Source organism: Eleutherodactylus coqui, chromosome 4 (assembly GCF_035609145.1).
Source record: "Eleutherodactylus coqui strain aEleCoq1 chromosome 4, aEleCoq1.hap1, whole genome shotgun sequence".
Taxonomy (NCBI): Eukaryota; Metazoa; Chordata; class Amphibia; order Anura; family Eleutherodactylidae; genus Eleutherodactylus; species Eleutherodactylus coqui.
Genome location: NC_089840.1, coordinates 99,170,855 through 99,315,033, shown reverse-complemented (window position 1 = coordinate 99,315,033; position 144,179 = coordinate 99,170,855).

Sequence of the window (144,179 nt, the reverse complement as noted above, 5' to 3'; positions counted from 1 at the left end):
TAGTATATGTTCTCAATGGGGTCGGCGCTGCTGCCGCCGGCCCCATTGAGCGCATATAATAGAACACAAGGAATCGCAGATAGGCGCGATCTGCGATTCCTCATGTCCTATAATTTATTGGACATCCGCATAAAAAGCGGCCATGTGTCCGATGCCATTGCGAAGCAATGGTTCTATTTATGTGCAGATCGCATGCGCAAATCGCACGAAAAAACACCGTCTGACCGAGGCCTGAAAAGAAAGGGAGGGGGATCCCATCCTATTTAAATGGGAGCAAAAAGACATGGCTTCATTAAGGTCATGTGAGGAGAATGAACAATCTGTAGATACATTACAATAGTTTTTGTAAAATCCTTTCATCAAAGTCACCAACATGAGGTGATAAACAAATGATCTCAATGACAGAAAAATACTTATCTCCAACTGCTTTGTTTCTGGAATTCTCCACATTATCCACATGCTCTAAAATACTTGTTCTAAATTTACATGCAGTTTTGTCAATATAGTCTAGCAGGCAGGTACACTGGCAAAGATTCAGCAAGCCACTCTGACAGTTACAAAAATATATGATAAAGATCTGACCTAAAACGGAAGTCGTAACTAATTTCGATGTTTTTTTGAACCTATATGCCTTGAAGTTATTAAGTTTGATCGTTGTTCTATGGAACAAGCAATTGCATAAGCTATTTCGTCTCTTAAATGCAACGGAGGGTTTTTTTGGTCAATATCGCAATGATATCCTTATCAGCACATGGAGCAGATGTCCCAATAATGGCCAAGGTTATCATGTATTTGAAAGACCATATTGTCATAAATACCTATTAACCCCTTGAGTGGCAGGTTTCTTACCACCCTGTTGTGTCCACCAGGGCAGGTTTTTTTAAATGGTCTAATCATTTAATTTCAACAAATTTTGCAGTCGCGTTCCAAGAGCCACAAAAAACAAGCCCTCATGCAGCGACGTCGATGAATAAATAAAGGAGTTATGATTTTTTAAACAGGGTGGGGGAGGAAAAAGAAAAAAAAGAGACCGTGTAATTAAGGGGTAAAATAATGTACTAACTTCCTTCTCTGGGTCATTATGATGCAGGGATACCACATGTGTAATTTTGTTTTTAATTTTTTACAAAGTAAAGGAAGACAAGTGTTATTTATTTTTTCACTTTTTTTTTGTCCCTTTAGGGGACTTCCACGGAGACCCATCAGGTCCCCCTGATCACATTCTGTGGGTCTGATGGTGACAGCCCTTTACATGCTGCAGTCGCATAGACCGCAGCATTTAAAGGGTTAAGGGCGCCCACCCACTGGCGTTTGCGATTTTCGTGCGTGAAAAACGCCGCGTTTTCGCGGCGTTTTTTGCCGCGTTTTCGCGGCTTTTCCATTAATTTCCATTGACTTTCATGGGTGCATTAGGAGAAAAATAAGGACACATATGCAACTGACAGTTCCTATGTTAAAAAACGCAACGCAACGCAAAACGCCAGTGGACAGGAGTACATTCAATTCTAATTGCTCTGCAGGAAAAACGCAAAACGCAAAGAAAAAAAAATCGCCAGTGGGTGGGCGCCCTAACACAGCAGAGATCGGAGGTTTTCTCCATTCTCTGCTATGTAAGAGCTGGTGCCCAGCTATCCTCTGACAGAGGAGGCCCCCTCTCTCTGTCAGCTCTTTACATGCTGTGGTAGTATAGGCCACGGCATGTAAAGAGTTAACACAGCAGAGACCGGAGGTTTTCTCCATTATCTGCTGTGTAGAGCTGGTGCCTAGCTATCCTTTGACAGCAAGCACCAGCTCACCCTGCCACAGAGACCATTGGCTGGCTTCTGACAAGCCGATGGTCTCTATGGCAACCTGTAAACAAAGCAGTTCAGGACTTTGAAAATAGAAGCGGGAGATTGCCGGCAAATCGGCAATATCTTGCTGCCTCTGATTTTCAAAATCCTGTACTACTCTGTGTGGGGGACTGTGCAGGCATAGCACACTGCCACAGCTTATGGCAGTGTGCTTTGCAGCTCCCATAGTGAAACATAGCCCGGGCAGTGGAGCTCGTCTCGGAAAATTTCCAGGCGTGCCACTCAAGGGGTTATTCTAATTGTGGGGTAATAGACACATTCAATTCTAGGAGAAAGTAAAGACTTTTGTTCTTGGGACTTCATAAAATAAATACTTTTGAAAGAACTGTTTGAGGATAGGCTATGGCATGAAAATCTCTCTGAAGTACACATGACTGATGAGAAAATTCATCAGCAGTTGAACAACTTCATTTTTCTAAGATATTGGCAAATTGGTATACCACACCTTAGGCCTCGGTCACACGGGCAATTTTCCGTGCGATCTGCGCATGAGCATGCGATGTGCAATTTTATAAAACCATTGCTTTGCAATGGTATCGGACACATGAGCGCTTTTTATGCGCTCGTCCGATAAATTATAGAACAGAAATCGCAGATTGCACCTATCTGCGATCTGTGATTCCTGTTCTCTTCTCTATATGCGCTCAATGGGGTCGGCGGCAGCAGCGCCGACCCCATTGAGAACATATACTAGACAAATCATTTTCCTCTGCCACAGCTGTAACAGCTGTGACAGAGAAGAATGATGTTTGCCCATTGAATTCAATGGAGCCGGCAATACAGCCAGCTCCATTGAAAGCAATGGGCTGCCGGCGATCGCACGATGAATTGTTGGGAAGGGCTTAAAAATATAAGCCCTTCCCTGAAATTCATCCAGAAATGTGTAAAAAGTAAAAAAAAAAATATACTCACCTTGTCCCGGCAGACGGAGTTCAGCCGCGGGCGGCCGGCAGTTCTCCTGAACTGCTATGAGTAGTATTCAGCAGCCGGAGATTTAAAATCCCCGCCTGCTGAATGAGCTGCCTCTGATTGGTCACAGCCTCACCAATCAGAGGCAGCTCTCACTCACCCATTCATGAATGGGTGAGTGAGTGCTGCCCCTGATTGGTCCCTGGATGAATTTCAGGGAAGGGCTTATATTTTTAAGCCCTTCCTGAAAATTCATCGTGAGATCGCCCGCAGCCCATTGCTTTCCATGGAGCCGGCTGTATTGCCGACTCCATTGAATTCAATGCGCTGGACAACGCTGCACTGCTCTGGCCCGTTTCTAATGAAACGTGGCTAGGAGCAGATTTTTCGGGCGATTTTTCGGCCCCGGTCACGTGATTTGCGGATGCGCATCCGTCATGCGATCCGCAAATCGTGGGAAAAAAACGCGTGTGACCGAGGCCTTAGAGTTAGAGGTTGATGGCTATTCCAAAGTAATATATTAGTGGCTGTAGGTTTCTAAGTGTACTGGATATCGCAATATCTTTATTTTTATATAATACCAGATTCACAGCATAGGTCTGTGGTGCATGTCAATATTCCCCGCAGGGAGTCCCCTTTTCACTCAACACTGACAGCACTGTAACTGTTCAGTGACAAGGGTTTCCCGCGGGGAGTAAAGAATCCCCTGCCACAGCTGTAGCAGAGGATCGTGAAGCTCCCTGATTGATTGAAAGCAATAAGATGCCAGAACGCCGGCAGTGAATTAGGGAAGGACTTTAAATATGTCCTTCACTGAAAATCAATCATAGTTGTAGTAAAAAAAAAACTCTCCGCCGCTGCTGTGGCTCAGGTGCGTCTAGCCATTTGGGTCCTTTCACTGTAATGAAGTTCTTTAAGCAGGCGGGGATTTAAAAATTTCCACCTACTGAAAGGGCTGCATTTGACTGGCTGTGCGCTCAGCCAATCACAGGCAGCACTTGACCATTAAATTAATTCAATGAAAGGCTAAGCGCTGCTTGTGATTGGCTGAGCGCTTTATTATGTAGTATGTTGGAATTCCCCCGTGTCTGTAGGTGTGTAGATGCCTGGAGAGCGTTATGTCCTTGGGAAGAATCATGAGAGTCTCGAAAGCTCGCAACAACATCATGTGTTTTTTTTAGCCATTAAAAAGTATCATACTTACAAGATTACTTGGTTTCTCTTGCTGGGAACAATCACATTTTGCTTTACTGGCTAACACAGTACCAAACTTTTTTTATGTCTTTACTGGGACGATTGCCGCGCTTGTAGGCAGGGTTCCTTTTTCTGTGGTTTAGTTATCTTATTAGTGTAGGGAATCAAAAGATAATAAGGACAGGCAGCGCTTGGCCATTAAATTAATTCAATGAAAGGCTAAGCACTGCTTGTGATTGGCTGAGCGCTGTAACCAATCACAAGAAGCGCTTATCTGTCATTCAATGAATGGCTGCGTGCTGCCTGTGATTGGCTGAGCACTCAGCAAATCAGACACAGCCCTTTCACCAGGCAGGAATTTTTAAATCCCCACCTGCTGGAAGAACTTCAATATAGTGACTTGACCCAAGCGGCTAGACGTGCTTGAGCTCCGACAGTGGCGGAGAGTTGAGTATATTTATTTTTTACTACAGCTAGGGATGATTTTCAGGGAAGGGCTTATATTTAAAACCCCTCCCTGAAAATGCCTGCAGGGGTTGCCGGCAGATTATTGCTTTCAATGGGGCTGCCGGCAGCGGCCGTGGCCCCATTAAAAAAAAATGCTGCTCGGACCTGCATTCATGCGTGTCTGTGCACGTACATGGGCGCGCCGGTTTTGTGCGCAGCTATGTATGCACCAGCAGACGTCTGAATGCACCCTGGGGGTGCGTTCAGACGAGCGTGTTTTGGTGCGTGCATACGCACGCACAAAAACACGCTTGTATTTACAACACTGCATTCCCTATGGTGTGTGCACATGTCCGTACTTTGCAGGTGCGTGCCTGCAAAGATAGGACATGCGTGCACCATAGGGAATGCACGCATTGTTTTCAATGGAGCCGCGGCTGCTGCTGGCGGCTCCATTGAAAACAATGACCTGCTGGATCCTTACATTCCTTTTCAGGGAAGGACTATAAATATAAGCCCTTCCCTGAAAAAGAAAGGTTTTAGTGTAAAAAAAAAAAAATGCAGGCATTCTCTTCAATGGAGCCGCTTCTGCTGCCGGCGGCTCCATTGAAGACAAGGGTCTGTGGCACACCTGAATTGTTTTTCAGGCAGGGGCTTTACATATAAGCCCTTCCCTGGAAATCAATTAAAAGTGATTTAAAAAACAAAAAAAATAGATACTCACCTCCCTTCAGCTGCCGGGGCACAGCCGCGCTTTCTCCTGCTGTCCCCTGCACTGTGGTGCTGATCTATCAGCAGGCGGGGATTTGAACTCCCCGCCTGCTGAAACAGCTGAATGTGATTGCCTGAGGTGCTCAGCCAATCACAGGCAGCTCTCCCCGAATGAATGACAGGTGAGAGCTGCCTGTGATTGGCTGACCTCAGCCAATTACATACAGCTCTTTCAGCAGGCGGGGATTTTAAATCCCCGCCTGCTGATAGATCAGTAGTTCAGCACCACAGTGCAGGGGACAGCAGGAGAAGACGCGGCTGTGCCCCAGCAGCTGAAGGGAGGTGAGTACCTATTTTTTTTTATTTTTTTACTATTTTAAAAGGCTTTTCAGGGAAGGGCTTATGAAGCCCTTCCCTGCAAAGCCACTGACAGCTGCTGGGGCTCAGCGGAGACTTCTGCCGCTGTCCCCAGCTCTGTAGCGCTGCTGAGCTATCAGCAGCCGGAGATTTAAAATCCCCTCCTGCTGGTAGCTCTGATTGTGATTGGCTGAAGCAATTCAGCCAACCACAATCAGAGCTACCAGCAGGCGGGGATTTTAAATCCCCGGCTGCTGATAGCTCAGAACTACAGAGCCGGGGACAGAGCTAGAAGTCGCAGCGGAGCTGCGGCAGCTGAAGGGAGGTGAGAATTGTTTTTTTTTATTTTTTGCACTATTTTAAATGGCTTTTCAGGGAAGGGCTTATGAAGCCCTTCCCTGAAAAGCCATTGACAGGATGCCGGCAGCAGGATTGTCTACCGCAGCTGTCATGTGGGACAGCTGCGGTTGAGAATTGAAGAATTCCTTTTGCTGCATCTGCCACAGATGTGGCAGATGTAGCAGCAGGGAATACTCTTAACTAGCGGGGGTAAAGCATACATCGGCCGCATGCGGCAGATGTGTTCTTCATGCCCGCGGGGGTCACAGTAGCGGCAGACAGGTAAGTTTTTTTTTATTCTGTTTTTGTTTTGCACTAAAATGTTTCTTTTTCAGGGAAGGGCTTATATGTAAAACCCTTCCCTGGAAAAGAATGCAGGGGACCGGCAGAGCATTGTTTTCAATGGAGCCGCCAGCAGCAGCTGCGGCTCCATTGACAACAAGCACGCAGCTTTGTTCACGCGTGCTTTTGCTCGTACCCAGGTGCGGAGGTATGTACGCACCTAAGTACGCACCAAAACACGCTCGTCTGAACGCACCCTGAGGGCTTAGTCAGACGGGCATTTTTTCGCGCGATTTGCGCATGCGCATGCGTCCGGCGATTTTATAAAATCATTGCTTTGCCATGGTATCGGACACATGAGCGCTTTTTATGCGCTCGTCTGATAAATTATAGAACAGAAAACGCAGATCGCACCTATCTGCGATCTGCGATTCCTGTTCTCTTCTCTATATGCGCTCAATGGGGCCAGCTGCAGCAGCGCCGACCCCATTGAGAACATATAGTAGACAAATCATTCTCCTCTGCCACAGCTGTAACAGCTGTGGCAGAGAAGAATGATGTTTGCCCATTGAATTCAATGGAGCCGGCAATACAACAGTCTCCATTGAAAGCAATGGGCTGCCGGCGAGCGCGGTATGAATAAAAATATAAGCCCTTCCCTGAAATTCATCCAGAAATGTGTAAAAAGTAAAAAAAAAAAAATACTCACTTTGTCCCGGCAGACGGAGTTCAGCGCGGCCGGCAGTTCTCCTAAACTGCTCTCTGTAGTATTCAGCAGCCGGGGATTTAAAATCCCCACCTGCTGAATGAACTGCCTCTGATTGGTCACAGCCTGACCAATCAGAGGCAGCTCTCACTCACACCCATTCATGAATTCATGAATGGGTGAGTTAGTGCTGCCTCTGATTGGCTCAGCGCAGGGACCAATCAGGGGCAGCTTTCACTCACACCCATTCATGAATTCATGAATGGGTGTGAGTGAGAGCTGCCTCTGATTGGTCAGGCTGTGACCAATCAGAGGCAGTTCATTCAGCAGGCGGGGATTTTAAATCCCCGGCTGCTGATTACTACAAAGAGCAGTTCAGGAGACCTGCTGGCCGCGCTGAACTCCATCTGCTGGGACAAGGTGAGTATATATATTTTTTTTATTTTTACACATTTCTGGATGAATTGCAGGGAAGGGCTTATATATTTAAGCCCTTCCCGACAATTCATCATGAGATCGCCCGCAGCGCATTGCTTTCAATGGAGCCGGCTGTATTGCCGGCTCCATTGAATTCAATGCGCTGGACAGCTCCTGCCCATTTCTATTGAAATGCGGCTAGGAGCATTTTTTTCGGACGATTTTTCGGCCCCGGTCACGCGATTTGCGGATGCGCATCCGTCACCCGTGTGACTAAGGTCTTACAGTGTAAAATTACATATATTTATCCCCTGATGACCTTGTATTCCCAGCAAAATATTTCAAGTCAGGACAGTATTGACTATAGTTAAAGGGTTTTTTTTTTACACATCATAGACATTATTGTATTTATTATCCAATGTTCTCCACTCAACACCTTATCTTTTGGTTCCAAAGACCGAGTTAAAATATGCTTGTCTGAAAGTGAACAGTTATGTGACAGATTTTCCTTCACCCTGATCTAAGAAAAGATTGCAATGGCATATCTTTGGGCCATCCATGAGGCAAATATGAAATCAGTTATAATTTAAACCAGCTTTGGGCACAAATACCAAACTTGAAGGGTCGTGAGTTGCTATGAATCCTTAATGCTAAGACCTACTGACATTTTTTTTAAAAAAAGGTGGTGGGCCCACATGGAATAGCAAAAGTCACCAATATGTGTAATTTTTATATGCCTCAAACATTTAAAAAAATGTGCCGCTTTGTGATTTTGACTTTCCATCATTAGTTTTTTCTGCCCCAGAATCCACATCACAGACTAAATATTAGGGTTTATTTATACATCTGTAAGCAAGTTATACCAGAGATTCTTGGGCACAACTTGCATCGGAAAGAACATCTGTATGCTGTCTCTTCCATGATACAAACTAACAATAACTCTTACCAGGCTTATATCTATATAAATCAATGCTACATGCACAATACCAATTGAAGACACCTAAAAAAGATATGCATGTAGAGCCTCATCATATCCAAAAAAATCCTGTTTTGTTGACAATTTACAAATATAGCCATTAAAAAATATTAAAATAATGGAACAGTCATGCAAAGCGGTTGCCAATCTTTACATACAACATGATACACATCACTCTATCTAGTTATTAGCCATATATCTTACATATCAAAACATATCAAAGAGCATATACAAACCACTTAAATATAAGGTAACCTGTCCTTGATTCCTGACATCTAAAAAGTATGCATGTGGAACCACATAATATAAAAAAAATCTTATGTTTGTCAGTTTACATTAAAATATTGGATTGAGGACAGGTTGTCTTGCATAAAAGTTATTTGTATATGCTCTTTAATGTTATGTTTTTATATGTAGGATCTATGGATAATGAGTAGATATAATGATGTATATGAAGCTGTATGTAGAAAATGGCAACTGCTATACATTTCCAGTTCCATCATTTTACTGTTTTTTAATGGCTATATTTATGAATTGTCAATAAAGATTACAATTTTTGGAAATCATGTGGATCTACATGAATATTTATTTAGATTTCTACAAAAACGCGAAATGCTGCAAAGTTTTTGTGCAGACTGGGAGTCTGTGAAAAAATGCATGCCTGAAAAGGCCCACTGAAATCAATTTGTCCATGTGCAGCTTATTGCAAATGCAGAATGCACATGTACAAAAAAAATTAGATGTGTAAATGAGCTTTAAGATATGCAGACGTTGTTGCAGTTTTGTTAGTGGCAACCATATTAGAATCCAACGTAACTTAGTTAATGTGCTTTATCTAATCATGAACCATGGAATTATGTTGGAAACAACTGTATACATATAAAGGATGCAATTATGTTTGCAGTTTCCCTGGCAGCATTCTAGCCAAAGCCAAACATGGACTCAAAAAGAAGGGTACGTTCACACAAGCGTGTTTTTGTGTGTACATACGCACACACAAAAACACACTTCTATTTGCAAAACTGCATTCCCTATGGTGTGTGCACATGTCCGTACTTTGCAGGTGCGTGCCTGCAAAAATAGGACATGCGTGTACCATAGGGAATGCACGCATTGTTCTCAATGGAGCCGTGGCTGCTGCCGGCGGCTCCATTGAAAACAATGGTCTGCCGGCACCCCTGCATTTTTTTTCAGGGAAGGGCTTTACCTATAAGCTCTTTCCTAAAAAAAAATTTAGTGTAAAAAAAAAATGCAGGCATTCTCTTCAATGGAGCCGCTGCTACTGCCGGCGGCTCCATTGAAGACAACAGTCTGGTGGCACGCCTGAATTGTTTTTCAGGGAAGAGCTTTACATATAAGCTCTTCCCTGAAAAAGAAAAATGTTGGTGTAAAAAAAAAAAATGCAGGCATTCTCTTCAATGGAGCCGCTGCTGCTGCGGCAGATGTTTCCTTCATCCCCACTAGTTAAAAGTATTCCCTGCTGCTACTTCTGCCACATCTGTGGCAGATGCAGCAGGGGAATTCTTTAATTCTTTACCGCAGCTGTCACACATGTCAGCTGCGGTAGAGGATTCTGCTGCTGGCAATTGATTTCAGGGAAGGGCTTTCAATATAAGTCCTTCTCTGAAAATCAAGTAAAAGTAATTTAAAAAACAAAAAAAATAGATACTTACCTCCCTTCAGCTGCCGAATGAATGACGGGCGAGAGCTGCCTGTGATTGGCTGAGCACCTCAGCCAATCACATTCAGCTGTTTCAGCAGGCAGACATTTTAAATCCCCGTCTGCTGATAGATCAGTACCACAGTGCAGGGGACAGCAGGAGAAGACACAGCTTTTTTTGTTTTTTAAACCACTTTAACTTGATTTTCAGGGAAGGGCTTATATTCAAAGCCCTTTCCTGAAATCAATTGCCGGCAGCAGAATCCTCTACCGCAGCTGATATGTGTGACAGCTGCGGTAGAGAATTAAAGAATTCCTCTGCTGCATCTGCGACAGATGTGGCAGATGTAGCAGCAGGGAATTCTTCTAACTAGGGGGATGAAGGAAACATCTGCCGCATGCAGATGTATTCTTCATCCCCACGGGGGGGGGGGGGGGGGCAGCAGCGGCTGACAGGTAAGTTTTTTTATTTTTAATTCGCTTATGAAGCCCTTCCCTGGAAAGCCATTGACAGCTGCCTGGGCTCAGCGGCGACTTCTGCCGCTGTCCCGGCTCTGTGGCGCTGAGCCAATCACAATTAGAGCTACCAGCAGTCGGGGATTTTAAATCCCCAGCTGCTGATAGCTGAGAGCTACAGAGTCGGGGACAGCGGCAGAAATCGACGCTGAGGAGGACTTACAGCATAGCACCGATGATCGCTGTGATAAGGTATTGCAGGGCTTCTCTCCAGTTGACAAAGGCTACTATAGCCGAAACGCGTTCAGCGCAAACCTGTGAGCTGTATGCTTTTTTTTATTCAATAAAGAATGAAATTTTTTTAATGGTAGCAGCTCCCCTCGACTTCTATTTTTTGTTTATATGGAATTTGGCCGTTTGCCGTCGGCTGCTTGAGGACGGAGCTCCTGTTGAATTTCAGATCTCCCTGCAACACTGAAAGATACTGCTGGTGAGGTGAGCCCATATTTCTTTTTTGGCTCCTTCTCTCCAGTCATTCGTTCACTGACGAATGACTGGCTACTTACTATGAATGGAGGTGTAGCCCCACTCTGCCCCCATTCACTAGCAATGATTGTTCCGTTGTAAAGGCACAGACTATTATCGTTGGTACAACCCATCTGGCATCTGTGCCTGACTAGTTGCAGCCTAGTAACATGACTGCTGCAAAGCTTTCTCTATAGATCAGGAACTATCTGCCTGTTATAAGCCTCAGTGTGAAAATGTAGGATTTTAGGATTTAAGTAAAAAATATAGATTGTGACTTAAATAATAAAAAAAAAAGTCTTCCAAATATCTTTTATACAAAAATGTGATTTATAACCTCTTCTGTATTCACTTTAGTGTTTGGCTTAAAAAAGATCTGCATCAAAAATGGCATATGTGATTCCAAGGCATTCTTTAAACCAGTTTCACACAATCATGTTATGGGCACATTGATGTGCTTGTCTTATGGCTGAGTGTCCTGGCTTAACAGTGAGCCTAGTGACCATAACTCAGAGCAATATAGATCACTAAGTTGTAGCCAGTAGACCCCTGGTTCGGTTAGGACCTTCATCCATAATGCATGTACATAAATGCACCCAAAATATGCTTGTGTGAAAATGGTCTCACATACATTTATTTTGACAGATGTCATGAAATTTGTTTTTTGCACACATTTTTGGTGGCTTTTTTTTTTGTCCACACTTTTTTGATATGGATTTTTTATTTTCCTTTCTTCTAGAGAATCTTATCGGAAAATATCTGAAAAAAAACCACCAAACCTAGAGCATGTTACATTTGAAATAAAATAATAAAATACCATAGACCCAAAAAGTAAGTTAAAGTATCCAAAAAAATGCTGTTTGTGGTATATTTCATAATTCACTACTAACTAACAGCAAACATCTAGCAGCAGCATTTTTTTTAAAGTAACAGAAAAAGCCAGTTTTCTAGCTCACTCCACTTTAGCCACAAAGGGGACTGGTACCCTGGTTAAAAATATGCACAATATGTTTCTTTACGTTTATGATTTGAACCATATTATGATAGTTATCATTGAAAACTGGAATTTATTATTTCTTGGAGGAACATAGTGACATTTATGTGACATGAATTTGTGGTTCTAATTCATATGTAAAATTGTTTAGTAATGAGATCATCATCTGAAATGTTAAATATACTGTATAATACAGAAGTGTGAACTTCAAATTACACATCGCAGTTCATAGATATGAAATTGTAAACTGTTCAACCTACTTTAAATATCAAAAGGTATAAATATGAGAAAAGCTTTTATGCATCAGTTCTCAGAAGATTATATCCGTTCTTCTAGGGAATAATACGTAGGTGCTTAAGTAAATTCAAGAGCAATTCCATTTTCAATATTAAGACATTGCTTCTCTATAGCAGACATGAATAAGATTACCATCTTCACATCTATTATAGCCCAATCATACTGCTTTACAAATTGATAGAAAGTTTTAGGGTGGTTTCACACACAGCTTTTCTTTTTTTCAAGCCTGTTTTTGTGGCAACCATTGTTGCAGTTTTTAATGTCAAAACCAGAAGTGGATTTCCCTTTCCAGTTCTGGTTTGTTAGCTCTCCTATCTCAGCACTACGCTGTTCCCTTTGCGAAAAAAAAACTGTGTGAAACTGGCCTTAAAGCCAGAAGCATGGAGGTCGGAACAGTGAGTGGCAAGGAATACATTCCATAGTGACAGCATATGCAGCTGCTATCAGGCTCATGGAGAGAACAAGTCCAGCACTGTTTGTTCTGTCTGTTAATAGATGGTGAGAACTTGTAAGACTTCCCTCTCCAGAGAAACAGAATTGTTAGTAAAACGATGCAGAATTAGCCCAAAGATCATGAAAATGGGATGAAGAGAAAATAAACATTTCATACCAGTTCATCAGACCAACTCCTATATAGCTACAATTTTAAGCCTCTATCACATAAATCTTTAAGTATTCTGCATAAGTGATTGTCTCCCACAACTGCCCCACATGAGATCTCACCAACAAGGTGTTGCAATCAGTAACAATTCCACCATCAACAAAGTGAGGAGGAGAGGGACTTGCATAAAACGTGCCTCCATTCTAGTGTGCCACAACCTTAAATTTAAAGGGATTGTACAGCTCTGAAGATTGATAACCTATTCTCAAGATATATCATCAATAGCTGTTTGGAATCTGTTGCCTGGGAACCATGTGGATCGTGTGTGTCATGGGCCTCTGTGTCAGTGTACAGACCTGAAAACACTGCAGTGGCCTAGCATGGTATTGCAGACATAGCTCCCATTTAAGGGTAAGTCATCAATCTTTAGAGCTGGACAACCCCTTTAACATCTTAACACAATTTGACATAAGTTTACTTCCTGGCAGGGTGGTACTTAAGGCACCAGGACATAAACTTAAGTCATATGGATGTCAAAGGATCAGAAGAAAAATAGTTATCCCTACTGTTAACCGGCACATGCCGCATCATGCAGAGTGAGGTCACCTCTGCATACCATGACACAGAATTTTTTCAACAGTCTGACTTACAATTGGATATTACCTATATCCAGGCTGAACTTATCAATAACGCTTAATACTCCAAGTTTCTTCATATGCTTGACAAAGGGTATTGAGCCTGATACATTGCAAATTGTGTACTTTATGTGAACATCTGGACTGTTCCAATAAACCTTATGAGCAATTAAAAAAAAACCCTCAGTGTGTGCTATCCAACTTTTTACTTCTGATACCAATAGCCCAGAACAGACGGACTCTGGGACACTGCAAAATGGTGACCTGTATGAGGGAGTGCTACCAAACACAGTTCTAGCCTGTATGAGACTTGAACTTGTGAACCTATTATCACTATACTTTCATTCTGCAATTTAATATCACTATTGGCAATCATAGGCCATGCCAATGTATTAGCCTTCTATAGTTGCGTAACAGAGGGCTGATGACATCACAGAGGGAGTGCCCTTCCTTTGTGAACCATGTACATGTCGCAATCTAAATTGATTGTGGCATGCAAAGGATTAATATTTAGGATCAGTGTTCTCACTGTTGCAGTGGAAGACCCACTGTCAGTCACTGACTAATGCTGTGGATGGTGCAGGCTCAGCTTCTGAGCACGTGCCACCCACAGGACATAAACTTATGTCCATTTGCGGGGAACTGCTTGGCACCGAGGATGTAGCTTTGTGGCAGAAAGGTGTTAAAAGGAATCTGTCACCAGGTGTCACTGTGAGAGAAGAGGAGAGATGGGTCAACCCCGATCGATCCTGCCTCTATGACCAATTTGTCACGGATTGACTAATCTGAGCGCTCTCACTGCTGTCAACACTTGTCATGGCAGAGCCTTGATCAATCACTATAGCAGGATTGCAAGCATGGAGTCATTAGAATACAGGCGAATTTGTACCCAGCTTTCCCAGGCTTCTGTACGCATGCAGAACAAAAGTTCAAATCACCCCTTGATCCGGTCTAATGGCTCTAGCACACTACAATACCCACACACACATGCTGCTGCCACCAGATTTTGTTTCTCAGGTAAACTAGAACCTACACTTATGAATTATTAACAATCTTTGGAGTTATGGTTCATTTTAAAACTGACAAGGTTTGATTAATAAATTGCAGATTTATTTTAAAGACTAGCGCTGCTAAATATTTATATACAAAAGATAATAGGATGAAAAAGAGTGATCAGGTGCTCACAGGGTAAGGTGTGTCTAATAGAAAAGCACTTACACATATATGAGGTCTTGCTGTTCTTGCTTTGGAATAATAAACTTCTATATATTATACCAATTGGATCAATCCTCTTTCTGTTTCATGGGGAAATCTCTAGATGTGAGACCTCCTATACATGTAACTGCCTTTCTATTACCAACCTTACCCTGTGAGCCCCCGATTTTCATTCTATTATCTTTTCCCTGGTAGGCCTAATTTTTTTGCCTTCTGGTGTTTCTTTGATCTGGTGTAAGCGGGTAGAGAAGAAGGAAGGGGCTTATTCACTCTGGTTCAGGGTAAGATCAGACAATTGCCTTTCTAAATACTAATATTCAAAAGGCAGGGGGGACTGAGAAACGTATAACTGCATTCTAATTACTCAAGGCCTGAATGAGATATCACAAAGGCACACAAATGGAACTATGGGCAGCACAAACCTAGGACAGGTATGCAAGTTTTTTCCATGTATGTTTTATTCTAAAACACAGAGGTCTTTCAGAATAAACACACTTAGAAGTTTCAATGGGGAACAAAATAGAACCATTTAATTCTGTTTATTTGTTTCTCTACTCTCCAGAAGGAACAGATAAAAGAAAATACATAACTGAGGCTAATACCAGTGGGGATGAGCCCTAATATTATTTTGTCAACTTAGTTTTTACATACAAAGTCTCTATCTGATCAAGCAAAGTTGAGGGAGTCAAATAGCCAGACTAAAATATTTGTGATTTCCTGCTAGAATGTCACAATTCCAAGTTTTTGGACAGTGAAAGTCATGATTTTCTAAATGTCTTTAGTGGTATATGTTAAGGTGTTTCTGATTACATCCATTTATCAATAGTTATAATGCAAGAGTTGTTCTTTTTATCTAGCAATCTGTTTGGAATGTTCAGTTCACAGCTTTTACTATTTTTGTCCCTAATGTGTTTATTAATGTATTTCTGTGTTATAAAATATCAGAGCTATATGGAAATGTAACTGTCCAGCAGAGACATGCTACAGAATTAATCCATCTCAATGCATAATAATGAATCAGAAGCTGTTAAGGACATATTTCTTAGAGAAAATAAAAAAAGAAACGAATATGAAAAAATAACAAAAAAAAAGTAATAAACCACAGCACCTATGAATATAGCATGCAGACTGAAAAAAATATATAACCAACAGTTGTCTAATCCCACTTTATTGCAAAGTAATTACAATGACAAATTATTTCATTACTTGTTTTTATACATTTTTTTGTGACTGTATATATAAAATATTTGAAAATCTTTCAGTTTGCACATTGCCCGATAGAGGAAACAGAATAGGTTCCCTTCTTTCTGCAGCTCACTAATAAACTTTGCTATGAAAACTGGGATGATCAGTCAAGCATGAAAAATTGAATCCTTAGGCTAGATTTACACCAGCGAGTGCAATATCGAGCCGAGAAACTCTGCCCGATATCGCCCTTGACAACATGCATTTTTCGTTAAACACCTCCTGTCTAGAGATGAGCGAGCACCAAAATGCTCGAGTGCTCGTTACTCGAGTCGAACTTTCAGTGATGCTCGAGAGTTGGTTTCGAGTAACGAACCCCATTGAAGTCAATGGGCGACTCGAGCATTTTTGTATATGACTGGTGCTCCGCTAAGGTTTTCATTTGTGAAAATCTTAGCAAATCACCAAAGTCATGTAAAAAACACAGAAATGGATAGGGCAGGCGAGGAGCAACATGCAGGGCTGCATTTCGAGCTCCGAGGTCTCACTATTAAGCCACAATAGTGGCAAAAGTGAGACCCCCCCCCCCGCACTGTCAGCATAACGATCGTTCTCCTCTGCCACAGCTGTAACAGCTGTGGCAGAGAAGAATGATGTTAGCCCATTGAATTCAATGGAGCTGGCAATACTCTATTGAAAGCAATGGGCTGCCGGCGAGCGCGGGACGAATTTTTGGGAAGGGCTTAAAAATATAAGCCCTTACCTGAAAAAGAAAGATTTTAGTGTAAAAAAGAATAAAAATGCAGGCATTCTCTTCAATGGAGCCGCTGCTGCTGCCGGCGACTCCATTGAAGACAATGGTCCGCTGGCACACCTGAATTCTTTTTCAGGGAAGGGCTTTACATATAAGCCATTCCCTGGAAATGAATTAAAAGTGATTTAAAAAACAAAAAAAAATAGATACTCACCTCCCTTCAGCTGCCGGGGCACAGCCGCGTCTTCTCCTGCTGTCCCCTGCACTGTGGTGCTGAACTGCTGTCATTCAGCTGAGAGCTGCGCTGAGACAATCAGAGGCAGCATTCACTCACCCATTCATGAATTCATGAATGGGTGTGAGTGAGATCTGCCTCTGATTGGTCAGGCTGTGACCAATCAGAGGCAGCTCATTCAGCAAGTGGGGATTTTAAATCCCCGGCTGCTGAATACTACAGAGAGAAGTTCAGGAGAACTGCCAGCTGGCCGCAGCTGAACTCCGTCTGCAGCGGAAAGGTGAGTATATATATTTTTTTTATTTTTACACATTTCTGGATGAATTGCAGGGAAGGACTTATATATTTAAGCCCTTCCCGAAAATTCATTGTGCGATCGCCGGCAGCCCATTGCTTTCAATGGAGCCGGCTGTATTGCCGGCTCCATTGAATTCAATGGGCTAACATCGTTCTGCCGGGACAAGGTGAGTATTTTTTTTTTTTACTTTTTACACATTTTAGGATGATTTTCAGGTAAGGGCTTATATTTTTAAGCCCTTCCCGAAAATTCATCCCGCGCTAGCCAGCAGCCCATTGCTTTCAATGGAGCCGGCTGTATTGCCGGCTCCATTGAATTCAATGGTTAGTGCTCGTTTAATCGAGACGAGCACCACGTGGTGCTCGTCTCGAGTAAAGAGCATCTCGAGCACCCTAATACTCGAACGAGCATCAAGTTCAGACGAGTATGCTCGCTCATCTCTACTCCTGTCACTTCTGTGAAATGGTGATCCTCAGATGTCTGTTTCATGTACACTAGAGGATCACAAGTGTTCCCCAATGATTTCAATGGGAAAATCACATTGCATTTGTGTGCACATCACTCTTCATGAGAGCGCCATGCAAGGTTTTGAAAACAATGAGTACGGCACTCCATAGGCACACCAAAAGATAAAACATGTAGCAATGTCTAACTTCACAGCATCGCTGTGAGCATTGCTTGTGCGAGATTCTTGCTAGTGTCCATGTAGCCTTAGGGTACTATTACACGTATTATTCAAAAAAATCTATGGATCATTCGAATTTGAACAGTAATCGTTTGCTTCTTAATTGTTCAATTCAAGCACGCAAGAAAATCATTGTTAGCTCATTCACTAATCGTTGGGTTTAACCTGTTTAGGACCAGACGCTGTAAATTTATGGCATCTGGTCCCAGGCTTAAAGCCCAACTGTATGTAGAATTACGACGGGTATTTAAAGGGGTTGTCCCGCGCCGAAACGGGTTTTTTTTTTTTTCAACCCCCCCCCGTTCGGCGCGAGACAACCCCGATGCAGGGAAGTAAAGGAAGCTTACCGGAGCGCTTACCTTAATCCCCGCGCTCCGGTGACTTCAATACTTACCGCTGAAGATGGCCGCCGGGATCCTCTGTCTTCGTGGACCACAGCTCTTCTGTGCGGTCCACTGCCGATTCCAGCCTCCTGATTGGCTGGAATCGGCACGTGACGGGGCGGAGCTACACGGAGCCGCTCTCTGGCACGAGCGGCTCCATAGAAGACTACAGAAGACCCGGACTGCGCAAGCGCGGCTAATTTGGCCATCGGAGGGCGAAAATTAGTCGGCACCATGGGAACGAGGACGCCAGCAACGGAGCAGGTAAGTAAAAAACTTTTTATAACTTCTGTATGGCTCATAATTAATGCACAATGTATATTACAAAGTGCATTATTATGGCCATACAGAAGTGTATAGACCCACTTGCTGCCTCGGGACAACCCCTTTAAGCCTTGTGCTTCTGCAATCAGAGAGACAGGTCGAGTTGTCAGCTGTTAGTAACAGCTGATAACCCAGAGTAGAAGGCGAGAAAGGTTATAACCCTTTCTGTCTTCTCCTTCCCTGAGTACACAGCGCTCAATGAGCACTGTGTACTGAAAAGTGTAAGTGGAAGTATAACTTCCACTACGGGAGACTGGGGGTCACGTGACTGCGGGGGTTCCCTGCTACAGCAGAGCTACAGGGTCCCAGAAGACCCTGATTAGCTCTGCCAGTGATGAACGTCACTACAGGGGATGTTTTTTTCCTGTAACTGAGGATCCTATGGATGCCCCAGCTACAGTGGGAAAGTGTCAAATAAAAAAACAAAATGTGAATGTCCCCCAGGAGGTCTTATATGACGTTATGGGGGACATAGATAGTAAAAAACATAATTACATACATCAGTAAATAAAAATTACAGAATACATCGATATATACATAAGAAAGAAAATAATGCAAAACAGTCGCCGTGTGCAACGTGTAAACCAAAACCATACATATTTTATATCAAAACGTCCAAAACAAAATGAGGAACCCGTTCCCATACTTTATTTTAGCATAAATATATTTATTTTAAAAAAAAAAAGACTATAAATGTTAAATCCTTTTTTTAGCTTTTTACCCCAATAAAATTTAAAAAACAGGAAAAGTCAGTGGAAAAGTTATTAACAAAAATAGCCCTATATGTCATGGAAAGAAAATGCAGCACAAATAATTTTGGTAGCTAAAGGTAAAAAAATAAAGCAGTAAAACCGCCACATGGGTAAAAATCCCTGAAGTGTCTGGTACTTAAGGTACAAAACAGCCTGGTCCTTAAGGGGTTAAATACCAATTGTTAATTTGTTTTCATATACGCGGATACCACAATGCTGTTGGGCATGGGGCGACAGTTTAGCTCTACTAAGCGGTCTCCCCCTCTCTCCTCCGGCTGTTTGCAATGAGAGGGGATGGAATGGGGTGGAGCTAAGCTAGCACTGGGTGGGGGTGGGGTGGGACTTAGCTTTTCCATTGCAAACAGCCGGAGGAGAGAAGAGGGACGGAGTTTAGCAGTCACGCTGCTAAACTCTCTCCCCCCTCCCTTCTCCGGCCGCTGTCATTGGCTCCCATAGGACTCTGTACAGCAACCGATGTACCCTTGGCAGAAAGATAGTTCCAGGACTAGCTTTCCTTCCTGGCGTAAAAGCGCTCGGTGCTATACTAGCCAGCTGGGTGCTTTTACGCTACAGGAATACGTCTGGGTGATCTGATTTATTGAAATCCAATGCATCAGATCGTAGAACATATCGCCCGGCCTGAAAACAGCGGCTGAAATACCCTCGTTTAAATAAGCCCTTACCATCAGAATTGCACAATGTACTTACATCTGTAAGCGCATTTGCACACCTCCCATAGACTTCTATGGGGACTCTTGGTGGGCAAATGCAAATAAATAGAGCAGGTTCTAATTTTTTTTTTTTTCGTATTATGAAAAATGCACACGCAAAATCATGAAATAAGAACAAACCCATTGTATTCTGTGAATTTTATCATAGTTGCACCCTCCCCATTAAAATGCAGCCTGTCCCTATAGTTGAGCCTGTCCCTACAGTTGAGCCTGTAGCCGACTGCAAAGTCAGCCCAATTCACCAGGAACTCAAACCCCTCCTGCCTACACAAACTCTGGAGCCACTTGTTTTCCTCCCTAATCTCCTGCTGCCTTTCTTGTGTGGCTTGTGCTACAGGTAGTATTTCAGAGAAAACTACCTTGGATGTCCATGCCCTGAGCTTAGATCCTAGGTCCCTGAAATCAGTTTTGAGGGTCATCCATTGATCTTTAATGCCAGGAAGACAACACACTGTTTAACGGTTCCGGTCTTTGTGGCAGACTGCCCTGTCTACTCCCCTTATAATTGAATCCTCCACCACTAGGACCTGTCTAACCTGTCCTGTGCTCCCCTTCCTCTTACTAGTGCAGCCATCTCCCTGGTGTTCAGAGGGCATGTTGTGCTGCTGCAGTGCTAACCCTGTAATGGCAACCCCCTCATCTGCTAACTTTGCAAACTTGTTGGCATGTACTAGTTCAGGACTAGACTCCCTGGTTCTCTTCCCTCTACCCCTTCTGTCAACCAGCTAGCTGCCTGCTCATCCTCCTTTTCCAAACTGCCATCAACCCCCGCATCTACCCCAATGAGTGCCTGCTTAATAAGCAGTAAACTCCATCTTGCGCAACAGTATGTACCCTCATTTGTCTCATCAAAGACTGCATACATTGCACAAGTAGCACACTGGACAGCATTGTCAAGCATGGAGCGCATTCTAGCGGTCATCTACAAATTTACTTAGAGAAGTAACGAAAATCAACCAGTTCACACTCCTCGCATGCCTCCGCCCATTCGCGACTACTTCCATGCCTTCCCCTAGTCGCACCTTTAAAGTTTTCTTAAATATCTCATGGTCCGACCGCCAGCTCGCTCTCGGTCACAATGATTTGCCTCACTTTACACACTCACTTGCACCCACCTACACACACTCACTTACACCCACTCACTTACACACACAGAATATACTTATCTGTCCATTGTTAGTAGCGCTCCTTGCACTCTCTGGCTGCCTGCCACTCCTTGACCTGCTGCTCTTCTCCCAGCTGGATGGATACTCCAGCAGCTCTCCAGTGACTCTCCTTGTTATCCTAGCTGCTGGTGGCTCCGGTGGCACAATGCTGCCCTGCTACCGCTCTCTCCTCCACAGATTCCCACCTGATATCACTTCGGAGCATTACACTGTTGAAACGCAATCAAAGATGTATTAATTCAGATGAGCAATTATTAGCCATATAAAAAAATTGCGCCACCAAAATAGAACATCAGCGGCCATTTCCGGTTGCCGATTTTATATACTGCATCCAAAGACAGGTCTTGTCTTACCTTTAGTCGAGTTATGCTGGAAGCTCCCATAGACTCCTTTGGGAGCTGAAAAAAGGGAGGAGGAAGTTTAGCTTCCTCCAATGATGGGAAGACAGTTGGCTCTATTTAAGCATTAACTGTGGGGTTTTTTTTTTTTTTTTTTTACTTACATATGTTTTTTCCACTACTTTTTTACAATATTTATGTATCTGTATGGGATTTGAACCTGTGGATCTATGATCACTATACTTCCATATTGCAATGTATTATCACTATCATTAGCAATCATAGACCATGACGTCTGGTTGCCATAGCAATGTATTGGTCCTTGACAATTGCATAGCGGAGAGCTCATTACATCACAGAGGGCCCAACCTCTGTGAACCATTTTCATTCCATTATCAAAAGTTCTCACTGATTCTCCCCTGTTGTAGTGGCCAACTCCTGCTGTGTATGAAGCCTGTTCAGCTTCTGAGCCTGTGCCATCCACAGGACATAAATTTATGTACATTTACAGGAATTTCTTAGCATTAGGATGTACATTTGTGGCAGGAAGATAACAAAAAAAAAGGATCTGTTGCAAGGTGCATGTTGCTTAAACCATGGACAGCACGAACCCAGGACAGATATGAACAGTTGCCCCATGTATTTTTTTTTCCTGAAACAATGTGGTCTTTCAGAATAAAGATACTTAGAAGGTTGCCTATTTGACTCAGGAACGAAACTTTTGAGTCAGAGATGTGCCATGCCAACTTATAATAACCGCAGCATATTGACTGACAGGTCTCACCCTATACATAATGAGGGAGAGGAGCTGTCAGCTCTATACTCGGCTATCTCCAGCAGTCCCATTGACGCTGAATGGAGCTGCAGTGTGTTTGCTTGCTCTGTTCTCTGTTAATTGCCATGGGAGAATAAATCAGAAATTTTGAACACAGGAAATAGGACCACCATTCTTAGGATCAATGACGGTCACGGTGATTGGACACCTACTGATCTATTCATTTTTACCCATCCAGTGGATAGGTGAACATTTGAAATGTTGTCAGCTTTACAGGATATCCCATTTAAAGCTCAAAATAGGCCAGCCCTTAAAGAGTTAATTAAATCAGCATTCATCAGAATATTACTATTCTAGTCATCAATAACCCCTTGAGAATACCTTGAAGACAGGATATAGTGAGCCTGAAGGACACAAATTTTTTTATTTTTAAAAATGTCTTTTTTTTTGTTGGCATTGTTTTAACATCATTTTATGGTACATATATTGTATTGCAAAAGTTTTTCTCTTTTTTTGGGAGGGGTAAAAAAACAGACAGCAAATTGCCGTTTTTTTAGGTTTCATTTTTAGCAATTAATCTTATTCAGCGTATACGTAATCTGTATAATTATAGCAATACCCAAATTATAAATTTTATGTTTTACTGCTTTTTTTTACAAGAGAGTCAAGTGTTTTTTTAAATTCTAAGTATGGATGCATTTTAAGAGCCATAAGTTTTAGATTTTTCCATCAATGGAGACTCGTAAGGAATTGTTTTTTTGAGAAGAGCAATTGTGTGTACTTTTTTATTTAATTAAATTTTTTTTACATAATTAAGCATTTTGTAATAAGAAAATGTGTTTTTGTAGTTTTCATACTTTTTAACATTTTATTCAACCTTTTTTAATCCCGGAAAGGAAATTCACAATGTGATTACTTGATCAGTGAAATAATTTTGCCTTACAAAGTTGCAGCATATTGTAAGTATAACACAGGCTGGGTTTAGACAGTCGTTATTTGCTTCACCCCGCCTGCGATATGCACACACGTGGCACACAGCAAGTATGCAATGAACATCGTACGCTTGCTGTGGGCCGCCAATCACATAAACTATCTTGTGTAGTTTATCTTACATGTGTATTTCATACAATATTTGCGAATGGCACAATGTAAATTTTTGGCTGCTTGCTGCAGTGTGTTATATGCCTGAAATATATGCAGGTAATACACAATTGCGATAAGGTAATGTGAGAGCCCTAACATTGAAAATGTCAAAGACTGTTACCTTTTCTGTGGTTTGGACGAATTGTTGTCTTCGTCTTGCAAATATCTGTAGAAAGTACTGATCAACAGTAGGACAGGATAAAGATTTCTCTAATTTGTCAGATTTGCACATGATTCAGTAACACCCCCACATGTAAAAGGATTTCTGCAGCACTACCCTGTGGGAACATTATATCACATTGGGGAAGTGAACTAAAGGGTATTTCTATAGGTCTACCTTACTCTGCCAAGGTTTTACACATATGCATTACATATACACATACATATTCTTATAGGGAGAATACATGAAGCATTTACATTAGTGATAATTTGTATGCACCACAAGGACAAAGAAATATCTCTGCATATTTAATAGCATCTAACACTATTTGCTTGATGAGTTATTTTTATTTTGACTTGCAAATTTTGAACAAATATAGTTACTTATGATTGAATATTCAATTTATAAGATACATTTTATTTCCATGTCTGCTTGTAGTTCCCTATCATTTGTTAATCTACTCTTTTGGCCATTTGCCCAGACCAAAAATATTATTTAGAAAACTTTGCTGTACTTTGTTGATACCAGATTTTTCCAACTATGTCAGTATTATATTTAATATTGTCAAATAAATTGAATTTTTTTTCAAATGTTGCAAACATGGTATTTATTTTAGTACACTTCGATTTATAAAAATACCTTTTTGGAGATTTAGAAAATCTAAAAGATGGGAGTGTCTCACTTTTTATTGTAGTAGAATTTTACAAAATGTTATAACATAGCAGCTTCTGTTTAAATCTGCATTGCATCTACTAAAAGGGGTAAACAAATTGTAATGGTTAATTTTTTTTTTATAGTTTTCCAATAGGTTTTTTTGTGATTAGAACTATAGACTATTAAGCTGATAATGACTTTAATTAACATTCCAAATACATATAATTAATGAAAAAAAAATATTCTTATGGCCCTAAAGGCTTATTCCGACGTGCATAAATCGGCTGGGTTTTCATGCCCGGCCGATATGTGCTGTCTCTCTCTACAGGGGGAGGAGACAGGACAGTCTGGGAGCAATGCACTGAGCTCCCGCCCCCTCTCCACCCCTCGCCACTAGTTGCAATGGGAGGGGGCAGGATGGGGCGGAAGGTGGCTCCACCCCCCCCTCTCCTTTTCACCATTATTATTCACATCTTATCAAAACATATAATTTTACAATTTTAAATTATTCTATATACATGGCATCTAGTTTGCAAATTTTCTGGAGTAATTGAAGGATAAGGATGATTTTTTTTGTTTATACTCCACCAGAACAGATCTTTTCTTGTATGAGTATTATATTGATATGTTACCCTGAGGGCTTCTTCAGATGGACATATATTCACAGGGCATTGCATGCATGGCATTAGTACGCGCTGTACACAGAGAATATAACCCATTTATGTCAATGGGTTCTTTCTCATTAACCATTATTTTGCACGCATTTCATGCACTGGCAAACAAATAGATCTTGCTCTATCTTTTTGCGTATTTGCACACTAAAGGTCCCCATAGAAGTGTATGGGAGGTGTACAATTGCACAACACGCTGCACAATTACAAGAAAGAGCACATCATGACCTCTTTAGGCTATGTAGACTTTTAAATCAGGGTGGGGTGGTGTCGCACGCGCATATGAACATGCCTTGTATGCATAAAAAAGTAGAGTACAATGCGTTGATGCGCAGGTAAAATAACCTCGTTCCCTGCACAAATTCATATGTGTGCAAATGCTCATCTGAAATATCCCTTAGGCCTAATGTCCACAGGCAAATTTTATTTGCAGAATCTGCGCGGGCACCTGCAAATCCAGCCACTCATAGTTGCATGGGCATCAGCAAATGAAATAAAACATGCGGATTTGATTTGCGGATCTTTTCGTCTGGAAAACGAATTGCAGCATGCTCCATTCTTGTGTGGATCCCGCACTCACTGCTTCCATTGAAGTCAATGGAAGACGTCTGATCTGAGGCATCTCCACAGCTGACATGTGCCCCAGATCTGCAGGAGAGCAGGAGATTAAAAAATAAGAAAAACCTGTACAGCGCATCTCCAGAGAGCTGTGAGGATCCTGCACAGTACAGCGAACCCAGAGGGATCTATGCAAAGGCCACTGCTGGGGAATGCAGGTAAGCAGGGCTCACTGGCCATGGGCAGTGCTGGATTCCATGTGGGATTCCCTGCACGGAATCTGCTCGTCTCATGGACATGAGGCCTTGGGCTGCCTTTACATGGCACACATATTCTACGGGCTGTCCACAGTGGACAAATCACAGCACATATGCACCAAATCTCCAGTAGCCAAATCCACACCTAAATGGTGCAGAAATACTGCTGATTTTGACCCTTAATTAAGGCTCCTTCACACTAGTGAGGGCGATATTGGGCCATGAATCATGGCCCGATATCGCACATGCCACCATGTGAATGCCCTGTGGATGCAAGACGCTTTCATGTGAAAATAGTCTCATCTCACTGCAGGGATGAAGGAAATCCCCACTGTGGCTGTCACAGGCGGCTCTGCTGCCGCCGGCCCCTTTGAAAGCAATGGGCGATATTACAGAAAGATAGAACATGCTGCAATTTGCTTCCTGCATAGCATCATATCACAGTGCCATGCAGGAAAACATCAATAATGTGAATGAATGCATTCAAAGAGTGGGTTTCATATTTGTGAGAAATCTTGTGCGATTGTCTTGCCAGTGTAAAGGCGCCCTTATATTTTTATGGATTGAAATCAGTTGCATTAATAGACATATTGCAAATTTACAATCCGGAGCTTTTTTCTAAAATGCTGCAGATTAGTTGCAGAATTAGTTTGCACAACGGAAATTTCTGAAATCTCCTCCACATGGCTTGCACTGTAAATTCTGCAGATTGTCTGCTGCGATCCATGTAGGAGAAATTCCGCAACATTTCTGGCCCATGTGAATGCTGGACTTGCAGATACATTAAAACTTCAAAAGGGCTACAGTGTTCAAAAATAAGTTTTCACATATAACCGATTTTCTTACAGAAAAGCCCTTTTAGGATGTCCCTGCAGCCATACAGAGAAAGCATTTTTCCTCGGTTTTCCATTGTTGCAGAACTGGGTGACTTGTTTAGATATGTTCTGAGAATTTCACCTGCTTTTGTATTTTTGAGTTGTACCAGTGTTTTGCATCTTGAGATAAACTATCTGTACTTACATCTTTATGAAAATGTATCTTGATTGTAAACTTTGTTAGTATTTCTTAATAATAATAATCACCTTTTTTATTGCTCATGCATATTGCACGGCACTTTATATCACTAGATTTGTTTTGTTCTTTTTCAACTTTACCAATTTTTTAAAAAGGGCACACACATTCACCCTCCTGTGGTGGATGATTAGAACAGACCCAGGAGCTTCTGACACCCAGAGGCAATGGTCACAATCAGAGGTAACTCAGATCACAGCTGTTAACTTTTTAGATCCATGACTCAGAAAAACTGTCTTAGGCCGCCTGTGGAATTTCCGCCCTTGGAAGCTGCCATAGGATTGCGTTAGCAAACGCAATCCTAGGAAGACGGTCACGGTTTGTCCGCGGCAAACAAACCGCAGCATGCTCCATTTCTGTGCGGGGCTCGCAGAGCCCCGCACAGAAACATCACTGCCCGGCTGCCGGCTCTGGTCTGCGCATGCGCCGGCTGCCCGGTAAGCCGGCACATCAAACAGTTGGAGCCGCGTGCGCGGGTGAGTACGCGCCGCTTTCTGCAGGCGCTCGGGTCGGGTCCCGCGGCGAGAATTCTCGCAGCCTGATCCGACCCGCCCGTCTGCCGGCGGCCTAAGTGCATTCCTTTTTAATCTACTAAATTATAGATTTGGTTACTCAAAGTTTTTGCTATTTCTCTTCTTTGTGTTTTTAGCCAAAACAACTGAATTTGAGTGATAATCGTTACATATAAGCTTGGGCATCAGGCACTTTTCGTTTGAACAATGTTTTTAAGGTGAACTTAAAGTCCATCGTTCAGCTACTGGATATAAAGCAGTTTACCTTATCTGTCAGTAGACCGCATGCTTTTATCTCCACAGTGAGTTGGCGGTTAACATTGTATTCTGCCGCCACCTGCGACAAGAACGATGCAGCTGTGTGCACAGTTAGGTGTGTGATTAATCACATGCTGGGCTCTGCAAACAGCTTGCGGAGGCCCATATGCCTGCAAATGAAAATTATAAGGTGTTAATAGCCATCAGTGGCCATTAACACTTAATGCAAAAAAGAGCACTAAAGCTTTCAATCTTTCAATCGTTTGAAAGATTATCTTTGCATGTAAATGAACTTTAAGGATAGCCTCCTTCACTTACATTGACATCTCTTACACTACACTACATATTGAAATTTCTCATGAAAATCTTCCAAATGCAAATTCAACACTTGTAATCAACTCTAGACCTTTAGCCATGTTCATTTATTATGAAATAATGAGGTAACAGGCCGTACCGGAATATGAAACTGCTCATCAGTGTCACAACAGCGGACGTGGATCCACTGTGTCTTTAAATTGATTTTACTTAAGGCTCTTTTACACGGAATGATTATCATTCAAAAAATAATTTAAATAAGTGAAAATGAACTATATAGTTTAGTGTAAACAACCAATTAACAATCATTTGCTTACCGTTCACCATTCATTTCATGCAAGCATGAAAATATATTGGCTTGTTTGTTCATCATTCAATTTAAATACTGATTGTTCAGTCATTCTCATTTACTTTATACAGTGAATGTGAATGACTGACTGAACAATTTAGCGAGTGAATGAACAAACCCCTTATCTGTCTGTATAAACCGGCTGCAAGAATGAACAAGTTAACTCTGACTTTATTCTCTCATTCAAATTGTTTGGTGTAAAAGCACTATGAGAGCTAGATCTGAGGGCTGCATCTGTGGATTCACAGTTTTCACCCTGTAATATCACTAATCAGTATATGGTCTTTTTTGCCGAGAACCCAGACTGCTACCTCAGAAAGTCTCAGTTAAGAGGCAGCTGATGCAACTTGGTCAGGTATACTGTAATGTAATACTGGAGGTGTAGAAAGATGAAGTTGAGGAACAAAAAAAAGATCGGGGCAGGCAGATGTCCTGCAGAGTTGTGAAGTAGGCTAACTGTAAAGGCAGACACATCATACTCAAGATACAAGACAAGATTGAGAATCGAGAAGTCAGTAAAAGTTGGTTGAGACAGATACAGATCAAAACCAGGAAAACAGACAGAAAGCAGTCCAACACTAGTAAATTAATTGTTCAGGCATCTGCTTATAGAGGAGGATGCCTCAAGTAGCTATAGGCCTGTTTGGATTGCTACATGCTTGCCCTTTAAGAGGCAGACCAGACACAGCATTTGTAGTGATCTGAAGTTGTCACTGCATAATATAGTTTTGTAAGGGCTTCTATCCACTAGCTTTTTTTTTAAACGCTGCAATATTGCTGTGTTTTTTCAATGGGACTTCCTAATGTTACAATCGCATTGCACAAAAATCGCAAGTGGGTAGAAGCCCTAAGACTATTACTTAAAAAAAAGCTGAACATAACTATTTTACAATGACTAAAATGCAGTTGGTAACTGGAGAACCACCAAGCAAACCCCCACCATCCCCCCAGAGCTAAGAAGTATATGCACAATGACTCTGCATTCTTCAACATCTGTCTACCCCCTCAGCCTTATGCTGCTGGGAGGACTCAAAAGTTTATAAATATAACTGTTAAGTTTTAGAAAAGCCAGTCAGTTGTGATTTGTTTGTAAATGGAGAACATAAAGCGTGAAGTAAATTATGGAGTACTAGAGTAAGAAGCAAATAGAGTGAGTAGAAAGAATGTTAATTGTGTTCAGTGTTGGTGTGAAGTGTTAGTGAGTGAGTGAGTGTGTGTGTAGTGATTACTCAGTAAGAGTTTGTGCAGTGGCATAGGCAAAGTGTAGCTAGAAGAATAAGGAAATTAGAAGAGCAAATAAGCTGGATAAAGGACAGCCAGATGGAGTTTCATGTCTAAGTCTGATGAGGAAATATGCAAGATGCAATGCTTGTTGTTTCCCAGGACCCCCATGAGACACCCTAACAAGCAGTATGGGAATTTTTGTAGGAAAAAGCAGTATCTCCAGTCACCAAGCACTAGATTCGGATGTACCAAAAAAATGGACTGTATTGGACATTACCTTGTTTGTCTGGAACTGCAATAAAAGGGAATTTTTCTGTTTAACCCTTACCACAACTCCTGGAGCTCCTACCCACTAGGAAACATCTGCACTACGCAGCATACTATGCCACCCTTCATGAGCTGGAATCACAACCAGCATCATCTTTGTTTGTAGCATGAATGGTTGGGAGTGAAACCATTGAGCTGCTCCTCATACCAGCCTACTACAAACGTGCATCACAAACTATATCCACCATTACTTTCACTTGTAATATGCCCGGCTGGGAGTCAGGATATATAGCCACTGCGAACCTAAGCTTATCTCCAACTCCTGCTTGCTACACATGCAACCTATGGGGAGCAGGAAACACAGTAGATGCAGTGTCTGCCACAAGTCACATGATTCTGGCCACAACAAATGGCAGGTAGCCATCGGCCTTTGCCAGCAGACATAGCAATCAGTCAAGTGTCAAATCAGTCAATCAGTCAATCAGTCAAATTTTTTTTGAGCCTGCAAAAATAGAGGGACTGTGTAAAAATGACTGTAATTCCTAAACCGTTAATGCAATATTTTTGTTAAAGTCCTTGAAATAAGTTAAAAGTCTACACTTCAGTCACAACCTGAAGGCCTTATTTCAAATCCATTGTGGTGGTTGCTATAGTGGAACACTGGGAAGACGAGCAGCCTGTGATGAAATAATATCAGATAAATAAACTTAGGTTGAATATTGTGAGTTTGTTTGCTTTACAGTGTTTCTAGACACTATGCTTCAGTAAATAATTTTAATTCTAATATGTGTGCAACTCCCATTGAGCCGATACCTGGGTATGTTTCAGATAGATCCTTCAAATTAAAACAAAGGCAGTCCTTTTGAATTTTTAAGTTGAATACCCTCTTTCCAAATGTATTGCATAAAGAAATTGAAGCGGTGAATTTTATTACTTTTATTCCTTTTTTTTGTTGATACCTTTTATTTATTTGTCTGAATTTTGGATGGTTTATTTAATCCTTTTTGTGTGTTTAAAATTTCATTGTGTTCATTCATATTTATTATTTTTATTCATTTTTATTCCATTTATCTTCATCAATTTTTAATCACATCACTTCTACTCAATTGTTTTTATTAATTTAATCAATTTTATAGATTTTTTTTCTTTTCCAAAAAGGATATTTTTAATCAGGTTTTCATCTATTCATTTATCCATTAATTTTGATATCTGCTCATGGGATGACTAATGGTAACGCTCATGGTGTTTTATTTGCTGCTAATATTTTTTTATGTTTGATTATTTTATGCATTTTCATCTATCATACCATTTTGTGTTTTAATCATTTCAACTTGCGTATCTGTGTATTCATTTATGCCTACCAGTAGTTTAATAGTCCTTTTTAATAGTGTCTTATTGTTTCATATTTCATTTGCACATACTCTCCAAATTTAATACGAATTATATTTTAGCTAATAGTGTGGTTTTTTTTTCATATTGTTTTTACTCATTTTGGTCACTTACTTTCTACTTAGTTGTCTCCCTCTCACTGTTACCTAGGGATTGGTCAAGATCGCTGTTACATCAGATGCAGAGGTTTTCTCTTGTGACAGGCGTTAACATTTGTTATTTTATCATAGCCAACTAGTGGCCTGATGAAAGAGCTGATCCGGGTTAGAAACGTGTAGCCAAATAAAGGATTTTCTTTTCTTGCAAGCCCGGTTCTCCTTACAGCAGCACCAATTTCCCTGTTTTGAATGATTTCCACTCCTGAATAGTTTATCTCACTGTAGAATGATGGACTCCAAATAGTTTTGAAATGACTTTATAACCATTCTGTCATGTATTGTGCCAATCAAAGGGCTTACTTCATTATTTTGGTGCCAACCTTCTGCTTCTCTACAAAGTTTGCGCAATTTCATTGAGACTTCCTTGTGCACCTTGTTTTTAGCCAGGACAATACATCATCCTAAAAAAATGTATTGAAAGTATGCTATGGTCCACTGTGGCAATGTAATAGTCTATTCTCCCTGGTCTTTGGCCTCTGCCGCCACAGTGGTTTCTGATTAATTCATTACTTACCTAATTTATATCTTGGGACTTCAGTCATGCCTTGCCTGAGTATCAATGCATTTGATTCTAGTTCTTCTCCTGTAGACAGGTAAAGCATGCATTACACTATGTAACACACTTTTTGTCCTCGGCAAGTGAGTGTTATTTCCAGCTTTCTTATGTCTAAAAAGTTTAGAAAATTTCCATTATACCTTCCAAAGTTTGCTTCTGTGCTCAGGAGAATGAGTTTCATTTTTTTTGCATATCCCCATATGTGTAAATGGGTAACACATTTTTATTTTTATAAACAAACAACATCTAGATCAAAAGTAATGTTTATTTATACTTCAAAACGAAGACAATATTTAGAAATGTGTGGTTTTTCTAGATTTACAGTGGTACTGCATATCACTTTCCCATATTAGTTCCCATATGTTGTCTCCCATCATGCTCCCATTGTACTGTCCTTGGTATTGACGTTCAAAGGCCATAATGTCATATTCACCGTTCTCCTCTGAGTATTCTCCCATGTTCCACTTGAAGTGAGCTAAATGAGCATCAAGGATATGGAGTTTTAGAGACATCCTGCAACCCATCATGGTGTTTTCATTGGACCACAGGTAATGAAGCTCATCAAGTGCACTGAATTCCCAAAGAAGCTGACCAGAAAGGAAAATGCAGCTTGGAACAGCTTTGTGGCAGTAGTGAAAGTTTTCCTTGGAAATCACAAGGCCCACAACTATGTAAAGCTTGTTGAAACTCTGGTTAAAAATTATGGCAAGATGGGTTGCAGGATTTCTCTAAAACTCCATATCCTTGATGCTCACTTGGATCACTTCAAGTGGAACATGGAAGTATACTCAGAGCACGGCGAACGCTTCCACCAAGATATTATGGCCTTTGAACGTCGATACCAAGGACAGTACAATGAGAGAATGATGGGAGACTACATATGGGGACTAATTCGGGAAACTGGTGTGCAGTACAATCGTAAATCCAGAAAGACCACATATTTCTAAATATTGTCTTTGTTTTGAAGTATAAATAAACATTACTTTTAAACTAGATGTTGTCTGTTTATAAAAATTTGTTGCCCATTTACGTATATGAGAATATTCAAAATATAAAACTCATTCTCCTGAGCACAAAAGCAAACTTTGGAAGGTATAATGGCTATTTTATGTACTTTCTAGACATGGGGAAATAGGAAAACACAATTTATGACCAGAAAAAGTTAAAATTTGTTACATAGTGTTATCTAGTAGAGATGAGCGAGCATACTCGTCCGAGCTTGATGCTCGTTCGAGTATTAGGGTGCTCGAGATGCTCGTTACTCGAGACGAGCACCACGCGGTACTCGTCTCGATTAAACGAGCACTGACCATTGAATTCAATGGAGCCGGCAATACAGCCGGCTCCATTGAAAGCAATGGGCTGCCGGCGATCGCGGGATGAATTGTTAGGAAGGGCTTAAATATATAAGCCCTTCTCTGCAATTCATCCAGAAATGTGTAAAAATAAAAAAAATATATATATACTCACCTTGTCCCGGCAGACGGAGTTCAGCGCGGCTGGCCTGCAGTGGGTGTGAAGGGGGTGTGAGTCAGACATGCCCCTGATTGGCTCAGCGCTGAGCCAATCAGAGGCAGATCTCACTCACACCCATTCATGAATTCATGAATGGGTGAGTGAATGCTGCCTCTGATTGGCTCAGCGCAGCTCTCAGCTGAATGACAGCAGTTCAGCACCACAGTGCAGGGGACAGCAGGAGAAGACGCGGCTGAGCCCCGGCAGCTGAAGGGAGGTGAGTATCTATTTTTTTTGTTTTTTAAATCACTTTTAATTCATTTCCAGGGAATGGCTTATATGTAAAGTCCTTCCCTGGAAAAGAATTCAGATGTGCCAGCGGACCATTGTCTTCAATGGAGTCGCCGGCAGCAGCAGCGGCTCCATTGAAGAGAATGCCTGCATTTTTATTCTTTTTTACACTAAAATCTTTCTTTTTCAGGTAAGGGCTTATATTTTTAAGCCCTTCCCGAAAATTCATCCCGCGCTCACCGGCAGCCCATTGCTTTCAATGGAGACGGCTGTATTGCCGGCTCCATTGAATTCAATGGACTAACATCGTTCACTGCCACAGCTGTTACAGCTGTGGCAGAGGAGAACGATCGTTATGCTGACAGTGCGGGGGGGGGGGTCTCACTCTTACCACTATTGTGGCTTAATAGTGAGACCTCGGAGCCCGAAATGCAGCCCTGCATGTTGCTCCTCGCCTGCCCTATCCATTTCTTTGTTTTTTACATGACTTTGGTGATTTGCTAAGATTTTCACAAATGAAAACCTTAGCGGAGCACCAGTCATATACAAAAATGCTCGAGTCACCCATTGACTTCAATGGGGTTCGTTACTCGAAACGAACTCTCGAGCATCACTGAAAGTTTGACTCGAGTAACGAGCACCCGAGCATTTTGGTGCTCGCTCATCTCTATTATCTAGCCTTTTCAAACCCGTTGCCTGCCCAGCTCTGCTACCTGCTCAGCTCTGCTGCATTGTATTGTTACCTCTTAAGAGCCAGATTTTTTTTTTTTGTCTTCATACATAATAAAACCATATAATTCAAAGAGCGTGTACTGATTTTATTTCAAGACTGTACATATATAGCTACCATAAAAATCAATACTATGACTATACAGGGGTGAGATTCTAGCTCCACCTTGGCTACCATGATACTTTTTTCCAGTCATTGCTGCCCAGATATCTTTAGTTTTTTTTTTTCTTGCTAATTATAAATATGTATAACAACTTTTAAACCTGCTGCCTTCTTTAACATTGCCTTCCTGGAATAGTACTGCAAAAAATAGTACTGCACAGAGTGCCCCAAAAACAATAGGGGCAAACAAATAGTAAAACTTGGAGCTGATGGCTTCCTACCTCACCAAAGTATTTATCTGTATCTGCATCCTTGAAAAGCAGATATAGTTGACATTGTTGCTTCCCCAAAGATCCAAAGCAGCAGGTCAAAACTGCAGAGCTTCTGTCCTGGATACCCTTTGCTATTGAAGGTACAGGCTGTTACTATGGAACTGATTCAAATAATTCTAGTAACATATAAAAACCTGTCAGCAATTAGTAGAAACTGTTAAAATAAAACTAGTAGTAAAATCCTACATTAACAGTCTTAATAATAAATAGCTATGGTATTTCAGCCATACCTCATTTTATGCATCGTGGAAGGGACTTGCAATAAAATATAAGTACAGTTTCTCTACTGGATGAAACAAAGTAGAAAACTTGTTTGATTTTAGTAATAAGGTGACAGAAACAACTTCTTCTTACAACGTGAGACATCGTTTAATTATTAATGGGATTCCATGCAAATTCTAGACCTTTCATAAAATATTTCTAAAGTAATTAGATGTACCATCTTGTAAGTCAGCGTGGTGTGCATTTACATATTGCAGAGGCACAGAGCGCAACTAAAGAGATGGAACAAAATATTCCTGTGGACTTATAAGAAGAACAAATGCCTAAATATAATATGCAGTTATCAGAACTAGTTTTGTTCTTAATAATCAGCCAAGCAATTTTTAGCAAAAATCTACAGAAAATCAGTTGTTAGCACTGTTGCCTTTCAGTGCTGGGGTCCTTGGTTCAAATGCAATCAAGGGTAACATCAGCATGGACCTCTATCCAGATGTTCCCCTCTATCCAGATATGAACCTACAACTCCAGCACTGCAAACGGGGTGGGGGTGATAAGGAGGTACAGGATCAGAAGATGTACATGATAGGCAAAGTGTAAAGTGTGGGGAGCCATAGGTAATAGAGAGGGTCAGGGAGCATGTTGTAGGGAGAGGGGTTTTAGATCAGGAGATTTGATATGCTTCTTTGAAAGGTGCGTTTTTAAAGCGTTTCTGAAGTTCCATGTGTCGGGGTTTGTCCAGATGCTTTGCAGTAGTGCATTCCAGAGGATTATTGCAGCTCTAGAGAGGTCCTGGAGGTAAGCATGTGAGGTTCATATTAGAGGGGCGTTTAATCTAAATGTGTTAGCAGATCGAAGTGTGTGAGCTGAGTGATATACAGACAGGAGAGCACGATGTACAAATTTTCCTTTTTTGGTAAATCCTATACTTTTTACTACAAAACTAGATTTCCACCAGAGGGGGCGTGGTCTAGACGCTGAAGAGGGGAGACGCATGAGAAACAGCTCTCCTGCTGCCGACACAATCCAGCGCTATACAGGCAGCTGAAACTTCAGAAAAAGAGCTCACCAGACTCTGGAGTGCCTTCTGCAGCCATCGGAGAGGGACAGAAGGACACCACAGACCCATCTGAGACGCTGTGGGGACTTTGCAGCCTGAGACCTTGTAGGATGCTGAGGCGGGAACGCCATCTTGGATCAGGCAGCAGTGGCTGTGAGCCGAGAGCAGCAAGCAGGGAGACAGCAGCGATCTAAAGTTAAGCTGCAAACCTCCCCCACAGAGCTCTCCCCGTGCTCATAATCCAGCAGAAGCTTGATCTCCATACAGGGAGAGTTCAGCAAGGGAGAGCCCACTAGCCTGCACGATCAGAGTGCTGATAACAGAGAGAACAGCGCTACACCTCTCTTGGAGCCGACAGCTCTTATCTCTTAGTCTGTGAATCTCCTTCCATCGCAGCAAGCAGGGAGACAGCAGTGACATAAAATCAAGCTGCAAACCTCCCCCACAGAGCTCTCCCCGTGCTCATAATCCAGCAGAAGCTGAATCTCCCTACAGGGAGAGTTCAGCAAGGGAGAGCCCACTAGCCTGCACGATCAAAGCACTGATAACAGAGAGAATAGCACTACACCTCTCTTGGAGCCGACAGCTTTCCTCTCTAAGTCTGTGAATCTTCTTCCATCGCAGCAAGCAGGGAGACAGCAGTGTTATAAAATCAAGCTGCAAACCTCCCCCACAGAGCTCTCCCCGTGCTCATAATCCAGCAGAAGCTTGATCTCCATACAGGGAGAGTTCAGAAAGGGAGAGCCCACTAGCCTGTACGATCAGAGCGCTGATAACAGAGAGAATAGCACTACACCTCTTGGAGCTGACAGCTACACTCTCTGAGTCTGTGAATCTCCTTCCATTGGGGCTCACAGCCCTCACCAGAGACATAAGAATACAGATCTCTTAGTGAGCTGAACACTAACACACTTCCCAGTTCACAATATCACATGGACTCCATAAATCAGCCTTACAAAGGTGTTAATAAAAACTAAAGAGAACTGTGGGGGCGTGGTCTGGCGTGGTCTAGCCGCCGAGGAGTGAGGTCGCAAGAAGAAGAGCTCCCCGCCATCAAACACAATTCTGAGGAAATAGGATTGACAGCTACACCTTAGAAGGCTCACCGGTCCCGCTGAGTGCTACCCGCAGCAGTAGGAGAGGTTCCATGCCACAGCGAGACTTCATCCGAGCGCTCCACCGAGACACCGCTATCTGAGGCCGGGTAGGTCACAGAGCCGGAGACGCCATCTTGGGCACAAACCACCGAGGCTGAGCGCGGCGTGCAGTGCAGGTGGCAGAGCGGAGGTAGTGAGGCAGCGCACGTCCGCACATCTTTCCCTCGAGTTTTTCCTGGCTGGAGAGACACATAGCAGCCGACTCTCCCACGCAGAGGAGCCCAATATAGGAAGCCTGGCCGAACACATCTAGCGGCAAGCAGATACCAGGGAGAACAGCGCCGCAGCTCCCGGCGATTGCAGCTCAGAGACTGAAATTCTACCATATCAGAGCTTGCAGCCCTCACAAGGGATAGAAGGTTACTGTCCACTCAGTATTCAGTGCTCAATAATTAGTAATCAGTAACCAGTGAACTGTGCCCAGACATATTATAACACCTGCAACATCTTTGCCAGCACTATTATTGTACCGAAGAAAGGACTCACTTGAGACCCAAGCGGTCAATTCGCTGGCCCACTGCGCAATATAAAGAGACACCTGTCCCTGAAAGCGTCTGTCCACAACCCCCCCCCATCCCCCCGCTTCCCTCACTCAACCTGCGCCCTTCTTTTTTTTTTTTTTTTTTCAAACCACATTGAATCTTCCCCTCTGCTACAGTTACCTAGCAAAAGGGACCCAGGCTGTTGATATGCCCTAATTCTTAAGCAGACCTTGTGCCCTACGCAGCAAGCAACATAACATTCATAACGACATAATGGTTAAGACCGGCAAGGAAAGAACTAGCCAGACCCCCTGGCCACCCTTCCACATCCAAAAATCAGGCAGATCTTCAGCGTTACCTAAAAAAGAGAAGTGCCCATTCTCCTGCAGGAACCGCTAAAAAGACTCTAACTTACTCAAATGAGGGCGAAAACCCTACAGAATCTGAAGCTGAGAGTGAAAATGAAACGGAAAAGAGCACCTCACTGAAAACTAATATATCAAAGGAATTCCTGAAGAATGCACTTGCTCAAGCTATCCAACCAGTCCTCTCAGACCTTAGCGCTATTAGAACCGAAATCCTGCATATCGGTAATAGAGTGGAAGAACTTGAAAATTCGTACTCAGAAGTTATCACCAAAACAAACAAGCTTGCAGATCATATTACACAACAGAGGGACCAAATTGACAGAGCTCTAGTGCTAATAGAAGACCAGGAAAATAGGAGTCGGAGACACAATATTAGAATAAAAGGCCTGCCGGAGACCTATGTCCCAGACGATCTCAGAAACATAGCACTAGCCATCTTCTCTGACCTGCTGGGAAAAGAGAGAGCGAATGCAATTACAATCGAAAGGATCCACAGAGCAGTACGCCCAAAACCAAAACAAGGGGAACCACCATGTGACATAATCTGTGGCCTCCTCTCCTTCAACGATACACATGCAATCTTATCTGCCTCCAGAGAAAAGGGACAGTCTACCTATCGAGACACCCCGATCCAGCTCTACCAGGACTTAGCCCCGTCTACTTTAGCGAAAAGGAGACAGATGAGACCCTTGCTAGAAGTCCTCAGAAACAAAAATCTACAGTACTCTTGGCTGTTTCCCTTCGGCCTCCTGATCCATAAAGATGGAAAACGCGTTATCATCAATACCCCGGCTGACCTAGACAGAGCATGGTCTATTCTGGAGATTCCACCAATCCAAATCCCATCCTGGATGCCGCTAGGTGAAAAAGAAATATTGCCAAAAGCAGCTGCCCTTACTCCATGGAGCAAAGTCGCCCGATCCAAGTCCCCTAAAAATAGAAGATCATACAAGAGACTGGATTCTCCACAGAACCAACCAAAAGCGCAGGCAACACCACTCAAACCAAATTGAGCCATTACCCTAACTTGATGTTTGGGGCCCCGGCCGCGGCCCACATTTAGTTATGATCGTCCGGAGTCTGGATGGTCTACCAACACCAGGACAGTATGGAGATAAACTCTTCGAGTGCACCAGTTCTCGTTTTCTCTTTTCCATTTTAGTTATTTTTGTTGCACTAGGATCCTGGTGTGGAGCTGGCCCGGTGGCAATTCGGACGTCTAAATGGACCCTATAATGCCCCAACTTCAAGCCGTAAGACGTGAATGACTCTATGCCAGCCGCCCTCTGATAGGACAATTCCATCAACACTATAAGTACCCATTTATTTGCATATGTACATTGTCTTGCTTTGATTATTAGGTTAGAGGCTTATGTTTGATGTTGGATCCAGAGGCCTGGCCTTGGCGCCTCCTTCTCTGCCCGCGGGTATCCCCCGGGGCCTGGGCCGTCCGTCGGATCCCGCGGGGTTCATTGGTGGGCTTGGTCCCTGGGGGGGGGGGGGGGGACCGATGGGGTGATGGAGCGACGGAGGGGCTTTTTGCTGAAGGTCCTTTCATTGTTGGGTTGGGATCCCCGTGCCCGACCGTCAACTGACACTCCTAGAGTTCTAGTTGGATGGCGTGCTGGGGAGACTTTCCCAAACACTGAGGCACCCCTGAGCTCCCCTGAGGGCGGGGGCGCCCGGCTCGCAGCACCCGAAACTGATTGGTGGGTGCTTTGCGTCCTGGGGTCTGCCCCGTCCCCCTCGGGCCCTTGCTTGCTTGCTGTTTGACTCTTTTGTTCTAGCCATTGTGTTCACATTAATAAATCTATGCTTAGCTAGTCGCATACCTGCATTAGGTAGGTGCACAACAAGCTAATTTAAACTTAGTACTAGATACCTGTTAACTGTACCGTTTTATCCGCTACCTAACCCACTTCCCTGCGGACCTAATTATAATCTATTGGAGTTGCGGACGTCTGACGTCTAACTTCAATTCCTAAAGTTTAACTTCTAACTAGAGATGAGCGAACGTACTCGTCCGAGCTTGATACTCGTTCGAGTATTAGCGTGTTCGAGATGCTCGTTACTAGAGGCGAGTACCACGCGATGTTCGAGTTACTTTCACTTTCATCTCTGAGACGTTAGCGCGCTTTTCTGGCCAATAGAAAGACAGGGAAGGCATTACAACTTCCCCCTGCGACGTTCAAGCCCTATACCACCCCCCTGCAGTGAGTGGCTGGCGAGATCAGGTGTCACCCGAGTATATAAATCGGCCCCTCCCGCGGCTCGCCACAGATGCATTCTGACAGAGATCAGGGAAAGTGCTGCTGGTGCCGGAGCTGCTATAGGGAGAGCGTTAGGAGTTATTTTAGGCTTCAAGAACCCCAACGGTCCTTCTTAGGGCCACATCTGACCGTGTGCAGTATTGTTGAGGCTGCTTTTAGCAGTGTTGCACAATTTTTTTTTTTTGTATATCGGCCGTGCAGAGCATTGCGTCCGCAGTCTGCAGTCATTGTACAGAGTATAGGGCCTGTACTGGTGAGCCAGGGAAAGAAATATTCAGGCTATATAGGCAGTGAGCTTTTTCCAAAAAATTGATCGCCGTCATCCCGCCAGAGGGAAACAGTATACATAATATTATACGCTGCCTACAGTATCTATCTGCTGGGGTTAGTAGTCGTAATTAATACGCAGCTAAGCATTACAGCAGGCTTGCGCAAAATTGTTTCCTGGATCTGTTGTCTCTGTAACATGATCGCCGTCATCTCGCCAGAGGGAAAGAGTATACATAATATTATACGCTGCCTACAGTATCTGTCTGCAGGGGGTAGTAGCTGTAATTAATACGCAGCTAAGCGTTACAGCAGGCTTGCGCAAAATTGTTTCCTGGATCTGCTGTCTCTGTTACATGATCGCCATCATCCCGCCAGAAGGAAAGAGTATACATAATATTATACGCTGCCTACAGTATCTATCTGCTGGGGGTAGTAGTCGTAATTAATACGCAGCTAAGCGTTACAGCAGGCTTGCGCAAAATTGTTTCCTGGATCTGCTGTCTCTGTTACATGATCGCCGTCATCCCGCCAGAGGGAAACAGTATACATAATATTATACGCTGCCTATAGTATCTATCTGCTGGGGGTAGTAGTCGTAATTAATACGCAGCTAAGCGTTACAGCAGGCTTGCGCAAAATTGTTTTCTGGATCTGCTGTCTCTGTTACATGATCGCCGTCATCCCGCCAGAGGGAAACAGTATACATAATATTATACGCTGCCTACAGTATCTATCTGCTGGGGGTAGTAGTCGTAATTAATACGCAGCTAAGCGTTACAGCAGGCTTGCGCAAAATTGTTTCCTGGATCTGCTGTCTCTGTTACATGATCGCCGTCATCCCGCCAGAGGGAAACAGTATACATAATATTATACGCTGCCTACAGTATCTGTCTGCTGTATCAGCTCAGCATTTTAAAAAAATAGAAGCAAAATACTGAAGGCCTACTACTGGCCTTTGGCCACTTGACTGCTTCTGCGCTGTGAATTCCACTAGCTCAGTCATACGCACCTACGTCTTACTACAGGCGTGCGCAAAATTGTTTCCTGGCTCTGCTGTGCGTTTCGTAAGGGAAGTCAGCCTCCAACCACAGGCCAATAAGCGGCACATTTAATTACAGCGTTCTGTTTCTGCACTACTGGTAATACAGCATGCTGAGGGGTAGGGGTAGGCCTAGAGGACGTGGGCGAGGACGCGGAGGCCCAAGTCAGGGTGTGGGCACAGGCCGAGCTCCTGATCCAGGTGTATCGCAGCCGACTGCTGCGGGATTAGGAGAAAGGCACGTTTCTGGCGTCCCCACATCCATCTCACAATTAATGGGTCCACGTGGTAGACCTTTATTAGAAAATGAGCAGTGTGAGCAGGTCCTGTCGTGGATGGCAGAAAGTGCATCCAGCAATCTATCGACCACCCAGAGTTCTGCGCCGTCCACTGCTGCAACTCTGAATCCTCTGACTGCTGCTCTTCCTTCCTCCCAGCCTCCTCACTCCATTACAATGACACATTCTGAGGAGCAGGCAGACTCCCAGGAACTGTTCCCGGGCCCCTGCCCAGAATGGGCAGCAATGGTTCCTCTCCCACCGGAGGAGTTTGTCGTGACCGATGCCCAACCTTTGGAAAGTTTGAGGGAGGAGCGCACAGAGGATTCGGAGGAAGAGCAGCAGGACGATGAGGTGACTGACCCCACCTGGTTTGCTACGCCTACTGAGGACAGGTCTTCAGAGGGGGAGGCAAGTGCAGCAGCCGGGCAGGTTGGAAGAGGCAGTGCGGTGGCCAGGGGTAGAGGCAAGGCCAGACTGAATAATCCACCAACTGTTTCCCAAAGCGCCCCCTCACGCCATGCCACCCTGCAGAGGCCGAGGTGCTCAAAGGTCTGGCAGTTTTTCACTGAGAGTGCAGACGGCCGACGAACAGTGGTGTGCAACCTTTGTCGCGCCAAGATCAGCCGGGGAGCCACCACCACCAGCCTCACCACCACCAGCATGCGCAGACATATGATGGCCAAGCACCCCACAAGGTGGGACGAAGGCCGTTCACCGCCTCCGGTTTGCACTGCTGCCTCTCCCCCTGTGCCCCAACCTGCCACTGAGATCCAACCCCCCTCTCAGGACACAGGCACTACCGTCTCCAGGCCTGCACCCACACCCTCACCTCCGCTGTGCTCGGCCCCATCCACCAATGTCTCTCAGTGCACCGTCCAGCCGTCGCTAGCGCAAGTGTCCACCCGCACGCTCTAGCGTTAAACGTGCACATAGCCAAATTTATCAGCCTGGGAATGCTGCCGTATAGGCTTGTGGAAACGGAGGCTTTCAAAGGTATGATGGCGGCGGCGGCCCCGCGCTACTCAGTTCCCAGTCGCCACTACTTTTCCCGATGTGCCGTCCCAGCCCTGCACGACCACGTCTCCCGCAACATTGTACGCGCCCTCACCAACGCGGTTACTGGCAAGGTCCACTTAACAACGGACACGTGGACAAGCACAGGCGGGCAGGGCCACTATATCTCCCTGACGGCACATTGGGTGAATTTAGTGGAGGCTGGGACAGAGTCAGAGCCTGGGACCGCTCACGTCCTACCCACCCCCAGAATTGCGGGCCCCAGCTCGGTGGTGGTATCTGCGGCGGTGTATGCTTCCTCCACTAAACCACCCTCCTCCTCCTACGCAACCTCTGTCTCGCAATCAAGATGTGTCAGCAGCAGCACGTCGCCAGCAGTCAGTGTCGGCGGCGTGGCAGCACAGCGGTGGGCAAGCGTCAGCAGGCCGTGCTGAAACTACTCAGCTTAGGAGAGAAGAGGCACACGGCCCACGAACTGCTGCAGGGTCTGACAGAGCAGACCGACCGCTGGCTTGCGCCGCTGAGCCTCCAACCGGGCATGGTCATGTGTGACAACGGCCGTAACCTGGTGGCGGCTCTGCAGCTCGGCAGCCTCACACACGTGCCATGCCTGGCCCACGTCTTTAATTTGGTGGTTCAGCGCTTTCTGAAAAGCTACCCACGCTTGTCAGACCTGCTCGGAAAGGTGCGCCGGCTCTGCGCACATTTCCGCAAGTCACACACGGACGCTGCCACCCTGCGCACCCTGCAACATCGGTTTCATCTGCCAGTGCACCGACTGCTGTGCGACGTGCCCACACGGTGGAACTCTACGCTCCACATGTTGGCCAGGCTCTATGAGCAGCGTAGAGCTGTAGTGGAATACCAACTCCAACATGGGCGGCGCAGTGGGAGTCAGCCTCCTCAATTATTTTCAGAAGAGTGGGCCTGGTTGGCAGACATCTGCCAGGTCCTTGGAAACTTTGAGGAGTCTACCCAGATGGTGAGCGGCGATGCTGCAATCATTAGCGTCACCATTCCTCTGCTATGCCTCTTGAGAAGTTCCCTGCAAAGCATAAAGGCAGACGCTTTGCGCTCGGAAACAGAGGCGGGGGAAGTATGTCGCTGGATAGTCAGAGCACCCTCCTGTCTATATCTCAGCGTGTTGAGGAGGAGGAGGAGGAGCATGAGGAGGAGGGGGAAGAGACAGCTTGGCCCAATGCTGAGGGTACCCATGCTGCTTGCCTGTCATCCTTTCAGCGTGTATGGCCTGAGGAGAAGGAGGAGGATCCTGAAAGTGATCTTCCTAGTGCGGACAGCCATGTGTTGCGTACATGTACCCTGGCACACATGGCTGACTTCATGTTAGGATGCCTTTCTCGTGACCCTCGCGTTACACGCATTCTGGCCACTACGGATTACTGGGTGTACACACTGCTCCACCCACGGTATAAGGAGAACCTTTCCACTCTCATACCCGAAGAGGAAAGGGGTTCGAGAGTGATGCTATACCACAGGACCCTGGCGGACAAACTGATGGTAAAATTCCCATCCGACAGCGCTAGTGGCCGAAGGCGCAGTTCCGAGGGCCAGGTAGCAGGGGAGGCACAGAGATCAGGCAGCATGTACAGCACAGGCAGGCGAACACTCTCTAAGCCCTTTGACAGCTTTCTGGCTCCCCAGCAAGACTGTGTCACCGCTCCCCAGTCAAGGCTGAGTTGGCGGGAGCACTGTAAAAGGATGGTGAGGGAGTATGTAGCCGATCGCACGACCGTCCTCCGTGACGCCTCTGCCCCCTACAACTACTGGGTGTCGAAGCTGGACACGTGGCCTGAACTCGCGCTGTATGCCCTGGAGGTGCTTGCTTGTCCTGCGGCTAGCGTCTTGTCAGAGAGGGTGTTTAGTGCGGCTGGGGGAATAATCACAGATAAGCGTACCCGCCTGTCAACCGGGTACGGCTTACACTCATCAAGATGAACAAAGCCTGGATTTCCCCAGACTTCTCTTCTCCACCAGCGGACAGCAGCGATACCTAAACAATACGTAGGCTGCACCCGCGCATGGAAGCATTGTTCTCTATCACCATCAAAAACGTGGACCTTTTAGCTTCATCAATCTGTGTATAATATTCATCCTCCTCCTCCTGCTCCTCCTCCTGAAACCTCACGTAATCACGCCGAACGGGCAATTTTTCTTAGGCCCACAAGGCTCAGTCATATAATTTTTGTAAACAATTTTTATACGTTTCAATGCTCATTAAAGCGTTGAAACTTTCACCTGAACCAATTTTTATTTTAACTGGGCTGCCTCCAGGCCTAGTTACAAATTAAGCCACATTAACCAAAGCGATTAATGGGTTTCACCTGCCCTCTTGGTTGGGCATGGGCAATTTTTCTGACGTACATTAGTACTGTTGGTACACCAATTTTTTGGGGCCCTCGCCTACAGTGTAATCCAATTAATTTTTTGCCCACCTGCATTAAAGCTGACGTTACATCAGCTGTGCTGGGCACTGCAATGGGATATATTTATGTACCGCCGGTGGGTTCCAGGGAGCCACCCATGCTGTGGGTCCACAGGGAGTTGTAACTGCATGTGTCTACTTCTAAAGAACCCCAGTCTGACTGGGGCATGCAGTGTGGGCTGAAGCCCACCTGCATTTAATCGGACGTTACCTCAGCTGTGATGGGCACTGCAATGGGATATATTTATGTACCGCCGGTGGCTTCCTGGCACCCACCCATGCTGTCGGTCCACACGGAGTTGTAACTGCATGTGTCCACTTCTAAAGAACCCCAGTCTGACTGGGGCATGCAGTGTGGGCCGAAGCCCACCTGCATTTAACATGATATTACCTCAGCTGTGATGGGCAATGCAATGGGATATATTTATGTACCGCCAGTGGGTTCCAGGGAGCCACCCATGCTGTGGGTGCACACGGAATTCCCATTGCGGAGTTGTACCTGCCTGTGACTATTTATAAAAAACCGCGGTCTGACTGGGGCATGCAGGCACCTTGACAGAATGAATAGTGTGTGGCACATAGGTTCCCCATTGCTATGCCCACGTGTGCAGCTCCTGATGGTGGTGGCACAGGATTATATTTCTCATTGCTTCTATACAGCATTGTGGGCTATCGCCACGCCCCTTTTAAAGAGGGTCGCTGCCTAGCCGTGCCAACCCTCTGCAGTGTGTGTCTGCAGTTCCTCCTCATGGCAGACACGTATAAATAGACATGAGGGTGGTGTGGCATGAGGGCAGCTGAAGGCTGCGCAGGGACACTTTGGTGTGCGCTGTGGACACTGCGTCGTGCGGGGGGGGGGGGGGGGGTTGGCAGCATGTAACCCAGGAGAAGTGGCAGCGGAGTGTCATGCAGGCAGTGATTGTGCTTTGTTGGAGGTAGTGTGGTGCTTAGCTAAGGTATGCATTGCTAATGAGAGCTTTTCAGAAGTAAAAGTTGTTGGGAGGGGGGGGGGCACTCTTGCCGCTATTGTGGCTTAATAGTGGGACCTGGGAACTTGAGATGCAGCCCAGCATGTAGCCCCTCGCCTGCCCTATCCGTTGCTGTGTCGTTACCATCACTTTCTTGAATTGCCCAGATTTTCACAAATGGAAACCTTAGCGAGCTTCGGCGATATACAAAAATGCTCGAGTCGCCCAATTACTTCAATGGGGTTCGTTACTCGAAACGAACCCTCGAGCATCACGATAATTTCGTCACGAGAAACGAGCACCCGAGCATTTTGGTGCTCGTTCATCTCTACTTCTAACCTCTATTACTAACTCTAACCCAACCCTAACTGGTACCTTATTCCCTCCCCCCCTCCTCCCCTATAAGCAACAAGACTGAAAGACTTCTCATTCTAAATTTCCCAAAATCACAACCTACCATTTACACGCAAACAAGACTCGGTAACTAAAATGACAAACGAACTCGTCTTTACCTCTCTAAACACTAAAGGACTGAATACTCCTCAAAAGAGAAATAGAGTGATGTGGCTCTTGAGGAGACTAAAAACCTCTATTGCGTTTCTTCAAGAGACCCATTTCAAAGAACGGCTCCCCAGAGATTCCCCCAAAAAATGTTTGACAGATGGTTCTTCAGCAACCATCCTAAGAGTGCTTCAAAGGGGGTAGCAATTGCACTACATCCCTCAGTACCCTTTATCGAGATAGGGAGCCTCTCTGATCAAGAAGGCCGCTTGTTATTTTTAAAGGGCAAGATTCTGTCAGAAACTTTTACCCTTGCCAATCTCTACGTACCTAATAAGAACCAAGTGTCCTGGCTGATAGAAGCACTAAGAAAACTCTCAGTCTTTGCAGAAGGCAAAATAGTCATAGGAACAGACCTTAATTTGACACTAGACCCTCTTTTAGACGCATCTTCTGGGAGATCTGAGATCTCTCAGAGAGCGTGAAAAAGACTCCATAAGGCCCTGAGTTAAAAATCTCTGACACCTGGAGGACCTTAAACCCTACAGGCAAGGACTATACTTTTTATTCTGCCCCCCACAAATCTTTCCAAAGAATTGATTACATTCTCACTTCCACATCACTAATCCAACACCTAAAATATGCTAACATAGGAAACATAAAAGTCTCCGACCATGCCCCGGTCACAAGCTCTATCAGCTTGGCCCCTCCATCACACAAGGCCTGGAGCTGGAGACTAAATGAAACAATCCTAGAGAACCAAGAAGCTATGGAGAATATCTCCACCCATTTGAAAAACTATTTTAAGGAAAATCAATTAAACTCAGAAAAATATCCCTTAGTGTGGGAAGCCCACAAGGCATATATAAGAGGCATCTATCGGCTCCGCACAGAAAAAACAAAAACTCAAAAGAATAGAGGACATTCTAGCACAAATCTCCAAATTGGAACCTGTATCTAAACAAAACAAAGTAAAAGAATCCCAACCAGAACTAACAAGCTTAAGAGAACTCCTTAAAGATATACTAAATAGTAAATTCGCAAAATCTTTCCTATATTATAAACATCAACTTTTTGCCCACGGTAACAAGGGAGGCCGACTCATGTCCTCCTTAATAAAAAAAGCTAGAGGAAAAACACACATACATAAAATATCTGACGCAGAAGGAAAGACACACAGTGAAGCCCCAACGATAGCAAAAACTTTCCAAAAATTTTACTCACAACTATATAACCTGAACCTAGGAGAAGGCCAAACTAACGAAACAAAAAACAGGAAACTGAGCGAGCTGCTTGCCTCCCTGGACCTTCCCCACTTAAACCAAGCGGAAGCAGACTCCCTAACCGCGCCAGTCACATTAGAGGAAGCTACTTCTGTAATAAATTGCTTTTCTCTTCACAAAAGCTCAGGCCCCGACGGACTTCCCCTAATTTATTACAAAAAATTCCAAGACATACTCCTACCACAATTAACCCTATCTTTCAACGCACTATTAACGGGAGCACTACTGCCGAAACAGTCGCAAGAAGCCTATATCCCATTTATATACAAGGAAGGGAAAGATCCACTATCATGTGGAAGCTATAGGCCAATCTCTCTTTTAAATTTAGATATCAAACTATGGGCAAAAATCCTCTCCAAGCGAATAAACAGATTTATTCCCGCTTTCATAAATGAAGAACAGTTCGGTTTTGTCACAGGAAGGGAAGGCAAAGACAACTCGATTAGACTCCTTCACATAATCAGCTATGCCAAAAAACAAAAAATCCCCTTAGTCTTTCTAGGTATAGACACCGAAAAGGCGTTCGATAGGGTAGATTGGAATTTTATGCGAGCAGCCTTAATAAAATTTAATTCCCCATCCGCCTAATCGAAGCAATTTTTACTCTATATTCAAACCCCTATGCTAAAATTAAAGTAAATGATTCCTTTTCACCACCCTTTTCGATCTCCAACGGAACTCGTCAAGGCTGCCCTCTTTCCCCAATCCTCGTTATCCTTTCACTAGAAATCCTGCTTCAGCTGATACGTCAGAGTGAGGATATTCAGGGAATCCACCTAAAACACCTGTCACTTAAATCCGTAGCCTTTGCTGACATTATCCTGTTCGTTCTCAGCAACCGAGAACAAGCCCTCCCAATCTTAAAAAACATCCTCGACCTCTATGGATACATCTCCAACTTTAAAGTCAACGAAGCTAAGTCAACTATACTAAATGTATCTCTATCCCCTAAAATCGCTAAAAAACTAAAAAGAACCTCAGGTTTTACTTGGTCAGAGACCTCTATAGAATACTTAGGTGTCAGGATAACAAAAAATCTTGATCACCTATTCGACAGCAATTTTGCAATCTTTAAACAGATCAGATCAAAATTCTCCAAATTTATTTGGAAACATAGGAGACCCCATCTTACCCACAACTTACTGACACAGAAGAGAGAATTCGGGGGTATAAATTTGCCAGACATGTATCAATACTATAACGCAATTCAACTAACCATATGGCTAGAGCTAACTAACCCTTCAAAAAATAAAATAGTAAGAAATTTAGCGCAAGCCACCTATGGTAAATATTTCATAAGAGACATGTGGTTTCCCATACAAAAATCTTATAGGAAGTCCACCTTTGATCCACTCCTGAAAGGTGCATGCAAGATTTGGGATACTCTCCGAGCCGACCTAGCACCACACCCATCCCCGGCGGCCCCTCTATCCCTGATACCAGACTATTTGGGAGTACATTTAGACCCTCACACAGAGAAATAATGGTCCGCCTTTGGGACGCTATCTATTACCGACCTCTGGGTAGCTCGTATTCCCAAAAGTAAACAATATATAGAAAACTTACTCTCACAGACAACATTACCACCACTCAACGCCTTATCTTACCACCACATATACAAAATTCTAGAGAAATTTAACCAGGCCTATCCTTCTTCACGCTCATACACAGAACTGGAGCGAGTGATGACAACACGCAGCAACTCCAGCAGGAAACTTTCTCAAATCAAAAAGAATTTTATCACACCGCAAGTAACAAGCAGACCAGCTTACATTCTCTCCTGGGAGAAGGAGCTCAACATTAAGCTTTCGGATGAGGACCTGAGAGTAGTGTTGGGGAGCTCACATGGTCACTCCATGTGTGTTAGGCTTCAAGAAAATCATTTCAAGCTATTAACAAGATGGTACAGGACCCCAGAGTGCCTCTCGCCTATAAATTGGCTGACTCCAATCTTTGTTGGCGTGGTTGTGGCCAGGTGGGCTCCCTATTACACATCTGGTGGACCTGCCCAGTAATAAGGCCCTTCTGGGACCAAATAGAGTCTAGGATCCAAGAAATTATCGCTAGCACCTTCAAACTTCTCCCTGAATATATTATTTTAGCCAAACCTTCTTCAAGCTACAAACCTAGTAAGACTAATCTAATTACCCTCCTCATAACAGCTGCCAAGGCACTAGTTCCCACAAAATGGCTAACACCTGATATACCTACAATAAATCAATGGCTAGCCAAAGTAAATGAACTTTGCAGATTTGAGGAACTTACAAGTAAGACCTCCAGAACACATGACAACTTCCTACTAACCTGGAATCCATGGGTGACAAAAATGTCCCCCAACCACTAAAAAATCTAGGGACCCCATGTCCATTGAAGACCCCTAATAAAAAGTTCGGTAGCCCAGAGCCACACACAGTTACTGATGCTTACAAGTGAACATCCTCTTCTTAGAACAAGGAGCAAAATCCCTCCCCTTCCCATACCCTCCCCCTCCCCCTTACCCCCACTCAACCTACATCTTCTTCCCCTACTTATATTGCTTTTTATTATTCACTCCTTTAGGACTGTTCAACACTTTCACATCTAAATGCTATTGGATTGTTAAAATTTTTAAAAAAAGTGATTATTTGGACTTTGTTTGAAATGAACATGCATTATAACCATGCTGACTATCTTTTCAATGCCTATACCATGTATGTCATTTTCTTCTTCTTTAACGCTTTAATAAAGAAAGTATTTACAAAAAAATATATATATATATTTCCACCATATAGGACAAAGTCTGCTTGCACATAGACAACATTTCTGTTTGATTTTTGCACAGAAAAATGTGTCTGAAAATCAGACAGAAATAGTGCTCATTCATTTTAAAGCAAGTATGTACAGGGTCTTATTTTTTACTCGGACAGAAAATCCAACTTAAAAAAAATCACACCAAATGCTATTTTTGTCTAATCTTTGAAAATACCAGATGTACATGTGTACAAAGTACCATACATCATACAGCACACAGATAGGATGTCTGTGCTGTCCAATGCAAGTTGTGACCAAGAATATTGGTCACAACTAGAGATGAGCGAATGTACTCGGTAAGGCCGATTTCGCAATCGAGCACCGCGATTTTCGAGTACTTCACTACTCGGGTGAAAAGTACTCGGGGGCGCTGTGGGGCGTGGCGTGGGGGTAGCAGCGCGGAACAGGTGGGAGCTCTCTCTCTCCCTCTCCCCCCCACTCCCCTCTGCAACCCCCCGCTCACCCACAGCGCCCCCGAGTACTTTTCACCCGAGTAGTGAAATACTCGAAAATCGCGGTGCTCGATTGCGAAATCGGCCTTACCGAGTACGTTCGCTCATCTCAAGTCACAACTTTAAAATCATCCATGTACAAGAAGCCAAAGGAGGCAGAATTAAGGATCTCTGTTGTAGCTATCCCTATTTTATATGAACAAAGGCAGTTCTGTGGTATGAAATTTGATTTTTATTTGTCTACTAAGTACATTTTTCAGTTTAACTTGATCTCTAGTTCTAAGAGTGACATTTCCATAATCAAAATGATATCTTATTTAAAAGGTATTACGACAAATGGCCAAGTTACAAAACTCTAGTATGTATGTTCATGTGATTTATATAATCCCGTCTGTATAGTTTAGTTAAAATTAAACCCCAAAAATACATAATTGGGGTCCTTGACAAGTCTCATCAGCCAGCTAAACAGGCCTGTATAATTGTTTTATCATTGCCATTGAGTGTTTGAAAACTCCACAAATACTGTATATTAAGAAAATATTTAAAGGATAGTTAATAGAGATGAGCGAACGTACTCGGATAAGCACTACTCGTCCGAGTAATGTGCCTTATCCGAGTACCGCTGTACTCGTCTTGAATAGAGATGAGCGAACGTATTCGTCCGAGCTTGATATTCGTGCGAATATTAGGGTGTTTGGGATGTTCGTTATTCGTAACGAACACCATGCGGTGTTCCGGTTACTTTCACTTCCTTCCCTGAGACGTTAGCGCGCTTTTCTGGCCAATTGAAAGACAGGGAAGGCATTACAACTTCCCCCTGTGACGTTCAAGCCCTATACCACCCCCCTGCTGTGAGTGGCTGGGGCGATCAGATGTCACCCGAATATAAAAGTCGGCCCCTCCCGCGGCTCGCCTCAGATGCCTTGTGAGTTAGATGAGGGACAGTGCTGCTGGTACCGGAGCTGCTGTAGGGAGAGAAATAGCAGTTAGTGTAGGCTTCAAGAACCCCAAAGGTCCTTATTAGGGCCAGTAATACCTGTGTGTTGGCTGCTGTTAGCAGTGACTTTTTTTTTTTTTTTTTCTCAAAATCGCCTCTGCAGAGCGTTGCACCCGGCATTAGGGACAGAAGTGTTGGATAGGCAGGGAGAGTGTTAGGAGTGAGTGTAGCCTTCAAGAACCTCAACGGTCCTTTCTAGGGCCATATTTAACCGTGTGCAGTACTGTGCTGGCTGCTGTTAGCTGTGCTGCATTTTTTTTTCTTCTCAAAATCGCCTCTGCAGAGCATTGCACCCGGCATTAGGGACAGAAGTGTTGGATAGGCAGGGAGAGTGTTAGGAGTGAGTGTAGCCTTCAAGAACCTCAACGGTCCTTTCTAGGGCCATATTTAACCGTGTGCAGTACTGTGCTGGCTGCTGTTAGCTGTGCTGCATTTTTTTTTCCCCTCAAAATCGCCTCTGCAGAGCATTGCACCCTCCATTGATACTACAGGGAAAGAATTGTGTAGGCAGGGCCACAACACAGTTATTATTCATTGAATATACGCAGTGGGTCCTTTTGGTGTAAAAAAAGGGAAACGAAATCTATTTGTCCTGCCTCTGTCCGTCCTAAGGGCTGTGGACACGTGTGAGCTGCGTGTACAACGTTAAAAAATCAGACGCACCCAGCTACGGTTTACTGCTGGCTTCGCCATTTGCTTTCCTTAATTGGGAAAAAAATACCTGCTCTGCCAGAGTTAATAACTCTGCTACCCTCAAGTTCTGTGACACATTAGCATTGACACAGCACAGTTATTAAACTTCTCATGTTCATTGAATATACGCAGTGGGTCCTTTTGGTGTAAAAAAAAGGGAAACGAAATCTATTTGTCCTGCCTCTGTCCGTCCTAAGGGCTGTGGACACGTGTGAGCTGCGTGTACAACGTTAAAAAATCAGACGCACCCAGCTACGGTTTACTGCTGGCTTCGCCATTTGCTTTCCTTAATTGGGAAAAAAATACCTGCTCTGCCAGAGTTAATAACTCTGCTACCCTCAAGTTCTGTGACACATTAGCAGGGACACAGCACAGTTATTAAACTTAGATTATTCATTCACTAGAGGCAGTGGGGCCTTTCGTTTTCAAAAAAGGGAAAAAATTATATTTGGCCTGCAGTGTTGCGCCAATTTATTTCCTGCCTGTGAAATCAAATCACTGGTAATACAGCATGCTGAGGGGTAGGGGTAGGCCTAGAGGACGTGGACGCGGCCGAGGACGCGGAGGGCCAAGTCAGGGTGTGGGCACAGGCCGAGCTCCTGATCCAGGTGTGTCGCAGCCGACTGCTGCGCGATTAGGAGAGAGGCACGTTTCTGGCGTCCCCACATTCATCGCCCAATTAATGGGTCCACGCGGGAGACGGTTATTAGAAAATGAGCAGTGTGAGCAGGTCCTGTCCTGGATGGCAGAAAGTGCTTCGAGCAACCTATCGTCCACCCGCAGTTCTGCGCCTTCCACTGCTGCAAATCAGAATCCTCTGTCTGCTGCTCCTCCTTCCTCCCAGCCTCCTCACTCCACTCCAATGACACCTGCTCAGCTGCGTGAAGACTCCCAGGAACTGTTCTCTGGCCCCTGCTCAGATTGGGCAGCAGTGGTTCCTCTCCCACCAGAGGAGTTTATCGTCACTGATGCCCAACCATTGCAAAGTTCCCGGGGTCCGGGGGATGAGGCTGGGGAATTCCGCCAACTGTCTCAAGAACTTTCTGTGGGTGAGGAGGACGATGACGATGAGACACAGTTGTCTTGCAGTCAGGTAGTAGTGAGGGCAGTAAGTGCGAGGGAGGAGCGCACAGAGGATTCTGAGGAATAGCAGCAGGACGATGAGGTGACTGACCCCACCTGGTTTGCAACGCCTACTCAGGACAGGTCTTCAGAGGGGGAGGCAGGGGCAGCAGCAGGGCAGGTTGCAAGAGGCAGTGCGGTGGCCAGGGGTAGAGGCAGGGCCAGACCGAATAATCCACCAACTGTTTCCCAAAGCGCACCCTCGCGCCATGCCACCCTGCAGAGGCCGAGGTGCTCTAAGGTCTGGCAGTTTTTCACAGAGACGCCTGACGACCGACGAACAGTGGTGTGCAACCTTTGTCGCGCAAAGGTCAGCCGGGGAGCCAACACCAACAGCCTCACCACCACCAGCATGCGCAGACATATGATGGCCAAGCACCCCACAAGGTGGGACGAAGGCCGTTCACCGCCTCCGGTTTGCACCCCTGCCTCTCCCCCTGTGCCCCAACCTGCCACTGAGATCCAACCCCCCTCTCAGGACACGGGCACTACCGCCTCATGGCCTGCACCCACACCCTCACCTCCGCTGTCCTCGGCCCCATCCACCAGTGTAGTTCAGCGCACCGTCCAGCCGTCGCTTGCGCAACTGTTGGAGCGCAAGCGCAAGTACGCCGCCACGCACCCGCACGCTCAAACGTTAACCGTCCGCATAGCAAAATTCATCAGCCTTGAGATGCTGCCGTATAGGGTTGTGGAAACGGAGTCCTTCAAAAGTATCATGGAGGCGGCGGCCCCATGCTACTCAGTTCCCAGTCGCCACTACTTTTCCCGATGTGCCGTCCCAGCCCTGCACGACCACGTCTCCCGCAACATTGTACGCGCCCTCACCAACGCGGTTACTGCCACGGTCCACTTAACAACGGACACGTGGACAAGCACAAGCGGGCAGGGCCACTACATCTCCCTGACGGCACATTGGGTGAATTTAGTGGAGGCTGGGACAGAGTCAGAGCCTGGGACCGCTCACGTCCTACCCACCCCCAGAATTGCGGGCCCCAGCTCGGTGGTGGTGTCTGCGGAGGTGTATGCTTCCTCCACTAAAGCACACTCCTCCTCCTCCTCCGCAACCTCTGTCTCGCAATCAAGATGTGTTAGCAGCAGCACGTCGCCAGCAGTCGGTGTCGCGCGGTGTGGCAGCACAGCGGTGGGCAAGCGTCAGCAGGCCGTGCTGAAACTACTCAGCTTAGGAGATAAGAGGCACACGGCCCACGAACTGCTGCAGGGTCTGACACAGCAGACCGACCGCTGGCTTGCGCCGCTGAGCCTCCAACCGGGCATGGTCGTGTGTGACAACGGCCGTAACCTGGTGGCGGCTCTGCAGCTCGGCAGCCTCACGCACGTGCCATGCCTGGCCCACGTCTTTAATTTGGTGGTTCAGCGCTTTCTGAAAAGCTACCCACGCTTGTCAGACCTGCTCGTAAAGGCGCGCCGGCTCTGCGCACATTTCCGCAAGTCCCACACGGACGCTGCCACCCTGCGCACCCTGCAACATCGCTTTAAGCTGCCAGTGCACCGACTGCTGTGCGACGTGCCCACACGGTGGAACTCTACGCTCCACATGTTGGCCAGGCTCTATGAACAGCGTAGAGCTATAGTCGAATTCCAACTCCAACATGGGCGGCGCAGTGGGAGTCAGCCTCCTCAATTCTTTTCAGAAGAGTGGGCCTGGTTGGCAGACATCTGCCATGTCCTTGGTAATTTTGAGGAGTCTACCCAGGTGGTGAGCGGCGATGCTGCAATCATTAGCGTCACCATTCCTCTGCTATGCATCTTGAGAAATTCCCTGCAAAGCATAAAGGCAGCTGCTTTGCGCTCGGAAACGGGGGCGGTGGAAGACAGTATGCCGCTGGATAGTCAGGGCACCCTCCTGTCTATTTCTCAGCGCGTACAGGAGGAGGAGGAGGAGCATGAGGAGGATGAGGAGGAGAGGGAAGAGACAGCTTGGCCCGCTGCTGACGGTACACCGGCTGATTGCCTGTCATCCTTTCAGCGTGTATGGCCTGAGGAGGAGGAGGAGGAGGAGGATCCTGAAAGTGATCTTCCTAGTGAAGACAGCCATGTGTTGCGTACAGGTACCCTGGCACACATGGCTGACTTCATGTTAGGATGCCTTTCTCGTGACCCTCGCGTTGCACGCATTCTGGCCACAACGGATTACTGGGTGTACACACTGCTCGACCCACGCTATAAGGAGAACCTGCCCACTCTCATTCCCGAAGAGGAAAGGGGTTCGAGAGTGTTGCTATACCACAGGACCCTTGCGGACAAGCTGATGGTAAAATTCCCAGCCGACAGCGCTAGTGGCAGAAGGCGCAGTACCGAGGGCAAGGTAGCAGGGGAGGTGCGGAGATCGAGCAGCATGTACATCCCAGGCAGTGCAACAGTCTTTAAGGGCCTGGACAGCTTTATGGCTCCCCACCAAGACTGTGTCACCGCTCCCCAGTCAAGGCTGAGTCGGCGGGAGCACTGTAAAAGGATGGTGAGGGAGTACGTAGCCGATCGCACGACCGTCCTCTGTGACGCCTCTGCCACCTACAACTACTGGGTGTCGAAGCTGGACACGTGGCCTGAACTAGCGCTGTATGCCCTGGAGGTGCTTGCTTGTCCTGCGGCTAGCGTCTTGTCGGAGAGGGTGTTTAGTGCGGCTGGGGGAATCATCACAGATAAGCGTACCCGCTTGTCAACCGACAGTGCCGACAGGCTAACACTCATCAAGATGAACAAAGCCTGGATTTCGCCAGACTTCTCTTCTCCACCAGCGGACAGCAGCGATACGTAAGCAATACGTAGGCTGCACCCGCGGATGGAAGCTACGTTCTCTCTCACCATCCAAAACGGGGACATTTCTGCTTCATCAATCTGTGTCTAATATTCCTCCTCCTCCTCCTGCTCCTCCTCCTGAAACCTCACGTAATCACGCTGAACGGGCAATTTTTCTTAGGGCCACAAGGCTCACTCAAATAATTTTTCTGAACAATTTTTAAAAGTTTCAATGCGCTTTAAAGCGTTGGAACTTTAACTTGAACCAATTTTTCGTTAAACTGGGCTGCCTCCAGGCCTAGTTACCACTTAAGCCACATTAACCAAAGCGATTAATGGGTTTCACCTGCCCTCTTGGCTGGCCATGGCCAATTTTTTGGATGTACATTAGTACTGTTGATACAGCAATTTTTGTGGGCCCTCGCCTACAGTGTAATCAAATTAATTTTTAGCCCACCTGCATTACAGCTGACGTTACCTCAGCTGTGTTGGGCAATGCAATGGGATATTTCTATGTACCGCCGGTGGCTTCCTGGCACCCACCCATGCTGTGGGTCCACAGGGAATTATAAATGCATCTGTTTCCACTTGTAAAGAACCCCAGTCTGACTGGGGCATGCAGTGTGGGCCGAAGCCCACCTGTATTAGGCACGACATTACTACCTCAGCTGTGTTGGGCAATGCAATGGGATATTTTTGTGTACCGCCGGTGGGTTCCAGGGAGCCACCCATGCTGTGGGTCCACAGGGACTTCACAATAGGGAGTTGTACCTGCCTGTGTCTATGAATTGAAAACCGCGGTCTGACTGGGGCATGCAGACACCTTGACAGAATGAATAGTGTGTGGCACATAGGTTCCCCATTGCTATGCCCACGTGTGCAGCTCCTGATGGCGGTGGCACAGGATTCTATTTCTCATTGCTTCTGTACAGCATTGTGGGCTATCGCCCCGCCACTTTTAAATAGGGTCGCTGCCTAGCCGTGCCAACCTCTGCAGTGTGTGCCTGCGGTCCCTCGTCATGGCAGACGCACTTCTAAATAGACATGAGGGTGGTGTGGCATGAGGGCAGCTGAAGGCTGCGCAGGGACACTTTGGTGTGTGCTGTGGGGGGGAGGGGGGGCGGTTGGGCAGCATGTAACCCAGGAGAAGTGGCAGTGGAGTGTCATGCAGGCAGTGATTGTGCTTTGTTGGAGGTAGTGTGGTGCTTAGCAAAGGTATGCCATGCTAATGAGGGCTTTTCAGAAGTAAAAGTTGTTGGGAGGGGGGGGGGGCACTCTTGCCGGTATTGTGGCTTAATAGTGGGACCTGTGAACTTGAGATGCAGCCCAACATGTAGCCCCTCGCCTGCCCTATCCGTTGCTGTGTCGTTCCCATCACTTTCTTGAATTGCCCAGATTTTCACACATGAAAACCTTAGCGAGCATCGGCGAAATACAAAAATGCTCCGGTCGCCCATTGACTTCAATGGGGTTCGTTATTCAAAACGAACCCTCGAACATCGCGGGAAGTTTGTTTCGAATAACGAACACCCGAGCATTTTGGTGTTCACTCATCTCTAGTCTTGAAAGATTCAGGACGTGCTGCGGAGCGGGGAGCTGCAGGGGAGAGCGGGGAGGAACGGAGGGGAGATCTTTCTCTCCTTCTCTCCCGCCCGCTCTGCCCCGCTCCCCGCTGCGACTCACCTGTCAGCAGCGGAGCGCCCCGAATCTTTCAAGACGAGTACAGCGGTACTCGGATAAGGCACATTACTCGGACGAGTAGTGCTTATCCGAGTACGTTCGCTCATCTCTAATAGTTAAGTACTGAAGAGCAACAGACCTTCTCATCATAATAAACAATGGTGACAAAGGTTATTCAGAGGCTGTCAGTGTGAAGTTTGCCAAATGTATTAAGAGCTCATGACTCTTAAAATATCTGGCACATCTTTGGACAACATGTGTACCAAATATCTATGCCAACTGGTGTGGCAGAAATTTTTAGCTATAAATTACATCAGTTCCTAGCATAAATTATAGTAAATTTGGCATGCCATGAGCAGACTTTTTAAAGTGGTGCAAAACTTTGCCGATTTTCACATACAATATGCAGTCCATCAAAAGGATGTAGCTTTCTTATACTCAGTTTTCTGTTATAAAGTCTTAAGTAAATCTGCTCCTATATGTTTCATTACACTGCGGAATTTCTGAGAAAAACTATTTTTAGTTGGACACTGGAAAGTTGTCACAGTGTAGCTGACGGATGTTTGTTGGCCTGTGTTGGTATTCCAAGGTTACCCTTGGCCCACATGATGCACCATGTTGACAGATGTTCATTTTTGTCAGCAATGGTCAGCAAGGAGTTAAAGGGGTTTTCCAATGTCTGCTGTCAGTCAGGATATACCAGGTAAGAGCAAAAGCCACTGCTCAAACCCCTGTGTAGTGGTCGTTGCTCACCATTGCAGCTCTCATTAAAATCATCAGCTTTAACAATTGAGAGCTGCCTGGAAAACCCCTTTAACTGCTCTCTGATAAGTGGTTAATTAACTGGCTGAGGTAGTTGCCTGCTTGAATTCTTAAAGTAGCTCTTCTTAACAGGAAGTGCTGCCTATATTTTCTGTTTCGTGTCATGTGGCAAGGGGAAGGCTTAGATTGTGGAGTGACTGGTACCCAACTATCCAGGATTCTGCACGTCAACCAGACAAGCGACCATCACCTTCTTCCACAACTCTACAGCAATCCACCTACTCTGTGCCCAATGTAGCTGAGATTGCAAGCTTCAAGTTGTTAAAATACCAGTTGATTTGTACCCAGCTTACCAAGGCTTCTGCACGCATGCGAAGCAAAAGCTCAAATTATCTACCTGGCCATTCCAGCACACTCCAGAGCTCTAAAATTCTCACACAATACAATCAAATGCTGCCGCCACCATTGTTCATGGGCATTGGACCGAATGCAAATTACCCACAGGTATATCTTAATAAATATGGTTTCATATACACGGACGAGGCTCACTAATTTAAAGTTTCATTCTAAAAAGGAGCAGTGCCTATTTACAGAAAAATACAAAAATGTTACAAGATAATTGGCAAGAGACATACAAACCATATTACAGACAGTAAAATAAAAGGATCAAAGTAAGAGTATTACCATCCTTTGTGTGGAGCCACACAGAAAGGAAAATCCGGCCAGTCCACATACAGAGTGCCGACAATTTGGGGCCTCTGGGGTTGTAGATTATAAGAATCCCTCACACCTTCTCCCTGCCCCCTCTGAGGTCACACAGAAGGAAAGGTTGGGTTTGTAGGAACTCTGAAAAATCATAATTCCCTACTTTCAGTCATATCTTCACATATGGTTAACTGATCAGGAATATAGGCTGTGCATTGAGTCTACACACAAGTATCCTTAGGTATATCCTGTCCCACATATGCGGTTCTGGGTTTCTGAGCATCCCGCAAAGGTGGGAGTCCCTGTATCTTATTCGTGGTAATGCAACATTTCACAAATATCCTTGTCAGCAGGCTGCGATATACAGATCAGTCATTTCCAAATTACATTTGTTTAGAACGAACGTCCTTTGTTAACTTTTGGTTCCAAAACATGTTATCAGTAGAGATGAGCGAGCTTAATGCTCGTTCGAGTATTAGGGTGCTCGAGATGCTCGTTACTCGAGACGAGCACCACGCGGTACTCATCTCGATTAAACGAGCACTGACCATTGAATTCAATGGAGCCAGCAATACAGCCGGCTCCATTGAAAGCAATGGGCTGCCGGCGAGCGCCGGATGAATTTTCGGGAAGGGCTTAAAAATATAAGCCCTTACCTGAAAATCATCCTAAAATGTGTAAAAAAAAAAATAGAAACGGGCCGGAGCTGTCCAGCGCATTGAATTCAATGGAGCCGGCAATACAGCCGGCTCCATTGAAAGCAATGCGCTGCGGGCGATCTCACCATGAATTTTCGGGAAGGGCTTAAATATATAAGCCCTTCCCTGCAATTCATCCAGAATTGTGTAAAAATAAAAAATATATATATATTCACCTGGTCCCGGCAGACAGAGTTCAGCCGTGGCCGGCTTCAGTTCTCGGCTTTACGGAAGTCTACTTCAAAGCTCTTTTCAACACTCAGCATTTCTAGATGCTGAAAAGCATTTAACTCTTCCACCTACAAGCTAAACAGCAGTGTTGCCAAACCACATAGAACTAATGTCCTACCTCACAGAAGGTGTTTGTGGTCTTGTCTGTCTGCCTTTGTTCTATTTATTCATCTGAACTGTTTATATAAACCTTTTCCCTGCACCAGTGGCTGCATATATGTTAGTGTCACCTAATGTTTGCCACTATTCTCTGTCCACATCTAGGGAAAACCAAGGTTGCTTCAGGCTCCTGACATGTGGCGGACCTCATCAGGGCCATCACCCAGCCTATAGGTAGTTTTGTCTCACATTAGTAGGTTTATGGTTAGTTTCCCCATCTAACTTGCTTTTGCTTCTTATAAATTTAATGCTGGGTTCCCACGGGGCGTATTTGCCGCGGAACTTCCGTGCGGAATTTTGCCGTGGCAATTCCGCATTCAGCCGCTAATCCCAGGATTAGCCAGCCATGTGGACAAGATTTCTCAGAAATCTCATCCACACGGGACGGCAAATCCACTGCGGCTAAGCCGGCAGAAGCTGCCACTGCGGCGCGGATTTGCCGACCACAGCATGTCCATTTTTATTTTCTCCTCTATGGGAGCGCCGGCTGCAGCGGAAGAGCGAGCGGCTGGGCCGCTTCAAAGCCGCCACGGGTTTTGCAGCAGCGGTTCTCCCGGCGGAAATCTCACGGTTTTTCGCTGCGGCCAAACCGCAAGATTTCCGCCGAAAATCCGCCCTGTGAGAACCCAGCCTTAGTGTTATCTACATTTATTGTGCGTGTTTATAAAACATAACTATGCATCTTTGGTAAAACAAAATTGATTTGCATTCAGGTTGGACATAACAGATGTGTTATCTAGGGAGCTCCCATCATTAGTTTGAATTGAGAGGTTTCTACTAGAGATGAGCTCAGTAGGGTAAGTTACTCGAGTAACTGCCTTCTCCTCCAAGTGTGCTCGGGGGGTTCGGCAGGGGTGAGCATCGGGCGTCGGGGAGTAGCGGGGGGGTGGGGGGTGGTAAGAGAAATCTCTCAGTCTCGCCCCCGCGCCCCTCCGCTCTCCCCCGCCGCCCCCCGCGCACGCTCCAAGGAGAAGGCAGTTACTCGAGATGAGCGAGGCTCGCTCCAGTAACTGACCTTACCGTGCGTGCTTGCTCATCTCTAGATTCTACCTACATACGTTTAGGGAGTGACTTGCCATTCAAGCTGAGTGGGGAGAATCCTTACTACACATCTCCCCACGAACAGCTCTGTTTAAAACTATATTTTTCTGGAATTCCAGAGTTTCAGAGTTAAACATAATTCATTGCAATGAGGGAGCCTCATGCTATTTCACTTTGCTCACAACTAAGGCAACATAAATCTACAAACAGGTTACCTACCAAGTTAATGGCATTTTAAATATACCTAGAAATGCTGGAATACACATTTTATTAAATGAGTATTTCCATTTTGTAATGTTTATGAGCGCAGTAAATATATATCCATTTTATATCTTGTATCCATCTTATATGCTTCAGTCTGTTATATCATAAAACTTGTGATTTTCCATAACTAGAACATTCCAGACATATCTTAGCCTTGCTGAAGTGGTACAAGAAATCCAGACTGGCAACCTTGACGTAATCAGCACCAGCTTTCCAAGAGTATGTTCTGTTTTACTTCAGACCGCTCTCACACAGCCCACTGGCATTTCAAATGGGGTTTCTCAGACTAGCATTCTAAAATGGCATTATATTTCGGGCGTTGAAGCATTCACCCCCCCCCCCCCATTGAAATCAATTGGAAGTGTTTTCAACACTGCCAGGAACGTGGTAGCATGTTGCGTACATTTTACCACCTTTTTAAATGCAGCGTTCTATGCCACCAGGAGTTTAAATTAAAGTGGTGACGTCATCGGCTTGCTTTGCTTGTGGTGTTACTGCACTAAAAGCACAGTGACAATGCAGGCAAATGCTCACACTAAACACTGTACAAAACAGCTCTGCCCTAGTAAAACGCAGTTTATAAATGCAGCATTTTTACTATTGCCTGTGTGACAGGAGCCTAACACTATAAATTGAGATAAAGCTCTTATAAAGGGGAGAACTATCTCAATTACACCAAGCAGAGTGTAATGTGGCTAAGTTTCTGGGAAGTACTTCATCGCAGTCTTTTATAATTTGAAACACCAAAATATACTTGGAGTGTAGGTATTGCGCTAACATATTGTTGCGTATTGATAGTATATGAAATAAAATAATGAGTGGATTTCTCACCACTGAACTCCTCCATGACTACTTGAATAGCATTGTGTTGCAGTTCCCTGTAAGGGCTCCTACCTACTTGTGTTTTTTAACATTGCCATATCGCTGCAGTTTTTTAATGCACTTGTCAATTGGGCTTTCAAATGTTAAAAACGCATCGCACAAAAATCGCAAAGCATAAACTTGCAATGCATTAACATTAGAAAGTCCTGTTGAGAAGCGTTTTTAAAAAACGCAGCGATATCGCGACATTAAAAAAACGCAATCAGGTAGGAGCCCTAAAGCAAGTGGACTGGATTGCCATTTCAGAGGGGAAAAAAACCCCGTGAAGATATAGCACTTAAATATGGCTGTGATCCCTTCATTTTGAGCGTGTGCTAGCATTATGACATCACTTCATCTGATTGACATACCCATTAACCCATTCCCGACCACCAGCTGTACCTACACCACAGCTAGCAGTGTGCCAGTTTGCTGAGCTGTCATATTTATGGTACCTCTTCCAGCAGAAATTGTAGGTTTGCTGCTTTTTTTTAAAGCTCTTGCTATGGCTGTAATGAATAGCCTCTGGTCCTGGTGCTGACATTAGAAATTAGTTCAGGTCCTGATAATGGCTCCTGGATCAGAAGCTGTTAAGTACAGCCATCGTATGAGTTTTGAAGAAGTAGCAAGCCCGTGATCCTCTGGTCCCATCAGCACAGGTATAATCAGTTCCTGCAGTGAAGAGCCAGGGAATGGGTTCCCTCTGCATACAAGAGGGATTTGGAGGCATGCAGAGACTATGTGATGTACATCCCTTCTGTATGCCTGTGAATACACATCACTGTTAACAGTGATCTTAATGGGCTCTTGATATCAATGCTCTGTATGTGGGGACAGCGAGGAACGCATAGATAATGTTCCCTATTCAAACCTGTGACCCCATAGAGAAAATAATTAATAAAGATATACAGTAGAGATTAGCGAGCACACTCGTCCGAGCTTGATGCTTGTTTGAGTATTAGGCTACTCGAGATGCTCGGTACTTGAGTCGAGCACCACGGGATACTCGAGTCAATTTCATTTCCCTTCCCCACATATTTAGCGCCATTTTATAGCCAATAAACATGCGGGGAAGACATTAACACTTCCTGCTGAGACGTGCCAGCCCTTTGCACGTCTACAACAGTGACTGGCTGGCGGGATCAGGTGACCGCCAAGTACTTAAACTGGGGCCACCCGTGGCTCGCCTCAGAGGCATGCTGGCAGAGGTTAGGGAAAGAGCTGCTGCTGATATAGGGAAAGTGTTAGAGTAGGGAGGATCCTGTGTTCAAGAACCCAACAGTCCTTCTGAGGGCTACTCCTCATTGTGTGCATTAATTTTTTGGCTGGCTGGGAGCAGTAGTGCACCAATTTTTTTTTAAGCACATAGGCCTGTGCAGAGTATCTCACATCTACCATTCTCTGTGTGGGGTGAATTAGCCACAGTTATCAGCACTATCCACTGGGTTAATATTTCTGCTCCTGTGCAGAGCATCTCACATCTCCCATTTGCTGTGTGCGGTGAATTACCCAGAGTTCTCATCGCTAAACAATCCGCAAATTTTTTCTGGGGCTGTGTAGAGTATCTCACATATCCCATTCACTATGTGCAGTGAAGTAGCTGGAGTTCTCATTGCTAAACAGTCCGCTAATTTTTTCTGGGGCAGTGCAGAGTATCTGACATCTACTGTTCACTGTGTTGGGTGAAGTAGCCGCAGTAAGGCCTTAGTCACACGGGCGTTTTTTGCCGCGATTTGCGCATGCGTCGGCCGATTTTATAAAACCATTGCTTTGCAATAGTATTGGACACATGAGCGCTTTTTATGCGCTCGTCCGATAAATTATAAAACAGAAATCGCAGATCGCACCTAGCTGCGATCTGCGATTCCTGTTCTCTTCTGTATATGCGCTCAAGGGGGCCGGCGGCAGCAGCGCCGACCCCATTGAGAACATATAGTAGACAAATCATTCTCCTCTGCCACAGCTGTAACAGCTGTGGCAGAGAAGAACGATGTTTGCCCATTGAATTCAATGGAGCCGGCAATACAGCCGGCTCCATTGAAAGCAATGGGCTGCCGGCGATCGCGGGATGAATTGTCGGGAAGGGCTTAAATATATAAGCCCTTCCCTGCAATTCATCCAGAAATGTGTAAAAAAAAAAATATATATATATACTCACCTTGTCCCGGCAGACGGAGTTCAGCCGCGGCCGGTGGCAGTTCTCCTGAGCTGCTCCCTCTAGTATTCAGCAGCCGGGGATTTAAAATCCCCGCCTGCTGAATGAGCTGCCTCTGATTGGTCACAGCCTGACCAATCAGAGGCAGCTCTCACTCACACCCATTCATGAATTCATGAATGGGTGAGTGAGTGCTGCCTCTGATTGGCTCAGCGCAGGGACCAATCAGGGGCAGCTCTCACTCACACCCATTCATGAATGGGTGTGAGTGAGAGCTTCCTCTGATTGGTCAGGCTGTGATCAAGTCAAAGCCTGGGACCGCTCACGTGCTACCCACACCGAGGATAGCGGGTCCTACCTCTGTGATGGTTTCTGCGGCATATTATGCCACCTCCTCCAAAATCCCCCTCTCCTCCTCTTCCGCATCCTCCACCACCTCTCAATTAAATGTAAGCACGTCACCAGCAGGCGGTAGCGCGCGGCATTGCAGCACAGCGGTGGGGCAGCATCAGCAAGCCGTGCTGAAACTAATCAGCTTAGTTGATGAGGCACATGGCCCCCGAGCTGTTGCAGGGTTTGATGGAGCAGACCGATCTCTGGCTTTCGACACTGAGCCTCCAACCAGGCATGGTCGTGTGTGACAATGGATGTAACCTGGTGGTGGCTCTGCAGCTTGGCAGCCTCACACAAGTGCAATGCCTGGCCCACATGTTCAATCTGGTGGTTCAGCGGTTTTGGAAAAATTACCTCCACTTGTCTGACCTGCTCGACAAGGTGTGCCGCGTCTGCGCACATCTCCGCAAGTCCACCACAGATGCTGCCTCCCTTAGGACACTGCAACATCGGTTCCAGCTGTCAGAGCACCAACTGCTGTGCAACGTGCCCACGCGCTGGAATTCTACGCTGCACATGTTGGCCAGGCTTTACGAGCAGCGTCGAGCAATTGTAGAATACCAGTGGCAACATGGCCAGCAGAGTAGTAGTCAGCCTCCACAGTTCTTCACAGAGGAGTGGGCATGGATGGCAGACATATGCCAGGTCCTCAGAAACTTTGCGGAGTCTACTCAAATGGTGAGCGGTGATGCGGCCATAATTAGCGTTACCATCCCACTGCTTTGCCTGCTAAGAAGTTCGCTGCAAAGTATAAAGGCCGACGCTTTGCGGTTAGAACAGGAGATGGGGGATGACAGTATGTTTCTTAAAAGCCAGACCACCCTCACGTCTGTATCTCAGCGCGTTTTGGAGGGGGAGGGGAAGGAGGAGGAGGAGGGGGAAGAGACTGCTGCCCACACTGCAGAGGGTACCCATGCTGCTTCCTTCTCATCTGTTCAGCGACCCACAGTATAAGGAGAACCTTTCCACTCTCATTACCAAAGAGGAAAGGAGAACAAGAGTGATGCAATACCACAGTTATGCTAAAGTTCCCATCTGACAGCGCTAGCGGTAAAAGACGCAGTTCAGAGGTCCAACTAGCCAGGGAGGCACGGGGATCAGGCAGCATATCCAGCGCAGGCAGGGAAACACTCTCCAAGGCCTTTGACAGTTTTATGGCTCCCCAGCAAGACACTGTCACCACTCCCCAGTCTAGACTGAGTCGGAGGGAGCACTGTAAAAAAATGGTGAGGAAGTACACAGCCGATCGTACCACCGTTCTCCGTGATGCCTCTGCTCCATACAACTATTGGGTGTCAAAGCTGGGCACGTGGCACGAACTTCGCTGTACGCCCTGGTGCTGGCCTGCCGCTAGCATCTTGTCAGAGACGGTGTTTAGCGCAGCTGGGGGGATCATCACAGATAAGCGTACCTGCCTGTCAACTGACAGTGCCGACATGCTTACACTCATTAAGATGAAAAAATGCTGGATTTCCCAAGACTTCTCTTCTCCACCGGTGAAAAGCAGCGGATCATAAAGATTCTTTTTGCTGCAACTGGAGAAATATGCATTTTCTATCACCCGAAAAAAGGGGAGAAGTAGCTTTGTCTATTCCTCTCAGATATTACTCCTCCTCCTAAAACAGCATGTCATCACGTTGAACTGCCAATTTTTCTGCAGGCCAAAAGGCTCTGTTAAAACCAATTCTTTTGGAGGGCTGCCTCCAGGCTTTGTTACAAATTAAGCAACAACGAGCTGTATCTTTACAAAATGTTTATGGGTTTCAACTACTCTCTGGGTAAAGCAATTTTTCAGGGGTACACTTGTACTCTTGGTTCACCAATTTTTCAGGGCCTCGCCTATACTGTTAGCAAAATAATTTTTCAGGCCTTCGCCTATACTGTTGGTAAACAAATTTTTTGAGGTGTTCGTCTATACTCTTGGTACACCAATGTTTCAGGGGTTCCCCTATACTATTGCTACAGAAAGGCTTGAGGGGTTTTGCCTATACTCTTGCTACAGAAATGTTTCAGGGGTCCGCCTATTCTCTTGCTACAAAAATGTTTCAGGGGTTCGCCTATACTATTGCTACAGAAAGGTTTCAGGGGTCTGCCTATACTCTTGTTGCATAAAAATGTTTCAGGGGTCCGCCTATAATGGCTTTCCCATTGCATTGTTCAGCTATCTGACACATATACATAATGAGTTCAGCAGAAGTGTGGGCAGGGGCTGAGGTCCTGGGTGGGGTGAAACTCTGCCAAGTTTGGGCACTCTCATTTCTTCATGTTTAACACTGTCCTTGGGTTTCATGGGCTCGCCTATGCTGTGGGTGCACAAAGGTTTCCCAGCGCGGTGTCCAGCTGTCTGGCACAAAAACATTGTATGACTTGGGTAGGGTACAGAAGACTTTCCCATTGCGTTGTTCAGCTATCTGACACATACACAGAATAAATTTGTGTGGGGACACATGGGTTTCCCATAGCATACAGGAAAACAAGCAATGTATAGGCAGCAGCACTCACCGACAGATCCTACTCAGGAGGTTTTTTTTTCTTTTTTACTCAATGTGGAAAGCACATAGGCGCAGGCTTCTCCAAAGGACTTGACCAACGTTCTCAATAAATCCAGAGATGCAGTATATAAGAGAGCAGCACCAGGCGATGTTATATTGTAAAAATCACATGATACATCCAGCACAATCCATGTGTCTTCAGTAGAAAGAATCTTTATTCCCAAAACGACCAGATTACAGCAACGTTTCGACTCGCAAAGGTAGAGTCTTTCTCACAGCTTGAGAAAGGGAACATAGCTATGTAACTCACGGCACCTTGGGTCACACAAGGTGGAGGCTGGGACCGAGCCTGACCCTGGGCCTGCTCACGTGCTTCCCCCACAGAGGATTGTGGGTCGTTCCTCATTCACAGTTTCTCGGGCCACCCCCCCTCCTGCTTGGGGTCTGGGGATCAGCTAAACGCCGCCCCTTGTCCTCAGCCATCAATGGAAGAGGGCGGACTGGTGCTTAGCTCTATCCCCGTCCCGCCCCTCCTATTGCACAGAATGAGCCAGGAGGAATGAGAGGTGAGCCTGCGATGGGAAGGGAGGGGAGATGGACAATGGGCTCACCAGGCGCCAGGCTCACCAGGCCAATATTTTATTTGTCCGCCCGTTCACCAGATTTTTCTCTTCCGTGAAAACGGCGGCCGATATGCGCTTATGGGAATAAAGCCTGAAAGATACATTTATAGCTAAAATAAGGGTTTCTTTTTTCCCACTGTAGTGATAACAGATATTACATAGTATACACATATGCAATGTCATCAGACATAGAAGAACAAGAGGATTAATTTTTGTAGTAAATATTAATTTAAAAAATATTTTAAAATGGCACGGGAAATTAATATCCACACCAATTTTAAGTAAAAGCCTCGTGTCCCGAAAGAAGGAAACAAAACATTTTGGGGTAGATTGAAGGCCCATTTACATGGAGCAATGATAGCTTAAAGATTGCTCAAACAGTTTGAGTGACAGCTTTAGGCCTTAGTCACACGGGCGTGAATACGCGCGCATATACGCGCGCATATACGCGCGTAAAAAAACGCGTGACCATGTCCATTGCCACCAATATGTTCTATCTCTTGTAGGTGCGTTTTTACGCGCGTATATACGCGCGTAAAAACGCCTGTGGGTTTTTATGCGCGTATATACGCGCGTATTTACGCCCGTGTGACTAAGGCCTTAAGCGATCATTTTGCATAAACTATTAAGTAGCTACTCAGCTACATAATAGATTATTAGTATGCAAATGAAACCTTTAGCTGAATGCAGTTAATAGCTGGAGAGCTTTTATCTCCATTCAGCTACTTTGTTTTCCGACGGGTAACAATGCTGTCAGCACTACCCGCGGAGAACTCAGTGTGCGGTCCTGATAAGACCACATGATGCTTTTTAGGTTGCCCTGAATTTAACGATTAGCCAGCAGCGCACGAAAAGTGCATGATGGGTGCTCGTTTAGGGTGCATTCACACAAGCGTGTTTTTGTGCGTACATAAAAAAAATGCAGGCATTCTCTTCAATGGAGCCGCTGCTGCTGCCGGCGGCTCCATTGAAGACAGTGGTCTGCTAGCACACCTGAATTGTTTTTCAGGGAAGAGCTTTACATATAAGGTTTTCCCTGAAAAAAAAAAAAAGTGTAAAAAAAAATAATGCAGGCATTCTCTTCAATAGAGCCGCTGCTGCTGCCAGCGGCTGCATTAAAGACAACGGTCTGCTGGCACAGCTGAATTGTTTTTCAGGGAAGGGCTAAAGCGCTCAGCCAATCACAATTAGAGCTACCAGCAGGTGTGGATTTTAAATCCCCGGCTGCTGATAGTTCAGAACTTCTGCCGCTGTCCCCGACTCTATAGCGCTGCTGAGCTATCAGCAGCCAGGGATTTAAAATCCCCGCCTGCTGGTTGCTCTGCTTGTGATTGCTGAAGTGCTCAGCCAATCACAATCAGAGCTAGCAGCAGCCAGGGATTTTAAATCCCCGGCTGCTGATAGCTCAGTACTACAGAGCCAGGGACAGCCGCAGAAGTCGCCGCTGAGCCCCGGCAGGTAAGTATAGATTTTTTTTTGTCACACCATCTTAAAAGGCTTTTCAGGGAAGGGCTTATGAAGCCCTTCCCTGAAAAGCCATTGATGGCTGCCGGCGCATATGTGGCAGATGTATCAGCAGGGAATTCTTTTAACTAGCGGGGATGAAGGAAACATCTGCCGCATGCAGATGTATTCTTTATCCCCACGGGGGACACAGCAGCGGCCGACAGGTAAGTAATTTTTTCTTTTTATACTACTTTTAATTGGCTTTTCAGGGAAGAGCTTATGAAGCCCTTCCCTAAAAAGCCATTCACAGCTGCTGGGGCTCAGCGGCGACTTTTGCCACTGTCCCCGACTCTGTAGTACTGAGCTATCAGCAGTCATGAATTTAAAATTCCTGCCTGCTGGTAGCTCTGATTGTGATTGGCTGAGCAGTTCAGCCAATCACAATCAGAGCTACCAGCAGGCGGGGATTTAAAATCCCCAGCTGCTGATAGTTTAGAACTACAGAGTCGGGGACAGCTGCAGAAGCCGCGGCTGAGCCCCGGCAGGTGAGTATAATTTTTTTTTTGTACACTATTTAAAAAGGCTTTTCAGAGAAGGGCTTATGAAAAGCCATTGACAGCTTTTATGAAAAGCCATTGACAGCTGCCGGGGCTTAGCCAATCACAATCAGAGCTAGCAGCAAGCGGGGATTTTAACATTACAAGTCCCATAGACCGCTGCAGAAAAAAAAAAAAACGCTGCTAATTTCGCAGTGAAAAAAAAACTGTAGTGGGTAGTCACTCTTAAATAGAATGAAAAGTTGAAAGAAAAAAAGAAAACTTTTTTTTAATTCCAAAGTTTGATACACCCTGCTCCAAAGTGCCTGGCTTTCAACTTGTTTTACATTGAATATTTTACTACTTTTGTTCTGACTGTATTCACAGTTACTATGGCTTCATTTCCTATTTAACTAATGCCTTAGGGTTTACAGTTTTAATACTATGCTGCTGCAGTTTTAATCTTTCAGATTACAATTAAAGTGGACAGGTACATTATGTATAATACCCCATTGGCAAAAAGTGACCCATATTTAAATTGTCAAGCAAAATCCCAGAGAGATTAAAACAGAGTTTAAGGAAGTGGAAACATAAAATACGTGTATTAAGTTAATTTTTTTGTATTTGTATTAAAGATATCTGAGAAAACTAATTGTTTTATTGTCAGAATACACTGTTATCTGAATGCATGAGTTATTATTCAGATTTATATAGCAGGGATTAATTGTGTGCCTTTTGACCACATGTCTACTATTATCATTTGAATTAAGCCTGTGCCCTCTGATATTGTAAATGTTTTGAAATGCAAATCTTCTAAATTTTAATTTGTCAGATGTTTGCAATTGCACTCTTATCTATTGTTTGTGTTCTGTCTCTTGCTTTATTACTCAGTTGGTATGTTTGATAATCACAGCAGAATAAAGTGAGTAGTAAAATATGTTTTGTTACATACAAATAATTCTCAACTGATGTAAACAAAAGTCTTGCAAAAAGACAAGACTTTATATTTTTATTGTTCAATATTTTTATTGAATATCAAAGATTACAACACAGATAAAACAAGTTTTTTGATAACAGCTATCAACAGATTAGCCTGATACAAATAAACATCCATCCTATAGTAATGTTGTTAAACACAGCTTCTTCTGCCCCCAACTGGGGCTGTTTTATAGGATAAAAATATCGTAATAATGACTTTCATAATTTGTTATAGCTCTATGCAGATATCACTAGTGTGGAAATGCTTAATAACTTTTACAAACCTTATCTACTGGGGGACACTCTGCTCTCCATGTTTGAAGTACAAAATTCAAAATTCTAAGTAAGAGAAACATTTTACGTTGAAGTCTCTTCGAGACTAAAGGCCCTTTTAGACAGAACGCTTTTTCCTTAAAAATATGAAGTAATATCCCTCATTTTCCACACCCTCTCCAGCATCTCTCTGGGGTTGCTGGAAGAAAAGCCTGCAAATCTTGCTAGGTACCAGTACCGGTGTGTAATCACTTTGCAGTGTACCACCATGAGACTTGTGCAAAGGGATGTTTTGTTTGCCGATGTATGTGCACTTTTCCATTGCTGAAAAGAGAAAGAGCCCCCACCTCTCTCTCCCAATTTAGGATATGGGCTCTTCTGGGGACATTAGGGTTTGAGCTCACCTCTCCAAAAAAAATCTTGTAGATAAATTTTAGGGATAGTTTATATGGGAGGGGTTCTAAGAGAAACTTGTAGAGGAAAATGGGTAATGAAATCACCTGAGAAGGAATAGCCGATGAAACTTTTCCAATTTGAGAGTATCTTAAAAATTCTCCATCTGCTAATCCATACTGAAGTTTCCTTAAGGATTTCATCTGCCTTCCCTCTCCCAAATCTATTAAAGTGGCGATTCCTCTATCTTTCCATTTCTGTAAAGTCAGGTCCTCCATCCAGAATTACAGGACTTCTATGGGAAGTGGTATCTTTTACTTAGGGGTGTGATCTCTTGAGCTGTAGAGCAAGTGTTTCCATATGCCCAAGGCCGTTTCAATTGTCAGGATTAATGTAAGAGCTAAAGTGTATTCTAAACATTCTGCCAACAACAAATTGTGTAGCCTTTTGCTCCCCAGTGTATGCTGCTCTGTTTGGCCAGCTGATCCCTATTGTTGGTATGCACCAAGCTCTTAATAGTTTTATACTGTTTGCTTTGTAGTAGGCCTCCAGGTTAGGAACCTCCATTCCTCTGTTTCCTCTAGGACTATACATTATGGCGGCAGCTACCCTAGGTTTCATCTTTTTCGAGATAAATGACATGTTTTTGTAAATTCTTAAGCCAAGTCGTTGAACATTTAACTGGGATTTTATGAAATTTGCACAGAATCCTAGGAAGCATTATCATTTTACAGAACCCTATTCTCCTCAACCATGAGAATTCTATTTTGTTATAGGGATTAGATCCCCTTGTCAAGTTGGATTCCAAGTCACGCCTTCCAGCGGTGAGCATCCAAGATTCCACACTCGTCTGTCTGCCCTGCTGGTCTATTCCATCTACTGGTTGGGCGACACAGCGGATTGACATCAAATCCCTAACAGTGTGACACTAAAAGCAGCTCTGCAAGTCAATAAAAAGATATTAGGAACTAACAGTTCACAATGAACTAATACTAAAGTTACTTTTACACACAACAACTATTCAAATAGTCTATCAGAAACATTCTTAACGTGCACGAATGGTTTTTGTTTGATTTACATAGTCATGATTACACTGGCCTGCTAACACCTTTGTTTCTTTCACAAGAATATTTAATAGTGATTCTAGTAGTATTTCTCCTCTTGATTTCAAATGTTAGAATTTTTCCATCAGGCAGGGTTATTTTGAAATACACATTTCAAGTTTTATAAAATTAGTACTTATGTAAGTTAACATTATGTGAAATACAGTCTACCTATAAAGTTTGATATTGATAGGAATATTTTGCTTCTGCGATGTCTCTCTTCATGGTCCAGCAGTAGTCAGGCAGCATATTGGGACCCCACTTGACTTGGTACCTCTTTTCCAGAAATCTGCTGATGGAAATGCTCACCATGCTCATCACTGACAGTCCCATGGGTTTCTGAGAAGAAATCCAGGTGGGAGTCCAAGAAATGAAGTTTTAAGGACATATTGCATCTTACAGTTTGGTATGATTTAACAAGATCACTCACTATGTCACAATAGTTTTCTAATTTATGATTTCCAAGAAAAGAGACATTTCTGAGTGACAACCAGGCTACTTTTTGCAATAGATTTAACAGTGCCTGAAATTTTTCATCACCTATCCTGATTTTATTTGTCGCCCTTTAAAAATTCCTTCTTTCAGTTTTATATCACAAAATTTAGATTTTAAATGCAGAAATGCAGCAGCATTTCTATCAATTGCCTTTACAAATAATTTCATCAGCCCCAGTTTTATATGCAGCGGAGGCAAAAATACTTTTTCAGGATTCACTAAAGATTAGAGATGAGCGAACACCAAAATGTTCGGGTGTTCGTTATTCGGAACGAACTTCCCGCGATGTTCGAGGGTTCGTTTCGAACAACGAACCCCATTGAAGTCAATGGGCGACCCGAGCATTTTTGTATTTCGCCGATGCTCGCTAAGGTTTTCATGTGTGAAAATCTGGGCAATTCATGAAAGTGATGGGAACAACACAGCAACGGATAGGGCAGGCGAGGGGCTACATGTTGGGCTGCATCTCAAGTTCACAGGTCCCACTATTAAGCCACAATAGCGGCAAGAGTGCCCCCCCCCCCTCCCAACAACTTTTACTTCTAAAAAGCCCTCATTAGCATGGCATACCTTTGCTAAGCACCACACTAGCTACAACAAAGCACAATCACTGCCTGGATGACACTCCGCTGCCACTTCTCCTGGGTTACATGCTGCCCAACCGCCCCCCCTCCCCCCCACAGCGCACACCAAAGTGTCCCTGCGCAGCCTTCAGCTGCCCTCATGCCACGCCACACTCATGTCTATTTAGAAGTGCGTCTGCCATGAGGAGGAACCGCAGGCACACACTGCAGAGGGTTGGCACGGCTAGGCAGCGACCCTCTTTAAAAGGGGCGGGGCGATAGCCCACAATGCTGTACAGAAGCAATGAGAAATAGAATCCTGTGCCACCGCCATCAGGAGCTGCACACGTGGGCATAGCAATGGGGAACCTATGTGCCACACACTATTCATTCTGTCAAGGTGTCTGCATGCCCCAGTCAGACTGGTAATATGCACCTTAACAGTAACCGCGTTGGTGGTAATGTGGTGGTGACTGCGGACCTAGTAGCACGGTTGTATTTTGTTGGTTTTCGGAATGCGGCCAGGATTAAGTGGGCCGTGGCGGGGGGATGGTGTGGGGGCTCTCTTGTTGTGTCGGTAAAGGTGAAATTCTTGGACTGCCACCAGACGAACCAATGCAAAGGCATTTGCCAAGAATGTTTTCCCTGTTGGAGGAGGAGGGGGATGTTTTTGAGGCACTACGTGTCCTCTCCACGTGTCCGTGGTTATATGCACCTTAACAGTAACCGCATTGGTGGTAATGTGGTGGTGACTGCGGACCTAGTAGCACGGTTGTATTTTGTTGGTTTTCGGAATGCGGCCAGGATTAAGTGGGCCGTGGCGGGGGGATGGTGTGGGGGCTCTCTTGTTATGTCGGTAAAGGTGAAATTCTTGGACTGCCACCAGACGAACCAATGCAAAGGCATTTGCCAAGAATGTTTTCCCTGTTGGAGGAGGAGGGGGATGTTTTTGAGGCACTACGTGTCCTCTCCACGTGTCCGTGGTTATATGCACCTTAACAGTAACCGCGTTGGTGGTAATGTGGTGGTGACTGCGGACCTAGTAGCACGGTTGTATTTTGTTGGTTTTCGGAATGCAGCCAGGATTAAGTGGGCCGTGGCGGGGGGATGGTGTGGGGGCTCTCTTGTTATGTCGGTAAAGGTGAAATTCTTGGACTGCCACCAGACGAACCAATGCAAAGGCATTTGCCAAGAATGTTTTCCCTGTTGGAGGAGGAGGGGGATGTTTTTGAGGCACTACGTGTCCTCTCCACGTGTCCGTGGTTATATGCACCTTAACAGTAACCGCGTTGGTGGTAATGTGGTGGTGACTGCGGACCTAGTAGCACGGTTGTATTTTGTTGGTTTTCGGAATGCGGCCAGGATTAAGTGGGCCGTGGCAGGGGGATGGTGTGGGGGCTCTCTTGTTGTGTCGGTAAAGGTGAAATTCTTGGACTGCCACCAGACGAACCAATGCAAAGGCATTTGCCAAGAATGTTTTCCCTGTTGGAGGAGGAGGGGGATGTTTTTGAGGCACTACGTGTCCTCTCCACGTGTCCGTGGTTATATGCACCTTAACAGTAACCGCGTTGGTGGGAAATGGCCTCGCCGCCATCATGTCTTTGGGAAGCCTCTGTTTCCACACCCCAGAGACATACCATTAGCAGCGGTATAGGCAGAGCCCAGAATTCGTAACATTTCAGCCGTAGCATTAGGACAGGCCCCACTAACATATCAGTAGCAGCATTATAGGAGGAGCGCAGTCTTCGTTCCATGTCAGCAATAGTAGCACTCAAGACAGGCCCCAGTAACAATTCCGAAGCAGCAGTATAGCGGGAGCGCAGTCTTCGTTCCATGTCAGCAATAGTAGCACTCAAGACAGGCCCCAGTAACAATTCCGAAGCAGCAGTATAGCGGGAGCGCAGTCTTCGTTCCATGTCAGCAATAGTAGCACTCAAGACAGGCCCCAGTAACAATTCCGAAGCAGCAGTATAGCGGGAGCGCAGTCTTCGTTCCATGTCAGCAATAGTAGCACTCAAGACAGGCCCCAGTAACAATTCTGAAGCAGCAGTATAGTGGGAGCGCAGTCTTCGTTCCATGTCAGCAATAGTAGCACTCAAGACAGGCCCCAGTAACAATTCTGAAGCAGCAGTATAGTGGGAGCGCAGTCTTAGTTCCATTTCAGTAGCCTTAGTATAGCCAAGGCACAAGTTACATTTATGTAGCTAAAGTGTAGGCCAACCCCACACACCTTTCTGTACCATGAGTGCAGGCGAAGAACATAGAAATTACTATGATTACACTGTAGGTGAGGGCCCCAAAAAATTGGTGTACCAACAGTACTAATGTACCTCAGTAAAAATTGGCCATGCCCAACCAAGATGGCAGGTGAATCGCTTTGGTTAATGTGGCTTAAGTGGTAACTAGGCCTGGAGGCAGCCCAGTGTAACGAAAAATTGGTTCAAGTTAAAGTTCCAACGCTTTTAAGCGCATTGAAACCTATAAAAATTGTTCAGAAAAATTATTTGAGTGAGCCTTGTGGCCCTAAGAAAAATTGCCCGTTCAGCGTGATTACGTGAGGTTTCAGGAGGAGGAGCAGGAGGAGGAGGAGGAGGAATATTAGACACAGATTGATGAAGCAGAAATGTCCCCGTTTTGGATGGTGAGAGAGAACGTAGCTTCCATCCACGGGTGCAGCCTACGTATTGCTTACGTATCGCTGCTGTCCGCTGGTGGAGAACAGAAGTCTGGGGAAATCCAGCCTTTGTTCATCTTGATGAGTGTTAGCCTGTCGGCACTGTCGGTTGACAAGCGGCTACGCTTATCTGTGATGATTCCCCCAGCCGCACTAAACACCCTCTCCGACAAGACGCTAGCCGCAGGACAAGCAAGCACCTCCAGGGCATACAGCGCGAGTTCAGGCCACGTGTCCAGCTTCGACACCCAGTAGTTGTAGGGGGCAGAGGCGTCACCGAGGATGGTCGTGCGATCGGCTACGTACTCCCTCACCATCCTTTTACAGTGCTGCCGCCGACTCAGCCTTGACTGGGGAGCGGTGACACAGTCTTGCTGGGGAGCCATAAAGCTGGCCAGGCCCTTAAAGACTGTTGCACTGCCTGGGATGTACATGCTGCTCGATCTCCGCACCTCCCCTGCTACCTTGCCCTCGGTACTGCGCCTTCTGCCACTAGCGCTGTCGGATGGGAATTTTATCATCAGCTTGTCCGCAAGGGTCCTGTGGTATAGCAACACTCTCGAACCCCTTTCCTCTTCGGGAATGAGAGTGGGCAGGTTCTCCTTATAGCGTGGGTCGAGCAGTGTGTACACCCAGTAATCCGTTGTGGCCAGAATGCGTGCAACGCGAGGGTCACGAGAAAGGCATCCTAACATGAAGTCAGCCATGTGTGCCAGGGTACCAGTACGCAACACATGGCTGTCTTCACTAGGAAGATCACTTTCAGGATCCTCCTCCTCCTCCTCCTCCTCAGGCCATACACGCTGAAAGGATGACAGGCAATCAGCCGGTGTACCGTCAGCAGCGGGCCAAGCTGTCTCTTCCCCCTCCTCCTCATCCTCCTCATGCTCCTCCTCCTCCTCCTGTATGCGCTGAGAAATAGACAGGAGGGTGCCCTGACTATCCAGCGGCATACTGTCTTCCCCCGCCCCCGTTTCCGAGCGCAAAGCAGCTGCCTTTATGGTTTGCAGGGAATTTCTCAAGATGCATAGCAGAGGAATGGTGACGCTAATGATTGTAGCATCGCCGCTCACCACCTGGGTAGACTCCTCAAAATTACCAAGGACATGGCAGATGTCTGCCAACCAGGCCCACTCTTCTGAAAGGAATTGAGGAGGCTGACTCCCACTGCGCCGCACATGTTGGAGTTGGTATTCGACTATAGCTCTACGTTGTTCATAGAGCCTGGCCAACATGTGGAGCGTAGAGTTCCACCGTGTGGGCACGTCGCACAGCAGTCGGTGCACTGGCAGCTTAAAGTGATGTTGCAGGGTGCGCAGGGTGGCAGCGTCCGTGTGGGACTTGCGGAAATGTGCGCAGAGCCGGCGCGCCTTTACGAGCAGGTCTGACAAGCGTGGGTAGCTTTTCAGAAAGCGCTGAACCACCAAATTAAAGACGTGGGCCAGGCATGGCACGTGCGTGAGGCTGCCGAGCTGCAGAGCCGCCACCAGGTTACGGCCGTTGTCACACACGACCATGCCCGGTTGGAGGCTCAGCGGCGCAAGCCAGCGGTCGGTCTGCTGTGTCAGACCCTGCAGCAGTTCGTGGGCCGTGTGCCTCTTATCGCCTAAGCTGAGTAGTTTCAGCACGGCCTGCTGACGCTTGCCCACCGCTGTGCTGCCACACCGCGCGACACCGACTGCTGGCGACATGCTGCTGCTAACACATCTTGATTGCGAGACAGAGGAGGAGGAGGAGGAGGAGGGTGCTTTAGTGGAGGAAGCATACACCTCCGCAGATACCAGCACCGAGCTGGGGCCCGCAATTCTGGGGGTGGGTAGGACGTGAGCGGTCCCAGGCTCTGACTCTGTCCCAGCCTCCACTAAATTCACCCAATGTGCCGTCAGGGAGATGTAGTGGCCCTGCCCGCCTGTGCTTGTCCACGTGTCCGTTGTTAAGTGGACCGTGGCAGTAACCGCGTTGGTGAGGGCGCGTACAATGTTGCGGGAGACGTGGTCGTGCAGGGCTGGGACGGCACATCGGGAAAAGTAGTGGCGACTGGGAACTGAGTAGCGCGGGGCCGCCGCCTCCATGATACTTTTGAAGGACTCAGTTTCCACAACCCTATACGGCAGCATCTCAAGGCTGATGAATTTTGCTATGCGGACGGTTAACGTTTGAGCGTGCGGGTGCGTGGCGGCGTACTTACGCTTGCGCTCGAACACTTGCGCAAGCGACGGCTGGACGGTGCACTGAACTACACTGCTGGATGGGGCCGAGGACAGCGGAGATGAGGGTGTGGGTGCAGGCCATGAGGCGGTAGTGCCTGTGTCCTGAGAGGGGGGTTGCATCTCAGTGGCAGATTGGGGCACAGGGGGAGAGGCAGGGGTGCAAACCGGAGGCGCTGAACGGCCTTCGTCCCACCTTGTGGGGTGCTTGGCCATCATATGTCTGCGCATGGTGGTGGTGGTGAGGCTGTTGGTGTTGGCTCCCCGGCTGAGCTTTGCGCAACAAAGGTTGCACACCACTGTTCGTCGGTCGTCAGGCGTCTATGTGAAAAACTGCCAGACCTTAGAGCACCTCGGCCTCTGCAGGGTGGCATGGCGCGAGGGGGCGCTTTGGGAAACACTTGGTGGATTATTCGGTCTGGCCCTGCCTCTACCCCTGGCCACCGCACTGCCTCTTGCAACCTGCCCTGCTGATGCCCTTGACTCCCCCTCTGAAGACCTGTCCTCCTGAGTAAGCGTTGCACACCAGGTGGGGTCAGTCACCTCATCGTCCTGCTGCTCTTCCTCCGAATCCTCTGTGCGCTGCTCCCTCGGACTTACTGCCCTTACTACTACCTCACTGCAAGACAACGGTGTCTGATCGTCATCGTCCTCCTCACCCACAGAAAGTTGTTGAGACAGTTGGCGGAAGTCCCCAGCCTCATCCCCCGGACCCCGGGAACTTTCGAATGGTTGGGCATCAGTGACGATAAACTCCTCTGGTGGGAGAGGAACCGCTGCTGCCCAATCTAAGCAGGGGCCCGAGAACAGTTCCTGGGAGTGTTCCCGCTCCTGAGCAGGTGTCATTGTAGTGGAGTGAGGAGGCTGGGAGGAAGGAGGAGCAGCAGACTGAGGATTCGGATTTGCAGCAGTGGACGGCGCAGAACTGCGTGTTGACGATAGGTTGCTCGAAGCACTTTCTGCCATCCAGGACAGGACCTGCTCACACTGCTCATTTTCTAATAACCGTCTCCCGCGTGGACCCATTAATTGGGCGATGAATGTGGGGACGCCAGAAACGTGCCTCTCTCCTAATCGCGCAGCAGTCGGCTGCGACACACCTGGATCAGGAGCTCGGCCTGTGCCCACACCCTGACTTGGGCGTCCGCGTCCTCGCCCGCGTCCACGTCCTCTAGGCCTACCCCTACCCCTCAGCATGCTGTATTACCAGTGATTTGATTTCACAGGCAGGAAATAAATTGGCGCAAGACTGCAGGCCAAATATAATTTTTTCCCTTTTTGGAAAACGAAAGGCCCCACTGCCTCTAGTGAATGAATAATCTAAGTTTAATAACTGTGCTGTGTCCCTGCTAATGTGTCACAGAACGTGAGGGTAGCAGAGTTATTATAACTCTGGCAGAGCAGGTATTTTTTTCCCAATTAAGGAAAGCAAATGGCGAAGCCAGCAGTAAAGCGTAGCTGGGTGCGTCTGATTTTTTAACGTTGTACACGCAGCTCACACGTGTCCACAGCCCTTAGGACGGACAAAGGCTGGACAAATAGATTTGTTTTCAGTTTTTTTCAACCAAAAGGCAGCACTGCGTATATTCAATGAACATGAGAAGTTTAATAACTGTGCTGTGTCCCTGCTAATGTGTCACAGAACGTGAGGGTAGCAGAGTTATTATAACTCTGGCAGAGCAGGTATTTTTTTCCCAATTAAGGAAAGCAAATGGCGAAGCCAGCAGTAAAGCGTAGCTGGGTGCGTATGATTTAGCAATGTTGTTCACGCAGCTCACACGTGTCCACAGCCCTTAGGACGGACAGAGGCTGGACAAATAGATTTGTTTTCAGTTTTTTTCAACCAAAAGGCAGCACTGCGTATATTCAATGAACATGAGAAGTTTAATAACTGTGCTGTGTCCCTGCTAATGTGTCACAGAACGTGAGGGTAGCAGAGTTATTATAACTCTGGCAGAGCAGGTATTTTTTTCCCAATTAAGGAAAGCAAATGGCGAAGCCAGCAGTAAAGCGTAGCTGGGTGCGTCTGATTTTTTAACGTTGTACACGCAGCTCACACGTGTCCACCGCCCTTAGGACGGACAGAGGCTGGACAAATAGATTTGTTTTCAGTTTTTTTCCACCAAAAGGCAGCACTGCGTATATTCAATGAACATGAGAAGTTTAATAACTGTGCTGTGTCCCTGCTAATGTGTCACAGAACGTGAGGGTAGCAGAGTTATTATAACTCTGGCAGAGCAGGTACTTTTTTCCCAATTAAGGAAAGCAAATGGCGAAGCCAGCAGTAAAGCGTAGCTGGGTGCGTCTGATTTTTTAACGTTGTACACGCAGCTCACACGTGTCCACAGCCCTTAGGACGGACAAAGGCTGGACAAATAGATTTGTTTTCAGTTTTTTTCCACCAAAAGGCAGCACTGCGTATATTCAATGAACATGAGAAGTTTAATAACTGTGCTGTGTCCCTGCTAATGTGTCACAGAACGTGAGGGTAGCAGAGTTATTATAACTCTGGCAGAGCAGGTATTTTTTTCCCAATTAAGGAAAGCAAATGGCAAAGCCAGCAGTAAAGCGTAGCTGGGTGCGTCTGATTTTTTAACGTTGTACACGCAGCTCACACGTGTCCACAGCCCTTAGGACGGACAAAGGCTGGACAAATAGATTTGTTTTCAGTTTTTTTCCACCAAAAGGCAGCACTGCATATATTCAATGAATAATAACTGTGTTGTGGCCCTGCCTATACAATTCTTTCCCTGCAGTATCAATGGAGGGTGCAATGCTCTGCAGAGGCGATTTTGAGAAGAAAAAAAATATGCAGCACAGCTAACAGCAGCCAGCACAGTACTGCACACGGTTAAATATGGCCCTAGAAAGGACCGTTGAGGTTCTTGAAGGCTACACTCACTCCTAACACTCTCCCTGCCTATGCAACACTTCTGTCCCTAATGCCGGGTGCAACGCTCTGCAGAGGCGATTTTGAGAAGAAAAAAAATTGCCACTGCTAAAAGCAGCCAACACACAGCTATCAGTGGCCCTAATAAGGACCTTTGGGGGTCTTGAAGCCTACACTAACTACCAATTCTTTCCCTACAGCAGCTCCGGTACAAACAGCACTGTCCCTCATCTAACTCACCAGGCATCTGAGGCGAGCCGCGGGAGGGGCCGACTTTTATATTAGGCGGACACCTGATCTCGCCAGCCACTCACAGCAGGGGGGTGGTATAGGGCTTAAACGACGCAGGGGGAAGTTGTAATGCCTTCCCAGTCTTTCAATTGGCCAGAAAAGCGCGCAAACGTCTCAGGGAAGGAAGTGAAAGTAACCAGAACACCGCATGATGTTCGTTACGAATAACGAACATCCCGAACACCCTAATATTCGCACGAATATCAAGCTCGGACGAACGCGTTCGCTCATCTCTACTAAAGATATATTTGACACATTTTTTTGTCCAGGAATAAGATGAACATTTTATGTCATTGTTTTTGAATACAGTGAGACTTCCTATCCTCGCTGTCCCAGGGACATAAGAGAGCAGAATTTAGTGATCCAAGGTGCATTGAAAGCAATAAAGCAATGACCTTCAAATCCTTCAAAATGAGTACCCAGCTTGGTGGGGGGTAATAAATAAAAATTACCTGAAAGCGCTATACAAATAACAAGATTTAACATTTAGATAATTAAAATCTTGAAATATGTGAGGTTGTGATGAACAACATAAGACATTTTAATGTGACAATTATGGTTCAAAATTCTTTTAAACAAAGGAAAATGAGTGATAAACTTCCTGTTTAAATGCAAAAATAACTTTAGTGGTTACATCAGCGTTTGTGCAGTCACTTAGATGACTGTTGTCCTGTCTAAATAGGACATAACTTCAAATGTAGGATCACTTTTCAAATTGCCGTATGTTTTCAGTGTGAGTAAGGTCAGAATTGTTGCTTATAGTCATAAAATCTGGATACTTTGGTATAGGATACTCTTCTCAATATAAGATAGGCCTCATTGCAGATTGCAAATTGGGATGATTAACTGTATATTTTGTTTCAAATGTGATTCCTTGTTTAGCAAAGATAGAAATCTGTTTAATGGGCCGTCAGTCCCTCCAAATCATCGGAATGGCAAATAACACATGATGTGCTCCATATTTTCAAACTAGTAGGAAGTCTAACACGTAAAAGATCCCTGAGACATTCACATGTTCCATATCCGATGTTGTGTACCTGATCTGTGTAGTAAATGTTCTGTTGAAGGGGCTTTATGTTGGTGAAACAGGACAAAAACTGAAAGCGAGAATGAGGTCTCACTGCCACACAATTAAAGAAAGAAAGATATAGAATTACCTGTGGCCAAGAACTTTTCCACTCACACAACATACAACACATAAAAGTTAACAAATTAAAGGCAATTTCAAATCACAAAGCCGTAGAAGTATTTGGAAGTACAAATTCATACCAACTTTTGACTCAACAGAGGGCTACATTTTTCAAGAGGATTCATGTGTGACTGGGAAGTATGAAAAATCTATAGCACAGATAACACTCTGGTTTAGTGACCCCCAAACACTAATTCAGAGATCATAAAACTTTAACATCTTTATCAGTGGACTATTTAAGTATTTATTTCTTTACTCATCCTATTGTGGTATACTTTTAAGTGCAAATTAATCGCATCCATGTCTGTGCCCTGTCATAAGTGTGTGTGTGTATATATATATATATATATATATATATATATATATATATATATAATTTGAGATCTATTTCATTATTCTGAGGAAGAACCCGGAGTAGGTTAGAAAGTTTTCTATAACATGTATTTTTATTATCCATTAAAAGGTATCATATCTATAAGATTACTTCGTTTCTCTTGTGGAGAACAATCACATTTTGCTCTTCTAGTTCACACAGTAATTTTGTTTTGTTTTGTTTTTTGCTCTTTTGAGTGATAATGCAGCTGATAGTCATCCAATGTAAATGTACCTTTATATTATCTGCTTACACCAAGTGACACTGCTGCATACTTCACTAACTTTCCCATTTGTTTATGCTTCACCTACTGAAATGATGTTAATATGAGTACACTGATAGCTCTGTTAATGGGTGCACATGGTGCCATTTGTAATTGGGGGCATTCTGGTAGCCCTGTAAATGGAAACACAATGTTGGCACTGCTAATGTGGCATTATTAGTGTTGATTTTTTTTGGCACTTAAAATGTAAACCTTGGGGTATAAGTCTTGTGAAGGGACTGTAAATGGATGTAGTTAGGAAGCATTATTGTAGAAGAAACAAAAAAATGACAAGACAATAAAGTTGTAAGCATGGGCATTTTGTTTGTACAGTTGATTAACAATCAAATTCTTTAAAAAAAAAATATTTTTATTAAAGATTTTCAGAAGGTTTCTCATCCTTGTATTAAGTGTTTGCAGTACTGTCCATGTGTAAAGTTAGATATTATTAATAATTTAAAATAGGTTCCATTTCAACATTACATACTATGTCCATCCACTTCAGCTTATTTACCCCACAATGTTAATCCAGAAGAAGGCAAAAAAACCAATGAGGTAGAAGCCTATTTTCCCCACTTAAGGGAAAAAAATTCCTTCCAAGTCTAGCAATCAGAATAATCCCTGGATCAACAACAATTCTGAAGTAATGATCTTTATTTATATTGTGACAACATATTCCACAGCACTTTAAAAGTTAGAGGGAATATAAACAAAATGAAAGATTACACACGGTAATAAACAAAAGAGTTTAAGCAATATTTAAAAAAGCCTTTTTTAGAAAGTAATTTTCTGAATAAATTCTGAGTATAATTTTTATCTGCTTATGATTAGAGATGAGCGAGCACCAAAATGCTCGGGTGCTCGTTACTCGGGACGAAATTTTCGCGATGCTCGAGGGTTCGTTTCGAATAACGAACCCCATTGAAGTCAATGGGCGACCCGAGCATTTTTGTATATCGCCGATGCTCGCTAAGATTTCCATTTGTGAAAATCTGGGCAATTCAAGAAAGTGATGGGAACGACATAGAAACGGATAGGGCAGGCGAGGGGCTACATGTTGGGCTGCATCTCAAGTTCCCTGGTCCCACTATTAAGCCACAATAGCGGCAAGAGTGGCCCCCCCCCTCCCAACAATTTTTACTTCTGAAAAGCCCTCATTAGCAATGCATACCTTAGCTAAGCACCACACTACCTCCAACAAAGCACAATCACTGCCTGCATGACACTCCACTGCAACGTCCCCTGGGTTACATGCTGCCCAACCCCCCCCCCCCCCCCCTGCACGACCCAGTGTCCACAGCGCACACCAAATTGTCCCTGCGCAGCCTTCGGCTGCCCTCATGCCACACCACCCTCATGTCTATTTATAAGTGCGTCTGCCATGAGGAGCAACCGCAGGCACACACTGCAGAGGGTTGGCACGGCTAGGCAGCGACCCTCTTTAAAAGGGGCGGGGCGATAGCCCACAATGTTGTACAGAAGCAATGAGAAATCCAATCCTGTGCCACCTCCATCTGGAGCTGCACACGTGGGCATAGCAATGGGGAACCTATGTGCCACACACTATTCATTCTGTCAAGGTGTCTGCATGCCCCAGTCAGCCGCGCTTTTTTCTAAATACTCACAGGCAGGTACAACTCCGCAATGGGAATTCCGTGTGCACCCACAGCATGGGTGGCTCCCTGGAACCCACCGGCGGTACATAAATATATCCCATTGCAGTGCCCATCACAGCTGAGGTAATGTCATGTTAAATGCAGGTGGGCTTCGGCCCACACTGCATGCCCCAGTCAGACTGGGGTTCTTTAGAAGTGGACACATGCAGTTACAACTCCGTGTGGACCGACAGCATGGGTGGGTGCCAGGAAGCCACCAGCGGTACATAAATATATCCCATTGCATTGCCCATCACAGCTGAGGTAATGTCATGTTAAATGCAGGAGGGGTTCGGCCCACACTGCATTCCCCAGTCAGACTGGGGTTCTTTAGAAGTAGACACATGCAGTTACAACTCCGTGTGGACCCACAGCATAGGTGGCTCCCTGGAACCCACCGGCGGTACATAAATATATCCCATTGCAGTGCCCAGCACAGCTGATGTAACGTCAGCTTTAATGCAGGTGGGCAAAAAATTACTAGGATTACACTGTAGGCGAGGGCCCCAAAAAATTGGTGTACCAACAGTACTAATGTACCTCAGAAAAATTGCCCATGCCCAACCAAGAGGGCAGGTGAAACCCATTAATCGCTTTGGTTAATGCGGCTTAATTTGTAACTAGGCCTGGAGGCAGCCCAGTTAAAATAAAAATTGGTTCAGGTGAAAATTTCAACGCTTTAATGAGCACTGAAACGTATAAAAATTGTTTACAAAAATTATATGACTGAGCCTTGTGGGCCTAAGAAAAATTGCCCGTTCGGCGTGATTACGTGAGGTTTCAGGATGAGGAGCAGGAGGAGGAGGATGAATATAATACACAGATTGATGAAGCTAAAAGGTCCCCGTTTTTGATGGTGATAGAGAACGATGCTTCCATCCGCGGGTGCAGCCTACGTATTGTTTAGGTACCGCTGCTGTCCGCTGGTGCAGCCTACATATTGTTTAGGTATCGCTGCTGTCCGCTGGTGGAGAAGAAAAGTCTGGGGAAATCCAGGCTTTGTTCATCTTTATGAGTGTAAGCCTGTCGGCACTGTCGGTTGACAGGCAGGTACGCTTATCCGTGATGATTCCCCCAGCCGCACAAAACACCCTCTCTGACAAGACGCTAGCCGCAGGACAAGCAAGCATCTCCAGGGCATAGAGCGCGAGTTCAGGCCACGTGTCCAGCTTCGACACCCAGTAGTTGTAGGGGGCAGAGGCGCCACGGAGGACGGTTGTACTCCCTCACCATCCTTTTACAGTGCTCCCGCCGACTCAGCCTTGACTGGGGAGAGGTGACACAGTCTTGCTGGGGAGCCAGAAAGCTGTCAAAGGCCTTAGAGAGTGTTCCCCTGCCTGTGCTGTACATGCTGCCTGATCTCCGCGCCTCCCCTGCTACCTGGCCCTCGGAACTGCGCCTTCTGCCACTAGCGCTGTCGGATGGGAATTTTACCATCAGCTTGACCGCCAGGGTCCTGTGGCATAGCATCATTCTGGAACCCCTTTCCTCTTCGGGTATGAGAGTGGAAAGGTTCTCCTTATACCGTGGGTCGAGCAGTGTGTACACCCAGTAATCCGTAGTGGCCAGAATGCGTGTAACGCGAGGGTCACCAGAAAGGCATCCTAACATGAAGTCAGCCATGTGTGCCAGGGTACTTGTACGCAACACGTGGCTGTCCTCACTAGGAAGATCACTTTCAGGATCCTCCTCCTCCTCAGGCCATACACGTTGAAAGGATGACAGGCAAGCAGCATGGGTACCCTCAGCAGTGGGCCAAGCTGTCTCTTCCCCCTCCTCCTCATGCTCCTCCACATCCTCCTCCTCAACGCGCTGAGATATAGACAGGAGGGTGCTCTGACTATCCAGCGACATACTGTCTTCCCCCGCCTCCGTTTCCGAGCACAAAACGTCGGCCTTTATGCTTTGCAGGGAACTTCTCAAGAGGCATAGCAGAGGAATGGTGACGCTAATGATTGCAGCATCGCCGCTCACCATCTGGGTAGACTCCTCAAACTTTCCAAGGACCTGGCAGATGTCTGCCAACCAGGCCCACTCTTCTATAAAGAATTGAGGAGGCTGACTCCCACTGCGCCGCCCATGTTGGAGTTGGTATTCCACTATAGCTCTACGCTGCTCATAGAGCCTGGCCAACCTGTGGAGCGTAGAGTTCCACCGTGCGGGCACGTCGCACAGCAGTCGGTGCACTGGCAGATTAAACCGATGTTGCAGGGTGCGCAGGGTGGCAGCGTCCGTGTGGGACTTGCGGAAATGTGCGCAGAGCCAGCGCACCTTTCCGAGCAGGTCTGACAAGCGTGGGTAGCTTTTCAGAAAGCGCTGAACCACCAAATTAAAGACGTGGGCCAGGCATGGCATGTGCGTGAGGCTGCCGAGCGGCAGAGCCGCCACCAGGTTACGGCCGTTGTCACACACGACCATGCCCGGTTGGAGGCTCAGTGGCACAAGCCAGTGGTCGGTCTGCTCTGTCAGACCCTGCAGCAGTTCGTGGGCCGTGTGCCTCTTCTCTCCTAAGCTGAGTAGTTTCAGCACGGCCTGCTGACACTTGCCCACCGACACCGACTGCTGGCGACGTGCTGCTGCTGACACATCTTGATTGCAGGACAGAGGTTGCGTAGAAGGAGGAGGGTGGTTTAGTGGAGGAAGCATACACCGCCGCAGATACCACCACCGAGCTGGGGCCCGCAATTCTGGGGGTGGGTAGGACGTGAGCGGTCCCAGGCTCTGACTCTGTCCCAGCCTCCACTAAATTCACCCAATGTGCCGTCAGGGAGATATAGTGGCCCTGCCCGCCTGTGCTTGTCCACGTGTCCGTTGTTAAGTGTACCTTGCCAGTAACCGCGTTGGTGAGGGCGCGTACAATTGTGCAGGAGACGTGGTCGTGCAGGGCTGGGACGGCACATTGGGAAAAGAAGTGGCGACTGGGAACCGAGTAGCGCGGGGCCGCCGCCGCCATCATGCTTTTGAAAGCCTCCGTTTCCACAAGCCTATACGGCAGCATCTCCAGGCTGATCAATTTGGCTATGTGCACGTTTAACGCTTGAGCGTGCGGGTGCGTGGCGGCGTACTTGCGCTTGTGCTCAAACACTTGCGCTAGCGACGGCTGGACGCTGCGCTGAGAGACATTGGTGGATGGGGCCGAGGACAGCAGAGGTGAGGATGTGGGTGCAGGCCAGGAGACGGTAGCGCCTGTGTCCTGAGAGGGGGGTTGGATCTCAGTGGCAGGTTGGGGCACAGGGGGAGAGGCAGTGGTTCAAACTGGAGGCGGTGAACGGCCTTCGTCCCACCTTGTGGGGTGCTTGGCCATCATATGTCTGCGCATGCTGGTGGTGGTGATGCTGGTGGTGGTGGCTCTCCGACTGATCTTGGCGCGACAAAGGTTGCACACCACTGTTCGTCGGTCGTCTGCACTCTCAGTGAAAAACTGCCAGACCTTTGAGCACCTCGGCCTCTGCAGGGTGGCATGGCGCAAGGGGGTGCTTTGGGAAACAGTTGGTGGATTATTCGGTCTGGCCCTGCCTCTACCCCTGGCCACCGCACTGGCTCTTCCTACCTGCCCTGCTGCTGCACTTGCCTCCCCCTCTGAAGACCTGTCCTCAGTAGGCTTAGCAAACCAGGTGGGGTCAGTCACCTCATCGTCCTGCTGCTCTTCCTCTGAATCCTCTGTGCGCTCCTCCCTCGGACTTACTCCAATTACTACTACCTGAGTGATAGACAACTGTGTCTCATCGTCATCGTCCTCCTCACCCACTGAAAGCTCTTGAGACAGTTGCCGGAAGTCCCCAGCCTCATCCCCCGGACCCTGGGAACTTTCCAAAGGTTGGGCATCGGTCACGACAAACTCCTCCGGTGGGAGAGGAACCATTGCTGCCCATTCTGGGCAGGGGCCCAGGAACAGTTCCTGGGAGTCGGCCTGCTCCTCAGAATGTTTCATTGTAATGGAGTGAGGAGGCTGGGAGGAAGGAGGAGCAGCAGCCAGAGGATTCAGAGTTGCAGCAGTGGACGACACAGAACTCTGGGTGGTCGATAGATTGCTGGATGCACTTTCTGCCATCCACGACAGGACCTGCTTATGCTGCTCATTTTCTAATAAAGGTCTACCGCGTGGACCCATTAATTGTGAGATGAATGTGGGTACGCCAGAAACGTGCCTTTCTCCTAATCCAGCAGCAGTCGGCTGCGATACACCTGGATCAGGAGCTCAGCCTGTGCCCACACCCTGACTTGGGCCTCCGCGTCCTCGCCCGCGTCCACGTCCCCTAGGCCTACCCCTACCCCTCAGCATGGTGTATTACCAGTAGTGCAGAAACAGAACGCTGTAATTAAATGTGCCGCTTATTGGCCTGTGGTTGGAGGCTGACTTCGCTTACGGAACGCACAGCAGAGCCAGGAAAGAATTTTGCGCAAGCCCGCTGTAACACTTAGCTGGCTGCGTATTAATTAGGACTACTACCCCCAGCAGAGACGCAGTACAGTCAGGACGGTCACAGGCAGCCCAAATATATTTTTTGTCCCAAATTTTTTTGGAAAAGCCCACTGCCTATATAGACAGTATATGTCTTTCACGTTTTTCACTGTCCCTGCCTCAGCACTACTGGCCCTATACTATGTAAAATTACTGCAGACTGAGGACACAATGCTCTGCACGGCCGATATACAAAAAATAATGTGCAACACTGCAAAAAGCAGCCTCAACAGTACTGCACACGGTCAGATGTGGCCCTAAGAAGGACCGTTGGGGTTCTTGAAGCCTAAAATCACTCCTAACACTCTCCCTACAGCAGCTCCAGCATCAGCAGCACTTTCCCTGAGCTATGTCAGAATGCATCTGTGGCGAGCCGCCGGAGGGGCTGATTTATATACTCGGGTGACACCTGATCTCGCCAGCCACTCACTGCAGGGGGGTGGTATAGAGCTGGAACATCACAGGAGGAATTTGTAATGCCTGCCCTGTCTTTTTTATTGGCCAGAAAAGCGCGCTAACGTCTCAGAGATGAAAGTGAAAGTAACTCGAACATCGCGTGATGCTCGCCTCTAGTAACGAGCATCTCAAACACGCTAATACTCGAATGAGCATCAAGCTCGGACGAGTACGTTCGCTCATCTCTACTTATGATATAATTACACATTAATAAGCACATGTTATTCATGCCCACATTGAGATTAGAGATGAGCGAGCACACTCGTCCGAGCTTGATGCTCGTTCGAGCATTAGGGTACTCGAGATGCTCGTTACTCGAGTTGAACACCACGCAGTACTTGAGTTAATTGCATTTCCTTCAACTTCATTTATACCGTTCTGTGTCTGCAGTGATTTAGACGCAGAGTGTAGGAGCACAGCCACTTCTATAGGGAAAGTTATACACTATACACTCCTGATCCTCTGTACAAAAACCCCAAAGCTCCTTCTTAGGGCTACATCTGACCATGTGCATTATAGTTGTGGCTTGCTGGGAGTTGTAGTGCATCTATTTTTGTATTACGCATGTATGTAGGGCCTAGGCCTGTTCCCAGCCTGTCAGCAATAGCGTTCTCAGGCTGCAGTGCCGTATAACCAGCTCTCACCATGAAACTGCACTCTAATATTTCCTAGCCTACTGCGAACCACTTCATTTATACCATTCTGTGTCTGCAGTGCATTAGACAGAGGTCTCACCGCTAAACAGTACTGTAATATTTCCTGGGCCACTGCAAGGTATTTCAGCTCTGCCGCTGTGCAGAGCATCTCACAATACCCTTTCCTTGGTGGGGTTGAGATAGCCACAGTTACCAGCACTATCCACTGGTATAGAGTCTTCTCCCACTCCACACAGCCTCTATTATCTACAAGTCTCTGCGAGCGGTAAGTTACCCCTAGGTATCAGCGCAAGACAGGGGATTAATTTTTTCAAGTCACAGCATAGAGCCTCCGCTATCTACAAGTCTCTGTGTGCGGTGAATTAAGCCACAGTTGTCAGTGCTGTACAGTGGGGTAATTTATTTGGGCCCTGCTCTATTCTTAATCCGCCATGATGGGGAGTAGGGGTAAGGGTCGAGGACATGGACGTGAACGCGGACGTCCAGGTAAGGGTGTGGGCACAGTTCCTGGGTATGGTGAATAACAGCCTGCTGCTGCGGGATTAGGAGAGAGGCAAGTTTCTCGGGTCCCCAGCTTCAAATCACAATTTACGGGTCCTTTATTGCAAACAGAACAGTGTGAGCAGGTCCTGTCGTGGATGGCAGAAAATGCGTCCAGCAATGTATCGAACACCCAGTCTTCTACGCAGTCCACTACTCCTGGCCTAGGGATTGCAACTCTGAATCCTCTGGCTGCTGCTCCTCCTTCATCCCAGCCTCCTCACTCCATGAAAATGACATATTCTGATGAGCAGGCAGACTCCCAGGAACTGTTCTCAGGTCCCTGCCATGAGTGGGAAAAACTGGTTCCTCTCTCACCTGAGGAGTTTGTCGTGACCGATGCCCAACATTTGGGAAGTTCCCGGAGTCCGGGTGATGAGGCTGGGGACTTCCGGCAACTGTCTCAAGAGCTTTTTGTGGGTGAGGATTATGATGAGACACAGTTGTCTGTCAGTGAGGTAGTAGTAAGGGCAGTAAGTCCGAGGGAGGAGCATACAGAGGATTTGGAGGAAGAGCAGCTGGACGATGAGGTGACTGACCCCACCTGGTTTGCTAAGCCTACTGAGGACAGGGCTTCAGAGGGGGAGGCAAGTGCAGCAGCAGGACAGCTTGGAAGAGGCAGTGGAGTGGCCAGGGGTAGAGGCAGGGCCAGAGCGAAGAATCCCCCAACTATTTCCCAAAGCGCCCCCTCGCGGCAAGCCTCCGTGCAGAGGGCTAGGTGTTCAAAGGTGTGGATGTTTTTAGTGAGAGCACGGACTCCCAACGAACAGTGGTGTGCAACCTATGTTGCACCAAGATCAGCCGGGGAGCCACCACTACCAGCCTCACCACCACCAGCATGCGCAGGCATATGATGGCCAAGCACCCCACAAGGTGGGACGAAGGCCATTCACCGCCTCCGGGTCACACCACTGCCTCTTCCCCTGTGCCCCAACCTGCCACACAGATCCAATCCCCCTCCCAGGACACAGGCACGAGCGCCTCCAGGCCTGCACCCACACCCTCACCTCCACCGTCCTCCACTCCATCCAGCAATGTTTCTCAGTGCAGCGTTCAGCTGTCGCTAACACAAGCGTTGGAGCGAAAGCGCAAATTTGCCGCCACCCACCTGCACACACACACACAAGCTTTAAACATGCACATTGCCAAATTAATCAGCCTGAAGATGCTGCTGTAAAGGCTTGTGGAAAAGGAAGCTTTCAGAAACATGGTGGTGGTGGTGGTCCCGTGCTACTCGGTCCCCCCTCGAACTCTATTTTTCCCGGTATGCCATCCCAGCCCTATACCAGCACGCCTCCCACAAAATAAATCGTGCCCTCACCAACGCGGTTACTGGGAAGGTCCACTTAACCACGGACAGGTGGACAAGTACTAGCGGGCAGGACCACTATATCTCCCTAACGGCACATTGGGTGAATTTGGTAGAGGCTGGGACCGAGTCAGAGCCTGGGACAACTCACGTCTTACCCACACCCAGAATAGTGGGTCCTACCTCGGTGCTGGTATCTGCGGTGCTTTATGCCACCTCCTCAAAACCCTCCCCCTCCTCCTCCTCCTCCACCTCCACCTGTCAATTAAGAAGTGTGAGCACGTCGCTAGCAGTCGGTAGCGTGTGGCGCAGCAGCATAGCGGTGGGCAAGCATCAGGAAGCCATGCTGAAACTAATCAGCTTAGGTGACAAGAGGCACATGGCCCCCGAGCTGTTGCAGGGTCTGACAGGGCAGACCGATCTCTGGCTTTCGTCGCTGAGCCTCCAACTGGGCATGGTCGTGAGTGACAACGGCTGTAATCTGGTGGCGGCTCTGCAGCTCGGCAGCCTAACACACGTGCCATCCCTGGCCCACGTCCTTAATCTGGTGGTTCAGCGGTTTCTGAAAAACTACCCGCACTTGTCTGACATGCTCGGCAAGGTGCGCCGCGTCTGCGCACATTTCCACAAGTCCACCACGGACGCTGCCACCCTGAGGACCCTGCAACATTGGTTTCAGCTGCCAGAGCACCGACTGCTGTGCGATGTGCCCACACGCTGGAAATCTACGCTGCACATGTTGGCCAGGCTGTAGGTAGTGGGAGTCAGCCTCCCCAATTCTTTACTGACGAGTGGGCATGGATGGCAGATATCTGCCAGGTCCTCGGAAACTTTGAGGAGTCTACCCAGATGGTGAGCGGTGATGCGCCAATCATTAGCGTTACCATCCCACTGCTTTGCCTGCTGAAAAGTTCGCTGCAAAGAATAAAGGCCGATGCTTTGCAGTTGGAACAGGAGACGGGGGACGACAGTATGTCGCTTGATAGCCAGATCACCCTCATGTCTATATCTCATCTTTTGAGGAGGAGGAGGAGGGGAAGGAGTCGGAGGAGGAGGGGGAAGAGACAGCTGGGCACACTGCAGAGGGTACCCATGCTGCTTGCCTGTCATCCTTTCAGCATGTATGAGCTGTAGAGGAGGAGGATCCTGAAAGTCATCTTCCTAGTGAGGACAGCGATGTGTTACGTACTTGTACCCTGGCACACATGGCTGACTTCATGTTAGGCTGCCTTTCTCGTGACCCTCACGTTAGACGCATTCTGGCCAAGACGGATTACAGGGTGTACACCCTTCTCGACCCACAGTATAAGGAGAACCTTTCCACTCTCATTCCCGAAGAGGAAAGGGGTACGATAGTGATGCAATACGACAGGGCCCTGGTGGAAAAAGTGATGCTAAAGTTCCCATCTGACAGCGCTAGCAGCAGAAGGCGCAGTTCCAAGGGCTAAGTAGCAGGGGAAGCATGGGGATCAGGCAGCATGTCCAATGCAGGCAGGGGAACACTCTCCAAGGCCTTTGCCAGCTTTATGGCTCCCCAGCAAGACTGTGTCACTATTCCTTAGTCAAGGCTGAGTCGGAAGGAGCACTGTAAAAAGATGGTGAGGGAGTACGTAGCCGATCGTACCACCATCCTCCGTGATGCCTCTGCTCCATACAACTATTGGGTGTCAAAGCTGGCCATGTGGCACGAACTTGCGCTGTACGCCCTGGAGGTGCTGGCCTGCCCTGCCGCTAGCGTCTTGTCAGAGAGGGTGTTTAGTACAGCTGGGGGAATCATCACAGATAAGCGTACCCACCTGTCAACTGCCAGTGCTGACATGCTTACACTCATAAAAATGAACAAATGCTGGATTTCCCCAGACTTCTCCTCTCCACCGGCGGAGAGCAGCGGAACCTAATGATTCTTTTCGCTGCAACCGGAGAAAAAAAGCATTCTGTATCACCGGAAAAAAAGGAGGAATTAGCTTTGTCAATCACTCTCGGATATTATTACTCCTCCTCCTAAAACAGCATGTCATCACGGTGAACTGCCAATTTTTCTGCGGCCCAAAGGGCTCTGTTTATAATTTTTTTACAATTTTTGATGCTTTAACAGAAACCAATTTTTTTTCACTTGGCTGCCTCCAGGCTCTGTTACAAATTAAGCAAAAGCGAGCTGTATCTTTCAAAAATGTTTAAGGGTTTCACCTGCCCTCACGGTTGAGCTATTTTTCAGGGATACACTTGTACTCTTGGTACACCTTAGCTATACTGTTATCTAACTAATGTTTCAGGCCTGCGCCTACACTCATGGTACACCAATGTTTCAGGGGTTCGCCTATACTCTTACTACAGAAATGTGACAGGGGTCTGCCTATACTACTGCTACAGAAATGTTACAGGGGTCTGCCTATACTTTTGCTACAGAAATGTTACAGGGGTCTGCCTATACTTTTGCTACAGAAATGTTACTGGGGTCTGCCTATACCTTTGCTACAGAAATGTGACTGGGATCCACCTATACTTTTATTACAGAAATGTTACTGGGGTCTGCCTATACTTTTACTACAGAAATGTTACTGGTGTCTGCCTATACCTTTGCTACAGGAATGTTACTGGGGTCCGCCTATACTTTTACTACAGGAATGTTACAGGGGTCTGCCTATACTTTTGCTACAGAAATGTTACAGGTGTCTGCCTTTACCTTTGCTACAGGGATGTTACAGGGGTCCGCCTATACTTCTACTATAGAAATGTTACAGGGGTCTGCCTATACTTCTGCTACAGAAATGTTACAGGGGTTTGCCTATACTTTTGCTACATAAATGTTACTGGGGTCTGCCTATACCTTTGCTACAGAAATGTTACTGGGGTCCGCCCATACTTTTACTACAGAAATGTTACTGGGGTCTGCCTATACTTTTACTATAGGAATGTTACAGGGGTCTGCCTATACTTCTGCTACAGAAATGTTACAGGGGTCTGCCTATACTTCTGCTACAGAAATGTTACAGGGGTCTACCTATACTTTTGCAACAGAAATATTACAGGGGTCTGCCTATACTGTGGGTGCACAAAAACTTCTTATTGCGGTGTTTTACCTATCTGGAACAATCACACTGACTGACTAGGGCAGAAATGTGAGCCGAGGCCAAGGTCCTTGGCGGGGTGAAACTCTGCCATGTTTGGGCACTCTGATTTCTTACTGTGTAATACCATCTTTGTGAACTGACAGCATAGGCGAGCCCAAGGAACTCAAAGACTTCCCCTTGCGGTGTTGAGCTATCTGACACCTACACAGAATGAATAGTGTGTGGACACATGGATTTCCCATTGCTATGTAACTTGTGGCACCTTGGGTCACACAAGGTGGAGGCTGGGACCAAGCCTGACTCTGGGCCCGCTCACATACTTCTCAAACAGACTATTGCGGGTCCTACCTCGGTCATGGTTTCTTGGCCTTGTTATGCCACCTCCTCCTCCTGCTTGGGGTCAGGGGATCAGCACTGGGCAACATGTATTTTCTCTCGTGTTACCACAGTTATCTGAGACACTGGTTTGGGCCAAACAAAAGCAGCGTTACTGCATTAATGAGACGTTCACAACTACTAGCATCGGGGTCCGCTTTATGTTCACGATTGCTGAGGGTGTGGGCAGAGGACGAAGTCCTGAGGGAAATGCAACTGCGCCAGGTTTGGCCCATGGAACTTCTTCCTGGTTCATCCAGTCTTTGGAGCGATGAAAGCAACCGTAACTGCATTAATGAGACGTTCACAGCTGTACTAGCATCGGAGGCCGCTTTATGCCAACGATTGTTGAGGGTGTATGCAGAGGCCGAGGTCTTCGGCAGAGTGAAAGTCTGCCATGTTTGGGCACTGTGATTGCTTCATGTTTAATACTTTCCTTGGGTACCTTTGGCTCGCCTATGCTGTGGGTGCACAAAGACTTCCCATAGCACTGTTTTACCTGTCTGGCACAAATACACTGACTGACTTGGGTAGGGTGCAGAGTGCAAATGGCTTTCCCAATGCTTTGTTCAGCTAACTGACACCTATACATAATGAATTGTGTGGGGACACTTGGATTTTCCATTGCTATGTAACTCAGGGCACCTTGGGTCACACAAGGTGGAGGCTGGTACCAAGCCTGACCCAGGGCCCGCTCACGTGGTTCCCACACAGAGTATTGCGGGTCCTACCTTGGTCATGGTTTCTCAGGCTTATTATGCCACCTCCTCCTCCTGCTTGGGGTCTGGGGATCTGCGTTGGTCGACATGTATTATCTCTCGTGCTACAAATTACCACAGTTATCCGAGATAAAGGATTGGAGCATTCACAGGAAGCGTTAGTGATTTCATGAAACTTTTACAGGGTCACTGTATACCTGTGGTGGTTACTTTTGCAACACCTCCTGCTTCAAACCAATCTTTGGTGTTAGTATGTGCTGCTGCATTGTGGAGATGTGTAGAAGTGCTGGCACCTGAGTCCCCTTTAGGGTGCCCACCCACTGGCGTTTTTTTTCACTGCGAAATTCGCAGGTTTTTTTTCTGCAGGGGGACTATGGGACTTGTAATGTAAAAATCGCGATCGCGCAAAATCGCGATTTACCGCGATATCGCTATTTTGCGCGATCGCGATTTTAGCTTTGCATGTCCCATAGCCCAAAGACCCCTGCAGAAAAAAAAAAACACTGCGAATTTCGCAGTAAAAAAACGCTAGTGGGTGGGCACCCTTATGCCCACGTTTGCGGCTCCTGACAATTTTGTGATGGAGGTGGCATGGGATTGGAATGATGATCGTACGTCAATTTTTCATCAATTCTCAATAGCATTGTGGGCTGTCGCCCACACTTTCAAAGAGGGTCGCTGCCTGGCCCTGCCAACCCTCTGTAGTGTGTGCCTCCGGTTCCTTCTCATCCAGTACGTACTTATAAATAGACATGAGGGTAATGTGGCTATGAAGCGAGCATGTGGCATGAGGCAAGCTGAAAACTGTGCAGGGAAAATTGTGTGCGCTGTGGACGCAAGGTCGTGTGGGGGGTTGGACAGCAATGCCAGCATGTAACCCAGGAGAAGAGGCAGCGGTGTCACCTGCAGGCAGTGATTGTCCTTGGTTGCAGGTAGTGTGGTGCTTGGCTAAAATGTGCCAGTGCATGTGCCTTGCTAATGAGGGTTTGTCCCAAGTAAATTGTTAGGGGGGTGACCACCAGACTCTTGCCCCCATTTTGACTTAACAGTGGGACCTGGGAGCCTCAGATGCAACCATGCATGCTGCCCCTGCCCTTCCCTATCCGTTTCTGTGGTGTTTCCATGACTTTCTGATGTTTTCTGGTGTTTCACAAGTCATCACCTATGCGGAGCATCGGCCCCATACAAACATTACGAAATGTTTGACTCGATCAACGAGCACCCGAGCATTTTGGTGCTCGCTCATTTCTAATTGAGATTCATAAATCACCATACAGCATATTTTCATTTAAATTATGTTACAATCTGGATTAATAATTTCAAGCCTTTGTTTTTTGCCATTCATATCTTGAGTGATCAACATGAAACAGTTAATGGTCACTTCATACATGGCCCACTTCTGTGATTGTTCTCAGCAAGAGAAACCAAGTAATTTTGTAGATATGACACCTTTTAATGGCTAACAAAGATACATTATGATGCCTGCTTTCTGACCTCTTTTGGACCTCAGCCCACTTGTGAAATAACATTTCATGTGACATTTCACTAAGCCTCATACCGAAACCTTGTCAATACCTGAAATAATTACTTAAAATTTAACTAAGCTGATAAAAATAAAAACTTGAAATTGAAGATCAATTTAAACTTAAATGTAAGACAAATGACTACTAGTATCTTGTAAATTAATAACAAACATTTACATATCATGAACTGAAAATGTCACCAGAGAACCCTTATCTAATACTAAGATTTGCCTAATTTACAACTCTCCTAAACACCATCCACTTATGTGCATTGTATATTTCCCTTGTGATAGTATACAAATAAATATTTCAACTTGACCTTAAACTTCGCATAAGATAACTAAAAAAGTAGTTTGTCAGATAGAAGGGTACTTTGTCAAACACTCTTCCTTTGGATGCTAAATGAGTAATTTAGTTTCTGATTGTGTTTCTGATATAGATTTAATGATAAATAATGCATGCATCTGTCTTTTCTTGCTATGCAGATGCAATAATTCTCTTTCAAAAGGGAAAAACAGTCTCTTTAGTGTCATTTACATTGCTACGGTGTATGTCAATGTTTCTCTACATCCCTTCTGAGTCTCCCTATATAGTTTTTTTTTTTTTAACGGCAGAATGGTTTCTGTGGAAAAAATACTCATCAAAAAAAAAATCAAGCACCTAGGAGTTGCGGAATGAAACTTTGTGTAATTGTAATGTTAATGTAGGTATCCTAGTTAGGGCCCATTTAGACACAATGATGATCGCTCAAAATTAGCTCAAAAGTCAGTTTGAGTGACAGTTTTGAGTAATCATTTGGCATAAACTCTTAAGTAGCTACTCAGTTACTTAAGAGTCTATTTTCATGCAAATGAAGACTTTTACTGAATGCAGTTAACAGCTGGAGGTCTGTTATCTGCATTCAGCTGCTTTGTTATTGATCGGGACTGCAGCTAAAAGAATGCTATCAGCGCTATCCCGCTGAGAACTCAGCATACAGTCCCGATAAGAAACATTGCTGACTTCAGGCTGGCTTGAAGTCAGCAATGAATGAATAGTGCACGATGGGCACACTTTTAGACGCAGTGATTATCGCTCAAAAGATGTCTTTTGAGCACATTTTGAGCAATAATTGTTGTCTAAATGAGCCTTAACATAGTATGCTAGGCTGAAAAAAGACAAGTATCCATCCAGTCCAGCCTGTTTCCCCTTTTTCCCATTGATCTAGAGGAAGTTAAAAAAATTAAAAAAGTGAGCAGAAGCCAATTAACCCTCCTTCTGGGGAGAAAAAATCTTTCCTGATTCCATAATTGTAGTCAGAGAAATCCTTGGATCAACATTTGAGATCAACAACCATTATGGTTATTGTCTATATCCTATAATGTTCTGCTCTAAAAAGACATCTTGTTCCCTTTTAAACTTTAGTGATTTTGACATCACCACATCCTCAGGCAGAGAGTTCCACAGTCTCACTGCTCTTACAATAAACCCTCTTCTGTGTTGGTGATGAAACCTTCTTTCTGCTAACTGTAGAGGATGCCCTCTTACTACTGTCATAGTCCTGGGTATAAATAGATCATGGGAGAGATCCTTGTATTGTCTCTAATGTATTTATACATAGGCTACAGTACATGATACAATATCAGAGCAAAATGATCAATTATTGTGGAAAACTGAACACTTGAAGGGGACTCAAGTACCTCTAGCTTGGATGCAATATATGATAGACTGGCACGAAGGTATACATGGTCTGTATGCCATCCTGCGACAAATCAGCACACACTTGCTGTAACTGAACAGCTAGTGCAATCTTGTATGCTGTCAAAGTTGGTGTCCCAAATAGTCCCATATATTTTCTATTGGTAACACATTTAGTGACTGGACATGTGAAGGCATTCCTGTTACACACTTGCTGCAAGTGGCCCAGCATTACCCTGCTGATAAACTCCTTTTGGAAACCCTGCTATGAGAGGCAACACATGCATCTGTAGGATGTCCTGAACATGTCGCTGAGCTGTCATTGTCCCTCATACTACTACTAAAGGGGATCAACTGTCATATGCAATGGCCCCCAGACCATCATAACAGCTGTAAGGAGTGTGTTGCTTCACAGCAAAAACAGACTTTGACACTCATCCTTAGGTCCCCAGACACGAACACAGCTGTTGTAAGTGCCCAAAGTAAACCTGAATTTGTTGCTGAAGACAACCTGATTCCACTTCATAGCAGTCTAGTTTAATCATTCATGACACCACTGCAAATGGAGGAGATGGTGGGTATTAAAGGCAGTCATGTAATGGGTGCCATAAGACTTAATTTTTTTCAGACAAGCACCTGGAAATGGTTCCTGTAACATTTTGCCACCTGCCTGTGGATGAAGGACAAAACAGTTGGAGTTGCTCATGCTTGTAGGACAATCAGATGATCCTTTTTACTGGTAGTCTGTTGAGGGCATCCTGAGCCCTGTTGTTTTTTGTGCCTGCCTTCATGCGTCCACTGGTCCAAACACATCCTAACAATCTGGTCAGAATGGCCCAGGTGGCAGTCAATTTGTCGTTGCGACTATCCAGCTTCTCGCATTTCAATAATGCAAGCCCTTGCAAACTGTTAACTAGGCGAAATCTCTTTGATTGCATTGTAGAGGCATGCCTAGTGGTCAACAAACTATACACAAGTGGAGCAAAAGCTCCACTAGTCACAGGTAGCCTCTGAGAGCCTTTTCATAGAGCCTTTTAGGGCCTCAAGTGGCAAGACCGTTCATCTAATCACATCACAACTCTAATTATTTGCATATCTGCATGAGCTGTAACTGCATGCCATATTTTGCAGCAAAAAGACAACTTTGTCTAGGTGCTTGATTTTTTTTTACAATGAGAGTATTTTACTTAAAAACTACAAAGCATTAATTGAATACATTTTCATTCATCACATAATGTGGCATTGATATCAAGCCGAGTGTCACCCAACTCACTCTTACTTAAAGGACATGTTTCCTCTGGACAGGGCCTTTCTATAGTCCTACGATCTATGAATGTATTTTACACAGAGCGGTCTGCCACTGTTTAGTGAGCTCTTTGTAAAACTGCAGTTTTCTTCCTACTGAAGTAATTCATGGCAATCCAAGTGGTACATGTCCTGCTGTGAGGGAATAGATTGACTTTGCTCATGCTGCCTCGTTATGAGAGAGCATTTGTACTTTGCTCATGCTGTGCTTTTAATGGGCAGCAGAGGGTATGATCATAGCTTTGGTGCTACTTATTTATTTGAATAGAGGTGTACTTGGTTTTAGGAGCATTAACCCCTTAATGCTCCATGATGTAAAGTTACTTCATAGAGGTTCGAGGTCTGTATGGAAGGGCATGAGTGTCGATTCTGCTCCATACCATGTAGTTGATGGCTGTTTCTTACAGCCAACGACTGACTGCAACAGCTCTGATCAGCGCTCCTGCTTATCAGAGCTGTTAACCCTTTTCAATGCCCCAATTCAAGTTCAGCGGTATCGAACATCCCCCCCTACCTTATGAGATACCAGGTAGCTCTTTGTTTTTTATGACAGCAGGGAAAAGCCCATAGGTCCGTCTTTGCTTGGGGCATAGCTTGATCGATTGCATTTCAGATCGTGGTATAGTCTAGTACTATAGAATTCCATCATACTGTGGGAGCAATCAAACCATTGCAAGTTCCAATGTGGGGACTAAAAAAACTGTTTGAAAAGGTTTTTTATTAATTATTAGAAAAAAATAAAAAATAATTGACACTTTAAAAAAAAGCATTTTGCTATATTTATAATAAAATAAATCTGAATAACAAAACCTATTTGGCATTGCTGTGTCCATAAAAGTCCATCACAGTGCTGTCAGTGTTCAGTGATGAGGGGACCTTCATGGAGCAGCTGATCCAGTGAACAGGCAAAGTGTAATGAAACTTTGCCCGTTCACACGTTTTCCACTCATGCAAGCAGCGGGGTTTTTTCGCGCACACAGGCGTGCAAAAAAAACACGCTCGTTTGAGACCTTAAGGGGTTAAGAAGCACTGCCCCTAGAGATAACTGTTCATAAGGGGTTAAAGAAGCTGGAACTATGACAATCAAAGCACACAAAGATTATAGATGGCAGGGAGGTGACAGTATTGCACAGCTCACATTGAAGCCCCAAAGCTTCAGGTGACATTTTTGTTCAGAATTATAGCTAAATGAATGAGCCATGCATATTACCTCTAGTAAAATGTGGGAAACCATAGTGGTATTTGTGTAGAATGGAAATCGTCTACTTCACGCCTAGGTTCCATTTGGCAGCATCAAATGTGACATGTACAACCTTTTTTATGTTGTACTTTATCAGCTTTATGCATAAAAGCTATTAAATTAACCCCATAATGACGCGGCCCCTTTTTTTCCACCATTTTTGTTTTTTCCTCCCCCTTAAATAATCGTAACTCCTTCATTTATCCATCGATGTCGCTGTATGAGGGCTTGTTTTTGCAGGATGAGTTGTATTTTTCAATGGTGCTATTTAATGTACCATATAATGTACTGAAAAACTTTTAAAAAATTCTAAGTGGAGTAAAATGAAATAAAATTAATGACATTCTGCCATCTTTCAGTGAATCTTGTTTCTACGGCACACAAATTGCAATAAAAACGACATGATAACTTTACTCTATGGGTCAGTAAGATTGCTACAATACCAAACTTGTATAGTTTTTTTTTACTGTACTAATCTTTTTTTTTTTTTTCAAAGACATTCAATTTTTTTCAATTCTCTGCCACCATCTTCTGAGTGCCATCATATTTTTATTTTTCCATCAACGTAATGCTATAGCATTACATCATTCTGCATTCTGACAGGCAGCCAATCAAGCCACCCCACGGGGCTTGCTTGATTGGCAGTTTCTCAAGGCAGCCCTGGGGCCTTTCAGAAGGCCCCCGGCTGCCATGACACCTGGACGGCTTCCCTGATCTCACCACAGGTGGGTCGTACGGGACTCCCGAACATCGTGGGATTTAAATGACGCTGTCAGAATTGACAGTGGCATTTAAAGGGTTAATAGCCACGATCGGCCGTACTGCCGATTGCAGCTATTGCCCGCGAGTGTCAGCTGTAATAAACAGCTGACGCCTGCGCTGTATGAAGAGAGTTCGACCTCTCTTCATACACACCCTGATGTTCCAGGACGTAAATGTATGGCCTTTCATTCTGAATCATGTGTACATTAGGATCCTGTAGCATAAAATGTAAAACAGTTTGAAATTCAGTTTGCTGAATGTCCAGTGAACTTGATTGTAGCTTCCGTGTGCTGTTTGACTAGCTTCTATTAAGTCTTGTGATGACACAGCCCTATACATGTGTCTCATAACAGGTTTTCTATGTATGTGTGTGTGTATGTATATATGTATAATTATACTATGGCAGGATACACAGACACACTTAGAAACTGTTCTCAGTGAGAGAACCTGTCATTATGTGCTTTATATTACCACCACTTTTCTCTTCCCTTCTCCAATGGCATGTCTATGGCCCCTTCGAAGTAGTTCCACTAAGTGTGACAGGAGGAAGTGACAGGGAGTATTACGATTATTGGAAACAAGTCAGACAGAACAGAGTATGTTCTGCTGTCAGGCTCTCCATAGAGAACGAGCAGGAGTTTCCATAAATGCTCAGATTATAAATACCCGACTTTAACATTTAATTATCTATACCCATATTATGTGTCTATATATATATATATATATATATATATATATATATATATATATATATATATATATATATATATATATATATATAGTATATATATATATATATATAGTATATATATATAGTATATATATTTTTTAGCTTTTTTATGCAACATTATTCTACTTTCAACATTATGTCTGTCTTTAGGAGCTCCAATTCAACATCTTTTGTAGGTGTCGAAAAATTCTGGAATAACTGTCTAGTTTATCTTGGGACATTAAATCTGTTAGATTTTAATTAAGTATTCAAGAGCACATTGAATTGTTTAATGTCTTTAGAAATGTGTTGAGATATGTTAAATTATGATCTCACACCAACAATGGGAAAGATATATGTAGGAAAGTGCATCCTGTCCTCGCCAGAGCAGAAGCAAGGAATGTATCAAATTTATTTGTTTAACTTATTTTTTATGCTAGTCTTCTTTATTTTTTCTTTTTAGGACGTTTAATTACACAACTTTAATAACATCTAGGATGCAAACTACAACAATATAATAAGTAAGCCATAAAACATTAAAAAGGGGGAAAAAAACACAAGCCCACGCAAATAACTCAAAAAATAAGACCTACTCTCTGGCTCCTCCCATCTCAAAAATTCATTCTGTCCACTATGTCAAATTTTGTTTTTAATTTTTAAAAGGTTTTTCCCAAAACACATCAAACTCACACAGGTTATCCCTTCTATGACATAATGTGTAGCCACCCAAGAATATGAAGGTAACCTAAAATGGAATTCACTCTGATTGATGGTACCTGACTCCTGGGCTCTGGATAGAATATATTTCAAGGTACCCAAATAAAAGATTGCAGGGTCTAAATCAAGAGTTGTATGTTGCCCTATCCTCCAGAAGATCCCTACACATTTTCACATAGCTGTCATAATTCATGACAACTGTTTCCTTCCTTATCAGACTCTTATTTTTTACATCTGCCTCAAGGAACCTTAATGCTGCAAGTTCTACCAACGATTGATTACACCACCCATTCTTTGGAGGAGAGATTATCTTTAATTCTATAAAGAGCATCTTTTCAAAGATGTCAATCAATGGAGACTGAACAGGAGGGGGATTCTTTGTTTTTTGGTCTGAGATCAGTGAATAGGCCTGTCTCTGTGGGCCTATGTCCTTCATCCTGTAATTCCTCCAGGAGTCTCAAGCCTGTTACATCATTGACCTCAAGACCAAAGTCTGCCACTTTATTTCTATCTTGTGCAGTGAAGAATTTTTGTCCACCGTACTGGCGATGTTGTGTTGGGACAAAGGACAGCCCCCTCTCCAGCACGCAGATCTCACCCCCAGTAGGTACACAGTGCAATAGATTAATAATCTGCATTTTGTCATCACAAGCATTCTGTATTGGCAGGGTTGATATATCAGAGACTAGAGTAGACTTTTTTTGGAACAAGGTCCTCCTCTTGGATTGTCTGCCTTAGTAACTATACTTGATTCCTTCAATCTCTCAAAAAGTATCAACCTATAGGTTTACCGAGGAACCCTCTGTCTGGTGATTGCTTGAGTCTCCCTCAATTTTGATATTGGCCCTGGCCTCTCATTAGAAAAGGAGTGGCTCTATCTCTTTTTGTATTCTTCCCCGTGTGATTGCTCACATTCAGAGGAGCTGATTTCAGTATTTGATCTAGATTTCTCCTTATAGGCTTTATTCTCTGGGCATTTACTAGGTCATTTGCTCAACTGGCAGAAATAGGCACTATGAATGAATGTGTTTCTGATGTAATCTCTAATGAAATAAGTACACTGGATCGTCAAATTTGCGCAAAGTAAAAAAATATATATAGCAATTTTGGGCAGGGAGGTATAGGCAGCCTGGTGGACCTACTGCTTTGCTTATTCAAAAACAGAAATATTAGCTGACTCCATTAGTTGGGAGGTCCTCAAATGTTCCACCCTTGGTTATGCTTGGAGATGTGGCTCATATATGGGTAAACCAACTCTGGTTCACTACTGAACACTGGCTGGGTATCTCCACACTATCATTATTCCAGTACTGAGGGATTACAGTAGGTCCGGAGCCATCAACTCCTAGGAGCTATACTTAGTATACACTAATTCTTTCTTCTTGAGGGGGATTACCGTAATACCCCATTTAGCCACGATTATCATTCAAAATTCGCTCAAAAACTTTTGAGCGATAATCGTTGTGTTTAAACACGCAGCCATTGTGCACAATGTGGTCATCGCTAACTTTCAGTTAGCTGAAAGACAATAGTGAGTCATTTCAGGACCGCGCGCTGAGTTTTCAGCGGGATTTCGCTAATACTATTGTTTTAGCTGGTATCCTGCTCAGAGAACACAGCAGGAGTATGAAGAAGAGAGCGCTCCAGCTATGTTCTGCATACCCCGCTCGGAGTGCTCAGCTGGATACCAGCTGAGCGCTCCATGAATACAGCAGGAGTATGCAGAAGACAGTGCTCCAGCTGTCTTCTGTATACTGTGCTCAGAGCACTCACCTGTGTACCAGCTAAGCGCTCCGTGAACACAGCAGAAATATGTAGAAGACCGTGCTCCAGCTGTGTTCTGCATACCCCACTTGGAGCGCTCAGCTGGATACCAGCTGAACACTCTGAGAACACAGCAGTTCTCGGAGCGTGTAAATGCACGCAACGATTGTTGCTCAAAAAATTGCCTTTGAGCGAATCTTGAGTGATAATCGTTTTCTAAATGGGCTTTTATGCAAGTGTTGACTCTGTCAGAGGACAATAGTGGTGTGCTTTCTGTTTGCTAGTCTGTAGCCCCAAGATTTTAATAATGATACATTAAAAGTTTTATATTTTAGGGTTCTTTTCTTTGACAGGCTTATTTACAGTTACTATACCTCTTAGTCCCGGTGATTTCTCATCATACCTGTCATCTCCAAAACACAAAGGAAAAGTGTAAGAGTGAAGAGTTTTATTGTTATGAAGCCAATGCTCCACAGATGGTGTAACTTTTTTTTGCCAAATATAAAGGTGCTATGAAAAGTTTGTATGAGAAGATAAGTAATATGCCAAGGTCATGTCTCAAACTTGATTAATTGCTGCTGATGTTGTAATGAATATTACTCTTGACTATAAAAATACAAGATGGGAGATACTCAGTGATCATTTCCTTATTGAATCCAGAATGTCACTTTTGTCTGTTTTCTTTAAGAAAAGGTGCCGCCGACTGATTAATTTTATCCTAATTCTACCTGACCTGGTGAATTTCTTTAATAAAAACAATTGTTATTGTGAACAGAGCCTAAAAACCTTAAAAAGGCAAATTGAATGTCGTTTGTGTAAAGAGAAGGTTTTTATATATGACAATTATTTTAATACTGTAGATAGTCGAAGAGAATACATATTGTTATAGTTGTGTTCTATAGTTTTTATGCCTTGTACATCTAGGGTTTCAAGTAGTTTGCTGAGTAGCAGTACACATTATTTTATTAAAGACTAAGAAACAGATTTCATTAAACAGTGCTGTTCATATTCTATGCATCAAAAAACAGTTTTTTGCTTCAATAATCAGCAATCAGCAGTAACCATTCTGATGTATCATGTGAAATCCTCAGAGCACAGGCTATTAATCACACAGTTCATTAGACTACTGAATCTAATTATAAAATGTATTCAGCTCAACTACACTAAAGACATGCTTTAACATTTTTAAAATAAAAAGTACATGGAACCACATGGAATGATGCATGCCAAAATCGGATTCAGTCTCCATAAAGCCTCCCTGAAGTAAACTGACTTATACAAATATATCTTATTTGGATTATTTTCACACACACAGATCATCTTAGAACCTTATAGAGATCTCAATTTGGTTATGTTGAATTTAAGGAAATCTGGTTATTGTAGCCATAAGGCTAAAATAATCCTGAATTCAAGCTGTGTATAAGGTCATAAGCCATAAGCCTGACTTCATATGTGCAGTTTCCGATTCAGCTTTTTTAAAATCTAAACACAGTAGAGGATCCAAAAGAGAAAGATCTCTTTATATTTTTCCTTCTTATTTGATCGGCTTCAGTGTTTGGTTTAAAATAGGCTATGAACACTTTTGCAGGCTTTTCTAAATTCTAAATCCATGTATTTTTGCATAAAAATGATAGTTGAGCCTCGTGTGGTGCAGAGTGTAAGCTCTCGCTCATGACCTAAAGGTTGCAAGTTCAAACCCCAAATGGTTCAGGGAGCCGGCTTAAGGTCGATTCAACCTTCCATCCTTCCGAGGTCAGTAAAATGAGTACCCAGCTTGGGTACTGAAGGTTACAAATTCAAACCCCAAATGGTTCAGGTAGCCGGCTTAAGGTCGATTCAATCTTCCATCCCTCCAAGGTCAGTAAAATGAGTACCCAGCTTGGTGGGGGGTAATAAATAAAAATTACCTGAAAGTGCTGCTTAATAAGTTGGCGGTATACAAATAACAAGATTTATTTTATTTGAAATTTAATGTATTTTACAATTCTTATCTGTTTACTTTATAGGCTTGTCTTGTGTCATTCTCTAATGGTGATAGCTGGAGTACTGAGATTCTGGAGCAATTGATCATTCGGTAGACCGATGGGACAATGGAAGCAAAAACAGGAAACCCAGCTCCCTCTGTGGAGGTGGGTGCTTTGTATAATGTATTCTAGGAGAGGGGCTGTTGGTCAGAAACTGCAGGAGCTCCTTTTGATGACTGTAGGGTTTGACAATGTCTTGCATCCTGACGGTAACTTGAGTTGGAGTCACAGACAATTGTGTCAGACCATCACTTCACGAGGTCTATGTAATTGTTTTGAGTGTTATTTTTGTGTGTTTCTTATTGCACTGTGTACACAATTGATTTTGAAGCTTCCTGATAACCCATGGTTTTGCTATTATCACGGGGAAGTGCATTGGAGACTGTAACATGGTATTAATTGTTTTTATTGATCCCTGGTTATCTATTGATCAGTAACTATTTTAATATCCTGTTGGGTTGCATTTTAATGCACAAGATATTTAATAGTATCTATTCTAGGATTGTGCTTTATTAACTTGACAACCTGGTTTCATGTTGATTGATTATTTGGAAGGTTATCTATGCACTATACAGTGGATAATACTGATGTATGATCACTGTTGCTGACCCGTTATACAATTTTTCCCTATCCTCTTTTAGGGTATAATGTGGGCATTGTGAGGAAATTTCAGTACAGGGCACTTTTCCTTTTTTATAGGCAGATATTTATCATAGGGTGATAACAAAGAGAGTATTATATTCTGTTTTATCCATTAGATGTATCATCCACTTACATGACAATTTATTATCTTGATTTATGTTCTTAATACTTGTGAAGATCTTTCTGAAGGTGGCTTCACACGAGCGTGTGCGTACATAGGTGCACACCCCTGTATGCGCAAAAACACGTGTGTATGAAGGTCCGTGCATTGACTTTAATGGAGCAGCGACTGCTGAAGGCAATGGTCTACCGGCACCCCATAATTGTTTTTCAGCGAAGAGCTTTAAATATAAGCTCTTCCATGAAAAACAATAATTTTAGTGTAAAAAAAAACGTACCTGTCCTCCGCTGCCGTGTCCCTGCAGGGATGAAGAACACATCTGCTGCATGCAGCAGATGTTTCCTTCATCCCTGCAAGGAAAAATAATTCCCTGTCGTACCTGCCACATCTGTGACAGATGCAGCAAAGGAATTCTTCATCCCTGTGGGGAATAAAGAATTCCCTGCCACAGCTGTCACAGATGACAGCTACGGTAGAGGATCCAGCTGCTGGCATCTTGTAAGCTCTTCCCTAAAAAACAAGGAAAAGTGGTGTAAAAAAAAATAAATACCACTTACTCACCTTCCTTCTGCTGCTGGGGCTCAGCCGCGTCCTCTCAGCGCTGTCCCCAGCTCTCCAATGCAGTTCTTTCAGCAGGTGAGGATTTAAAATCCCCGTCTGCTGAAAGAGCTGCTTCTGATTGACTGAGATGCTCAGCCAATCACAGACAGCTGCTTCTGATTGGCTGGCCAGCTGTAAAACAGTATTTTGGGCTATTACACAATTTGCATCCTGCATTTCTTGCGGCTGTTTTTTCCTTTTGTTTTTTTAACTTCTAATAGTCCATTTTCTTTAAATTTAGAGAAGAGAAGAACCTGCTCCCCTAACTTTTTGTAGCATACCTTCAGAAGCATCATCAGTATGTAGGACACTATACAATAGCCTTGAGTAGTGTAGATGTGATACCACTGAGGTAGTATAAAACACTTACTAGATGTTGCAGCAATGTATCTCTGCCTCTGCCTCTCTCTCTCTCTCTCTCTCTCTCTCTCTCTGTCTCTCTCTGCCTCTCACTCTCTCTCTGCCTCTGTCTCCCTTCAATAACTCTTCCTTTCTACCTCCTCCTCTCCATAAATTTCTATAGGCTACATCAGTAACCTAATCTCTTTATGTATGGACTTTTGTGTAGGGATTTTATGAGTACAATGAGAATGAGTGATCCCTGCGGGAGGCAGGAGGAGTTGAAAGGACTTTTAGGTTGAGGAAAAGGCATTTTTGGCCGCCTGCAGACGAGCGGAAATCCTGCCGCGGGATTTCCCGCGGGATTTCCGCCGCTGAAAGTCTGCATAGGAGTGCATTACAATACGCACTCCTATGCAGACGGCCGCGGTTTGGCCGCGCGAAATCTCGCGCGGCAAACAAACCGCGGCATGTTCTAATTTCCTGCGGGGCACGCACTCACCTGGCCGCCGGCTCCGGTCTGCGCATGCGCCGGCTGCGCGGCAGCCGGCACATCAAAGAGCCGGGGCCGCCAGGCGCGGGTGAGTACGCGGTCGTCCCTGCAGGCTCTGGGGTCGGATCGCGCGGCGAGATTTCTCGCTGCCGGATCCGACCCGCTCGTCTGCAGGCGGCCTTTCTGTGATAAAATCCACTGCAGATGTTCTTAATTTTGTTAGTATTATTCATTTAGGAAGAAAACTTTAAAGTTGGTTTTCTCTATTTCAAGAAATAGTCAATTTTTTAAAACCTATTTCTTCGGAATGATGGATAGAGATGGCGAAACTAGTTGCAGTGTAGCTGATTTTCATATTAGCAAGAAAGTTTCCAGTAAACATTTCAAACCTTTATTTTTCAGTCCATGTGCTTTAGTTAAAATGTGTCTAGCCTATGTAGCCAATAGCTTGTTTGAAATTGCTAAATATTAACTCCAAACATAGCAACAGCTGAGAGGCATACTATTCTTTTATATGCTATCCATTGGTAACTGAATGGAAATCTACTTTTTCTAATTATAAGCTAAAATTCATCTATCAGAAATTCATATATCTTTCAAGTTAATTGTAATATTGCATAAAATAGATTTACTTAGTTGTTGACACTAATATCTTGCAGTGCTATGGCTTTAGATTCAACACGTGTTTTTATCCCCATATTGCATACTAGCTGATATACCCGTCTTCGCCCGAGTTAATTTGGTACTGGTGTTTATCTGGTGTTCACACGGAAAATCTTATGAAGTCGTGGTTACTTTAGAGATACTGAGGAAAAACATATGTTCACCATTTTGCATAGTTCTCTGCGTTACCAAGGAAACACCACGTGGAGGCAACCATGCGACGTTTCCTTTATATAAAATGACATCAGGAAGTGAGAGAATTAGATTACGTACATAAAATTTGGACACTAATTCTTTTGCGCTTAGAATTGAATAATCGAGTTGGGACCCATTAGCTTTTCCTATTTATGACACAATCAATGCTTGTGCCAAATTTCATGTTTCTATGACATTGGGAAGTGAGAGATTTAGATTATGTACGTAAAATTTGGACGCTAATTCTTTGGCGCTTAGAATTAAATAATCGAGTTGGGACCCATTAACTTTTCCTATTTATGACATAATCAATGCTCGTGCCAAATTTCATGTTTCCATGACACCGGAAAGTGAGAAAATTAGATTCCGTACGTAAAATTTGGACGCTAATTCTTTTGCGCATAGAATTGAATAATCGAGTTGGGACCCATTAGCTTTTCCTATTCATGACATAATCAATGCTCGTGCCAAATTTTCTGTTTCTATGACACCGGAAAGTAAAGAAATTACATTCCGCACGTAAAATTTGGACGCTAATTCTTTTGCTCATAGAATTGAATAATCGAGTTGAGACCCATTCGCTTTTCCTATTTATGACATAATTAATGCTCGTGCCAAATTTCACGTTTCTATGACACCGGCAAGTGAGAAAATTACATTCCGCACGTAAAATTTGGACGCTAATTCTTTTGCGCATAGGATTGAATAATGGAGTTGGGACCCATTAGCTTTTCCTATTTATGACATAATCAATGCTCGTGCCAAATTTCCCGTTTCTATGACAACGGAAAGTGAGAAAATTAGATTCCATACGTAAAATTTGGACGCTAATTCTTTTGCGCATAGAATTGAACAATCGAGATGGGACCCATTAGCTTTTCCTATTTATGACATAATCAATGCTCGTGCCAAATTTCCCGTTTCTATGACACCGGAAAGTGAAAAAATTACATTCCGCACGTAAAATTTTGACGCCAATTCTTTTGTGCTAGAATTGAATAATCGAGTTGGGACCCATTCGCTTCTCCTATTTATGAAATAATCAATGCTCGTGCCAAATTTCACGTTTCTATGACACCGGAAAGTGAGAAAATTACATTCCGCACGTTAAATTTGGACGCTAATTCTTTTGCGCATAGAATTGAATAATGGAGTTGGGACCCATTAGCTTTTCCTATTCATGACATAATCAATGCTCGTGCCAAATTTTCTGTTTCTATGACACCGGAAAGTAAAGAAATTACATTCCGCACGTAAAATTTGGACGCTAATTCTTTTGCTCATAGAATTGAATAATCGAGTTGAGACCCATTCGCTTTTCCTATTTGTGACATAATCAATGCTCGTGCCAAATTTCCTGTTTCTATGACACCGGAAAGTGAAAAAATTACATTCCGCACGTAAAATTTCGACGACAATTCTTTTGCGCTAGAATTGAATAATCGAGTTGGGACCCATTAGCTTTTCCTATTTATGACATAATCAATGCTCGTGCCAAATTTCACGTTTCTATGACACCGGAAAGTGAGAAAGTTACATTCCGCACGTAAAATTTGGACGCTAATTCTTTTGCGCATAGAATTGAATAATGGAGTTGGGACCCATTAGCTTTTTCTATTTATGACATAATCAATGCTCGTGTCAAATTTCACGTTTCTATGACACCGGAAAGTGAGAAAATTACATTCCGCACGTAAAATTTGGACGCTAATTCTTTTGCGCTTAGAATTGAATAATCGAGTTGGGACCCATTAGCTTTTCCTACTTCTGACATAATCAATGCTCGTGCCAAATTTCCCGTTTCTATGACACCGGAAAGTGAGAAAATTACATTCCGCACGTAAAATTTCAACGCCAATTCTTTTGCGCTAGAATTGCATAATGGAGTTGGGACCCATTCGCTTTTCCTATTTATGACATAATCAATGCTCGTGCCAAATTTCACGTTTCTATGACACCGGAAAGTGAGAAAATTACATTCCGCACGTAAAATTTGGACGCTAATTTTTTTGCGCATAGAATTTAATAATGGAGTTGGGACCTATTAACTTTTCATATTTATGACACAATCAATGCTTGTGCCAAATTTCATGTTTCTATGACATTGGGAAGTGAGAGATTTGGATTATGTACGTAAAATTTGGACGCTAATTCTTTTGCGCTAGAATTAAATAATGGAGTTGGGACCCATTAGCTTTCCCTATTTATGACATAATCAATGCTCCTGCCAAATTTCCCGTTTCTATGACACCGGAAAGTGAAAAAATTACATTCCGCATGTAAAATTTGGACGCCAATTCTTTTGCGCTCGAATTGAATAATGGAATTGGGGCCTATTAACTTTTCCTATTTATGACATAATCAATACTCGTGCCAAATTTCCCGTTTCTATGACACCGGAAAGTGAGAAAATTACATTCCGCACGTAAAATTTGGACGCTAATTCTTTTGCGCATAGAATTGAATAATCGAGTTGGGACCCATTAGCTTTTCCTATTTATGACATAATCAATGCTCATGCCAAATTTCCCGTTTCTATGACACCGGCAAGTGAGAAAATTACATTCCGCACGTAAAATTTGGACGCTAATTCTTTTGCGCATAGAATTGAATAATCGAGTTGGGACCCATTAGCTTTTCCTATTTATGGCATAATCAATGCTCGTGCCAAACTTCCCGTTTCTATGACACCCGAAAGTGAGAAAATTAGATTCCATACGTAAAATTTGGACGCTAGTTCTTTTGCGCATAGAATTGAATAATCAAGTTGGGGCCCATTAACTTTTCCTATTTATGACATAATCAATGCTCGTGCCAAATGTAATGTTTCTATGACACCAGAAAGTGAGAAAATTAGATTCCGTACGTAAAATTTCGACGCCAATTCTTTTGCGCTAGAATTGAATAATCGAGTTGGGACCCATTCGCTTTTCCTATTTATGACATAATCAATGCTCGTGCCAAATTTCCCGTTTATATGACACCGGAAAGTGAGAAAATTACATTCCGCACGTAAAATTTCAACGCCAATTCTTTTGCGCTGGAATTGAATAATCGAGTTGGGACCCATTAGCTTTTCCTTTTTATGACATAATCAATGCTCGTGCCAAATTTCACGTTTCTATGACATTGAGAAGTGAGAGATTTAGATTATGTACGTAAAATTTTGACGCCAATTCTTTTGCGCATAGAATTGAATAATCGAGTTGGGACCTATTAACATTTCCTATTTATGACATATCCAATGCCCGTGCCAAGTTTTAAGTTTCTAAGGCATTGGGAAGTGAGTGATTTAGATTATGTACGTTAAATTTCGACGCCAATTCTTTTGCGCTAGAATTGAATAATCGAGTTGGGACCCAATTTCTTTTCCTATTTTGGAGATAATCTATGCTTCTGCCAAATTTCATGTTTTTACGACATTAGGAAGTTGGAGAACTTTTGGCGAGTCAGTCAGTCAGTGAGTCAGTGAGGGCTTTCAGCTTTATATATATAGATAGGGTTCTATCAATAAAACCTTGGTCATTAAAAATTGCTTTTATATAAATGTCTATGTACCTTTAGAGGTTTAAATTATACTAAACTTGTGGCTGATTTTCTTGTTTCCTTCAAGACCTGCTTTCTGACTAAACTAAGCTTAAAGGGGTTGTCCCGCGGCAGCAAGTGGGTCTATACACTTCTGTATGGCCATAATAATGCACTTTGTAATGTACATTGTGCATTAATTATGAGCCATACAGAAGTTATAAAAAGTTTTATACTTACCTGCTCTGTTGCTAGCGTCCTCGTTCCCATGGAGCCGACTAATTTTCGCCCTCCGATGGCCAAATTAGCCGCGCTTGCGCAGTCCAGGTCTTCTCCTGTTCTCTATGGGGCTCCGTGTAGCTCCGTGTAGCTCCGCCCCGTCACGTGCCGATTCCAGCCAATCAGGAGGCTGGAATCGGCAATGGACCGCACAGAAGAGCTGCGGTCCACGGAGGAAGAGGATCCCGGCGGCCATCTTCACCGGTAAGTATAGAAGTCACCGGAGCGCGGGGATTAAGGTAAGCGCTCCGGTAAGCTTTCTTTAGGTCCCTGCATCGGGGTTGTCTCGCGCCGAACAGGGGGGGGGGGGTTGAAAAAAAAACAACCCGTTTCGGCGCGGGACAACCCCTTTAAGGACTAAAAGTAGGTGACACATTGAGTCTGGGACTGTAAGTGTTATACTTACCTCCCCTGTCGTTGTCCCTGGTGTCACTCCTGGAAGTGACTGTTCATTGCATTGAGTGGGACTGCTAGTCTGCCCATTCTAATTTTACAAGAGGTGGACTACTTACCAGTACTGCTCAGTTCACGGAGTAGCAGCTTCCAGCACTCACCCCAGGGGAATGACAGGGAAGGTAAGTATGACACTTACATTCCCAGACTCAGAGAGTCACCTAATGTTAGCCCATAAAATTAGCTTAACTGACTAAAAGTAGGTGACAGAGTCTCTTTAAAGATAACATGTCACAAAATGATTTTTACAAATTAAAACCAAATTGTGAAAAATATTCAATTTTTAAAAAACTTGTTTTATTTATTGATTCATATACATATTTTTTGTTCTACTTTCCGTACATTACTGTGGGGGCTTCCGCTTTATATAATAGGTCTTTTTCTGATTATATATTCCCTTCCCTAGTCTAATTGTCTCTTCCATCTTAGTACTGTGCAAGTAGTGATTTTGTCAGTAAATAAGGCTCTGCAATACTGGAATGCTCATTCAGTCACCTTCTTTTATGTTTTCTTTTAGGTGTAAATGATATTCTTTATTCTCAGAGTTTTTGAGTTTCAAAATTTTAGAAAATCATCTGAAAATAGCATTTGGCAAAACGTGTTGATTGCATTATGATTCACTTTTCTTAGTGTCTATTTAATCAAGGTACTATAACAATAGTTCTGCTTGTAAGTTATTCAAAAAACTCTTTACAAATGTTGAATACAAGGATCTCATTTTTTTCAATCTTCCTTTGGTGTTTTGTTCCTTTTCATTGAAACAGTTATTATTCTGCAATATGAGATATGTTCTTACTGTGATAAGTATCTTCTTTATCACTATTTCAGCTAAAGTTACCTTCTTTATAGGTTGTCTTTTTTGGTCAACCCCTTTTTAGATTATAGTTCTTCCATAGTCACACCGGGAGCTATCCTTATCGTTCCTCCAGAGTCACACTGGGATCAGCAGTAAAATACAAATTATCTCTACAATGATGCTGGAACGAACATGAAGTATAGCAGAGCCTAATGATTTCAGTCAATGTTTGGTGTATTATAAGGCAAAAAGTTAAAGGGGTTGTATGAAGATTACAAGCTGTGCATAGAGGATAACTTGCTGATCTATGGGGGTCTCATTGATCTCAAGAACGGGGACCCATGACCTCTATCCTACTCACTGTGTGGTTACTGCACCCCCTGCAGTAAAAAGTAGATTGAAAGGAACACTGGTCACACTGGTGTGCTGGCATTCCATTCACCTTCAGTGAGACAGTTTTTGGGGTATTTCTCTCAGCCCCATTGAAATGAATGAAGCATTGACTATGCATTCTCGGACAGCTCTCGATTCATTCTGACATCACTGCAGAGGGAGAAGTGAGCTTATAGTGACAGGTAGAGAGGGATACACAGCCCTTGTTCTTGAGATCAGCGAGGGCTGTCAGTGGTGATGCCCCCATCAATCAGTAACGTATTCCTCATCCTGTGAATAGGCGATAACTTCTATTCTTGGTAAGACCCATTTAAGGTGGATCTGTATGTCAGCTCTAGTTAATCAGGGAGATCTAGTGTCTAGAGCACCTAGTTTTGGAAGGATTGTCCATTCTGTAATCGGCCACAAATGTTTACATTTGTTCTGTGTGTGTATGTGTATGTGTGTATATATATATATATATATATATATATATATATATATATATTTATTTAATTATTATCATTTTTAATTCTAAGGCAACTACATGCGGACTCCTGCCTGGGATGTGATTTAACAAACCTTCATTTGACAATGCCCTATAGATGCCACTTTGTGAGGGTGGAAGACAAGGGTGAGCAAGCCACTAGGCTTCTCCTTCCTCCCCTTTCTTACCCTTAATTAGAGCTGCATCTATCTCTCAATCAAAGAAGAGTTAAATCAGCTTTGACTGACATTTGTCCAATTGACACATTGTACCAAATGTTATAACTTCTTCATAACATTAACAAATTATATCTCTACGTATATAATATTTTTTTTTTGAGAAAGCGCATAAAATGGCCTACTGTGTAAAGCAGTCCAGCACTTACTTCCTCCTCTTCGTTTTCTGAACTAAAATATGTTTAATAATAGTAATTAGATTTATAATAGAATTCTGTGTCTGCCTAACAGTGTTTTGATTTCTCTGGATTAGCAGTTGGTGCTGTAATTGTAATTCACTTATATTAAGAACTGCACACAGTACTTATTCATGGACTTGGCTCATTTAGAGTCTTCATATGAGTCCCTTTTAGACTGATTTGGAGTTAATTAAGTAATCTATATTTAGAAATTTTGAAAGTTTTTTTCTATACACTTTTTAATGTTAATCACTTTTCCTGTGGTAAAATGATTGTACAAAAACAATTATGCAGATGTGTGTGTGGAGTTACATTGAACAAAGCAAATGGCTACATTTATAATCTGCTTTAAGACCACTTTATGTATTCCGTACAAAAGCCAGGAAATTATAAGAAAGCATTTACAGCTTTTTATGAACAGTAATGTCTACAAACAATTAAATATATAAATCATTTTTTTATTTTAAAAAAATGTTAAATTTATATTAAAAAGGCTGAGATAAAAATATAATTTTAACTGAAATTGTAGTGGACAGTAGTCTGGAGTGAAAGTAAGATAGAAAACAGCAAATGTATATGAATTCTTTTTATTCACAATCTAACTTCTTACTTTTCTACTTCTTACAATCTGACTTTACTGTTGTGGCCAATTGTTAGTGAGGTAAAAAGTGAGCTAATTAGAGATGAGCGAGCACGCTCAGATAAGTTAGTTACTCGAGTGAGCCTCGCTCTTCTCGAGTAACTGCATTCTTGTCCGAGCGTGCTCGGAGGGGGGGGGGGGGGCGGCAGGGGATAGTGGGGGGAAGCAGGGGAGAGAGAGATCTCTCTCTCCTTCCCCCCGCACAAGAGTGAGACTTGTTCGAGTAACTGACTTATCTGAGCGTGCCCGCTTATCTCTAGAGCTAATCATTTTATTTCAAAATAGTGTAATAGAAATTGCAACTCTTCTTGCCCAAAGCAAGTGCTCTTAGGGCTATGCGTGACTAAGTGTTGTAACTTCCTGGTTATGGGCACTGGTCTGGGATGACGGTCACAATATCGTTCACAGATGACATGATGCATTGGGCAGCACATGCACTGTGTCATTTAGTGCTGGATACCGAGGGATTGCTAACTGACAACCCCCTTCCTTTTTAAGGGAGCTGGGAATTCTCCATCTAGGTCTCAATATTGATGTGTGTTTGCTTCAGAAATTCAGCATATCTAGGTTGTCTGTTACAGGACTGTTTTGTCTGTTTGATTCTGTTTCCTGTAACTGTTTATTCTGTATGCTCTTTGCTTTATGCTTGTGTGTGTGTGTGTTTGTCTATTTCCTTTTAGTCTGTGCATCATTCCTGTCTCTGTGGTGTCAGTTCTGTTCTGTGTGCCCCATGCTCAGTACATTATCCCTATGTTCTGTCAGGGATAGTTAGCATTGAGATTCCAGCACAGGGTCATCCTTATCAGGACAATCACCCTGCTTGCAGGCAGGGGTCATCCCATCTTCTTGAGTAGCTAAGGGCAAGCTTCTCATCTGGGATTTCCATGTAGGGGTGCATCTGACTACTGGGGTCAGCTGCTAGCCACACCAGGACTAGTCCAAAAGCCAAGCACAGTTCCTTGTAGTCCATTTCAGTCTGCTATGTTTGATCATAGATATCCCATTTATCTGTCCTCTGGTTTGACCCTGTGCTTAGCCACAGTATTGTGTTTCAGTATTGAATTGAATTTGCTTTGTGAGAATTTAGACCCCTTTGTCCAGCCTTTGAAAATTGATTGTCCATCAATTCCAAAAGGCTAGATAATTCTAACTATATTAACCCCTTCCCGCTTCAGGACGTACCGGTACGTCCTGGGAGCCTGGTACTTCCCGCAACAGGACGTACCGGTACGTCCTGCGGATAGCGCGAGATCACATAAGATCCCGCGCTATCCCGCAGCGGGAGCCGGCTGTCAGTCACAGTCGGCGTCCCGCTGCAACAGCGGGGAGGCATCGGAGATGCGCCCCCCCCCCCCCCCGCTGTTAACCCCTTCCCTGCCGCGATCTAAGTAGATCGTGGCAGGGAAAGGGTTCACAGAGGGAGCGCGCTCCCTCTGTGTCTTCAGCTGGCTATCGCGATGTCATCGCGAGAGCCCGGCCTGTCACCATGGCAACAGGACGCCAGACACTGGCGTCCTGTATTGCCTGTGCCTATAATCGCTGTACAAGCGATAAGGCATTGCAGGGCAGTAGCTCTGCCATGCTTATGACAGCGATCATAGGCATAGTGCTGCAAGTCCCTCAGAGGGACTCGAATAGTGTAAAAAAATGAAAATAAAAACGTAACGGCAAAATGCGTTAAAAAAAACGCTAAAAAACAGAGGCAAAATGCTAATTTTTAGCATTTTGCCTCCCAAAAAATGCAATAAAAGTGATCAAAAAATCTGTACATTCCCCAAAATGGTACCAATAAAAACTACAGCTGGTCTCACAAAAAATAAGCCCTTATAGAGCTTCGTACATAGAAAAATAAAAAAGTTACAGGACTTTGAATGCAGCTATAGAGAAAAAAAAAGATTTCCAAAAAAAAGGGGTTTTTTTGCAAAAAAGTGTAAAAACCTAAAAAAAATATAACAATTTTGGTATCGTTGTAACTGTACCGACCCGCAGAAAAAATTCAGTGTGTCATTTATGCTGCATGATTAACGCTGTAAAAAAAAGAAAAAAAATCTATGGCAGAATTGATGCGTTTTCTCTCCCTGTTATCATAAAAAAAATAATAAAAGTTTTACAATATGGCCTATGTACCCAAAAGTGGCACCGATAAAAACTACAGCTCGCCACGCAAAAAACAAGCCCTTATAAGGCCGCGTCGACGGAAAAGTAAAAAAGTTATGGCTTTTGAAAAATGGAGATGGAAAAATACCAAAAAATCGCTTGGTCCTCAACGCCAAAATAGGCCATGTCATTAAGGGGTTAAAGCAAAGGAAATGACGGACACATTTGGTATTACACTTTATTAGAGCCTCATTAAAAGACTAGTCTCCTCAAATCGGTTTAAAGTGGGTTGGTCTCACAGACAGTGTGACATATCTGTTTAGTTTGGCATTTTATATACCGATCTAAGTAAAGGTTGCATCCGCATAACTGCAGCAAATTTATTTAGAGGTGCAAACCTTTTAACAGATTTGTCACATCTGGGGCACCTCCATGCACCAGACTGAAATCTACACCTGTCACAAGCTGAAGTAAGCTTCAACTATAACACTGGTCAACACAATTTTTTTCTGGCACAAGATTTTTTGATGGATTTTAGCTACATTTTATCTAGATTTTAGCCATCACATCAGGTTTTTGAGATATAAAATATTGCATTTTCGCTACAAGCTGTAATTTTAAGCTCATAGTGTAAGGAATAAAAATAGAGATGAAAAAAGTTTATTACTTTTGGTCATGCTACATCTGCATTAACTTCCTCTTTGACATTCTGTGATGCACAGCATTTAGAACATCCCTCATCAAGCTCCAGCAGTTAATCTGCCATCATACTGAAGTCCCATCTGCCTTGGTAGCATTCTTCCATTACTTTAAAATATTGAGAAAGCATTTACCTTGCTCTTCACTGACGTCACCAAGGTTCTCTGGAAATTCGCCCAATTGTCAATGTAAATGGTGCGCCTTGATACACCAAGTAATTTCAAACTCAAGAGCAGCTCTTCCACAATCTCTTGGTAGTTGTCAGCTTTCCTATTCCCAAGAAACTTTGCACCACATTAGAGAAAGCATTCCAAGCTCTAGCTCCTTTTGCATTAATTCTTTTAAGAAAGTGGGCATCCCTGAGGATGTTTTTATGTGGGGTCCATGAACTATTCCTGTCTTTTTCTACTCCTCACATGGAAAGGTTAAACATATGTGGTGGAAGCGGTCTTTACCGTGATCAAGGGTTTGAACAAATTGCTTCATCAAACCAAGTTTTATGTGCAGTGGGGAGAAGACAATGTTTTTCCTATCAACCAGAGGATCATTAATTAAATTTGTGTCACCAGGCGTCAAACTAATTCCTGGTGGCCATTCCTTTTTCACCCAGTAGTCTGCTATTGCTCTGCTTTCCCAATAGCACAAGAAACAGAGGTATTTTGTGTAACCTACTTGCTGGTCTAGCAGTAAGTTCACCATTTTCAACCCCCACACAAATTACCCATCCATGTACATGATATTTCATCCTCTCCAGAGCAATCTTGATGCTGGTGTTAGTGCAAACAAAACGATTTGCTATACGATATGCTTCTGTGATCCAAATTCTTTGTTAGAGGGTAGCCGAGCTCTGGAGAATAACTCTCACCACAACACTTAGTGTGATCAAAGTTACCTGATTGACAGGCAGCAGTTTTTATGGGGGCACATGCTCCAGTTGCTATAATTCTAATATATAATTATTCATTTATTACCATTGATCAATGAAACATAAACACAGTATGAATATGCAAAATAATGAATTTAACATCTAAAATACCAAACACATGCAAGCGCAGAAATAATACGTGATTAACTTCTTGGAACACAAGTACAGTAAATCTAAACAATAAGTTGATTACAGAGAATGTTTAGAAACATATATGAAAAGCTAGAACCATGTCAGTTTGACCCGCCGGCCAGTCTAAATGCCACATAGCTATCTTCTGGAGCTCTGGCCTTAGTCATTCACTCAAGGCTTATTGAATAACTATTTAATATCAATAAATCCTCAAAAAAGAAGACAAATGAATGGACAAGAGAAAATGTGAAAAGAGACACAGAAGATGGCAACTTGTTCACAAAATGGCTATGCATAAGACAGAACATGGAGTCAAATTCATTTCACTAACACTAGCATATTTTTCTTCCATCTTTACCGAGTGCCCTACTAGGATTCAATGTATCCAATGTGAAGTAAAACACATTAGAAAACACAAAAAAGGCCAGATGCCACCAGAAACATTTCTCTGCAAATCCTTCAGAATAACTAGTAATATAAAATCCTGTAAATTGAGCTATGTAGTAACAACCTGCAATCATGAGTAACAAAACATTATTACTGGTAAAATCCATAGTAATGGGGTATATTGAAAGCGCAAAAACGTCATGTGATAGAGCAAATTTGACATCAGATTTGGATTCAGCACCCCAATAATAGTCTATAGCAGCTCTAACTTTCCCTGCCAGAGAAAAAAAAAAGTTTTTTGTTTACTAGTGTAATTTACACCAGCTTCTTGTGTAAATTGTAGTAAATATGATGGCCCACTTGGCCACACTCCTTATCACTAGGCCCCACCAACTTTTCAAAAAAGTGGTGGGACCCAGTGTAAACTGTCAAAAAGTAGCTATTTTGTTTGTTTATAAATGCTGTAGCTAGATGTTACTTTAAACTCTGTATTAAAATACTGTGAAGTCAACATACTCTTTAGGACTCAGTCAGATAAGCATTTTTTCTCGCATGTATAGATGCGAAAAAAAAACGGCTTTATTAGAACCAATGCTTTCCAATGAAAGCGATCACATGTCCATTTTTTACAAGAGAATAAAATTCGCTCTGAGGAAAACATAGAACAGCATTTTGCGATTTGCACTTGTGCCGTCACATGATCCTAAAATTCACGCATATAGTGTGGCCCCATTTAAAGCAACGGGAGAGGATCACTGTCCCCTGCTGTGGCTGTGACAGCTGCAGAAGGGGATTCCTTGGATGTGAAACCCCTGAATGCTGTCACACCCAAGGGTTTCACCTTGTCAATGGGACCGGCGGCAGCAGTATCGGCTCCATTTAAAACATAAAGAGAAGATGTGCTCCTCTGCCACAGCTGTGGCAGGGGACTCCATCATCCCCGTGGGGAGTCCCCTCATCACTAAACACTGTGACAGCACTGTCACTGTGCTCACTGTGGAGGGGATGGAAGGAAGGAATCTCCTGCCACAGCTGTGGCAGAGTAGCACAATGCTATCCCATTGTTTTCAATGGGGCTGGCGCTGCTGCCACACCATTAAAAGCAATGGGGTGAAGGTGACCCCAGCAGCAATGATTTTTGTGTGTGGGGCCAGTAGTGCTGGCCCTATTGAAAGCAATGGGATAGCATCGTGCTCCTCTGCCACAGCTGTGGCATGGGATTTCTTCATCTCCATGGGGAGTCCCCGCATCATTGAACACTGACAGTGCTGTCACAGTGTTCAGTGATGAGGGGACTCCCGTGGGGATGAAGGAATCCTCTGCCACAGCTGTCACAGCTGTGTTAGAGGAGCGCATCTTCTTCCTAAGTTTTCAATGGGGCCGGCACTGCTACCGCCAACTCCATTGACAACAAGGTGAAACCCCTGAATGTGACATCTTTTTGCTCTGGTCACACGTTTTTTTTACACGTGCGATGTGCACTTAAAAACTCTGTTCTATCATTTGTTTGTTTTCTTTTTTTTTTGCTCCTGTAAAAATTGAACATGCGACCGCTTTCATTGGTTCCTATAGTCGTGTTTTTTTAGCGCCCCTATACATGCGCTAAAAAAATTGCTTGTGTTACTGCAGTCTTAGAGCGGGAAAGTAGGAAAAAATATTTTAAACTCCCCCAGGGACAGTGCAGTGAAAATAAATTATAATATAGTCATGCTCAAAAGAGATTTGTTATGTTAAATTATTAAAGTATATATATATTGCATATAAGATGGGGAAGGTGCAAACAATTATATATGTATAGAGGATTCACCTGGTATGGAGCCTGTCCAAGTAGGCAGGACTCCACATCTATAGTCTCAGGGTCGCAGCATACCGTGTTTCCCCGAAAATAAGGCACCCCCGAAAGTAAGAAACATTAAGAAATTTGCAGAAATCGCAAATATAAGGCACACCCCGATAATAAAGCATACTAAAGTGTGCAGGCAAGTCGAGAGGCCTGTCCCCTGCTGCCATCTCCATTGTCTCCTACCTCCTCCTGTGCTGTACGAGTGTGCTGTTGTGAGCTCCCCTTGCTGGCTGGAAAAGTCCATACTGTCATTCTGTTGCTGCTGTACACGTCTGCTGTGATGAGCTCCCCCTGGTGGCCAGAAGCTGCAATACCATCCCTGCTTACAAGTGGTACAGGAACTTCTGTCTGCAGACAGGTACGTTACTTAAATTACAGCCCTTATTTTTTTTATGGCTCTGTGTGTGAGTCAGACAACCATATGTGTGATTCTTAAGGCTGGGTTCTCACAGAGTGTATTTCCAGCCTTAGGGGGTGAGCATTACTGTCTCCAGACAGTGTGTGGGAGCCAGGTACTTTACAGCCCTTATTTTTTGTGGCCCTGTATGTGAGTCAGGCAACTTTTCTGTGCCAGAAGATGATGACATGACTGTCATTGAGTAATTTTTGCTTTGTTTTCACAGTTTGTATAGCTATATTGGTTTGTGGTGACAACTACGGTACTGTGCAGTATATGCGGTAATAAATGTTCATTTTTTTTGTTAAACAATAAATGGGAATTCTTCTTCATTGAAAAATAAGACACCTCCTGAAAATAAGACGTAGCGCATATTTGGGAGCAAAAATTAATATAAGACGCGTCTTATTTTCGGGGAAACAGGGTAGTATCCTCGTGTGTGATCCTGCTTAGGTGGTGTACTTCAGGAGAGCAATATAGGACGGAGATCCGGGGCCAATTAGTCTTCAGTGTAAAGTAAATGCAGTAAAAGTCAAAGACCACCAGAAGAAAAAACTATCCTTGTGCTACTAACACATTAGAGGATAAAATACTGAGTTATGACTAGAGAGGGTTTGGACTACAGCCAACTCCCCCTTATGTCACGGTTCACCAAAGTGTGGAGAAGGAGGATCGTGTCACAGAATCTTGATCCAACTGGTTTATTACCGGTACATGGCAGTATACATAAACATATAATACATGTTATGGCAATGGCATCACGTTTCAGGGCGCACTATGCCTCTTTTTCAAACCTTAAAATGAGGGACAGTTTACTTACATTTATAGCATGGTGTTCCCGATGTGTTGTCTCATTTTAGTAACGTCACGGAGCTTCGTGACGTCAGCTGGTGGTGTGGGACGCTATGTGTTTCATTTGCGGTCCACTTTACGTATGCATGATGGCATTATACGCATATGTTGTACCATATGATCGCCATCGCGTCTCATTTGTATGAAAATATATATTAAAATAATAGATGAAATATATTTTGCTGTTTGTAAAGTTAATTTTTTTTCTAGGGTCTTTAATCATGTAAAATATATTTTCATTTAAAATGGTTTTTTATATATTTATTTAAATTCTCAGGTATCTCGTTTAGACTTTTTGTAGGGTATCTAGCATATATATCCAGTATGTTTCTTTTGTATTCAATGTATGGAATTGTCCTTCAGGGACTTTCTGGGCAAAAATGTTGTCTATTTAAAATGCAAATGAAATGCAACGGCGATCACGTATGCATATGACGCCATCACGCATACGTAAAGTTGAACAACAAGAGCCAAGTGAAAAATCTAAAGTAATGAAACAATAAAATAATCAAATATCAAATATAGAGTCAAGGCACATATTGATCCTATATTTGATAGTAGACTGTTTCTGACTCCTGGCTCATCTTTTGATTATACCATATCTTCTCTCATCCTCTGGTTTCTTGCATCCTGACTATTTCCAAATGATAACCCCTGGCTTTAATTAATTTGTATCTGCATACTCTGGACATTCCTGACGTGTTGCTGTCAACCAGTGATGACTACTACTACTTTGGGGACTGCAACATGGTAATATGAGCAGGGATGTCGGTTACAAGGGGTCAAGGGTGAAGAATTGAGAGATGCTTTAGAATCCACACCTAAGTTTATCCAATGCCAAACCACCACAAAGATTGTTTTTATTGATATAGAAAAAATTGTTAAGATGCATACTTTTTAATTCACTTTAATGCCTTTACTATTTAATGTGTGTTTTCAAGGGGTACTTTGGGCATTTATTATTGATGATGTATCCTCAAGATAGGTCATTATCAGGGGTGCGCTGCTAAGGATGCTCTCATGGAGCAGCTAATCCTGTGGCCCGCTATCAGTGCAGTAGCATCAGACTTCCACATCAGTGGTCAGAGACAGAAGTGCATTAGGTGGCTTCACTCCCATTGAAATCAATGGGAATGATGGCTTCTATTATATTCCCAGCTTCTCATTGCAGTTAGAGCTGGAAGGATAGCCTGAGGATAGCTCATCAATAGCAAATGCCCGGAATACTCCTTTAAGACTTTAAAAAGAACTTGTTTGGTCCCTTATGCTGCTCTATCTAATGGCAGCACAATTTAGTTATAGACACACTGATTTCAGCAGTCTGTCACTCCCTCTAGTTTCTTTCTTTCTATTTTATTATGCATAGGGATAAACCTGTCAATCAGCGGATAGGGAGCTGGGAAGGGCGGAGAGAGCCTAAATACCATGTGTATCATAGGACTCCTTGCTGAAGTGCTGGCTGTTAGTTGTAACATTTAGGATGCTAGTTCTCAAAAAATACACATTAACTCTTAAGTGGCAGACCACTGAAATTAGTCTATCTATCACAACACTGTTGTGCTGTTAGTGACCTGACAGGTTAAAGTTATAGTCTAATACACCCAACCCATTTTATAGGTCTGCACCATACAGATTCTCTTTGGTAGAGCATCATATTAAGAAGCAAACTTTACCCTATGGAGATTTCTATATCTCCTTGTGATGTTGCATGCTTACACAAAGGTGTGTAACCGCACGGAAAAAAATCTGAAAAGCTCTGTTTGATGTCAATTTTTCCCTTAGTCAACACAGACTGAAAAAATGGATTATATAAGTATTCTACAAGTATAATTTTTTTCATACCTAGCCATCAATGGGAAAAGTATTCCGTTTTATATAGATCTCATACAGAGCAGTGGCACATGGAGTTCTTACAGCTCTGTAGTACAGAGCTTTAGACACAGCATGTGCTGCTGTACTCATATTTAGGTATTCATGACTAGAACATGCCATAATTTCTTTATTTGTTGGATTTCATATATATGCATGTGCGCATGTGGAAAAGGAAAAAAAAACACTTTACATCTATCTCCATATGAAAACAGAGGTACAGTATAGTCCCATAGACATCTTTGTGTAATGCATTATAGTTTTGTACAGTAGTTTTGTGTGTGCATTAGGCCTCCTTCCCACGAGCGTGACGGGCTCCGCCGCGTAATATTACGCAGTGAAGCCCGTCACGGCGCCCCCCAGAGCCCCTATACTTACCTGCGGGAGATAGCGTGAAAACGCTTCCCCGCCCATCGCCGCCGCGTCACCGCCCACCGCCGCCGCGTCACCGGCCGTGTCACGTGCGCGGCCGGCCGTGTCATATGACGCGCGGCGGTGGGCGGGAAAGCGTTTTTTCACGCTATCTCCCGCTGGTTACAGCGGGAGATAGCGTGAACGGACGGCTTCCATTGACTGCAATGGAAGCCGTCAGCGCGTACAGCCCGTCCTCACCCGCAGAAAATAGAGCATGCTGCGGGTGAGGACGGGAGAAATCGCGGTGCGTAATTCCGCGGTGGAATTACGCATCGTGAGCATTGTGCTATTAGGTTCAATAGAACCTAATAGCAGGGTGCAACGCAGCGGATTTTTGCCGCGAATTTACGCGGCGTAAATCCGTTCGTGGGAAGGAGGCCTTAGGCTATAATTCTTTTTTTTTATGACTGATTTACAACTTTGCATTTGCTATCCATAAGGAATATGCATTGAATAAAGCGCCAATGCAATTCTATGCAGCTATTGTCTTACCTGTATCTTCATAGAGCTATATTTCTTCACTCTGTGTTTCAGTTTATCTTCAATCCCTATTTATTAATACATTTCAAATGGCTTAGGATATCCATATAATCCCCATAAACATCAATACTGTAACACTAATCCATATTTGAAATCCGTATGACACCTGCAGAGAATCTGTTTTGCATCTAGATTTGTATTCTACAACTTAGGGGAAAATACCTATGACAGTGCAGATAAAAAAATATGGATGAAAAACACTGATATACTACAAGGTTTTAAGAACAAATTGCTTAAGGCAGATCCTGAAGTGCTGGAAGTTTATACATAAAAACATAATAAGTGTAAATCTACATACTCTATCTACAAATCTACATAATTTTTCAAACATGGACTTCTGTAAATATATTCAGAAGCAGAAAATAACTTGTGATTTCTGTGATTATATGCTACACAGGTGTGCACTGTGGAACTAATACACTGCATGGCATTTCCCTGTTTGTATCTTCCTTGGTATGTTTGCTGCTTAAATAAACAATTCACTGGTAAAATGTCATAGATGATTCAGTTTGGCATCTAGAAAAAAAGAACTTAAATGAAGCTTGAAAGAAAAATATTCTCAAGAGTTAAGCGCAGATCATTCCAGAAACATATGAAATTGTTCTGAGACATGGAAAAAAACAAGTACCGTGTATTTGTTTCTGGAGACAATTCATAAGAATGTAAATTTGGGGTTGGTTAATGGGGTTGTCTGGTTACATATCCACATATTCAAAATTAAGTCGAAATCAGTTTAAACAAAGAGTACTTACCTGTCCTTGTTGAATGTGATCCAGGGCAGCAACGCCACGATTTACTCAGTGTCTGTTGTCAGGTGACCACTGCCTGCCAATCAGAGGCTGTAGCATCACCATTCCAAACTCTTCTCATCATGGCACAGTGATGTGAGCGCTAATGCCAGGAGATCAGGTGATGATACTACATCCTCTGATTGGCATGTGACAGTCACCTGACATCCTGCTAATATTAAGAGAAAAACAGGGCAGTAGCACTGGATTGTGAGCAGTGAGGATGGTTAAATGCTCTTTCTTTTATTGGCTCCCTGTCCCCTAACTTGTACAGCATCATAACAGTTTATGGTATTGCTTGGTGGTAACACATTTCCTTTAACTTAAATATGACTAAAGGCCCATTTACACAGGACGAGTGCCAGGCAAATGATGTCCAACACTCGTACCTGTGTCTCTGCAGTCCCGAGCTCCTACATGGGAACTAGCAGAGCTGGCTCACACATGGAGCAGCCAGCAGGGGAGCGGGGCAGTGCAGGAGATTTCTCTCCTCTCACTCCCCTGCCCCTCTTCATTGAGGTACACAGCGGCCGTTCGCTGTTTAAACTGCACGATAAGTGATGAGCTTCATCGCTTATCTTTTATGCAGCATAAAAGATGGGCGATGAAGTTCATCATGCAGTTTAAACAGCGGACTTCAATTGCGCACAACTGCTGTGTATCTCAATGGAGAGGGGCAGGGGAGTGAGAGGAGAGAAATCTCCTGCATTGCCCCGCCCCCTGCTGGCAACTCCATGTGCGAGCCAGTTCTGCTAGTTCCTGTGCCAGAGCACGGGAGTGCAGAGACACTGGTACGAGTATTGGGCATCGTTTGCCCGACACTCATCCTATGTAAATGGGCCTACAACTACCTAACATAGTTACTACTACTAGTTCTACTAGCATTACAACGACTATTAATGCTGTTACTACTACTTCCATTAACACTAATAAGTTCTTTAATAATGCAATTTACTAATTACCTAAATCTATATCAATACTATTTAATGTCATTCTATGTTGGAAATTACTTAAGCTTTTTCATCTGTAACTTATAATGTAATTTAACTGTGCACATTGTTTCAGAATCAAGAACTCTGTTTCATATATCTTATGTGAAATGCAGTTACTGTGCATTCCTACCCCCACAAATTAAGTAAGATAATTGCATCCAAGTTGTCGTCAGTAATGATCAATAGTTCTCTAATTACCTAACTTACTAACTAAAAACATTAGATGATTTTAAATGAATCTTAAGCAATGTGAATCAATCTACATTAGTAATTAGTCATTCTTAAGAAATAAATAAAAACGTCTCGTCTGCCTACTCTATTGATAACACAGTGAACTCTTCTCTTTTTTAACTCCATAAACTGTTAGATAGATGACTTACAAAATATATTTTAATCATTTTTGTGCCATTACTCCAGTTTGGAAACAGAAAAAAAAACTAGACTTTGGATTCATGCACAAGTGATAGCCACTTACAGGAAGCTATATTATGACAATATGAGCCATACAAACCTGTACTCGCTCTGTTAGTTGCCATATGGCACAATGTCCTAGGGTAATTCTCCCCTAGAAATATTGTGCTATAATATGACACCCGATGTAGTATGCCAAAATTATTTTTCTGTCAAAATTACATTGCTCTTCTAACCAACCTTGTCAAACCCATTGTCTAGATCCTTGTTCCTTGCTTTGTGTTCCTGATGAGCCCCACCTATAAAATTCTGGCCCTCCTAATTTCTCCTCGTGAGAGTATTGTGCTTTTAAACTGAGTGATCTTTATTTGTTTTCTTTCCTGGTCTCTGTAGTGCACACCTCCCTGCGCAGTTATTGGCTACTTGTTGAAAGACAAACAATTGTCTGTTTACACCAGACAATAATCAACCAATGACTATTTTTAGGTGAGCTGAAATGAAGCAACTAGTGAACAAATTGTTGTTTGCACCTGATTCATGGCCTTGTTGACGCAGAACTGTTGCTTACATTCACTTTATTGAGCAACTATTCAGATAATGGTTGTTCTGTGTAAAAACACCCCTAGTGTAGCTCACCACTTGCTCTTAAATGGTCTAACAAATTTATTTGCTTACTCCTCAGACTCTGAAAAATATGTGACATTTGAGTAAAAAGGGATCCAATAGGCCTATGGACAGGCCCTATCTACCTGCCACCCGTTAGTGACATCCCATGTATGTATCAGCTCTTCCACTGTACAATTACACTACCATCTAAGCGTGTCAAAATCGGGGATGATTGTCTGTTTAATCTTGGGAGCTAGTTAGGTAGATAGGTTGATATTACTGTGTATGTGGACCTGTGTTCAGTGTGAAGGTAGGTTGGAAATGTTGTATAATTGTGTTCTGTCTTCTACCTAATATATGACTGTTTGATATTGTTATAATTCAATTAATCTCTAGTTGATACATTTTCCTTTACTTTATGCCTTGGACTTGTGTTGCACACTGGGCTTATCAATTCTGCCTGCCTATTGCTATGACAAAAAAATGCCTCTGTTTTACTATATATATTTGCAGCTTTGTTGCACCATCTCCACTTAGTAAGTGTTGGGCAGGGGTTCACAGAGTTACCCCTAGTGTAAGATCCTCTCACTATCCATCCTTCAAGCAAGACTCAGGGGGAGACACTGTGCAGGTGAATAGTAAGTGAAATAATTTGAACACCCACAGCTATGTAAACCTTCAGAATTGTGTTTACATAGTTGACACCCATGTGTTTTATCCAGTCCATCTCACTAATGAAAATTTGAGACAAGCTGTCAAGAAATGATAACATCAAACCCTCCTCCTTAAATTTGGAAGTTGTTGGTAGACTCTCACATAGTTATATACCATAAGAGTTGATCTAGTTCCATTAAAGCTAAACTTGAAATAAGGAATAGGCCCAGGGCATTTACTTTGCTTATTATGTGCATAGTACCGTATGTACTTAAAAATGGTTATTTTGTCTGTGAACTCACCCACAACAGCTCTTCTTCTTTTCCTACTTTTTGCTTCAATGGTCATGTGTGGTTTATGTTGACTACCACAAAATCTCCTGCAATCATAGTTAGTATTCATTTTGAAGACCTCAGCACAGAGAAGACACAGCACCCATAGCCCAAGCTATAGAAGGATAAGTACTTTGAAAGGGTGATACTGTACATATAAACAAGATAATCCAATTACTTGCTGTATACATTCTGAGTAATGAGTAAGTGGATGGTTGGAAAAAAAGGCAAGCTGATGTCATTTACCTGTGTGTTCCTAGATTGGTTTGAAATCAACTTCACTGGAGTTAGTCTTTGTCTGCAACACTGGATTTATCCCATATGTGAGACTGTGGCCCATTGGTTAAACAGAAAGATTCAGCATTTAACCATTAGAGATGAGTGAACGTACTCGGTAAGGGCGATTTCGCAATCGAGCACCGCGATTTTCGAGTACCTCACTACTCGGGTGAAAAGTACTCGGGTGCGCTGTGGGACGGGGGGTTGCAGAGGGGAGTGGGGGGTAGCAGCGGGGAACAGGGGGGAGCCCTCTCTCTCTCCCTCTCCCCCCCACTCCCCACTGCAACCCCCCGCTCACCCACAGCGCACCTGAGTACTTTTTACCCGAGTAGTGAAGTACTCGAAAATCGCGGTGCTCGATTGCGAAATCACCCTTACCGAGTACGTTCGCTCATCTCTATTAACCATACATATAATGTATGTACTTACACTTCAACATTTAAGAACTGCTTACATTTCTCACATACCAGAAATCAGGAAGAATCAACCAGGTATTGCATTAACCATCAAAAACACTTTTAGAACATTAACGGTATACCACATTTTAGCTGACAGCATGAAATCCCTCCCAAAGCCAATGTTAACTTCTGTTACGAATTCTCACTATTTATTTTCTACTCGCTAAACACAGATGTTACAGAAGATAGACCACTCTTATTTAATCAGTAGAAGTCAGACATATGGTCTCCCTACTAATCAGCACAATAAATGGACCACAATACTGTGTCAAGCAAGAGGTTGTCCAGTTGAAAACCATTGAATGCCTATCCTTAGGATAGGTAATTAATAATCGATTGGTGGGGGTCTGCCACCCAGGCATTTCACTGCTTAATTCACCAAGTTGATGTGCTCATGCACTGAGATGATTTCTGGAGGAAACCAACAGCTCCGTTCCCACTGCAGTGGACAGGTTTGTAAGTGCAAGCATTGATGGCCTATCCTTAGGATAGGTCATTTATGATAGATTGGTGGGTTTCGGCCACCCCAGTATCCCGCTGATTAATTGTTCACCAGGTTGGTGTGCTCACGCACTGAAATGATTTCTGCTGGAAACAAACAGCTCTGTTCCTCTTGCTGTCAACAGATGTGGAAGTGCAAGCAGTTGCCTGTAATACAATGCCAGGCCACTGCAGTGAAAACAGAGCATTCTGTTTTCTGCAATAATCAGCTTATTGTACATGTACACTAGGCGAGCGAACAGCTGATTAGCAAGAGTCCCACATGACAGCACCCTGCCGATCTACTATTGCTGACCTGTCCTAACCAGAGACTACCAATAGTTTATAACTGGACAACCCCTTTAAATTAATACAGGCACAGCAACCAATCTAACTGGCAGGAAGCCAAGAGATCAGACCCTCAATGATCAAATATTGATGTATTACAATGTTTAAATCCCTGAGAACTCCTTTAAGCAGCCCTCATCCTGTCCTGTAACCATATGCTGTGTCATACTAATGTAGATTATACATTTTGCATAAATTAGCATGTAATTCAGTTTGCTTTCAAGTTTACTGCATAATCCTTAGATTCAACATTTCATTATCATAATGCGTTATTTTAGAATTGTTTTACATTATATTGGATTTATTTATAACCCAAACAAAAACTAAATACATCAATAATAGAAAGCAAATCCAGTGAATTTGAGTTTTCCGCATGGTCTACCATATTTCATATTTTTATATAATGACAAATAAACAATTTTATTTTGTTATATTACAAAACAAGTGTGTCTGTCTGTCTGTCTCTGTCTGTCTGTCTGTCTGTCTGTCGTGTGTGTGCTATTTAAAATACTGTTAAACAAATTAACAACCTTTCTAAGAAAGGCAAATTATTATGGGCATTGGATTTCCCGGAATTCACCACTCTCCTGCTGTCCACACAAATGCTTTGCTTGTGAATCATGTCACAACAGAAAAGGATGAATGTCATCCTGTGGGGTTTGTTTGTTTGACTTTTTATAAATTAGAGAGCTAACACAAGGAATAGACTAATCGGGCTGCCAGAAACACTGTGCAAGGGCTAATCCATCTTCTTTAAAAAGTGCTGACAGGGTAAGTACAGATTGCCTGGTTCTCCCATTACTATTTTCATTGTGAAACTCTGCCAATCAAGCTTTATTGCATGATGCAGATACAGTCTGATTCTTCTTTGTTTCACTACATTACTTCATCTATTTGATTGCAAAATTAAGCAATGGGCTTATATATACAACTTCATAATTTGATCATTTGAGAAAATCTTATTAACATAATTTTTCATGCCTCTCAGATATGTGAGCACTGGATCACTTGTACTAATTCTATCCACGTTTGGTAAGTGTAAGCTATTTTATTTATGTTTACTGGTAAATCAAGTAGTAAAAACACAGTTCACATCTTTTTGACAATTGTACACCTACCATATAAATCATGACCTTATGCTTTCCTAAAACCAAGAATTAAGAAAACTGACTTTCCAACTCCACCTATAAGTAGCTACCCTATGAATCAAAATTAGAAGCGGATCTTCAGCCCATACTCACATGCCATGATTTCCAATAAATTAAACATGGAAGCAGCATCAAGTCCACAGTGATATTCCCCAAGAACGTGTACTATTCGTTTTAATAGAAATCTACCTGAAGGCTTAATCAGACGACGGTATGCCACAGTGCAATGTATTTGAACATGAACGAGGTTGGGTGAGGTTGATATGTGCACATGTCTGTGGAGTTCTATACTTTTTGTTCACACAGGGCCAGTTCACATGTGCACAACACAACTTTTCCAGGGATTAAAAGGGTATTTAGCCTAATAATGTCCAGATGTGTTCTTTTCCCTGCATTTCGCACAGTGTTTCATGCTTCCCCTTGTATATTTGCACACCTTCCATAGACTTTTCTATAGACCAGGTCCTACTTTTTTCCATACACGTGAAATGTACATGCAAAACATGCTCATGAAAATGACCCCTTTGGAATCAATGGGCTCTATTCGGTGTGTTTGCTCATGCAGTCTTTACGCACGCAAATACCCACGTTAATACGGTCATGTGAAGAAGACCTTAAAGTCCATATGGTGTGCGTTTTTTTTTTTTGCTGAGGGATGTGAAATCTGCACGTGAAAAGGCATGTTCACACAGATGAAATCCATTTCAGAAAAGTTTGATGTGGATTTCAATGGGAAACCAGATTTTCACTTTTGAGGCGACTTTATTCAATAGGGGGAAATCCATATGTGGATTTTGCAATGCAGATTCAGTGGAATGAAGTGAAATATCATTCTTTCTTTTTTTTAAAAATTGATTTCTAATTAACATATGTTTCAAATTTGCACCATACAGACTACAGTGTGGATTCCTATTAAAATGCATGGGACACTTATTTGCATGTATTTGATGTAGAATCTGATTCCATGCAAATTCTGCACCAAAACACTCAGTGTGAATATGGCCAAAAAGAGACACATCTGTGAATTGTGTATTAAATAATTATTACTAGTAATTCTTATTAGTTAAGTCAATATGTTATTCTATACTTTGACCCATCTGAGGAGATTATGGGTCTCGACAGAGTAATATAGGGCATGCATGAAATCTTTTTTGCTTTGCATTAAATGCTAAAGCTTTATTTTATTGGCCAAAATGGGACAGCAGCTTAAATCCCTTTTGTATACATCAATTTTTAACAAGACAATATGTACAGAGGTTCAGTTCTCGCATTTCTCTAAATAATGCAGTCAGTAGATAATGGCCAGAAATCAGTTCAACACAGTGCTAGTGAATACAGTGTAGCAATCTTTACGCGTTATAGGGGCTTCTATGGTTTCTCCCATTAGGTAAGATACCTGAGAATTTTTTTTGCTTTAGATCCTGTTTTCTTTTTTTTTTTTGCTGCAAATTTGTTGCATGCCTTTTGTTATATTTCAGAAATACAATCTTTGTTGTTTTGTCTGTTTTGTTTCCTTTCTCTATTTTTTATTTTTTCTCACTTTCATAATGAGATACAGTGCAGTTACCTCCAGTGATTATTGGTGGCTCAGCCACTAATTAGTTGCCTTCTTTCATGCTTTTCTTTTCTAGGGCCACACGGTCATAAAGACTGCTTTGAGCTATGACTCATTACTGCACACCTTGCCACTACTCCTTCCTCACAATGCCCCAACAAAGTAACAGTATGCCCACCTCTTGGTGCACCCACACAGTAATAGTGCTCCCTTTGTGGCCCTACAAAGTAATAGTTTCCCATCTTTGCCAACACTAATAATAGTGCCCACCTCTGTGTCTCCCACTACTAACAGTGCTGCATTCTGGTCCACAGTCATAAACCTTTAACAGCAGCATCAGAAGTAGTATCTTCTTTCCTCACAAAATCCTGACCAATGCTCCACACACTGTACAAAAATTAACTCCTTGCCATTTCCTGAACGCACTATATCAAAAGCCAAGATAATGGAAACGTTTTGCTGCACACAGAGCATGCAGTGTCAACCAGGACTTGTGTGGAGTGATAATAGTCCTTCTAATGCTGCTGTGTGAAGTTTGGTAGCAGGGCATGTTTGGTTGACAGAAGGACTGGGCTGTTTTTTCCAGAACCACCTCTACTTTTGTAAGCTCTTGCTTATAATGATTAGTATGCAACATTGCTAACCAATCAATTGTTAACCCTTTGCAATCCAATTTTAAGTCAGGGTTTCCTAGGGGGTTTTCTCTTTCTGACATTTTATAATGGCACCATCTGCGGGCTAGAACCAGTACTGCAGTATGTGACATACCAGAGAGGCCCGTAACATAAAGCGGCCCATAATATACAGTAAGAATACCCTGATGGACATCTTCTGACATTGGTGCTGTATAGGCTTCAATCAGAATACTGAAAGACGTCAGTAAATTGGAAAGGGTTAATTAGCTGTTTCATCTGCTAACACAGGCTCTTTTACACAGAATGATTATTTTTCTGGTTGTTCAAAACCCCACGCTCCCACAGGATTTTGAACGATTATCGTCCCATGTAAGAGCATGCAGAAACTGAATGACTGGATGAATCGTTCAGTTTTAAGGCTGCTTAAAATCCTGGACGACCATCATTTGGTGTAAACGACAGCCGTTCTGAACAGCTGCTGCTTACAATGAATGGAGAGTGGCAGGGGGGAAGCGAGGGGAGAACTCTCCTCCAGCCACCCCGCCTCCCTCCGTGCTGTTAAAGATCCAGCCATACTTGCTCCTGTGTAACAGTGCGGGAGCAAATCTACATGGGGACGATTGTCAAACACTGTTTGTCTAACACTCATCCCATGTAAAAGGGGCTAAATAATGCGTTCTTTAATTAAACAATGCTATCAAGCTGTGTACAGTCATAGCATACGTCATTTATGATATGTACAAAAACTAGCTGTTCAAAAGAGCTCAGGAGAACCTTTATCAAATGAATTTCCAGACCTGTTAAACATTAGTCACTCAAGAAGTGTGAAAGGGCCCTACATGGGCACTAGTAATTATTAGTTTTCATATTCAGTCTATCATCAGTGTTGTTGAATAAAACCTATTTTAGCAGTAAAATGGATATCCTGGTGTTTTTCTATGCTCAGTGCCAAAAATTTGAGCTGCAGCTGGTGAATGATTTGCCTTTGATGATAATCCCTAAGCATCAAATTAACAGATAGAAGTGGAAAATTATTTAATATATCATCCTACTGCTTTTTTTGGAATATGAAGGCTATAACTGAATATAAAAACATTATTAGAGGAGATTTCAACATGCATTAAGTCCGGCTAACTATTTTTTCTTGGCTTCATGTAAATGTTTAACACATACCTGCTGCTATTTTTTCTTTTCATTTTAAATTTTCCTTCCCCATTTAAAAAAAATCATCACCTCATCCTTAGGGCTCTTACACACGAGCATGTATAGGCCCGCCGTTTTTGCGGTCAGCTGATATACACTGTGATCAGATGCATTGGATTCAAATGCATCAGATCACATGGCCGTATTCCTGAGACATAAAAGCAGGTGGCCAACATAGTCCTGGGCGTTTTTACGTCAGGCTCAAAAGATAGTCCTGGAACTATGTTTTGGGCCGGAATATGTCGGCCGCTGCATGGGCTCCTATAGGAGCCAATGACAGCGGCTGTAGAATGGAGGTGGGAGGGAGTTGAGCAGCATGACTGCTAAACTCCCTCCCTCTTCTCTCCTCTGCTTCAGCTGATTGCAATGCAAGGGGGCAGGACCGGAGCGGAGCTAGGCACCGCCCCGTTCCACCTCTTCCCATTGCTGGCTGCGGACAAGGAGCGGGGAGGGGCAGAAGCTTGGCAATAAAGTATCCTTTTGGGGTTCATGCGACGTTTTTGCATTTTTTTGCTTCACTTCTTCTTGGAGATAGGTTTACTGAAAGTGCAATTTTGTAATTTTTGTCTGGCAGCATTCAGTATGTGGGATTAATGTAATATTTTCAATTTTGACTTTTACAGAAGCAGCAATATCCATTTTTTTTAAATTATGACAGCTGGAAACATTTTTTTACCTTTATAACCCCTTGGGGGCACAGCCCTTTTTCTTTTTCCACTTTCGGTTTTTCTTCCCTTCTTTAAAACAAAACAAAACAAAAACATAACTTTTATTTATCCATTGATGTAGATGTCTGAGAGCTTGTTTTTTGTAGGCTAAGTTGTATTTTTCAATGATACTATTTAATGTAGCATAGAATTTTTAAAGGTTTTTCAGTACATTTATAAGTGGAGTGAAATGGAGAAAAAAATGACCCTTTGTTACTTCGGAATACACACTGAAACAAACAAAAAAAAACTTCATTGTATGGGTCAGTACGATCACTACGATACCATATTTATATATATATATATATATATTTTTTTTTTTGCTTGTTTTTTTTTTTTCTGATAGCCACTATTTTTTCCCTCCATTGACATAGTTGTGTGATGGTTTATTTTTTTTTTAGGACCTCCTGTAGTTTTCTAACATTTTGGAGTAGATACAACTCTTTGATTACTTTTTATTACATTTTTTTTTTTGAGACAGAGTTACTAAAAAGAAGCAATTCTGGCATTTTTTTTACGTTTACCATGCAGGGTATATAATGCATTACTTTAATAGATCAGATGTTTACAGATGCAGCAATACCAAATATGTTTTTGGGTTTGACTATTTATTTTTAATTATTTATTATTACTTTTATTACTTTTTTAAAAGAATTAATAAAACTTTAGACTATTTTTTACATTTTTTTAATTCTCCATAGGACACAATAACTTGCAATGCTTTAATTGCTCCTGCAGAATGATGTAATGTCATAGCATTATATTATACAGCGAGTCTATAGGCAGTCTATCAAGCCATACCAGAGGAATTGCTCGATAGAATGCCTTGATAGATCTGCAATGGCAGCCCTGAGGCCTTTCAGAAAGTCCCTGGCTGCCAGGGCAACCACACAGAATCCTACAAACCCATCAAAGTTATTAGTGCGGGACCCCTGAACATTCATCTGGGCATTTAAATGCTGCTGTCAGAATTGTTGGTGGCATTTAAAGGGTTAACAGCTCCAATCAGTGGTGCTGCTTATTGAAGCTGCATCGGGGGCAGGTGTCAGCTGTAAGAAACAGCTGGCAACGGCAATATGGAGCAGGATCGACCCACGATCCCCCTGCATACAAACCCCAAACCTGCAAGATGCAAATGTACATCTGGTAGCATTAAGGGGTCAATAATTTTTATTTCTTTATAAATAAAATGAAAAACATCTTCAGCCTTCCCTTCTCATTAGGTGCAGCTGTCATGCAGCCGATCTGTGTTAAGGGACATTCAGCTTCATCTGTCATGCAGCTTAATCGTGCTGGGAAGCTTTTTTGTGCAGAAAAAATATGACAAAAATAAGGAATTTTGGACCATTCCGCTCTGAAAATATGTTCCAACTCATTAATATTTCTGGGATGCCTTGTGTGCACAGCCATCTTCAGGTAGTGTCACAGGATCTCTAGATAATCAAGGTTAGGACTCTAAAGGCCCATTTACATGGAGCAATGATCGCTTTAAAATCACCCAAACAGTTTGAGTGACAGCTTTGAGCAAAAATTCTACATAAACTATTATTAGCGTGCAAATGAAGCCTTAGCTGAATGCAGTTAATAGCTGGAGGGCTCTTATCTCCACTCAGTTCCTTTGTTCTCCAACAGGTTAAATAGCTGAAACAATGCTATCAGGTACTACCCGCAGAGAACTCAGCATGCTGGCCTGATAAGACCTCACAAGGATTTTTAGGCTGGCTTGAATTTAATGATCAACTAGCAGTGAATGATGGCTACGTGTTTATAGACGATTATCGCTCAGACGATCGCTTTTTGGGATTTTTGAGCGATCATCGCTCTGTGTAAATGGCTCTTAACTTGGCTATTCCAAAACATAAATCTTTCCTTTTCAACCATTCTTTAGTTTACTTATTTGTGTGCGTTGGGTTATTGTCTGGTTGCATTCATTTTGAGGTTATGGACTGGTAGCCATACACTCTCCTATAGAATTCATTGTTCTTTCAATGATGAAATGCTTCAAGGTTCTGAGGTAGCAAAGAAGCCCAAAACCATGAGGTTGTGCTGTTGGTGTGTGCTCTTTTTTCTCCAAACATAGCATTGTGTATTTGTGCAAAGAAGCTCTGCTTTTCACTTGTCTATCTAACTTATATTTTCCTGGAAGTGTTGCAGAAAATCCAGGTGGTTTAAGGAAAACAATGTCTTTCAGACACAGCAGCTTTCTCGTGGTGTCCTAGATGAAGACCATTTTTCAGTATTTTTCTAAGGGCTTGGTCAGATGAGCGTGGTTTACACACTGCTAAGCAATGTGTAAACCATGCTGCTGTCATCCTGGAAAAAAATTGCATGACTGGGCTTCTGTTGCAGGCTGCATGCTTTCACGGCTCCGGAGCCTATGGAAAGCACCTTGCAGTGCTGCGCACCATGGAGCTGACAGGCAAGTCGGCACTCACTGTCCGTTCTTCTTTGGAAGTGCTTATTAAAAAAGAGTCCATGTAAGCGCTTCCATAGTAACCTATTGGTTCCTATAGCAGCGTGGTTTACACGCTGATGTAGCAGCATGTAAACCATGCTCGTCTGACCGAGCCCTAATGGTGGACACATGCATTGCAGTTTTTGCAGTTTGTAGTCTTCTCTAAAGGCCCTTTTACATGCAATGATTATCACTCAAAATTCATCCAAGCGCCCAAAAATGAGCGATAATTGTTACATGTAAACGCGGACATCATGCACTTCATGTGCACGATTGATTTTAGCTCTGCATAAAATCCATTGTTCAACCACTGAAAGACTGAGCAAATACATTTCAATTGAATGCATTTCACTCATCTTTCAAAAGACTGCAGGATACACAATGCATCTCTTGTGTTTTGCATAGCATACATAATGGGGACACTGTATACTCTGCTGTGAGGAGAACAATGGAATCTGCCAGCAGATGCTTACTCAGCTGGGCATGTGTGTAAACACACTCACAGTTCAGCAAACAACACATGGAGGAAAAGATGATGATTAAAAGTTATTTTACATGCAAATGAAGCTGATTAAAGTATTTATGGACATTAAAGCCATTAACCCTTTATGCAATACATTGTTCAATCTTTCAACCTTTTTGCCATTTTAAAGATTATCTTTGCATGTAAAAGGACCTCTGGAGTTTTGCTACCCTTGAGATCTTTCTAACCTTTTACAATTTACCTTTGTGGAATAATCTTAATAGGACACTTATTTATTGGGAGAGTACAAGCATATCATCTTTAATTAGTAATCTATTCAGATATCCAAGGCGCTTGCAAAGGGATCACAAACTTTTTCTTGCAACTGTATATTAAACTTTAAATATTATTTTACTGACTGACTTCAAGGGCTCATTCACACGGGCACTGTCTGCACGCAGTATAGCCGCGTACAAAGATTGCAGCTCTACTGCTCTAAAGATCACATGAAGGGGCTAATTCTAGCTACTTGAAGTAGCCTTTTCACAGGATCTGGTGTGTACTTTCCAGCTCCCATAGGAACGTATGGAAAGTATGCAGCAAAGATAGGACAGGTCTTATCATTGTGCACACCACAGAGCTTAGATGGGAATTTGTACTCACATGTCCAATCTTTGTTAGATGCATGAATTTATTGTGTCTAACAATCGTTCATGTGAATGCTTCTATAGGAACCCATTGGTTCCTATAGAAGCATGTTTTGTGCACACCTCTGTGTGCCCACAGCACTTGTCTGAATGACCTCAAAACTTTTAAGTTTCATTAACATAGCTCTTTTTAAGAGGCATAGGAATACTTATATATTTCAATGTATTTTAGTCCATGCATAGAAAATGCAGAGTTAGCTGTTGAGTATGAACTGTCAGGCGTTCTCGCAGCTGGTGGTGATTGTATTGAGAAAGAGCGAG